Source organism: Fusarium falciforme, chromosome 7 (assembly GCF_026873545.1).
Source record: "Fusarium falciforme chromosome 7, complete sequence".
Taxonomy (NCBI): domain Eukaryota; kingdom Fungi; phylum Ascomycota; class Sordariomycetes; order Hypocreales; family Nectriaceae; genus Fusarium; species Fusarium falciforme.
In genome coordinates this window covers 537,964-682,142 of record NC_070550.1, presented here as the reverse complement: position 1 = coordinate 682,142, position 144,179 = coordinate 537,964, and the positions used below count along the sequence as shown (strand labels likewise).

Sequence of the window (144,179 nt, the reverse complement as noted above, 5' to 3'; positions counted from 1 at the left end):
TATTAAGGTTAAGGGCAATACTCATAAGATTATTAGTATTCTTAATGCCTTATATAACTACGCTGACTAGGCCTTCTCTAATAGCAACCCTAGTCCTATCTATCTTATCTCTTTTATTAGCTAGCGCCTCTATCTCCAAGGCCCCGCTAATCTTTCATTAACCCCTAGTAGTTATAAGTATACTTATCCCTCTAGTGATAATAATAACAATAATAATATTAATAACAATGGTTCGCTAAATGCTGCTCAAAATAAGCGCCGTAAGGCTAAGAAGACTAAGGCGGCTAAGCTAGCTAGGACTAGTAGCTATTATTCTACTTGCAATAACCCTTAAGTTATAATAAAACTTCTCCGTCTAATCACCGAGGTTTTAGCCGCTATCCCTTCTTATTTTCTATTATCTTATCTATCTAGGCTTTAGCCTATATATTAATCTTTTATATCTCTCTTGCGATGCTTTAGCAAGGGGTTTCTAGTTTTCTTATTTAGTAGCCCAGCATGGCCTAGTTCTACTTAAGTTTTATATTTAAGTTTTTATTTTCTTATACCTAGAATAATAAAGTATTTATTATTAAGCTTTTAATATAAGCTTAGCTATACTTTATTCTACTTCTTATAATCCCTTCTTATAGTCTTAAGGTACTTCTTTATTATTACTTATATATTCTATAAGTATTCCTTAGGTTCCTATATATTATATTCTATTAGCTAACCCTTCTATTTAATAAGGTAAAAGGTTTTATCTCTTACCTCTTTATATAAGACTATTTCTTTTACCTCCTACTTATTAGGCTTATCTTTAAGCTCTAATTAATCTTATATAGTATTACTAATCCTTTTATAATTACTTTATAGCTCGATAAGTAATATATAGAATATATTATATATATATTAGTATTTCTCTAGTAGCTCTAAGGCATAGGCTTATTCTCTATACCTATTAAGAACCTTAGCTCTTATGAATCATAGGGCTAGCTTAGGGTATTTAAATCTCTAGTTCTTTATTAATACTCCGACGATCTATCCCCGATAATAGGTCTATGGCTTATACCTAGAGTTATAGTGTTTCGCCTATGACTCTAAAGCTCTCTTCTAGTGTTCATATGCCTAGGCCCATATATAGCCAAGTATTATTAAGCATTCGGCGATGCCTTGCATATTTGTCTCCCTTTTTATCGGGATATATTCTATATACCGTAGGTAATAACCAAATAGTGCCTCTATTAAAGAGACCTTAATGGTTAAGTATTTACTATTATTATAGGCAAAGGCGGCATCTAGGAGTTATATTACCTACCTTTTAGGCGATTCTCTTATATATGCTCTTAGATACTTCTTAAGTATCTAATATATATGCTCTATCTAATTATTTATCTGAGGGTAATATGCAGTTAATAATCAGCGATAGATTGCTTACTTCTTTATAAGGTTTACTTAGAACTTATTAGTAATTAGCTTATCTCGGTTATTAATGATCCCTTTTAGTATACTAAAACAGCTTTTAATATACTTATATAAGAGAGCTGTAAGCTTAGTGGCCCTAAGTTTCTTCTTAGTTAGGATAAATAGTGCAAATTTAGTTATCCTATAGATAATAATAAGGATTATGTTATAATTACTACCATTACTCTAAGTACTTAGCGGTAGCCTAGTAATAAAATTAAGGCTAATTTCTTAAAATAAGTATAATAATAGTAGCAGGGACTAGAGTTTCCTATAAGGCCTATATCTAGGAACTCTAATGCCTTAGTAGGTCGGGCAGCTCTTAATATACTCTTAGATATCTTCTGTAATGCCTTGCTAGTAGAATTTCCTCGAGATGAGATTAAGTGTTTTTTATAATCCTATATGGCCTACTCTTAGATCATCATAGTATTAGCAAAGGATCTCTATCCTTATAGCGCCTTAATCCGGGATAACTAATCTTCCTTTATAATATAGTAAGTCTTAAGAGTCTATTATATATCCCTTATATTTACTAGCGGCTCTCTAGGCCATTGCCTTAAACTCTTGGTATTATTGGTCTTAGCTCTATAGTTCCTTAATTAATACCTTGAATTTCTTAGAAGGCTAAGAGAGAAGTGCTGTTTTGCCCTTTATAAGCTCTTTTATAATTAGGCGTAGGATATATTACTTTGGAATAGTAACCCTAGCTATAGTTAGGTCCCTAGAGGCTCGCCGAGAGTCCTCTACCTACTTAGCGATCCATGGAGTATCTACTCCCTCTATTTTTGCCCATTAACGTTGGGTCGTGATAGTAGATATAATATAGTAAGTATTACTTTTTGGCTTATACTTATAGGAGGGGGGGGGACCCCTTATTATAGCTTATACTACGCGGATATATATGGCTAAAACGCTAGCTTTGCCTTTAAGTATAGCAATACGTCGCTAAGTAGGTTCTAGCAACTTATATATAAGCTCTAGCTTCTTAGCTAATATAGGTAAGATATCTTTATAAGAGATCTCTTCCTTTATATAGTTAGGTCTTCTTAAAAGACTATCTATAAGGTTTTTTATCCCTAGCCTATGTTTAATATCAAAGTCAAAAGCAGATAATTAGTAGACCTAGCGGGTAAGTCTACCTTATAGATCCTTAGCTAATGCCTCGACGACGCCCATAAGTGCCTAATAATCTATTAAGATTAGGAACTTTTTAAAGAGCCCTTATAGGTAATAAGACTAGTATTCTAGGCTCTTAATAATTACTAATAGCTCTTATTATCCCGTGGCCTATTATTACTCTTAGTCCTATAGTTTCTATAACTAGTAAGCAATTAGTTACCACTAGGTGTTGACTAGTTAGGTTAGGATGCCAGAGATGGCCTTTGCCGAGGTATCTATTTCTACCCTAGTTAGGAGTAATAGGTCCTAGTAATAGAGAATTATCGCGGAGCAGAAGGCTTACTTAAGCCGTTAGAAGGCTTATTCCGCATTAGCTATCTAAGTAAACTCGCTACTCTTTTTTCTATCTTTACTTCCTTTTAATAAAGATATAATTAGGCTTATAATCGCTAAGTAATATGTAATAAATTTCTAATAGAAGTTATAAAAGCCTAAGAAGACCTATATATCTCTAAAGCTAATTAGGGCCTCTTACTTAGATATTGACTTAACTTGAATAAGGTCTATCTTTACTCCTTCTTAGGTAATAATATACCTAAGAAACTTAATACTTTATTAATAAAAGTCATACTTAGATAGTTTGCTATATAGCTATGCTTTAGTGAGCTATTATAAGACCTCTCTAAGGTGCTTAGTATATTCCTCTTTTATCTATAAGTAAACTAAGATATTATCTATATAGGATATATAATACGTATTTAGTATATCAGTAAGTGATTAATAAATATATACTTAGAACATAGCGGGGGTATTAATAAGCCTAAATGGCATAACTATATATTAGAAGTGCCTATATCTTATATAGAAGGCTGTTTTCTAATAATCTTCTTCTATAACCCTTATCTAATAATATATATTACGGATATTAATCTTAGAGATCTATTTTACTCTAGCGAGCTAATCTAAGAGGTCTCTAATAAGGGGGAGAGAGTATTGGTTCTTAATTATAACCTTATTTAACCTATGATAATCTATATATAAGTATATTCCTCTGTCCTTCTTAGGCATAAATAGTATTAGGGTACCTACTTCGCTTACTAAGTATTTAATGCGTTTATTCGCTAGGTTCTCCGCGAGGTATTCCCAAAGGGTAGCATACTAGGCCTTATTCATAGGGTATAATAGCCTATAAGATAGCTTACTTCCTTAAACGAGGTCGATCCTATGGGTTACTTCTAGTAAGAGTGGCATCCCCTTAGCTACTTCCTCATCGAAGAACCCTTCTAAGCCTTTAAGTTCTAATAGGAGCCCCTTAGTATCCTTAGTCTCTATATCTAATAGTTCGCTAAGTATAACTATATTTTTCTCCTAAGGCATAAGGGTAATTACTATATATAATACATAAGTAGCCTCTTAGTTCTTAATAATATCTTAGAGAAGGAACTCTAGGTCTACGAGAGAAATCTCTTAGTAATACTATAAGTTAATAGCATAGTTAATAATAATACCCTCTTAGCCTATAGAGTAATAAGATAAGATTATATTATGCTTCTTAGAGCTAGTATTAGAACCTACGAATACTTATTATACCTTCTATGGCTTCCTATTATTACTAAGGAGGAAGAAGGTAAGCTAGTAGGCATTCCCTGGGTTTATCTTATCTCCTCTAAATAATTCTAGCCCTAGGGCGGCATAATCTATTATAGGCTTAAGTCTAAGCCTCCTAACGAGATCTATACTAATTAGGTTAATCTTAGATCCTATGTCGAGAAGTATATTAAGTTCTTCTTCGGTAAGCCCTCAGAGAGTTAGTCTTCTTGCCCGGGCTATCTTCCCTATAGGTACCTATCTAATAGGAGTTGTAGATAAAGGATTAGGTTCTTCCTCTATCTACTCTAGTTTTCCAAGTCATCTAGCTCCTCGGCTTAGATATAATTAACCTTCGCCGAGGGGCTATTCCTCCCTAGAGGGGTTTAGTTTATACTACTATGCTTTTTTAGTAGGCAATCTAGGGCTTTATAACCCAGTTGATTATAACCATAACATCTAATCATTACTGGCCGCTCGCTAATCTATATGCGACGCATCGCTATTATAGGTATACTTAAGCAGCTCTAGGTTCCTCAGTGGTATTCTAAGCCTATCTTTAAGGGTAGCCCTAATAAAGAGCTTCCTTTATAGGTTCTCTTATATCCTCCTTAATAAAGGGAATAATATCTCTTCGCCAAAGGCTTAGAAATATCTAGCTTATACTTCTACTTAGCTTTATTATTAGCTTAGGACTAATTCTAAATATATTCTGCCTTATTAGTAATATCCCTAGCCTTCTCTAAGGGCTATTTAATTCGCTTAAGCTCTCTCTTAACCTTAAGGGTAAGGTAATAAAAGTAATAATAGGCTACGCCCTTATCTTCTTCTTACTTTATCGGTAATATATCGCAGAGGGTATACTATTATATAAAATACTAGAGGGGAGTCTCTTTTTTCCCCTATATAATAACCATAAGCTAGTCTCTTGCCTGCTATTCTTACAGTTCTAGATTAATATGCTATCTTTACATAAATGCGAGGTACTCTTCCTAAGAAGGAGGGTCTATCGCTAAGCTAATAGCATATATTCTCTATTCTATCTAGAGAGCATAACTAAGCTTAGTTATAGACTATTTAATCTACTATTTAGCCATAGTGCTAGGCCTTAGTTAGTTACCCGCTTTAATAGCTTTAATCTAATCATCAGTCTCGACCGCATTAGCATGCTTAGCTAGGAGCTTATAGTTATACTATAGTGGCTTCTTATAGTCCTTGCGGGGAATAAGCGCTAGTTATTCAATAAGTTATATTAATATCTAGTTCTACTATAATAGGTAATCTAAGATTACTTATTATTATTCTTATTTATCTCGCTAATAGCGTTATTACTCTCGCCTTTATAATCTCCTTAGCCTTCCTAAGGATAAGGAGCCCAAGGAGGATATTAATAATAAGCTTACTCTCCTTTGCCATCGCCTCAGCGAGGTTATTCTCTAGTATAACATCGCAACCGGGGTATAGCCCCTTTGCTATTACTATTCCTTACTAAGTAGGTAGGTGATCTCTTCTGATTATATTAATAAGTAGCCTCTATACTTACGCGGAGATATTAAGAGAGTCTCTAAGATAAGAGTCTCTTATTATCCCCTATTCTCTCGGATCAGCTATTTAAGGTCCTCTATATCTATATAACCTAGGATCCTTAATCCTATAGTTAAGCCAGCAAGTGGCGTCACTATTTGTCTCTCTTATTATAACTCTATTAGGTTACTTCTATTAATATAGCGCTAAGTTATTAGCTACTAATTAGTAGGGGTGCTCCTACGTAACCTATCTATCTTAATAACGCATTAATCTTTCGTGAGGGTAAAAATTAAAGAATTATAAAGGTATAGGCCTAGTTAATATAATTAGGGTGATATTAGAGATATAAGGTAGGTTTAATCTATTAATTTGACTTTAACTTATTGAAGCTTTAGCGATGCTTCGGCGGGAAAGATCTTATATGGCCTAGGACCTATATGACTATCCGAGGATTTCCCGATCCGCCGGCGATATCCGGCTTTAACCCGGATACTCTTACAGGAGGTAATATTAAAATTCCTTAAAAGTATTAATAATTATAAGGAATCCTTTATTATAAATAAGGTAATTAAATTCTATTATATATAATTTATAAGAATAAAATATAATTAAATATAAAAATCTTTTATTATATTATTATCTAATCTAAGCTCTTAATATAAAATCTAAGGTATTTACTTTAAGTTTTATTTATTAAAATAAATTAAATATCTTAAGTATTAGTATACTAAGGATAAATTCCTTAATTATATAAAAGGCTTTTTATACCTTATCTTTAAATATAAATATCTTATTTTTCTTTATAAGATTAATTAATAATATTTTAATCTTTTTAAATTATTTAAGAAATCTATAATAATAATAAATAAAACTAAGAAAGGCTTATATTTCTTTAATTCCTTTTAATTTTTAATTACTAAGACCTTCTTAAGGTTTATATATATCTTATTATATAAGAAAATATATCTAAGAAATTCTACCTCTAAGGCATAGAATTTATTTTTCTTAGGTTTTATAAATAAATTAGTATGTTATAATACTTATAATACCTTATAGATATATTTTATATATTTTTCTTTTATTTTAAAGAAGATTAAAATCTTATCTAAGTAATATATATTAAATATATCTAAATATTCTTATAATATATTATGAATTATTTATTAAAATATAATAAATATATATATAAGTCTAAAAGGCATAATAAGATATTTAAAGAGTTTATATTTAATATAAAACGTAGTTTTTTATTTATATCTTTGTTTAATTTAAATAAGATTATAAATTTCTTTAAGGTTAGGTATTATAAAATATTGTTTTTTAAATAATTAATTCTTTAACTTATTAATAAAAGGTAATAATATATAATCCTTAATTATAATAATATTAAGGATTTTAAAGTTAATATAAAAGTAAAGCTTTTTATTTTTTATTAAGATAAATATAATAAGGTATTTAATAAATAACTTACTTTTCTTAATATATCTTTTTTATAATATATCTTTAATATATTTCTTTAATATTAATAATTATATTATATTAAGTAAATAGAGTTTATTAAAGCTAGATTATTTCTTACTAATAAATTTAATTTCTAGGTTATAATATATATATTTAAGTAGGCCTATTTTTAATTTTCTTATAAAGAGCTTTTTATATATATAATATTATAATAAAATATTCTTAAGTTATTTCTTTTTTAATATCTTCTTAATTTACTTATGGTTGCCTTTTAATTAATAGAATTATTATATAATATATATACTTATTTTTTATTATTATTATTTTATTTATTATAATATTTATATTATATCCCTTTAAGTAAAGAGATATCTTATATTTAGCTCTATTTAATTTCTCTAGTATTTTTAATAAAAGTTTAAGATCTTATATTATTTTCTAAGTTATTATTTATTATAAAGGGTACTTTTTTATTAAAAGAGAATACTTAGTTACTCTTCTAGTTAAAACATAAGTTAAATTAATATAATTATAGATACCTAAGTATTAGGTTATAGCCTTTTATAGGTATAATATTAAATAAAATTCCTTAATTTCTTCTTTTAATAAAAACTTCAAATTAATTAATCTTCCTATAAATAACTTTATTATTATAATTAAATTCTTTCTCTTTAAGGTTAATTATTATATATAGCTTTACCTTATATCTTTATAATAACTTAAGCTTATTTACTATCCTTAGGTTAAAAAGGTTTTACTTAGCTTTATTATCTATTAAAGCGTATAGTTATTCTCCCTTAACTTATATTAGTATTCTAAAATATCTTAGGTTAATACCTTTTTTTATAATATATAGGGCTCTTTATAGTATTATAAGTTATTCTTCTACTTATAGCTCTTTTATAGGTAGGTTTCTTAGTTTTTTAATAATATATAATTAATAGAATTATATATATATTTATTATTATTATATACTTTATAGTTATACATATTATTTTAGCTATATAGCTAGTCTTAGTATTATTATTTTATTTATATCTTAGGTTTTTTTTAGTATTTAATTATATTATTAATTATTAATCTTTTAATTCTGTTTATTTCTCTTAGCTAACTTAGTTTTATTAATCTTTAACCTTATAGCTTATTTATTTATACTTCTAAATAGCTTTATATAATTCTTCTTTATATTTAATATATATAATATTAATAATATTATACTAATAAAATACCTAATATCCTTCTATTTTATATTATATGTAGGGTTTAGTATTAGGTTATATTAATAAGGCAATAAAGAAATAATCTTATTTTTATTTCTCTTTTTAATATTTTTTATACTAATAGTATTAATAAGATATCTATAAGATACTAGGATATTTCTTATATATTAGGTATATTTATATATTATCTTATAAATTAATGGCTATTTCTTAGCGTTATAGGTTTTAATTAATTCTTTATAATAGGCCTTAATATAGATTTCTTATTTATAGGTAATATCTATATATTTTTACATTATCTAAATATATCTTTTTTATAGGTTATTTTAGTATTAATTACTATTTTTATTATATAACTATAAGTAATCTTCTTTTATCTATAGTTTTTTATTACTCTTTTAGTGCCTTTATTACTAAGAGTATTTTTTATATAATTCCCTTTATAGTTTTTTAGTATTATATTTAAACTTAGTTTAATTAATACTAATATTACTTTGTTTTATATTTTAATCTATATATCTTAATAGCTTATTATATTAATTTACCTGTTTTTATTTATAGATCTTATTATACTCTTATAATACCTTAATCTAATATTAGGGGCATAAGATATAATTATATTATATAAGATTATATTATTAATAGTCCTTATACTAAATTATAATAAGTACCTTAAATTATTTATTCTTATTATAACTAATAATCTATTTCTTATAATTAAAACCTTTTATAGTAGCTTTCTTAAAATCTATTTACTTAATTAATATTAAGGGTATTTATTTTTTTTTACCTTATTAATATTACTTTTTCCTTTTATTTAAGTTTCTTAATAATGATAATAATAACTCTTTATTTATTTATTATATCTAATATAAGATTTTCTTACTTTATTAGTTCTAAGAGTAATTATTATTATATATCTTAGTTTTCTATTAATTACTCCTTAGTTTATTCTACTTAGCTATAAGTTACTTTAATATCTAGTTTTTATTTATATTTATCTTAGTCTCTTCGTATAGGTATATTATATTTACTTTATAATATCGTAATAAGTTTAATTATTTAAATTATAATTTAGGGTTCTTTATCTTTTTATTAAGCTTATTATATTATATTTATATATTTTTTACCTTTTAAGAGGGGTTATTATTAGTTTAGCTAATACTATTTCTTTTTAATATCTTATTATTTCTTATAATAAACCTTCTTAATATAGTTTATTTTATAGTAATATTAGTATTTAAGGCTATAATAATCTAATTTCCCTTTTTATATAGCTCTAAGTATTATAAGGCTAGTTTTAATATTATAAAAAGTATGATTATTTCTTTGTTTATTTTAATTAATATTTAACTATAGGTTATTAGCCTTATAGTTATTAAACTTAGGGGTTTAAAGCTTTTTTTATAAGAATTATTATTTATTAATCTTAATTACTTTATTAATATATTTAATAAGGTTATTAAGATATTTCTCTTTATAGAGTTTTATTTATATCTCTTTCTTAAGCTTATTAAAAAACAAGATATTAGGGGTTTTTAATTTTAATTATGCTTTAAGGTAAGTTCAAAATACTTTATTTTATACTCTAATATAAATTAAGTATATTAAAATACCTTAATTTTTTTTTTAATTTATATCTTTTTATTAATAATTTTCAAGGCTTATTAAAATATTACCTTAAAGGCTTTATAATTTAAATAAAAGTAATAAATATAAGGTAAATACTAATTAGCTAAGACTATAAGATATTTTCTTATAGTAGGTTTAAACTAAGTAATAATATAGCCCTTAAGTGTTCTTATAATATATTAAACCTTACTAAATTCTAAGGTAAATTATATTAAATAATATATTATAAATACCCTCAGTTATATAAGAAATATAAGTAGCTTATAAGTAGTTTTATTAAATAATTCTAAGGGGTTTAACTTTAGGAATTTTTTTATATCTCTTTTATTTATAATAATAGCTATTATATTACTAATATTCTAAATATTATCTAGGTATATTATATTTTAAGTATATTAGGTTTTATTTACTCTCTTAATAAACTTATATAATCTATTTATTTTAATACTTATAATAATAATCTAGGCTTAGAGTTATTTTTATTTTTTTATTTTTTAAGCTATATATATTTTTTATATCTTTATTAATTAAGGTAGCCTAGGTAGGTATAATAGGTAGGTTATGAATAGGTAAGACTTAGTAATAGTTATTTATAAGAGTTACTTAAATAGCTATTATATTTAATATTATTTAAGGTAATATAAGTAATTTATTAAATAAGAGCTATTAATATATAATAATTATATATATTCCTAAGAAATAAATTAGTTATATTAGGTTTATATTAATAAAGGGATTAATTATATTATTTTTAAATAATAAAAAGTATTATATCTAGTAATATATTTAAAGGTATTAAGTATAACTAAGTTATATTAATAACTAAGATAGCTATTATATAAGAAAGTATAATACATATATTTTATATACTTAGGCTTCCCTAAGTAAAGCTAATTATAAGTAGGCGTAATATTATTCTAAGATTAATATAATTTAGGAATAATATTAGTCCTTAGTATATTAGTCTTATTATATTTAGTAATTTAGAGCTTAGGATTTATAGGGAATATATAATATAACCGCGAGGGTTATAATATATAAGTTATTATATATTACTTATTATAAACGTAATAAGTAATTATAAATTATTTTCTTAGACTTTAATAAGTCCTAAGGTATACAAAGTATATTTATTATATTTCTTTATTTAATAGCTATTTTAGCTATTACTATAACTTAGTTATACCTAATACCTTTAAGTATATTACTAGATATAACTTATGCCCCTATTTAAGATAATACTAATAACTCTTTGCTAATATAAACCTAGTATAATTAGTTTATCCCTTAGAACCTATATAACTATTATAAGAAGGGCATAAGAGTATAGTTTTAAATTAAGTTACTTTTAGGCTAAAGTTATTAAGAGGGAGAATATATTAGGTAATTTATATAAGAGCTATTATCTTATACTATATTATTACTATTAATAATAACTTACTATTACTATAATAAAAAGTAAGTTAATTACTTTTATTAGTATTAACTAATAATATATTCTTAATAAGATAAGGTTTAATACGGTAAAGTATTAAGTATAAATATATTTATAAAATAGATTTAATATTAGCTCTTATATTAAAAAGTATTAAGTATAATAGCTTAATTATATATAAAATTATATTTCTCTTATTAAGTTACTTTAATTTACCTTTAGGTATACTATAAGGTTAAATTACTCTTTAATATTTATATTAACTTTATTGCTATAAGTATTAGACTATATTATACTAGAAAGCCTCTAAGGCTATTAACTAAAGGCTTAGTAGTAAATTTCTTTAAAATAAAGTAAAGCTTTCTTAGCTTGTTTTTAGTTATCTTATTATATTAAACTGCTTTGTGGCATAAATTAAGAAAGTAATTCTATTATATGTAAAGTTAATATATATAAGCTAAAGTTTAGTAATTTACTAAGATATTATATTTAAGCTCTAATCTACCAAAATCTCGCTATAACCCACCTCTATAACCTAAATATTTTTACCTTTGTAACTAAAACCTATTTCTTTCCTCTTAAGTTACCCCTATGACTTAATAACCTAATAACTTTAATCCCTTCTTTATTAACTTATACTAAAAAGAATCTTTAGTAATATATTCTTTATAGCCTATCCTTTATAATAAACTTCCTTACTTTATCTATATATTTCTTTTTATTATTATTATTATTATAGCTACTTAAATACCTCTTATAAGCTATTAATCTATCTTATATTTATTTTTATAGCCTTAATAAAAAGGTAATTCTTAAGCTTATATTCCTAAGCTCTTTAAGTTATAATAGCTTATTATATTATATAAAACCTAAGGTTTTATAATACTCTTAGGCGACTTAATATTATAAGACATACCTTAGCCCTTAAGATAATTAATTTAATATAAATACTTAGCTTAATAATTTATTAATTAAGACGTATTTTTATATTAATATCATAAAATAGAATTAATTTTATATTATAAAAAAAGTTATAGCTCTCTAAGAAAAAATTTTTTTTAATTTTAACAATTAATAATAATAATAATAATAATAATAATAATAATAATAATAATAATAATAATAATAATAATAAGGTTATATAATTTATTACTTATAATTCTTTTAGGTATTATATTAATAAATTTTATATTATAAATATATAATATTAAAGATGTATATATATATATATATAAAATTTTATTATTTTTAAAATAAACATTTAAATAATTAAATACCTTATAAGATACTTAACCTTTTATAATAATATAGCTAAGTAGAGTTTTTTAATTATTAGTAATAAAAACTTTAAAAAAAACAGGGCTATTATATTAATATTAAGATATAATACTATAATATATTAAGAATATATTCTTTATTACTATTAGAGCCTAGCCCTTAATGGATTAACTAAGCCAGAAGATCAAGAAAGTAATTCTATTAAAATGACGTCGCCCGAACTTCCGTCCTGTCGCTGGAATTGCCCCACTCTGCCGACTGCAGGTCCGGCAGCAATCCACCGTCAGCAGTGATGGAGATATCGGAGGTGCAGCCATTTCGATTGCGGCTGTTGTGTCGTACACACCTTTCTCATTTTCAGGTAGCAAGCCCCCGAGGACAAGAAGTCACAGGCCCTAAGTGAGTTAAGTGGGAGGAGAGAATGCGATGGGTTGGGCGGCTTATATAAATATAATAGGTTAGTTAATAAGTAAGACCTATCAGTAGTTATTTATAAGGGTTAGCTAAGTAGCTATTTATATTTAATATTATTTAAAGTAGTATAAGTAATTTTATTAAATAATAACTATTAATATATAATAATTATATAATTCCTAAGAGATAAACTAGTTATATTAGGGTTTATATTAATAATAAGTTATTAATATTATTATAAATAAAAAGGTATGTTTTGTCTAGTATTATATTTAAAATGAGTAAATATAGTTAAGTTATATTAATAGCTATCTCAGCTACTATATAAGAAAGTATAAATAAGTATATTTTATCTACTTATTAATAGCTTATAATTATAAGTCGCAGCTTATAGTAAGGTATAAGTCTTTACCATAAGTCTATAGGGTAGCTCACAGTATATATTATTATACTATAAGTTATTACTATTAATTAGCTAAATTTATTATAGCTACGTGGCCGTGGTTTATGCTATAACACAATCTAGCAAGAGAAATATAGTTTTATATATATTTAAGCTATTATGCCTAATGCCTTTTAACGCAAGACTTAAAATTAAATATACTTTATAGATATTTCCACGCTTAATACTCTGCCTTAATAAACCATATCTAACTAAGAACATATCGCTAGTTAATAATCATCCAAGCGGCCTGCTTATAATATATACTAATCTTTTATTTTAATATCTGCATTCGTGTATCAGTGCGAGGTTGATATATATAACTTAGACCTTTTAAGAACAACACATCATCTTGCACTCCCGCAACCTCGCTTTATTAGCCCATCAGCCACTTATTTGTCAGCTGGGATACATTTCCTCCCCACTTCTCCTCTGGCCGACTTTTCTCGCACAACATGCTCCGGAATCTCAACGTGCTTTGTGCGAGAGGTGTATTATGGAACTTTTGGATGATCTCGGTGAGTCCTTGGGAATGAAAAATAGTTTAGCGTCATGGCCTCATAGTTCGTGTTTTCGTGAGTCAGAAGAAGTCGAACAATCCTCATTCGACGTGCGAACAAACTTATTGGTTGGTACGGAATGGGCAATATTCCGTTCCGTCTTGACACTGTTTTCTCATCTTGGGTCGTGGAGCTTCCCGTGATAGGCACAGAAATGTCATGTTCTTGTAAGAGGCGTTACAACCGAGAACTAGTGATTAGCAGGGAAGGCGGGTTAGAGGCTGGCGGGCTCGACAGTAGAGCCAAGCGGTTCCCGAAAAACTGAAGGTTTTCTCCCCTTCTTAAGAGCTCCCTTAGGCCCTGGTCATGAACATGGGTCAAAATGAATCATGGTTTAAATTTTCCTATTAGATAAATAAGGGGACATGCTTTCCTCGATCTAGCACCACTCCCAGCGGGAGATATAAGAATTAACCGTCCTAATTATATCTCTGCGCATAAGGATCATTATTATTATATATCACGCTAGCTAGGACCTACCGCGGGCTTTAGGTTACCTATGGAAGTAAGAGGAGGTATAATAATTATATTAATTTTTATAATTTATTTTAAACCTAGCGAGAGGGGGTAATTAAAAGCTATTTATAGTCTTATTTAGTATTAAAAATAATATCTAAAGATAAAGAAATTAAGGAAATTACTTATTTAATTAATAATAATAATCTCCCTAATAATAAGAAGTATCTTTATTAATTAATAATAGAAAATAAAGTTATTATTAATCGCTATAGGGTTCTTATTATATTATGCTTCCTTAGTAATATTAGTAATAATAGACTAACTTAGCAAGGCTACTATTACTACTATTTATATATAAATATATATCTTATAAGAGAATATACCTTATAGCTACTTAGTAAGAATAATAATATATTTAAGCACTTATTTAATATATTATATGCCTTAATTTAAGCCCTCTATTAAGTATAGATTAATACTATTACTTATAATAATAAGTATATATCTCTTAAGTAGAAATTAATAATTATATTATAGAACTTTATATATAAGGAGCTATAAAAAAATAATACCTTTTACTTTTATATTAATTAAGGAATAATCTTAAATATATTTTATAAACTTATTAAACCTCTCTAGTAATTATATATATATTCTATTATATAGCTAATAAGTTATCTATTTAATTTATTAACTTTTATAGAGTTATTCTTAAAAAGAAAAATATTTAATAATACTATTAATACTATAAATAGTTATTATATACCTACCTTTATTTCTTATTAATAATAAAAAAGATATTAATTAAAAAAAAATAATATCTCTTAAAATATTCTTATAATAATTAACTTAAAGGGATTCTTTATATATATACTTATAAGCGCTAAGGGATCTATTAATAACTCCTGGCTTATATATATAATAAAGACTATTAACTTATAAATCTTATTAATATAATTTTATATTACTAATACTAGCTTTAGCTTTAATATAGGTATCTTAATTTTATTCTTAGAAATAAGATATTATCTTTAAGACTAAGAAATAACTACTTAATAGCTATAGCGCCTAGAAGAGATATATAACCTTTATTATACTTAGCTTTATATAATTATTAAGTAAATCTTTAGCTAAGTTAAAAAGAAATTTAGAATTATAAGATATAGCATTATAAAATATTTTATTAGAGATTAATATTATATTATACTTATAATTATAGGTTTATAAAATTTCCTCTTAATAGATAGTATAGAGCCTAGCGAGTATAATTTTAACCTTTTAATATACCTAAATAATTTCTCTCTTACCTAAGAAATAATAAAAGTAGCTAAAAGGTATATAAATAATTTTATACTAAGGTAATCCCTAACTAGTCTATATATTATAATTACTAAGATAACTTAATAGGGTTATAATATTATATTAAGAAAAAAAAAATAATAAGAGCCTAAATATTAATATCGCTATAGGAGTAGCTAAGGTAAGGAAGGTAATAATAATAAAAAAAGTAATAAGGGTAATAAAAGTAATAAAATTAAGAAAAATAAATAAAGAGAGAGCTAATAATATAGCTAAAAGTAATAAGGGGTAATTTAAAGCTATAAAAATAAGCTTATAATAGCTTAACTATAATTAATAATATGGTATTTAAATTAGGGTTAATTTACTAAGGAAAAACTACCTTAATAAATAAAATACTACTAAGCTTTATCTTCTAAGTATAATAACTATATAGTCTTATTCTACTAGGCTAAGTTAGCTCTTAACCTAAGCTTATTTTATTTCTTTTAAACTTAGTGCATTTTATATTACTATATTCTTTATTTCTTTAAATAATAAAATTACCCTTATAGTATAAGTTATACCTTTTAACTCTCTAATAACCTCTAAGTAATTAATAATTACTTTCTCTAAGTCTTCTAACCTAGCTACTTATAATATAATAAATAAGTTCCTCTAAGAATTATTATAAAGTAACTCTTTTAACTCTATTACTATAATTAATCTCTTACTTTTTTATTTTTTTTTCTTTATTACTATTAAAGAAGGCATTTAATACTTTAATATAACGCTATATTATTACCGCTATAGCTATAATAAAAAAAGAATTAACCCTCCTATAGATATTAAAGATATTATAGCTAGCGATAATAAAGATTTTTCCCTATATAGAGTATTAAAAATTAAAGAATTAAGAAGTTATAAAAAATTAGGAAGGTAATTCTATAATAGATTATTTACTTTATTATCGCCCTCGTCGCCCTTATTACCCTCTTTATCCTCCTTATCCTCCTTGACTTCCTTATTATTATTATTACTTATTATAATATCCTTATTATTACCCTCTACTATACCTCTCGGGTTATAGGTTACCTAGATTATCTTATCATTCGCTATAATAATAAGATAACTTACTAGCGGGTTATCTATAAATATCTCCTCTTATAAGTCTATCATAATACATAGACTAATAAGAAGTCCCTCCGTCATAGCCTTATAGCCCTACTATAGGAATCTTTATTTTATCTTTTTCTTATTCTCCTAGCTAAGATTTATATATCTAATCCTCTTATTATATCCCCCTCTTAATAGATTATAAGCTTTATAAAAAGCATACTAAAAGCCCTTTAGGTTCCATAGCTTATTCTTTATTATCTTATAAGACTAGCTTTAATTCCTCTACCTTACTTTAAAGCTAGGGATAAAGCTTATTAATATATCCCTATATGCTTTTTTCTTATTACTATTTAAGTCACTATTCTACTAAGCTTATAGTAATCTCTTAAGAAAATATAAAATCTACTTATTAGATTACCTTTAACCCTAGTTATTATAAGGCTTTAATATAATTAACTATATACTAAGATTATTAAGGTATATAGGCAATAACTATAATACTTCCTATATAATTAGTAATAACTAAGACTACTTCTTAGACTTCTAATAGGCTCTTAAGAGTAATATCTCTTTAAATTAGGTATATTTTCTATAGAGGATATAAAAATAACTCTCTTCTTAAAAATTAAGTCTAAAGGCATTTAAATTAAGCTCTAAAGGCAATATATTTACCTTCTCAATATCATAGCCATAATAACTTTACTAGAACCTTCTAATAGGTAGGGAAAGCGGTCAAGGCTATTACCTATTAAGAAATAGTTATATTTATAATAGGGTTTTAGGTATAGGATAATAGCTATGCTAATTTTATGCGATAGGATATCTTACCTAAAAACCAGGTTCATTTTAACCCCTGTTCATGATCAGGGCCTTATTGCCAGGACGTCTTTAGATCTTTGTTCCAGGATATTTCGACTACTAGAATCCAGCTAGATTTAACATCTGGTCTATTACGGCTCGACATCATCACTGCACTTAACGATTCCGTACTTGTGAGACCCGCTAGATATGGCTCCAGCAAACAACTGCGAACAGAGTTCGAGCGAGGGCAACTTCTTGTCCTTGTAACTCGCTATCCCCATCTCAGGTGGGAAAGGTGGCTTTGGATCCCGACTCAGAGCCGCCAATGCGCGAAACACCATCCCAAGCCCTTGGTATCCGTCAGCCCAACCCTCTTGATGTTAGAGGAGGCTATCGCTAATTCGTGACAAGTCATTCTAAGGAACGCTTCCTCATTATGCAGCAATGTCTACGCCAGCGCCAAGTATCGAAATGAGTCCACCACAGTCTCTTCCTCCCGATGCTTTTGACAATAATGGCTATAAGGCTATTACAGCTGCCGTGGTTGGCCTTTTTTTCGCAACCTTAGCTTCCGCCTTGCGCTTTTACGTCCGTGTAGCCATAGTTAGGAAGCTCGGCCTCGATGACTGGGCCTTGGCAGTAACTTGGGTACGATCTATTACAGTGACAATCTTAATACATCGCTTATTACTGACGCATTGAGACTGGCATCAAGACCTTGCTCATGGGGGTCGGAATTACAGCCGCTTTAGGTATGTTTAGCCAGACGGTGTCAAGACCGCCGGTACTAACCTGGTGCAAGTTACGAGATCTGGTCTTGGTCGTCATATATACGTCCTTGACAGTAAAGATATTAGTATGTATTGGAAAGTAAGCGGCTCATCTCAATCCAGATGCTAACAGGTCTAACCCGATAAGAGTATCCTCTCCTCTTTTATCGTGTATCAGTTAGGCATTGCCACAGTAAAAGCAACCTTTTTATTACAATACCGGCGCTGCTTCCCATTGCCTACGTTACAGCGCGTTTGCGATATCTTCCTTGCATTCGTGACCCTCTGGGGGCTGGCATCTACACTCACAATTGTATTCACCTGCGTCCCAGTCTCCTTCGACTTGAGTAGAGCTGCAGCAAGAGAATGCATCAACAGGCTACTCTTTTGGTATATCAACTCAACCGTCAATATCATTACAGACATTATCATCTACATCGTTCCTCTTCCCCTTCTGAGGACATTGCCTATCAGAAAGTTCCAGAAAATTGTCCCAGTTGGCGTTTTCTCGCTAGGATTCTTGTAAGTCGCCCCCAGACCCCTAATAAGAGCAATTAATGGCTCGTTTTAGCACCTGCGCTATCTCCGTCATCCGGATCTGCAACCTACGTCTTTCTATAACGCATTCGGACCCTACCTGGGACACGACCGAGCCAGCAATCTGGTCTGTGGTGGAGCTAAGCTGTGCTGTTGTGTGTGTATGCGTCCCGACTTTGCGCCCCTTGATACGGACGCGTCCTACGTGGTCGCCGATGGATATAGCTTTGATAAGAACTCCATACAGACGGAACTAGGGTTAGGGCAATACCGATGTCTTAGAAAGAGGGCAACAATCGGCCTCAACTGCGGCAGCCTATCCCATCAGTCCACAAGGGCCTCTAAGCCATACCTTGCCCTATATTAACAACGTGATAGCCTTAGTATAAGCAGGGTATAAAAAGTTAACTTAATAAAGCTATTATTAATAAATCCTTATATATATTATTTTAAATTATATAATAATTATGTTTAAAGTTCTATAAAAGGTATAAGTATTTAATACTTATTATAGTAATAGTATTATTAAGAAGAATAATTATTATTAAATATATCTTAATAACTTTATTTAAGTAATTATTAAAATAATTAAAAAATACTATAATATTAAATTTTTAGTTTATAAAAATAATAATATAAAATATTTATATTTATCTATTATTATTAGTATTACTATTATAATAATTTATATATTTTTTTTAGTTCTATTTTTCTTATAATATAAAATAAATTTAATATATTTAATGCTAGTATTATAGCTATAATATAGGCTAGGCAGGGAAACCTAGTAGAATAGCTTAACTAAGTAAGAGACTAAAAGGACTAAACTTCTCTTATCTTAGTCCTAAGACTAAAGATTAAAAATATTAGTCTTATCCTAGACTAAGCTTAAGAACTATAAGTCTAAGAAACCTGTTATAAGTATATAATATATAGCTAGTAGTACTTTTTTACATATTAGCTTTCTTAGTTATTATAATAACTTAGTTATACTTAATACCCTTAAGTATATTATTATTATATAACTTATACTTTAATTACTTAGACTATGCCTAATACTTCTTATTAATATAAATATTATATTATTAGCTTAGCTCTTAGGAATAATATAGTTATAATAACTATTATAGCACTAACTTAGGTCACATATGCCTCCATAAAAGACAACCAATTAGGGTCAGCGATTCATAGTATATACTATAAGCCTGGCCCGGGTATATAAAAGGACTTATAACTTGCTATAAGCCGCGACTGATAATTATAAGTTATATCTAAGTATATAAAATATATTTATTATACTTTTTTATATAATAGCTACCTTAGCTATTAATATAACTTAGTTATACTTAATACCTTTAAGTACATTACTAGATATAATACCTTATTTATTTAAGCATAGCGCGACTAATCTCTCTGCTAATATAAACCTAATATAACCGGTTTATCCCTTAGGCATATATATAATTATTATAATAACTACCTCTTATAGCTTAAAAGATAATATTATTTATAATTAGAAATACTTAACAAGTAGAATTATAAGGCTATAAGCTTAATAAAAGACTTATTATTTATTATAATTATCTCTTAACTTATTAATAGCTATTTTATATAGGCAATTAGTATTGTACTAATAGCTACCTCTTGTCACGACCTAGGATAGGCCTGGGCTATGTGATATATAGCCCTATTATACTTAATAAGTTAGGGGAAATGGGTGCTAAGCCGTTGTGGGCTATTAGGTAGTTTCTTATATATAGAAAAGGAATTAAAGGCCTTTAACCTTTAATTATTATTATTTTCTTTAGGGTTAATTTAGAAATAAGAGAGCTTTAGGCTTTCTTCTTAGAAAAGACCATTATTATTATTAATTAATTAATTACCTTTATAATTTTATATAATATTTAATTTATAAAGAAATATAGAAAATCCCTCCTTTACAAATTACTTAAAGAAAATTATATTCTAAGTTTTAGCTATAAATAGTATATTATATTTCTTTAATAAATTAACTAATCTAAGGAAGGACTAGGGCTACTTACCTTTATAACTATAAGTTAATATATATTACTTACTAAGACTACTATAAGTAGGCTTACCTAGTTTACCCTAAACTTAGTAAGCTATCTAGTATATAATATATAATTATTTATACTTTCTTATATAATAATTACCTTAGTTATTAATATAACTTAGTTATACTTAATACCTTTAAGCATATTACTAAATATAATACCTTTATTATTTAAGTATAGCGCGGCTAGTCTCTCTGCTAATATAAACCTAGTATAACTAGTTTATCCCTTAGGAATTATATAATTATTATACCTTTTTTAAAGATAACATACATGATAAGCATGCGTCGCAGGCAAGTATGCGTCGCACTATACTATATAGGCAAAAATAGCAAAACCTTCAAGTTCTAAAACTAGGTATAAAATAGTTAAAAACCTAAATAAAGTATTTCTAGCTATTTAACTAAAAATAAAACTATATAGTATTTTTTTTAGATTTTTAAAAATTACCCTTTATATATAAATAGCAATTTGTATAGTCTGAATAGGTTCTTTCTATACTAGCTTAGTAATCATTTTTTAAAAATCTAAGAAAAATATTATAGCTTTTATATTTAATAAGAAGTCTAACTCTCTTGTTTTAGTCTATAAAAGCTTAAATTGAATTTTAAAGAATTCTTTTAATACTTTCATTTAAGGTAAAAATACAAGTGCGACGCATACTTGCCTGCGACGCATACTTATCATATACGTTAAGTATTTTATATATAAGAAATAAGGTATAAAAAACAAAGTCTCTAACCTTAGAATTAAATAAAAATTGCTTAGTAGAGTAATTATTATATAATTAAGTAAGTGTAAATTTTATTATAATAAAATATAATTCTTTTAAAAATTAATTTTATAGTTTAAAAAGAACTAAGAGTCTTAATAAAATTATCCTATTACTTATAAAGAGCATTAGTTAAGCTATTAATAGTTTTTTTAATAAAAGGCTTTTTTAATACTAGTAGACCATAGGGCACCTAATAGTTTTTTTCTTAACTAGTTAGTAGTTTCTAAAAAGGATAAGGTTCTAGGAGGGTTATAGCTTTATAAAAAGGCTATGTATACCTTTAAGATATAAGGACTTTAAAACCAGGGTTCTTCTTCTTATAATACTTTTCTAGAATTACTTATAAATTTTTAAATCTATTTTAATTTAATTTTACTTAGAGTGGTTTACATATAGGTATTTCTCTTTAGGAAAAGCCGCTTTTAGTAAATCCCTTTTATTTTAGGCTGGTTAAGCTATAATACTAGTTATATCTCAAAGAGCTAAGCTATACCGCGAGGGATTAGCTTAGAATTATATATTAAATACCAGATAAATAAAATAATAAACAACTAGGTTTTTAAGGCTCTTATAGGCCTAGTAAAAATGTTAAAAAAAGTGTATTTACTTTTAAAAAACGTAAATATAATAGGAATATTTTTTTAATAATTTATTATACTTAGTAAGGTATATAGAATTTAAGATTATAAAGTAAAGAAATTAATAATAACCTTGTAAAAACTATTATAAGCTTAATAAAACTATATAAAAAGTAATATAGCTTTTTATCACTTTTAATAAGTTTAAAGGAATTTTTAAAGTTATATATTTTACTTACTAAGTTATATAAGATAAGAAATTAAGAAAATAAATAAAAATAAATATAAAAATAATAATAAAAATATATAATAAATATAATATTAAGTTAAGCATAATAGAAATCTTGATCTTTTATATTAATATAGTAATATAAAAACTATATATTATATAATTAATTTAAAATAATTCTTGATTTTCTTTTTAAGTATTTTTATTATATTTAATCTTTTTTTATTTTTAAATATTAATTAAATATTTAATATATTTATTAAATGTCTTTATTCTTAAGAATTAGTAAAATAAATTTATATATAATTTTGTTCTTATAAAAACCCTTAAGACTTTAGTAATTTATTATAAGAAATTATTTAATACCTTTTAATATATTTTTTAAAGTATTTAAATTAAGATGTAGCCTTTAATATAACCCTTAGGTTTTTAAGACTTAGAAAATTAAAAGCTTAGTATTTTTATTGATAAGTATTAAAATTTGTAATTATATATTAAGCTTTAAGACTATAAATTTTAAAAATAAAAAATAAAAAATATTATCTTTTTAAAAATCTTATTAATATTTCTTTTTATAATAATAATGTTATATCTTAAATAAAAAACTAAAAAGACATTAATTTTTATAATCTAAACTACTAACTATTTAATTAGAATTTTTATTTTTTAATTATAAGTATTTTTTAGTAACTTAAAGTATTTAATATTAAGAGATTAAAATAAATAAAATAAATAAAATACTATATAAAGCTAAATACTTTTCTTTTTATAATATTTCTTAAAGTTAATAAATTAATAACTTTTATAGCTATTACGAATTAAGAGATAATAAAATTAATTAATTAATAAGTAATATAAGAATTAAAACACTTAAATTACTTAAGATTAATCTTATTATTAACTTATTAATTTTAAGTTTTTATAATAAATTAATTACCTAAGAGATTATTTTTTTATTCTTAATTAAGAAAATAATATTAATTTATATTAATATTAATTAGCTTAATAGGTTAGCCTTTTATACTCATTACTTAAATAATTATAGTTTATTTTTAGTTTTTAAATTATTTTAATTTTAAATATAAATATCTTTTTTAATCTATAAATATTATTTTATGTATAATTATATTTATAAAAAAGTTAATTTTATTAAAGTATTATATATGATTATATTAAAGATTTTATTTTATAATTATATTTATTATATACTTAAATTATTTATATATAATAATGAAGCCTTTATATTTCATTTATTAATAATTAGATATATAAAAAATAATTTCTAAATCTCCAATTATTACTTAATAAACTTATAAACTTAATATATAGTAATAAATAATATATTATAATTAATAGATTAATATATTAATATTCCTTTTATATTATAAAGGTAAGTAAGAAATCTTAATCTATCTAAGTTAAGAAAAAGATATATAAATAGTTGTTTTTTTATAGTAAATAATTAATATAATTTATAAATAAAATTGCCTTAAAGTTAAATATTATGTTCTTAATAATATGAAATATAATACTAAATATTATAAATAGTTATAGCTTATTAAACACTTAACTTTAGGTTATTTTATATAACTTTAAGGGTAAAAATATCTTAGCCTTAATTAAAACTTATAATATACTAAGTAATTAAGAAATAACTAATTAAATACACAATATATAAGTTAAGGGATTCTTATTATATTTATATAATTATAATACTTACTTGTTATTTATATTAATAATAATAATAAAGATATATCTATTTTAATATAATACCTTAAATTTATAATAGTAAATTAGCTATACTTCTAGCTACTTATATTAATATAAGATTTACCTTATTTTATATTATAATAAATTCTTACTAAGCTTTTATTATATTTCTACCTTAAAATTTAAATTTTATTAAGATCTTTATAACTCTTCTAAATTAAGCCTTATTTATATAATTCATACTATTTATTAGTAATTTATTTATATAAGTAAATTATATCTAACTTAATCTTACTTATATTACCTAATATTAATAAAGCTAAACCTATTTTAGATTAGCTAGTATTTTCTTTTATACTTTATATATATAGTTATTATACTATATATTACGACCCTCGCGGTTACGTCACGTAGCCCCTATAAATCTAAAGTCCTAGACTATTAATTAAACCAGGACTAATATAATAAAGACTAATATGCTTCCTAGATTATATTAGTTCTAGAATAATATCACGCCCTCTAACAATTAACTTTACTTAAGAAAGCCTAAGTATATAAAATATACTTATTATACTTTCTTATATAAAAGCTACCTTAGCTATTAATATAACTTAGTTATACTTAATACCTTTAAGTATATTATTAGATATAATTACCTCTTTATTACTTAGACTATGCCTAGCACCCTTTGCTAATATAAACCTAGCATAATTAGTTTATCCCTTAAGAAATATATAATTATTATATATTAATAGCTCTTATTTAGTAATATATTATATACTCTAAGTAATATTATTACTATAGCACCTAATACTAGATCTCCTTTTACCTCCCGTAGTAAGCTACCTATTACCTCTTAATAAGGATAGCCTATAATTAAGCTAAAAGAGCCTAATATCCTAATAGATATAAATAATAATAATAAAGAATATATTATCTTAGCCTTATATAAAGATAAAATCTATAAACTTAGGAATAAATATAATTACCTAAGTACTTAATATAATAACCTCTTAAATAATATATAAAATAATACTAGGATTACCTAAGAATAACTTATAGGTATAGAAGTATTTATAAATAATATATAAAAGTATTTTTATTAAGCTATAAAATAATAATAATAATAATATTAATAGATAATTAATAAATAATAAGCCTAAATTAATTAACTTATTATACTTTAAGTCTAATATAATAACCTAATATAATAATAGGTATATAAGCTTAGTAACTTAATATTTAAATATAATATTACTAATATAACTTATAAAGATATTAGCGAAATTATTAAGCCTAAGGACTTAGAGCTATTTAATAGATAAGCTATCTAGGTTAGGATATTTCATATATCTCTTAGGGTATATTAATAATACTTTATTACCTAAATAGCTAATACTAAAAGTAAGGTCTTATATATTAATAGATATCTTATAAAAAATATATTTACTTAGTTTAAGCCTAAGCTATATAACTTTCTTAGAAATAAATTAACTAAGAAAACCTAATTCCTTTTTATAAAATATAAAAACTTTAAGGATATAATTAAATAAAACTTTAAAATTATTAATAAAAAATAATAAGCTATATAAAAGCTTAAGAACTTATAATAAATAAAGGTTACCTTAACTTATATAACTAAGTTTATATAAATTACCTTATTTCTTAATTAAGAAATAAGCGCCCTTTAGATTATATTCTATAAAGGGCTTAATAATAAAGTAAAAGATAAACTCTATAAAATAAAAAAACCTAATAACTTCTAGGACTATATTAATATAGCTATTAAAATTAATAATTAATAGTTTAAATAATATATAAAGAAATCTAATAAAGGATAAATCTAGGGTAATAAGAATAATACTAATTAGTCTTAGAAAAGGGAATAAACTAAGAGTAATATATCTTATAGGACTTATATAGGACCTATAGAAGTTAGAGTAGCCTAGAAAAATAATAAGGATATTAAATATTATTATTATTATAAAAAAGGCTATAAGGCTAATAAATCTTAAAAGAAGTAATAATATATTAAGGAAGGGTATTATTAATTAAAGCTATAATAAAACCTCTTAGAAGGTAAAAAGTACTTAAATATAGCTAACTAAAATAATAAACCCTAGATAGCTATTTATATTACTAAGATATTAGGAATAGCGTAGAAGAGATATAATAAAATAAGACTTTAACCTAAAGAAGTTACTATGCCTTACTAAGCCGCCTACTTAATAAAAAATAAGCTATTAATAATTACATAATTAATAATATTATAAAAGAATAACTCTATAAGCTAATTAAACCCTTAAAGGTTTATTAATTATATCTTATTAACTTAGATATATAAAACCTTTTCTTAAAATTAAATAATAAGGAAAAAAACCATATTAATAAATAATAAATAATTATTATTATATAACTAAATAAATATTATAAGCTTATTAATTATAGCTAATACTCCGCGGGAGTATAAATATAGCGGGAATATAATACTATATAAATCTATAGATAATAATATAATTAATATATAATACTCTAAGAAGATAACTATAAGATATTAATTTATAAAGGGACTAATAAATATTATTAGCTTAATATAGCTACTTAATATATCTAATTAAATAGAGAATAATAAAATATAAATAATATAGAGAATATTTATATATAAGTATACTATAAGGAAATAACTATAAACCTAAGATAGCTTAAACCTTATTATAACCTATAGGATAACCTATATATAATATTTAGATACTTATAATATAAAAAAATCTCTTAGGTATTATATAGGGATTACTACTATAATATATATATTATAAATAAATAATACAATAATTATTTTCTAATTTAAGTATCTTAACCTAATACTAAGCCATACTTAGCCTATAAAACCTTCTAATATAAGGTAAAGAAATAATATAAAAGACTTAATATTATTATATTATAGTTTTATTTTACTAAAGAGAGAGCTATTAGCTTAAAATAATAGATTAATATTGCGATATAATAAGTAATAATAAAATGAAAAAAAAATACTTATTAAAAGCTACCTTAATATAAAAGCTATATTATATTATAAAGAAATATATTTATAATATTAATAATAGGTATTAGTTATATATAATTAGCTAGAATATATAATAAAAAAAGGATTTAATTTCTTAACTTACTAAGGAAATACTATTAATAAGAAATAATATAAAGATATTTAGCTAACATACATAATAAGCATGTATCGCAGGCAAGTATGCATCGCACTTTTCCCTCCTATATCTCACTTTTTATTTAATTAATTAATTCTTTAATTATTAAATATATTAGACCTAAATACTAAGGCTAAAACTCTTCTTACTCTTTAAGCCCTTTAAAATAACCTAAAACTAAGCATCTAACGCGCTATAAACCTCTATAGGATCTCTACGCATAGGCTACATCGCCAGCAGAATAGCATTCAATCGCGACATAATTAGATCCCCTAATCGCGTCGACTATCTAATCTTAAGGAATAGATCATTATTCAATTCATCCTCGACCTAGACTCACGAGGATTTCCCCCCTAACTATATAGTATAAAAGAAATAGCTAATTAATTACTTACCGACTGCGACGCGCCACTAGTCGGCACGTATTATATAATCTAGCCACAAGGGTACCCCATATAACAAGTCTGGCTCTTAAATAGTTAGATCTAGTAGCTATTAGATAGAATTAGTAACTTAGACTTTAGATTACTTTTATATGCCTCTTTTATATTATAACTTATATTTCTTTTAATAAGATAATTACTAGAGTTAGTTATTTACCCTCTGCTTTTAGTAATACTTTAACCCCTTGCTAGAGCTAAGGGATCTATAATAATTAGTAGTAATTAATACTTCTTTTAACTTAACTTATGCTTTATTTAATAGACTTAAAGTTAAAAATAAGTAAAATACTAAAAGGAAGCCTTAACCCTTTCTTTTAATAATACTTATTATATATATATCCCTAGTATTAGGCTAGATAAAACTAACTAGCCTTATAATAACCCTAAGCTTATTAAGGTAAGACTTATTTAAGTAATTACTATATAAAATAATTATAAGATTATTAGTAAAAGTAAAGCTTATAAAGGTAGATTTTAGTTATTTATAATAAATTTAGACTTTTTTTTTATAAAACCTAACTTTTTAATATAAAAAATATATTTTTATTAAACTAATAATACTTAAAGACTTTATAGAGCTTTATTATTAAAAAACTAATAAATCTAATACCTTTTATAGAGAAATAGCCCTAATTATAAAATTATTATTATATTATTAAAATATAATAAATCCCTATCTTATTAAAAAAGCCTAGGGAATTATTAAAAAGATTATTAAGAGGGCTAGATAAGAGAGAATATTATTATTAGATAATAAACTCTTAATTTATAACTTATTAGTAAATATAACCCTTAAGTTAATAAATATAATAGCTAAATTACTAAAAGTAGTCCCTTTCTAATAACTAGAAAAACCTAGGGAACTAATACTATTAGTATTAATACTAAGGAAGTAAAAAACCCTAAAATAACTAATACTATTAAACCCTATATAAAGCTTTAGTCTTAATACTCCTAATACTAAATACCTAATACCTTATTACTAGGGGCATTATTATTTACTAGCTTTTATTTAACCTAATACTAAGAAAATAAAACTATCTTATAATTTATTAATTATATAAGTAATTAAAAATATAATAACGCTAGGATTTAGCTATAAACTTATTAGATTTAGCTATTAATAGCTATATACCTTAATCTTAGCTAGGGGTAACTAATTAAGCTAAAATAAAATTATAAGGGTCTTATAATATAATAAGGTAAATATTAATTTTAAATAAAATAAGATAAGAAATAAAGAATATATATTAATGCTCCTTAATTACCTAATAGATATTAAAACTTATTAAAAAGAGATATAGACTTAAGCTTAAGGACTTAGAATATATTAGGTTATAGGCAAATATAGCTCTAGGACTATTAAAACTAATACCTCCCTAACTAATATAAGGCCTATAGCCCTAATTATAGTAACTAAACTTACTAAAAAGAAAATAATTTTTAATACCTTTACTAAGAATATTATTATAGTCTTATATAAAAGGGTAATACTAAAAGTAAAATAAATTATATTTATAGATATTATATTTAGCCTTTTTAATAATATATCTTATTAAATAATAATACCTTTTATATATTATAATAGCTATAATATTTTCTTATTAAATGCTATTATAAGAGAGTTATCCCTTATTATAATTAAACTTAATAAGATAATACTAAATAATAAAACTACCCTAAGAATAGCTCACTTTATTTATAATTAAATTAAATCTATTAGAAACTATATAACTAGAATAAGGAACTTAGGTAAATAAAAGAAATAATAATATTAGCTTTAAGCTAATAGATATTAGCTTATTTTAATTAGATATACCCTTAAAAAGTAAATCTAGAGACCTCTTAGTAGAAATCTTTTATAATAAGATTATTACTATTTTTATTAATACCTATTTATAGGTTAACTTAGTCTAGTCTTATATAAAAGGAAGTAATACTTAGTAAGTTATATCTATTAAGGAGAATACCTAGAGACTTCTTAGAGGTAATATATTAATATAATAGCAAAGACTACTTAATAATAAGGAAAAATAAGGTTATATCTTAGCTATTAATATTTTCCTTAATATAATAAAAACTAAATTTAAGATAAAGCTTTAAGAAATATTAAAATAGCTAGATTAAGTCTATTTTAACCTTAATAATATTAAAAGTAATAAGCTATTATAAGACTTTTTTATAAAGATATTTAATATATCTAAAGTAATAAGAAAAGTAATTAATCTTAAGCTATTTATTTATTTTTATATTAAGTTATATATTAAATTATATTAATTCTATAAGGCACTAATAATAATTAATAAATAATTAAAATATATTAATATAATAAATAAAAAAAAAAGACCTTATATAAAAGACTAAAGGTATTATATATTAATAAAAATAAAACTAAGGAAAAAAAGCCTTAAAGTAATAAAAGATATACTTATATTATTAAAAAAAAATAAAAAAAGAATTAAATTAAAAAGACTTAGCGCTATAAGGTAATAATTACTTATAAAACTAGAGCTATAAGGACTAAAATTACTTATTATATAGCTAGAGGCTATATAAAATTAGTAATAATACTTATAATAATTAACTTTGCCCTTAATAGCTAAATAATATAACCTAGTAATTAAGAGTATAGAATTAATAAAAAAATAAAAAGTAAAGAAATAACTAAGGATTCCTAAGGGAATATAATAAAGAATTTATTAAGATAAAGTTAAAATAATAAAAAAAAACTTTATTATAAGAAAAATAAAACTAAAAATAAGAAAAAACTAATAAAAGAAAATACCTTATAAACTACTAATAGCCCTAAAGTATTAACTAAGATAAGTAATATTAAAACCGCGAAGTATAAAACTAAGATAGGCCTAAGAGGGTATATTATATAAAGGAAAATACCTTAAGTAAGAAAGAATTTAGAGAAAATAATAAAAGTATAATATATTATATTAAGATTATTAATTATAAAGAGGAATCTTATATTATAATAAATATAAAATAAATCAATTATATTAATTTTATAATTAATAATAATTAAGTTATTAATATAATAAATAAACCTAATATTAATTATTAATTTAAATAAAAAATATTAACTTACCTTTAAATCTCTTTTATTTTTAAAAAAACTAAAAATACTAAAATCTATTAAATATATTATAATATTAAAGTATTAATAGTTATAATTAATAAAAGATAACTTATAGAGTATAAGAAAAAGGTAATCTAGAAAGATTAAGAGCTAAAAATACTTAATAAGATAAGTAAGGTTATAAATATTATAAAATTAACTACTTTTAACTTTTATCTCCTTAAGATTATATAAAGGATAAAGATTAAAGCTTACTTTATAGTTATAGCTAATATAATTAATTAACTTTATCCCTATATATTACTAAGAATAAGGTTTTTATATAAGTATAAGGCAAAAATCAATTTTATTAACCCTAGTATTACTTTTAGAGCTACTTATAGTATTATTATCTAAGGCGAGATTTTAAAAAAAAGGACCTTATTATTTAATAAGGTAATAAAAAATACCTATATAGTAATAATAAAAAAAGGCAAAACTACCTTTATCTTAGTTACTTATAAAAACCTAATAGATATATATAGCCCTAGAGGGAGAAATAAAGCCTTTTACTTTAAAGGAAAAAATAAAGGCTTTTTTAATATAATAATTAATAAAAATACCCCTAAGATAGCTATTTTTTATAACTCTAGTAAAAAGAATATTTAAATCCCCTAGAGGAAATATATTAGCTATATCTATAATTATAAGAGCAATAAGACTATAAATTTTATTACTAGCTATTTTAAATTAATAGACTTCCCTAATATAATTAGCTAAGACCTTTAGCTAGGACTAGAGGTAAAAAACCTACTAGTAACTAAAATATTATTAAGAAAGCTAACTAAAGAACTAAGGGAAGCTAATAGAGATAACCCTATATAGGTTAATATTAGACTCTTAAATTATAATATTAGTCGCCCTAAAGATATACCTTTAATAAAAAATAAATTTAATATTAAAGTAGTTAACCTTAATAATAAGTAAATAATAAAGCTCCTTAAGCTAATAAATAGATATAATATCTATAAGAATAAAGGTATTATTTCTATACCTAAAGAAAAAAAGATAAGAATTAGCCTAATAGATAATTAATAAAATTAAAAAAGGATTATTAGAGCTTACTTAATAGGGATTAAAAACTAATAATTTTTAGATAAAGTCTATAGAAAGCTATATATTACTAGAAAGATATATTACTTAGATAAGCTAATATTAATTATATATCTTATATTTATTATCTAGAGGACTATAAATAATAAGAAGAAAGGCAAAATTATAATTAACTTATAATCCCTAAATAATATTATAGTTCTTAATATATATTTTTTACTAGATTAAGAGGATATTATAGTAGATATAAGGGGAAAGAAGTACTTTTTAATATTTAATAATATAGGATTTTTTTATTAATTACTTATTTATAATATATATTATAATTAAATAATAATTATATCTAACTATAGCCTAGAAGTCTTTAATATAGCCCTAATAAGATTTAAAAACTCCTTTGCCTTTAATTAGTAATTTATAGATAATATATTCTTAAAATATTATATATTTATATATATTTATATTAATAATATAATTATCTTTTTTAATACCTTTAAGAAATATCTTAAGTACTTAGAGATAATATTAAAGCTATTTAATAAAAATTAACTAAAGATTATTATTAAATAAATCCTTTATAGGGTATAATATAATAAAGCTACTTAGATATATAATTAATAATAATAATCTCTATAAGATATAAGATTAATTTAATACTTTTATTAAAATAATATACTTAATTAACCTTATTACTTTTAAAACTTATATTAAAATAGCTAGATACCTATAAAAAGGGATATTATAATATAATATATAGATATGCCTTTTCCTTAAATATAAAATATAGCTTTTATAAGATACTAAAGCTATTTTTAAATTACTAGCTAGAGTATTAAAACTAGTTAGAGGCTAAAGGCCTTAATAGTAGCCTTTATACCTATAGAAAAAGAGAGAAATGCCTTTAATAAAATATAATAGTTTTTTATTAAATAATTTATATTATAATATTATAACCCTAAGAAGCTATTATTTTTTAAAATTAATACCTATAAGAATAGATTTAGGCTTTTTATTTTTTAAATTAAAAGAGAATAAAATAAAAAAGTAATCCCTAGGAAAGATATATTAAGTAAAAAATTAAAGCCTATTAGCTTTTTTTCTTACTTAACCTTAAGGGTAGAAGCTAGATATAGATCTATAAAAGCTAAAGTTATTATATTAGCCTAGGCGATTTAAAAAATAAAAAAGCTAATATAATTTAACTAATACTTAGTTAATATTATTATAGATTATATAATAACTAAGGGCATTATTACTTATACTTTACTAAAAATAATAAACTTTAATAAAGCTAATTTTAAACTAATTAAAGCTATTAATTACTTATCTTAGTTTAACCTATAGATCTTTTATATATTAGGCATACTTAATATTATCTTAGATATACTTTTAAGATTACTAATTAAAGATTACTTAATATAAAAAGTACTTAAAAATAGCTTTAATAAATTAGACTTTATAATAGTATTAATAAAAATAAGGTTAATATATATTAAACTTACCCCTAAGTTCTATTAATAGATTATAAAAAGGTATAATAAGGATATAAAGCTAGGCCGTATATAGGACTATATTAGGGATATCTAGAGCCTAGGGCATTAAAATTAATAACTAAAGATAGTCCCTTTCTAACTATAAGAGCTCTTAGGAGATTTATTATATTATATAGGATATAAAAGGAAATAAAGGCTATATATCCTATAGCTACTTATTAAACCTATCTTTAAGCTAATCTATAATAATAAGTATTATTTTAAAATTAATTATATAATATAGAAATTAGACTCTATTTATTTTTATTAGATATTAAAAATAATCTATAGCTATATTACCTATTACCTAATATATTATAAGAATTTAATAAGTAAAAGGCTAACCTAGGGGGAGTTATAATTAATTATAATAATATTATAGCCTTTTTATATAATTACCCTTAATTTCATTATAGACTTACTAAAAGTAGCTATAGCTAAGATAATTTAGGCTATTACTAGCTATAATAAGCTTAAGTACTTAGCCCTTATTAATTATATATTTTTAAAAAAGATAATATTATTAATAAGGCATATATTATATATAGTAAAAGACTAGGTAATTATATTTATCTAAATGCTATTATTATTAGATTAAGGTATTTTAATATAAATTATTAATAACTAAGATCTAAAATTTATATCTTAGATCTAAAGAGCTATTTTTAGTTTTTTAAGAATTAATTTTCTTATATTAATAATATATTATCTATAAACTATTAAGATTTTAAAAAAAAAAACTAGATAATTAAAATAATAATTAGATACTATATAGTAATAGATCTAAATATATTATAGCTAATACTATTACTATTATTATAATATAACCTTAATAATATAGTCTTAAATATAATTAAAAGGGCATTAAATAACTTAATTTATAGCTTTTATCCTTAAGGACTTATTAACCTTATAGCTAGCTCTAAAATTAACAAAAGATTAATATATAAGTATTAAAAGTATTATATAAGATCTACTATAAGGAGATAGAATTTCTTATTAATATTTTAATATTACTTATTAAAATCTAATATAATATAAAATATAAGGAAATTAATATTAAGAAAGGCAATATTATTTATCTATAACTATATAAGAGATATTACTTACCTAAGAAGCTAAAAAAGAAATAATCTCTTATAAAAGCTAGACCTTATAAGGTTATATATAAAATTAAATAATAAGCCTTTAAGCTTAACTTCTTAGAATATTAAAAGGTTTATCTAGTTATTTTAGTTACCTATCTATAAAAACTAGCCTAAGGAAATAACTCTTATTAATATATTATTCCCCTGCTAGCTCTTATTATAATTAATAATAATAAGGTTATAAATTACTAGGAGGTAAAAAGGATTATATAATAATAAATTTAATAAAGGAATAAGAGATTATTTTAGGATTTATTAATTAAATAGATAAGCTTTATTATAAAAGATAATAACTAAATTACTAAATCTAAACTATAAAATATTATAAAAAGCCTAATTAAAGCATAAAATAAGATAAATCTAATAGACTAAGAAAATAAATTTAAGAAAAAAAAAAGAAATATACTTAAATCTTTTAATCTAAAGGGAAAATAATAAGTAAATTATATTAAATATAATATTAAGAGAGATAATATAGAACTATAAACCTTAGATATTTTTCCTTTATTTATAACCTTTTTACTTTTAATTATATTTTTTTTATATTAATTTTAATAATTAATATTACTTTATAAAAATAAAATTAAAGTAAAACTTTTACTAAAAGTAAATATATAAGATTTAGCGCTTATATAAGAAAAATAAACCCTAAATATATAATATAATAAATAAATAAACTTAGCGCTAAAAATAAGTAAAAATAAAATAAAAATAACTAATAAATATAATTAAATTTATTATAATAAAATAAATATATAAAACCTATTAGCCCTATATAAGTTTCTTTAATCTTTTACCTTATATTATATTAATAAAACCTTAATTATATTAATAAGATTAAATTTAATTAGCTATTAATAAACTTATATACCTACCGCTAAAATTAATAATATTAATAATTAGCTCTTATAAAACTAACTAGCTGCTATTAGATCTAATATAAGCTATAATAATAACTCTAATACCTAATGCTAAAATTACTTACCCCGAGGGTAAAATTAATAACCTTATAACTAATATAAGTAAAAGTAATACTAAATAAGATAAAGTTATATAAGATAATATTAATTAAAATAGCACTACTATTATAGCTAAATATAATATAATTAATTTTAGTAATATTTTTAGTAATTATAATAATAATCTTAATTAAGAGAACCTTAATATTGCTATAAATAACTCTAAGTCTAATTATAAGTTTAACCTTAAAGAAATTAAAGCCCCTTACCCTATTAAAAAGGGTAACTAATATATATTTCCTAATATGCCCTAAGGTAATATTAAAGGTATATCCTACTAATAATATTAGTAATAAATTAATAAGCTAATAAATAGCTATGCTATTAATAATAATAATAAGGAGGATAAATTTAGCTAGATAAAAAGTTATATTAACTTTAGAATTAATAAGCCTACTAAAGAATTTAATATAAAAAAGGTTTAGACTAAGTAAGATATTTTTTAATGCCTTAATATTAAATTCTAATTAAATTACTTAAACTACCAAGCAAAAAAAAAGCCTAGTTTTAACTACCTTAAGGCTAATAATACTTACTTATACTATAAATAATACCTTTATCTTAAAAACCTTACCTATAAATATTATAATAATAATAAGCCTAATAATAAAAATAAGCCTATTAGAGCTAAGTATAAAAAAACTAAGAAAAAATTTAATTTAATATATAAAACTAAGAACTATATATAAAATACTATAAAGGCCTACCTTATAAGTAAATATAGCTTTAGCTAAGGCTATAAGAAGTAATATATTAAATTCTTTCTTAATTAAGCTAACTTTATACTTATTTATTCTATTAATCCCTATAATATAGCTAATAGAATAATCTTAAAATACCTCTAAATTATATACTATTCTTAGATAGCTAAGATTAAGGGATACCTTAAAACTAAAATTAATAATAATTAGATTAAAATTAATAATAATATATCTATAATTACTATTAATATTACTACTAAGTTAATTATTATATTAAAAGAGGTTAATAAGCTAAAAATAAATATAATTAATCTTTATAATTAATTAATTAAAAAGATATATTAAATAAATAATAAGTAAAAATAAATAATAAAAAAAGTTAATAAGTTAAGTAATAAATCTACTTACTATTACTAAGAAATTAATAACTAAGTAATTTAAATTATTATATATAAAGGTATAAAAGAAGTAATTAATAATTTTAATAAGATTATTAATAGATTTAAGGCTAAGCTTTAAAAAACTATTATTACTAAAGTTAAGAAATAACTTATAGCTAAGTAATAAGTAATACTTATTTATAAGCTAAAGCTAACCTTAGTTCTAGAGAATCTAATTAATAAGTATAAAACTCTAATGCTATAATACCTAGCCGCCTATACTAATACTAAGGCTTATAGAGGTATTACTAAGGCCTTTCTTTTTAGCTAATTACCTGCTAAAACTAATAAGAAGTATACTATTAAACCTACTAAGATAACTAATAAGACTAGGGGACCTAAGGATAATAAGATTAACTAAGATAAGGATTTTTTTAATAAGAAATAAAATAAATATTAGATTAGCCTTAGAGATTAAGAAAGAAAAATAAAAGGGTTAAGAAATTAAGTATTTATAAAAAAAAAATAAAAAGAATTATAGAGTTTAAGGAATACCTAGAATATTATTATAAAATATATTATTATTAAATCTAAGAGGGAAAAATAAAAAAAAATAAAGACTTAAAGTCTACTAAGATAATAGAGCTTTTAGGGCCCCTAGTAATTATTATATAATCTAGCTATAAAGATACCTTATATTATAAGTCTAGCTCTTAAATAATTAAATCTAATAGCTATTAGATAGAATTAGTAACTTAGACTTTAGATTACCTTTATATGCCTCTTTTATAATATAACTTATATTTCTTTTAATAAGATAGCTACTAGAGTTAGTTATCTACTCTTTGCTTTTAGTAGTACTTTAATCCCTTGCTAGAGCTAAGGGATTTATAATAGCACGCGTTAGGCTTTAAACTTTATTAAGTAATACCTAGATCTTAAAATATTTTTTTTTTAGAAATATAACTATTAGAGAGCTAAATATAAAGATCTAGCTATTATCTATAACTAGTTTATGCTTATAGTAAACATAATCGCGAAGTATAGCATCTAATTAGATAATATCTATAATATTAATAAGACTAGCTTTATAATAAGTATAATTTAGAGCGAAATAGTTATCATAGGCATAGATAGGTATAGAAAGCTAAAATTAATATAGCCTAGAAACTAAGAATAGATTATAGTTATTTAGGTAATTAATATAAATAGCTAAGTAATCTTATTATTTATTATTAATATAGGCTAATATTACCTCGCTAATTAGTACTAAGATAATAACCTCCTAGGTAATTAGGCTAATATAATAACCTAAAATAGCTAGATTAATAATAAGACTAGTCTTAAGTAGCTAAAGCACTTTAATTAGTATATAGCTAAATAATTAAATAATTACTATTATCTTTTAATCCTTAATAGCTATAAAAGTTATTACTTAATTAAATTTAAGAGATATTATAAGGAAAATAAGATTATTAGGCTTTATATATTACCTTATTTATCTTATTTATTTTAGCCCCTTAATATTAAGTACTTTAATATACTTAAGAATACTTATAGTTAAGAAATAAAATATCTAATTAAATATTTTATATCTTATATTTTAAAGACTAAGTTCTTTCTAGCCTTCTATGCTATATTTTAGGCTATTATAATAAAGAAAAATATTAAGTTAGCCTTTAAAGGAGCTAAGCTTATTCCTCTTAACCTAGAAAGTATAATCTCGAAGCTTAATATATAGCTATAGACTCTAATGCCCGCTAGGGAGAAAGCTAAGCCCTTAACCCCTTAGGTTTTAAAGACTCTAAAGACTATACTTAAGGCTAGATCTTAGTTAGAATACCTTAAGAGATAAATTAAAAGATATAAAAGTAACTCGCTAGAGTTAATTCTTAAAGCTCTATAATCTCTTTCTAAGGGAATAAAGGCTATTATATATAGGGTTACCTTATTAACCGCTAAGGTTAAAGACCTTTAAGAGGTAAATAAGATACTAAGTTAGCGCTAGAGGGCAAAAAAAACTTAATTATAGAAAAGAGGGGTAATAATAGTAGAAGAAGGAAGGCAAGTAATTAACTAAATAGATATTAATGCGTAGGTAGTAGTAGAATCGTCGAGGAATAGTAGTTAAAGAAGGTTAGCGCGACCAGGGGTTTAGTATTATAATATCTATAGTAAGCCTAGTTATAATATAAGAATATATTAGGTAATAATTAAGATATCTAGGGAAAAATATAATAAGTAATTTTAATTAATTATATAATTTATTATATTTTTATTATAATTTCTATCTTAAAGGTATAAGAAAAGTATAAAATATATTTACTTGCGATGTATACTTATTATATATATTATATCTTAGAAAAGATTATAGACTTATAAATAAGGTCTTATAAGAATATACTAATTATATCTAGCATAGAAACCTTAATAAGGTCTACTTAAGAACTTAATAGCTAGATTATACCTATAATAATAATAAGGCTATAAAATATAGTTATTAGAAATAAATTAATAGCTAAGTAAATAATTATAATTATAAAGCCTATATAAATAGTAAATATAAATTTAATTATTATAGCTATATAATATTAAAAAACTAAATACCTTATTTAATATATGGCAATAAATAGATAAATATAAGAAAAAATTACCCTAAAAGGCCTTTTATCTTATAAAAAAAGCATATAAGTAATATTACCTAGAATTAAAAATATAAGTTAAGGGAAAATAATTAAATACTTTAGTAAATAATAGAGCTAAATAAAATTACTTTAACTTAATAATAGTAAATAGGCTTAAGTTATTATAAAGGTATAAATAAATACCTTACTTAGTTATTAACTTAAAAGGAACCCCTTTTAATTATAATAATAATATTATTAATAATAAAATTAATTACTTTAAAGTTTTTAATTAAAAAAAAAAACTAAGAGCTATTATTTAATATTATATTAAATATATAATATAATTCTATACTTAGGTATTTATAATTATAATAATTTACCTTATATTTTAATTAAAAAATTAGCTAAGTATTTTTTTTTAATAATATAGTATTTTTTTTTAATAATATAGTATTTTTTATAATATATAATAACTTAAGATAAAATATAAGATTTTAAGCTTTTATTAAAGATATTAGAGAAATTAAGTAAGAGTAAATATAAAATACCTTTTTACTTAAAGAGATATAATATAAATATTATAATAAATAAAAATAATAAAATTAATAAATAATTATATATATTATGTAATAATTCTATTAATTAGAAAAAAGTCTTAAGTAAATTAAAAAGATATTAGAAAAAGAATAACTTAAAAATATTTTATTATAATATTATATTTATAAAAAACTCTTTATAGAAAAACTTAAAATAAGTCTATTTAAATATATATATTATAACCTAGAGATTAATTTTATTAATAAGAAATAACCTAGCTTTAATAAACTTTATTTACTTAATAAAATATAATTATTAGTATTAAAGGAATATATTAAAGATATATTATAAAAAAGATATATTAGGGAAAGTAAATTATTTATTAAATATCTTATTATATATATTTTAAAAAAAAATAAAAAGCTTTAATTATATAATATTTTTAAAATACTTAATATTATTATAATTAAAGATTATATATTATTACCCTTTATTAATAAGTTAAAAGATTAATTTTTTAAAATAAAATATTTTATTATATTTAACCTTAAAGGAGCCTATAACTTTATCTAAATTAAAAAAAATATAAATAAAAAACTACTTTTTATACTAAGTATAAATTATTTAAGTACTATATTATGTCTTTTAGACTTATTAATATACTTATTATATTTTAATAAATAATTAATAATATACTATAAGAATATCTAAATATATTTATTATATATTATCTAAATAATATCTTTATTTTCTTTAAAATAAAAAGAAAATATATAAAATATATCTATAAGGTATTATAAATACTATAAGACGCTAAGTTATTAATAAAACCTAAGAAAAATAAGTTCTATGCCTTAAAAGTAAAATTTCTTAGATATATTATCTCTTATAATAAGATATATATAAACCCTAAGAAGGTCTTAGTAATTAAGGATTAAAAAAAATTAATAAATATTAAAGAAATATAAGCCTTTCTTAGTTTTATTAATTATTACTATATATTCTTTTAATAATTTAAGAAGATTATTATATTATTAATTAACCTTATAAAAAAAAAAATATTTATATTTAGGGATAAAATAAAAAAAGCATTTAATATAAGTAAAAAACCTATTTTAAGTAAACTAATACTTAAGATATTTAATTTACCTTAATAAATTAAACTTAATATAAATACCTTAGATTTTATATTAGGCGCTTAGATTAAATAATAAGATAATAAAGGATTTTTATACCTTATTATATTTTACTTTTATAAGTTATATAAATTAAAACTTAATTATTTTATTTATAATAAAGAATTCTTTATAATAATTAATATCTTTAAGGAATTTTAATATTATTTCTTTAAAAATAAATATTAAATTGAGGTATATATAGATTATAAAAATATTATTTATTTTATAAAAACCTAAAAACTTAGTAAATAATAATTATAATATATTAAATATCTTTTAGAATTTAATTATATTATTATTTATATTAATAAAATAAAAAATACTAAAGTAAATATTATTAGCTAATAACCTAACCTAAATGTTAAAAAAACTAAAATAAAAAAATAACTTTTATAATTTATATAAAAAAAATATTTTAAGTAATAAATAATTACTTATATTAAGTAATAAATATTATTATATTACTTAATAAATAAATAAAAAAATAAAATTAATTAATATTACCCTTAGAGAACTTAGAAGACTTATAATTAGATAAGTAGACTAAGTAAGAAGCTAATAAGAGATAATTATATATTAGAAATATATCTTTATACCTTAGAAATATATAAAAGAATTTATTAAATATTATTATTAGATTATAAAATATAATAAAAAACTTAATAATAGAGATTTCTAAGAAGTAATATATTAATACTTTACTTAGGAAAACCTTAGTATATAACCTAAAAGCTACCTTAACTATAAACTATATAATAATAATATATAGCTAGGAGATAAGGACTTACTAAAGTTATATAAATATAACTAAGTTATAGGGATATTTTATATTATTATTAAAAGTATTTATATTATAAAATAAAGTAATTTACTCTTAAAATAAATTTAAAAATATAATATATAACTTTTAAATAATAAAAAAATAAATAAGTAATAAGTCTTAGATAAATTATAATATAATTTTATATATAAAATATATAATTACTTATTATATATATACTAAGGAATTAATAAAACCTTAAAATAAATTAAGATAATATTTATATTTCTTAAAATAAAAAAGATTATCTTAATAATTATTAATTAATATAATTTTTATATAAAAACTAAGGTATAGCGCTATAAACCTTATAGAAAATAATAATTACTCTTAGTTATAAAATAACTATAAGACTTAATTATTATAGACTTTATTATAAAATTACTTTTATTAAAAAAACTAATTATTAAAAACTTTTATAATAATATTCTTATTATTATAAATAAACTTATAAAGTTTTCTTATTTTATACCCTATAAAGAATTAATAATAATTAAAGAATTTACTTACCTTTTTTATTTTTATATTATAAAAATATATAATATATTACTTAAAATTATTATAAACTAAGGACTATTATTTACTTTAAAATTCTAATAAAACCTTATAAGATACTTAAAAATTAATTATAAACTCTTTATTATATACTATAAGGAAATAAATAAATAAATAAAATATATAAATTAAATATTAAAATAATACCTTTAATACTATATTAATTATAAATAAACCAACTAGGCTAAGAAGCTATTAGCTATATAACTAGCTTATAATATAGTAATAAATAAAAATATAAAAATTATATTAGCTTATATTAATTTTAGATTTACTTTAAATACTTATTTATAAATAAAAAATATAATTATTAACCCTAAAGTAATCTTTATTAGTAATTAATTAAAAAACTTATATAAAGAAATAAAAATAAGACTTAAGTTTATTAGAAATAAGATAATAAATTATATTAATAAGAAAAAAATTAAAAAAGTAATTTTCTTAGAGGGAGATATAATTTATATTATAATATAAAATATTAAAATAAAATAATAAAATAAAAAACTTAACTATAAATATATTAGATTATATAAGATTAAATAAAAAATCTTAAAATATAACTATAAATTAAATTTATTATCTAAGATTAAGCTTTATTTAATTTTTTATATTTTATTACTTAAATTAATAAAAAATATTATTTAAGCTAAAACTAGGAATAAATTAAAAACTAAAGTTAATAAACTAAAAGAATATATTATATAAGCTATTTTTAATATAAAAGAAATTAGCGATAAGATAATATATTTTATTAAATAAAGGGACTACTTAGACTCTAAAAATATATAAGAATTATTAGAATACCTTATTAATATATAATACTATCTAAAGAATTTCTATTAATAATCTTAGGATTAAATAAAGGTAAAGTATTAAAGAAGTTATTACTTAGACTAAGAGACGCCTAGTTAATATTATTAAGGATATAATTAACCTAGAGATCGCAAATAATAATATCTTTATAAGTATCTAATATAAATATTATCTTATTACTTTACCTCTTAGAGACCTTAATAAATAGCCTCTAAATATTTATCTTTTACCTAGGCCTAAATCTTATAAATGCGTAATAAATAGCTTATAATAGCCACTAGGTAAGACTATAATATAGCTATTTCCTTATAAAGCTTTAATAAATTATTATTTATCTTACCTTTATTTATCTCTAATTTTTTTTTTATTTTATTAAGTTAATAATTATAAGATAATATTAGAAATAAAAATTAAAATAAGAAAAATATAAAAGGTTATGTTTATAAAATAATACTATATAAGTACTATTATAAGACTTTTTATTATAAATATATTTATTATAATAAGTAAAATCCACAGATATTAGGTACTTTTTGCTTAAATAAAAATAATAAATATAAGGTATATTAGCCTTTTTATTAATAAACTTAATAAATAAAGTAAGTATATTAATTTCTTTATCCTTACGGGAAGATTATTTAGAGATATAATTAGATATTATGTAATATAATAATAAAAGGTCTAAGTTAGATATACTAAAGAATAAAACTAAGAAGATAAGGGTATATAAGTCTTAAGGATAAGACCTAATAAAGGGGAGATATTATATTATAACCCTCGCGGTTATATTATATAGCTCCTATAAATCCCAAGTCTTAGAGTACTAATTAAACTAAGACTAATATAATAAGGACTAATATTATTCCTAGACTATATTAATCTTAAAATAATATTACGCCCTCTTGTAATTAGCTTTACTTAAGGAAGCCTTATAAGAGTATCTAGGTTAAAGCCAGATATTGCCAGCGGATTAGGAAATCCTTAGATAGTTATATAGGTCCTAGGCCATATAAGATCTTTCCCGCTAAAGGCTCGCTAAAGCTTTAGTAAGTTAAAGTTAAATTAATAAATTAAACCTACCTTATATCTCTAATATTACCCTAATTATATTAACTAGGCTTATACTTTTATAATTCTTTAACTTTTACCCTTATAGAAAATTAGCGCATTATTAAGATAGATAGGTTACACAAGAGTACCCCTATTAATTAATAGCTAATAGCTTAGTACTATATTAATAGAAGTAACTTAATAGAGTTATAATAAGAGAGATAAATAATAATACTACTTGCTGGCTTAATTATAAGATTAAGAATCTTAGGTTATATAGATATAAAGGACCTTAAATAATTAATCTAAGAAAATAAAGGATAATAAGAGACTCTTATTTTAAAGACTCTCTTAATATCTCCGCGTAAGTATAAAAGCTACTTATTAATATAGTTAGAAAAGATTACTTACTTACTTAGTAAAGAATAATAATAATAAAAAGGCTATACCTTGGTTATAATATTATACTAGAGAATAACCTCGCTAAGGCAATAATAAAGAAAAGTAAGCTTATTATTAATATCCTCCTTAGGCTCTTTATCCTTAGAAAGGCTAAAAAGATTATAAAGGTAAAAATAATAATACTATTAATAAGATAAATAAAAATAATAATAAGTAATTTTAAATTACCTATTATAATAAAACTAAATATTAATATAACTTATTAAATAATTAGTACTTATTTCCTATAAGGACTATAAGAAGCTATTATAATATAATTATAAGCTCTTAGCTAAGTATATTAATATAATTAAAATTAATAATTAGATTAAGACTATTAAAATAGGTAACTAACTAAGGCCTAGCATTATAGCTAAATAGTAGATTAAATAATCTATAACTAAGCTTAGTTATACTCTTTAAATAAAATAAAAAATATATATTATTAGCTTAATAATTAACTCTTTTTTTTAAGAAAAATATTTTATATTTATATAAAAATAATATATTAATCTAGAACTATAAAAATAATAAATAAGAGACTAGCTTATAGTTATTATATAAGAGAAAAAAGAGACTTCCCTTTAGTATTTTATATAATAATATACCCTCTGCGATATATTATTAATAAAGTAAAAAGAAAATAAGAGTATAGCTTATTATTATTTTTATTACTTTACCCCTAGGGTTAAAAAAGAGCTTAAGTAAATCAAATAGCCCCTAGAGAAGGCTAGGGATATTACTAATAAGGTAGAATATATTTAGAACTAGTCCTAAGCTAATAATAAAGCTAAGTAGAAGTATAAGCTAGATATTTCTAAGCCTTTAGTGAAAAGATATTATTTCCCTTATTAAGGAGGATATAAGAGAACCTATAAAGAAAGCTCTTTATTAGGGCTACTCTTAAGAATAGGCTTAGAATACTATTAAGAAACCTAAAGCTACTTAAATATACCTATAATAATAATATATTATATATAAATTAATAAGTAGCTAATAATAATTAGATATTATAATTATAATTAACTAAGTTATAAAGCCTTAAACTATTTATTAAAAAAGTATAATAATATAAACCAAACCCCTCTAAGGAGGAATAGCCCCTTAGTAAAGGTTAACTATATCTAAGCTAAGGAGCTAAATAACTTAAAAAACTAAAGTAAATAGAGGAGAAACCTAATCCTCTATTTATAACTCTTATTAAATAAGTACCTATAGGGAAGATAACCTAGGTAAGAGGATTAGCTCTCTAAGGGCTTATTAAAAAAAAACTTAATATATTTCTTAATATAAGATCTAAGATTAACCTAATTAATATAGATCTTATTAGGAGGCTTAGACTTAAGCCTATAATAAATTATATTACCTTAGGGCTAGAATTATTTAAAGGAGATAAAATAAACTTAAGAAATACCTATTAGTTTATCTTTTTCTTTCTTAATAATAATAAAAAGCTATAAAAGGTATAATAAATATTTATAGGTTCTAATATTAGCTCTAAGAAATATAATATAATCTTATTTTATTACTCTATAGGCTAAAAAGGTATTATTATTAATTATACTATTAACTTATAATATTATTAAGAGATTTCTCTTATAGACCTAGAGTCTCTTCTCTAAGATATTATTAAAAACTAAGAGGCTATTTATATATTATATATAATAATTACCCTTATGCCTTAGGAGAAAAGCATAGCTATACTTAGCGAATTATTAGATATAGAGACTAAGGATATTAAGGGGCTTTTATTAAAACTTAAAGGCTTAAAAGGGTTTTTTAATAAAGAAATAGCTAAGGAGATACTACTCTTATTAAAAATAACCTATAGGATTAAGCTTATTTAAAAAAGTAAGCTACCTTATAGGCTATTATACCCTATAAATAAGGCCTAGTATATTACCTTTTAGGAATACCTTATAGAGAACCTAATAAATAGATATATTAAATACTTAGTAAATAAAATAAGTACCTTAATACTATTTATACCTAAAAAAAATAAAAAAATATACTTATATATAGATTATTATAGGTTAAATAAGATTATAATTAAGAACTAATATTTTTTTTTTCTTATTAGAGATCTCTTAGATTAGTTTATTAAAGTAAAATAAATTTCTAAGATTAATATTTATAATATATATTATTAAATAAAGGTTATAAAAGAAAATTATTAAAAAATAGCCTTTTATATAAAATATAAGTACTTTTAATATATAGTTATACTATTTAGGCTTATTAATGCCCTTATTATATTCTAAGTATATATTTATTAATTACTTATTAATATACTAAATATATATTATATATTTTATATAAATAATATCCTAGTTTATTAATAAATAAAAAAGAAATATACTAAGTACCTTAGAGAGGTTTTATAATAGCTCGCCAAAGTATAACTATATAATAAACTATCTAAGTATAACTTTTATTAATAAAGTATTAAGTTTCTTAGGTATATTATTACTTAAGAAAGAATAAAAATAGACTTTATTTAAGTTAAGTTAATATCTAAGTAAGAGGCCCTAATTAGCTTTAAAGATATATAAGTCTTTTTAAGCTTTTATAACTTTTATTAAAAATTTAATATATATTACTTAGTAATTATAAGTCTAATTATATTTTTATTAAAAGGAAATAAAAATAAAAAAAAAAATAATAAGTTTACTTAGATAGCTAATATAAAATAAGCCTTTTAATAGCTTAAATAAGCCTTTTATTCTATAATAATTCTCTATTATTAAGACTTATTACTCTTAACTAAGGTAAAAATAAATACCTTAGTAAAGGCTATCTCTAATATCTTAACCTAATTAATTAATACCTAATAGTAATTAATTACTTATTAGTTATAAAAACTATAAGACTAAGAGTAATAATAGGCTATAAGATAATAAGAGCTATTAGTAATTATTAAGAGCTTAGAATATTAGTCTTATTACTTATAAGGGCTCTTTAAAAAGTTCTTAATCTTAATAAATTATTAAGTACTTATAGGTATTATTAAGGTATTAGCTAAGGACCTATAAGGTAGACTTACCTACTAGGTCTATTAACTATCTGCCTTTAACTTTAATATTAAATATAGGCTAAGAATAAAAAACCCTATAAATAATCTTTTAAGGAGACCTAATTATATAAAAGGAGAGATCTCTTATAAAGATATCTTATCTATATTAGCTAAGAAGCTAGAGCTTATATATAAGTTATTAAAACCTACTTAGTAATATATTACTATGCTTAAAGGTAAAGCTAGTATTTTAGCTATATATATCTATATAGTATAGGCTATAATAAGAGGTCTCTCTCCCTCCTATAAGTATAAACTAAAAAGCAATACTTATTATATTATATCTATTATTATAACCTAATATTAATAGGTAAGAATAAAGGGAATAAATACTCTATAGATTACTAAGTAAGTAGAGGACTCTTAGTGAGCCTCTAGGGACTTAACTATAGCTAGGGTTATTATTCTAGAGTAATATATTCTATGCCTAGTTATAAAAGAGCTTATAAAGGGCAAAATAATATTTCTCTCTTAGCCTTCTAAGAAATTTAAGGTATTAATTAAAGAACTATAGAGCTAAGACTAATAATATTAAGAATTTAAGGTAAAGGCTTAAAGAGTTATTAATAAATATAAGGGATATATAATAAACTCCTAAGATTTATTATATTATAAAGAAAGATTAATTATCTTAGATTAAGGCGCTATAAAAATAGAAATCCTTTATTAATACTATAATAATCTAAGAGTAGGCTATATAGGATTATAAAAGATACTTAATCTTATCTTAAGAAAGTTTTATTAATAAGGTATTATAAAAAATATCTAAAAATATATTAAGAGCTACTTAATTTACTAAGGCATTAAAGTTTTTAGATATAGGCCTTATAAGAAACTCTAGTCCTTATTACTATTATTATACTTATTTTAAGAAATTAATCTTAATTTTATTATTAAGCTATTATTAAGTACTTAAAGTAATAATAATAACTATAATATAATTCTTATTATTATTTATAAAATAACTAAGTTTATATTATTTATTTTAACTAAGAAGAAACTTAGGGCTACTAAGCTTATAGCTCTTTTATATAAGTATATTAAAAGCTATTTTAATATACTAAAAGGGATTATTAGTAATTAAGATAAATTAATTATTAGTAAGTTTTAAATAAACCTTATAAAAGAGTAAGTAATCTATTATTAATTATTAATTATATATTACCCTTAGATAAATAGTTAAATAAAGTATATATATTAAATACTTAAGAAATATCTAAGAGTATATATAAGAAAATCGCCTAAAAGGTAAGTAATATAATTCTTAGATATTACCTTTACCTATAATAATAATAAATACTTAATTATTAAGGTCTCTCTAATAAAGGCATTATTTAATTATTACCTATAATATATAAAATATATGTTAATAAAAAGGGAGATAAATATATAAGGTATTACTAAATGCTTAATAATACTTAGCTATATATAGGCCTAGGTATATAAATACTAAAAGAGAGCTTTAAAGTCATAGGCGAAATACTATAACTCTAGGTATAAGCTATAGACTTACTATTAGGGATAGATTATTAGAATATTAATAAAGAACTAGAGATTTAAATACCCTAAGCTAGCCCTATAATTTATAAGAGCTAAGGTTTTTAATAAATATAAAAAATAAGCCTATACCTTAGAGCTACTAGAGAAATACTAATATATATATAATATATTTTATATATTACTTATTAAGCTATAAAGTAATTATAAAAAAATTAATAATACTATATAAGATTAATTAAAGCTTAAAGATAAGCCTAATTAGTAAGAAGTAAAAGAAGTAATCTTATATAAAGAGGTAAAAAATAAAACCTTTTACCTTATTAAATAAAAGAATTAACTAATAAAATATAATATATAAGAACTTAAGAAATACTTATAAAATATATAAATAATAATAAAAAAATACCTTAAGACTATAAAAAGGAATTATAAGAAATAAGATAAAATATAACTAAGCTTATATTAAAAGCTTAATAATAAATACTTTATTATTCTAGGTATAAAAAAATAAAAACTTAAATATAAAACTTAAGTAAAACTAGGCTATATTAGGCTATTAAATAAGAAAACTAAAAACCCCTTATTAAAGTATTATAAGAGAGATATAAAAGATTAATATATAGGCTAAAGCCTAGATAAATAAAATAATAAAAAATAAGAAAAAATAATAACTAAAACCTTAGTAATTAAATAGAGAAGTTTTATTATAATTTAAGAGTTATTATAAGTAGAATAATAGCTATTAGTCCTAGCTAGCTTAGCCGCCTTAGTCTTCTTAGCCTTATAATACTTATTTTAAGTAATATTTAATAAATTATTATTATTAATATTATTATTATTATTATTATTACTAAAGGGATAAATATATTTATAATTACTAAGGGTTAATAAAGGATTAATAAGGCCTTAGAGATAAAGGCGCTAATTAATAAAAGAAATAAAATAAATAGGACTAGGGTTATTATTAGAGAAGGCCTAATTAGCGCAGTTATATAAGGCATTAAGAATACTAATAATCTTATAAGTATTACTCTTAACCTTAATATTAGATCTTAGTATATTCTTATAATCCTTAAGGTAATTAATTGCCTTAAGTAATAGCTAAGTAAGAGTATTATTATAGATATAAAAAGGAATAATAATAGTAATATAATTAATTATCTTAAGTAGAGTTATCTTAACTCTAGCCTATATATAAAAGGTTAATTAATACCTAGGTGAAATAAAGGAAAGGAAATATATATTTTAAAGGTAAAAAAGAAATAATATCTCTTAGTTAGATATAAGCTCCTATATCTAGATATAAGATATCTAAAAAGGTATCTTAGTACCCTATAGAGTAAGCTTATAAAGATAATTAATAAGCTTTTATTAAGTATATATTATATCCTTAATAGTATAATTAATATATTAGATCTAAGTATAAGTATAAGAAATAGGATTATTAAGAACCTTATTAATAAGGGTATAAATATTATTCTAGGAATCCTAGGTAATACCTTAGAGCTTATAAGAAATCTATAAAGTATAAATAATAACTTAGAAGAGAAAAAAAAAAAAAATAACTTATAAAGTTATATTTCTTTTTATTATAAGTATAAAAAAAATAATAATTTAGCGAGTTATTAGTAATATAAGGGATTTAAGGATTTTTATTAATATACTCTAAGTAGTATATATAAAGAACCTTATTAATATTTATTTTCTAAAAATAAATATTAGGATTATACTTAAACTTAGAGAGTATAAAGGTATAGGTAAAGAAAAGAGATATTACTAAAAGCTATATAATAATAAAATAACTAGGAGATAATTAAAAAAAAAGAAATTAAAAAATCTTATATAATATAAGGGAAAAAAGATCTAAAAATAATTATAAAAATAATAATAATATTATTATAATAAGTATAAAAATTATAATATAAAAAGAAAAAAAAATAAAAAAAGAAAAATTATTATAAATAAAAAAAACTCTAATTATAATAATAATAATTATATTTAAGCTACTAATATTAAATAGCTAATAGCGCAAAGTAATTATTAACTTAATAATAATTAATTAATTATAAAAATAAATAATATAATTTATAATAAAGATTATAAATATTATAATAAAAAACATAAAAGAAATAATAAATAATTAATAAGACCTTATAAAAAAGCATTAAAGCCTAAGATTATTAAAAGATAGCTAAATTTAGATATTATTTAGTATTAAATAAAGGAAGGAATTAATTAGCTAGATAAGCTTATAGGATTAAGCTCCCTAGAGAGGGGGTAATTATAAGAGTATCTAGGTTAAAGCTAGATATCACCGGCGGATTAGGAAATCCTCGGATAGTCACATAGGTCCTAGGCCACGTAAGATCTTTCCCGCCGAAGGCTCACTAAAGCTTCAGCAAGTTAAAGTCAAATTAACAGATTAAACCTACCTTATATCTCTAATATCACCCTGATCGTGCCAACTAGGCCCATACCTTTATAAGCCTAAGTATATAAAATATACTTATTATACTTTTTTATATAAAAGCTATCTTAGCTATTAATATAACTTAGTTATACTTAATACCTTTGAGTATATTACTAGATGTAATTATTTCTTTATTACTTAGACTATGCCTAGTACCCTCTGCTAATATAAACCTAGCACAGCTAGTTTATCCCTTAGGAAACGCACAATTATTATACTATAAATATTATGTTTTATTATTAAAAATATATACTTAACTTCTCTTTTATAGATGAAATTAATATATTTAATTAAAATATTTTTTATTACTAAAACTTCTAAATATAATAAAGCTTTTAAAATATAATAGATTTGCTATAGTTATTTATTAGCATCTTTTTCTTATATATATAAAACCTATTAAATTCGCCTCCAAATCCGCCAGCCAGCCGAGATAAACTAAAATTTAAGCTTGCTGGAGACGCTCAAACTTAGCCTAGACGCTCCTGAATATGAACATGGCCGGGTCAAAGTGAGCGTATGTGCACCTATGGAGCAAATCGAGCAGAATGCCAGTGAAGCTCTCCACGACGTCATTTCAAAGTGCCATGTTTCTCTACGATATCTCGAGCTCAAGGGCTCGGGCGCCATGCCCTAGCCCTCTCAACCAGCCTCCCTTGACATGTCTGCATTCGAGTCTCTACACTTTAGGTTCGGGTCTGTCAACCCACTACTCAAGGGTTGGATGCAGTATATGCCGCACCTACGGCACCTGAGGATGATGTATTCGCGCCTTCTTAGAGGCGTCCCTTCCTGGGAACGGAGTTACCCTTTAGATGCCATTCGAGACCATCCAAGTGTGCCTGGACTGAAGTGAGTTATTCTGGAATGGTGCGTCGGTATGAAGATGCGGAAAAGCCAAGTGATGGTGGCACATATGAACAGATGGGCGTGAATGATCTCGGGGATCTGGACAGAGCGCTTGAGAAGAATTTTTACCATGCGGTTCCGTACTCGAGGAACTGAGTCTTGAGATATTACATGGATGATAAAATGGAGGAAGATGATGAAGGCGAGGGCGAAGAATATAATAATGAAACTGATGAGTGAGAGAACAGTAGCTATGACGATAAGAAGGAAGAGGAAGAGGATGAAGGTAGCAAGGAGGAAGATGACGATGAGAACAGCAAAGGCGATGTGAAGAAGGAAATGGTATCCAATATCGATAAGGGCTTTTACTCTGATAGATAGACCAGTGACTTTGCTAGGAACTCTCTTGTCGTTAAGATAGACAACTGTCGGACAAATTGTCTGCCATAATGTTTATGCGCATCGTGATGTCTTCCAAGATCACTGCAGGGCAAATACCCATCACTCTCTCATATTGTGCGTATCACCCAAAAAAGAATAAGCCTAGAATGGTTTCTTGCCCTTCATATGGCGAATCCCTATTGATATGGGATTAGTCTTTGCTTCTTGGCCCACACCCAACTCAGTACTACTCTGTTGGTCGTCAACCCCCGCGTGCATGGGTTCCATGCTACGTTCGCCAATAATCAACATGGCATCTATCCAGGATGGAGCGGCACCGGCAGAATGCATAATGCCGACAACATTACCCCGCCCGAAGATCGCGTTGCTTCAACTGTTTTTTCTTGGGCATCTGTCGAGTCATTTCCTTCACGAATCAAGCCATCATCTCTTATCTACCTACTGAATATCATCCGAAATGTGTCAGGATACTCAAGCCGTCATTGAGCCAGACACTCACGACGACGGCGATTCGGCACTCACCCCGGACGCTCTTTCATCTACGGCGTCGCTCACCGCTTCTATTCTGGAGTACCGAACCATCCACGGCCGCACTTTTCACAGTCAACGAGGTCCAGGAAATGCCGAGTACTGGGCACCCAACGATGATCAGCACAACACCAGCATGGACATCCAGCATCATGTCTGGACCCTGCTCCTTGACGGGAAGCTCCATCTTGCGCCGCTGCCTGACCAAGTTGGCAAAGTTCTCGACGTTGGGACTGGAACTGGCATCTGGGCCATTGACTTTGCCGATGAACATCCAGAGGCGGTTGTGGTCGGCGTAGACTTGTCACCCACTCAGCCAGACTGGGTCCCGCCCAACTGCAGGTTCGAGATTGATGATGTATCTCTCCGCTGGACGTGGCCGGAAAATGAGTTTGACTTTGTGTATCTTCGAACCATGTTTGGCAGCTTCAAGGACTGGCAGCATGTCTTTAATGAAGCCTACCGAGTCTGCAAACCCGGTGGATACATCGAAGATTTCGAAGCGAGCTCTGACCTGATATCTGACGATGGGACTGTCACCCGTGACAATGGCACCGCTTTTGGGCAATGGGGAAGGCTGTTCCATGAGGCCGGCTGGAAGACGGGCCGTAGTATGGCTATCTTTGAAGAAGACACGCAGATCAAGTGTATGAAGGAAGCAGGATTTGTGGACATCGTGGTTAAAGATATCAAGTGTCCATTGGGCCAATGGCCAAAAGACCCACGACAAAAGGAAATTGGGTCTTATGACCAAGCTGCTGTTGAAGAAGGCCTAGAGGGTAGGTCGAGTTCTAATCACTTACGTTTTACTGAGCTCAGTGATGATTGGCTTTTGTCCAGGCTATGTCGTTTATATGTTTACCGATATCCTGGGCTGGTCCATGGACGAGGTTCAGGTATACCTGTCCAGGGTTCGGAAGGAGTTAAGGGATAAGAGACATCATACATATTTTTGGACTCGAACTGTATATGGCAGGAAGCCCGCTTTAGGAGAGGCTTCAGGGCAGTGAGGATTACAAAGGTTGCAACTCAAGTCTAACGCAACTCGAGCTGGGTTTGACGGATAAGCGACTTAAGGGTGACAACAAAAAGTCACTGAGGCCAACTGAGAAAGAAGGTCAAGGACGTGGGCAACGCTGGTTCATCAAGAGTTCCTGGTTCCTCACTCAAACTCCACTGATGGACGATACAAGGCACATCGGACCGAAGACGAAATTTGTTGTTTGTGTTAGAGTCTTCTGCTGAGGCAGCAGAAACACTAAAAAAAGGCGACTATGGTAACATCTGGAATTATTACTATGATGTGTTGATCTTGTGTTTTTTTGATATTGTTGAAGCCCGACCCGGCCCTTGATGGGATAACTGAGCCAGACGACAGACCGGGATGTTGCGACTTTTGAGCGTCAACTACCACTTTACAAGGCGCTGTTAGTAGCTCAAATGTACGTAGGTGTTTCTCTATAGTGTCTATGACTTATTCTCTAGAACTTTCCTCTAATACCCCATAAGCATCAATCCTTAATAAGAACTGGCTCTGGATCTTCTCCGGTAGAAAACTCGCCGTGATGGAATTCCGAGCCAACCCCCGCATCGCCTCGAGATCTAGGGAGAACACATCGCTAGCTAGGACGTACTCATCTAGACACGTAGAGCCAAACATGGCTGGGTCATCCGAATTGAGCACACAGAGCATACCCTTCTCCAGGTACTTCGGCAGAGGATGAGCCTCAACCGACGGGCAACAGCCAGTCAAGATATTGGAGGTGATATTGATCTCCACTGGAATATGCTGCTTAGAGAGCAAGCGCATGAGACTCTCATCATGCTGTGCAACCAAGCAATGACCGATTCTCTCTACTCCCATCTTCAGTGCAGCGCGGATCTGCGATGGTCCCCGTTCAGGGCCGGTGGCCTCTCCCACATGAGCCGTGAGCCGCAAGCCCGCCTTCTTGGCGTCAGCGTAGACTTGCTCAAACCATTCAACAGGTCCACCGACTTCATCACCACCTAGGCCGATTCCAACGATAGCTGGAAAGCGCTCCTTGAGCTTGGCTGCAAGTCCAAAGACTTGGCCAGCCTCTTGAACACTCCAGGCCCGATTTGCGTCTGCAATCCAGAAAATAGACGGACCTCCAACGTCGCGGAAAACTTCAGCCCTCGCAAGCTCGATTGCAGCCATCACATCTTCTATGTCAAGGTGAGGCTTCCGATGCAGGATGTTCCCCCATGAAATGTAGACCTCGGCGTGGACAACGCCCTGATCATGCAAGTTCCGCATCATCTCTTTGACGATCAGGGCATAGTCCTCTGGTGTCTGAAGACGGTCGAGAACCAGCCGGAATGTATGTAGAAAGTGCACGAAGTCCCTGTAGGCGTATAGCTCGCGGGCTTGCTGCAGAGTGAGCGGTGTCGAGTCATGGCGTGCTGATAATGTGACTAGGGTCTCGGGCGTAACGGTGCCTTCGAGGTGGAGGTGAAGCTCGGCTTTGGGCAAGCCTTGCAGCCAGGATCGCTTGGAGATAGTCATGGTGATGTCCTATAGGACATTTGCTGGCGTTGGATAAAGGACTGTTGTGTTGGTAACAGGTTTTTCAGTGGGCGAAGTCATGAGTAGTCGCGCGATCCATCACGGGAATTGCGCCATTTATCGATAATACAATGACTCATGTTTCAGGGCTTATCTTCTATCATACTTCCCCACTGGTCTTTACTAGTGTACCCGCTTAGCTGCACGATACAAGAGTCTCTGAGTGAGCTCCATCTTGACCTGTGTGCGGCTGGCTGCTAACCAACAATGCTAAGTATAAGAAAGTTTCAAAGCTATCAGGCATTATCATTAAACAAGACCGAGAAGAACCCTGTTTCAAAGAATTCCTAATGAAGCAGTCATAGGATTGATCAAGTCGGGGGACAATCCTGGTGCTCTTCCAGCAGCTTGACAAGTGCTTCGTGCCATTTTTCCTAGGCTAGCGAAAGAGGCAACCAACCACACTTTCCTTTCAAGTCCGGTGCTGCCCCCTTTCAAAGAAGCATCTTAACAAGGGGGAAGGGTTAGGCTCTACAGCTCGTAACAGCGGCGTCCATAGCTCATAGGTAGACAGCATAGCAAAAAATCTGCCAGTGCCATCCGGCTTTGTAGATTACACGGGAAAAGACGAAACGTCGCTATCCTAGTCCGCAACGCCAACGTCGAGGGCAATATTTATGGACTATTGAGACCTAGAGGCGTCTCGACACGGCAAAGACCGTAATATACACTGCAACGGTTCTACTTGCCGGGGCCGTTTCGTTTTGGGCCCTTCTCCCCCTGAATCCCACTCTTCTTTTGTCTGCTCGACGCCACTGCTGTTCAACATGGCCGCCACCCTCTACATAAACGCGAATAACAAGACTTGATCGAGCTTTTGGCCGCTCACAGGGAGGAGTTGTCGGCCTGCGAGCAAAACAGTCAGAACGATCTTGCCAGCTGAGAGTAGTTTTAACGACCCCGAGATGCTTGTGCTAAGCGAACATGACGTGAATCCCCCTGCTTGCTCTGGCCGTTTACCAGTGAACAAGAACTCAAGGGCCAGGCAAGGAGCGGCGGACTCGAGGTTAGCAGCTCCTTGGTCAGGATAATGACGTGGGTATGACAATCAGGACGGAGTGGTGATCTTTGGGCGGTACAGGCGGTCGGAACAAAGTTGATGGGAGCGCTTCATCAGTGTGAATGAAATGACCGATGATAGTAGTACGGAGCCCAAATGTGGCTGTTAGAACGGTGTCCAATTTTGTGTGGAGGGTGTTCGTTTTGCTTGCAGCTCAGCCTGCCAGCGGCGGTTTTGAGTGAGCCTCCCCGAGATGTTACGCGGGTTGCTGTACATGGTGACAGGCCGTGTATGGCCCAAGAGGTAAGATTGACTCTTTTCCAGATGCTTGAGGGCTACCCAAGTGGTGGTTCCCTTGACGATATCCGCACTTGCATCAAGGTGGTCGTACTGGCACTTAGAAGCATGACTCCAGGGGCATGCACATGTCTGTTGGCTATTCGCCAGTCCTTGATCATTATCATCCAGTCATAAAATCATAGAGATACGTCTAGGTGCTATTCTCAACCTTCTCGTCCGTCGCCAATACCCCGGCGCGAAATGCAGGCCAGTAGGTTCGCTCAATCCACTGCTGCAAATACTGCACAGAGATGACAAGCTTACAAATGTCAAGAACCGTCTTGGTGTCGCCAATTGAGATGGAGTGGTACATGATCGCCTTGTTGTTCCTCATAATGGTCGCCACAAACAGCCAGTCATGCCCTTGAATGATGATACCTGGCAAAAAGTCGATGGAAACCCGCTTGCTTCTTCCCCAGTCCAAGCTTCGCCATTGAGCAGAGTGCCAAGTACCCAGCTGCAACACCGCAGTGTCCCAGTTCTCACCATGCCGTTTTGTCGCGATAGACATGGCGACTGGGTGCCCAGGTCTCTGGCAGCAGAGGTTCTCAATCATGTCTTGCTCGTCAGTATCGTCACCGGGGCGGACGATGATGCAAAAGTCAACTATTTTCGAGGGGGTATTCTTGGGTTTGAATGCATGTATGATCTGGGCTGAAGTGCTGATGTGTGTCAGCGATTGATTGGGTTAGTCATGGGGGGTCGGGGCTGGTTTACCAATATCTGTAGTCTATGAGAGGCTTTTGGCTTTGTCGGCGGAAGACCCATGCAAGAAGAGGCACGTGAGCTTCGAGGTTCCAGGAAGATTCACCTTCCCGCTCATCCGAACATTGGGCTACTCGTTCGAGGGTATCTTAGACGAAGGAGGGAGGAGGATACTTCCATCCTTTTTGGGCTGCATCATTCGTACTATAAAATGAAGAGTCCGGCATATCGGTTTCGGCGAGCTGTTTTTACATGGTCAGAATCGAAGTTTGAAATCACTAGAAACATTCTGCTCACTTGGCCCCGCAAGGTGTCTGGGAACAGCTGTTCTCCATGACCGATCCTCGTGAATCCTCGATAGATGGCCTTGAGGTAAAGTAGCTGCTGATCTTGTTGGAGAGAAACGCTCACGGGTTTAAAGCCAGTCTTCTGCAACTCGGCGTTCCGGGCCTGCTTGGATGGTAAAGATTGGCCTGATACAGAACAACGCTGAGATGCTGACGAGTGATGCGATATAGACGATGAGGCGCGAGACAGGTTGGAAGACACATCAGGTTCTTCAACATAGAATTTACCTCGAAACAGCCGGCCGCCAAGTTGACTCGCTCGAGGTGTCAAGTCGAGAGGGTTGCCAGCAATGCCATCTGAAGGCTCGTGCTGGTTGGCCATGTCACTCTCCTCGTCGCGACGTCGCTTCTTTGACAATGATGATGCTGGTGAATCCATATTGTGCACGTATCGATCGTTACGAGCAAGGCCCAAGGTATGCGCCTCCGACTCGGTCGGAGTTGGTAGGCATCCAACGAAGACTACTGAGCTGGAAATGAGAGAAGAGTTGCACAGGCCGGCTGTGTGTTTTTAATTTTGGAGTTTTACATTTTCGTCGAACTAGATCCGCGAAGTCCGTAAATAATGCAATAGACAGTTAAGATTTAATGAACATTAACAGCCTTGAGAAGTAATAGAATCGGCCTATGGAGTAACTCAGTACCGCATCGCTGAGTCCACTGAATGTCCGTATCATCAGGGATGGATTTTTGCCAACATTCATAACCACAAGTTCGGCTGTCTTGTTGCGGTTCTAGTGCAAGCCATTCTTCAAACATTTCAACGAGGTCACAGTCTTGAAGCTGGAAAGGTATCCCGAATGTGTATCTACGCATAGACTTTGCCCGATATATGAACTTGAATTTTGCAGGCTCAAGTGGATGAGTGGGGAAGAAGATATCCTACTGCTAGAGGCCGCCATTCGGGACCCCTTATTTCCTTTCTCGGGGGAGCTTCTCGAAGGACTAGGGCCATATTTGAGATTCTTGAGCTGAAATGTGGTTCAAACATGTTTCATGGGAGAGGCAATGACGCAGTATCAACAATTTAGGCTCCATCTAATAAGTATGCCCGGCAAGCATTAGGATAGCTGGTCTCACTCCACTGGAACATTGCAAATGCACGGTCGACTTATTGGATAGGTTGAATACTACGCAAGACACCGCTGACTAGGTCGAGAATTTATTTGCTATCGGCTCATGAGTGGGATTCGAACGCGTAGGCATTACCCCTCTAATTTCTCTTGATCCCACCCTCAAGAACATAAAGCACGGCTACACCGTATATGGCATGGTGCCCACAAGGCAATAAGGAGAGATCACGCGTCTTCCTTCACTGATAGCATTTGGGACTTCGGCGTAATCCCCGCCCCTTCGGCAGTGCGTTTGCTGCAAACGCCAAGTGCCAACTCCGCAAGCACGCGGGCAACCCTGGTTTCTGCCTCCTGACCCGACCAAATCTTAATACAAACATCATCTTCTTCCTCAATCCCAGCAATCCTCTTTGCAACTCCGCAAGCTTCTACGGCTAGGCGACTCACGATCAGCGCCGTCCGAAGTGACACTGCATCCCTCAAGGTGAACTCGGTCAGGATGTTGATAGCTTGTTCGAGGCTATGAAGTACGGGCAGAGGTAATTGTCTACAGCTAGCCCTCTTCTGCTCATCCATGGACGTACGTTGTAGCAAGAAACCCGATGAAGACGCCCCAGCGAGCGGGTTGGGAGAGCGTACCGTCCTCACGGCAAGCGCTGTCGATGGCGACCACCACGCTGGCGGTGTCGGCTTCGGCATGCGAAACTTGACTCTCGTGGTCGTATACGCGGTGCTAACCTATAGATGGGGGTGCCATCCAGAGAGGCCATCCTTTGCAGGAATGCCATATCTTGGCAGTTGATGAGACGGCTCCGTGGGTGATGCAAAATCTTAGATGGGGACAGTTGGGTTGACTCGGAGGTAAAAGTCTTATCTTTGAATGTCGCTGAATTGCCATACATGTGAACTCAGGAGAAATTACTCGGCGTGAGAGGAACAAACTCGACTCAAGCATCCCAGTCTTGATGAATACAGTAGAGAAAAATAGTATTTATAGATGCGCCCAGTCATCGTTCCAGTAGGTGGATCGCGAGGAGTTATACGCACAGATGTTTCATTTGATCCTGTATTCTACAAGCAGCCTTCCCAAGTTGACTGCTGGATGAATAGGACTGACGGATGTTCCAACCTCGTACGGAAGAAGCAGAAGATCAAGGCTGATAGCTTCGTTATTCTGTGAAACTAATTTAAAGATTAGTCCTGAGCGTAAGCATGTGATCATAGATCATCACGTAAGAAAGAGGACTTTCCGTACCTACCACGGGGTTGTTATTTGTTATTGATGTTCGTTATGGCTTCAAAAGAAACCATCGGCCATAACGCAGATAACATAGTCGTTTAGACCTGACAGCACTCAACTGCAGTGCTGGAAACACCCTAACCTATTTTTTATTGTGAGGTAGGTGTCGCTACCTCCATCTCTACGGAGCAACCTTAAAGAAGCACACCAGACGAGGAGCAAGAGTGAAGACAGATGGGATACTTAAACCCCTACAAGGCTTTTAGGCTCCTCAACAGGGCAGATGATGCATGGTGCCGACCCAGCACCTTCAGTCGATTTTCCTATATGACGACTTAATACTGAGTTCATCAAACTTCCTCAAAAAGCCATGCATGCTTTCCATGTAATCGCTATCTGCAGATCCCTTCCCCTCATTTCTTAACAAAGGGCTATTCTCTTGAAGGAGGACGGTTGCTAACCACCAAAATTCATCGGCTTTACTGAAGAATCCATAGCCAATATCCTCTGGATCCCGCATTTTCTCGATATTAGAATTCCACAGGTATTTCCATCTGTCAAGGGCTCGGCGCAGAGCAGTCTTGGTCCCCCGAAGGGAACAGTCGGTATAGCTGCTAAAGATGATCTCATGCAGCCCTGCGCTGAAAGATTAGCTGGTAGAACGCGAAACGCTGAGAGCGGGGTGTTGGTTTTGGAACAGCCAAGCTCTGCAATACGAACCAGATACTAGAATGAACAAACCCAGGTAGCTAAGTTGTCCAAATGGAGATGGTATATCACTTGTCCAGACTTCCCGCATAAGGAGAGAAACACCGTCCACTATAGACGTCATATCACCAGAAGACTCTCTCGGGTTGTGGAGAGTTTGAGAGTCGGTGGACCGGTGGGCAAATATGTGCTCAGAGCACGGGAACGAGCCAGTCAGCTCAGACAGCGCAAGAAAAGGGCGAGTCCGGTGAAAGATGGCCTGAGAAGAATCGACGAGGAAGATGTAGTTCATGAGTCTGTGGGAATGTTTTCTGGTCAGAGGCAAGGTCGCCAAGGGCGGACTAATAAAGGCTAAGAATGAGAAAGAATTCCAACTCACCTAATGGACTCCTCTGTCTTGATAAAGGTCCCCCAGGTCTCACCTACAGCTGCATCCGATGCCTCACCATGCAAGCAACCCCGGTGTCTGAGTGATGGGAGGCCCATGTTCCGCGCTGCCCGAATGATATCAGGATACCTGTACTGGCGGATCTGCCTCCAAGCCGTACCGTGGTTATTCCAGTGCTGCAACAGAACAGCAATGAACGCCGCCTGAAGAGGTGTGGCATCTAGGACCGGCTTCTCCCCGCAGGCCGGATGGACAAGCTGTAGAAAGTCCTGGTGGCCAAAAATGTACTCCTCTGCGGCGTCCAGGCAGATCTGGGCCGCCAAGGCAGCCTTCTTAGATGAGAAAGAGGCCCCCATAAGAATGACGGCCGCAGAAAGAGGAGGGAAGGCGTGCTCAAAGTCAAAAGATGCAGGGTGCAGCATCGGACAGTGCGGGTGCCAGTTGTCAAAGTAGGATTCGACAAACGTGCGGGCCCTCTGCGGTGCAAAGATGAACTCGGTTGCCTCGACGAGCATGGAATAGCCGGTGAATGAGAGTTGACCTTTACTGGTTGCACACAATGCTGAGGAGATGCTGCACAGGTTTAGCTGTAGCTGGTCTAGGCTGCTGTCGGAATTTGTCCCGTGATGCGGTAGCCACTCGCAGGGACTATCCAGCCGGTCCGCTACCCAGAAGTCGACTTCGCCAACGAGGTCCAGGTCGCGGATTTCTTCGGTCGAGGTTCCTCCCATGCCGTCTTGCGTAGGAATCCGGGGCTGGAGCATGCCATTGACTTGGTCCTGAATCATGGCTCCGTCGCTCTCGACCACAGCCGCCTTTTGTGACAGCGAGGAAGGTGACATGAAGTAGTCTTGGATGTTGTCATTCCGCGGATTAGTATAGTGCAGTAGGAAAACCACGGTGGTAACTCGGGATGATTTCCGGTGTGTAGAGTCGTGTGGGAACTTGAGCTCGACAGCGCCAACCGTCAGACCCATTTCTGCTCGAGGATCAAGGCCCGCGAGCCCCCACCGGCCGGATTCCAGGGCAACATCTGGAAGGCTTGGGGACCCTTTGGCTCTGCTTCTAGTGGGCAGGCTCTCTGACACCCGGTTGTACGTGCAGAGCTGCTTGCGAGCCCAGCAAGAAGAACATGGGAGCCGGCCGTCACAGCCTATCCTGGACCGGGCACAGCAGTCGCAGGCGTGGTACCTGCGGCCTGGTTTAGACGTCACGGGGAGCGGCCTTCCATGCGCGTGGCAGCACGTCTTGGAATGTCGGCGGACAGCATCTCTGAAAGGGTTTGTCTCTGGGTTAGAAAGGAATCCCCATTCCTTTGACGGACGACTTGGGCTTGGCTGCACTCACGATCGAGTGAACTTTCCATGGCAGAACGGGCACTTGAAGTCGGGTTCCTCGTCCTTGTCTATATAGAATGAAGGATGAGTAAGCAAACGGTACCTTTTCTGATTGAATTCACCAGGAAAACTCTAGAGTCTTGCTTACGGCTTCGTTCGTGGCGACGAAGGTGTCCCACTTGCGTGTAGCTTCTTGGGCAAGCTTGACAGACATAACGGCTCCCGTTCTCATTCTCCATCACGGCGAGGCATGAGGGGATAAAGATCTTGGTTTGGTCATGGCATCTTGACCCAGTGAAATCTCGGAGTCTTGTTTGAATCTCCGTTTCCCCGCGTGGTGGCGTCCTGCCACATGCATTGTCATCAGGTAGGGAGGGGGTGGGATTTGCCCGTCCCACCGAGACGCTTCTAGCCAATCCGGGCGCAAAGATTGATAAGTAGCTTTCATGTGCTGTCTCCGTTCTCTTTTAGCACCGGCATCACATAGTATGTCCTTGAGGTCTGACTTTGAAGGTATATAAGGCAGCTGGATCTCGATCTTGGACCATGAATAATAGGATACTCTGATCTGATAAAATACTGAAAAATATCGAGTTTGTCAACACCACAATGACTGCCACGTTCCAGTATGAAAGGCTCAAGGCGAAATGGCCTATGGCCCTCGACCTGGCTGGTTCAAACCTCCCCTGTCGCATCGAAGGAGAAGTCGGCGACCTCATCGTCCTCGGCGAGATTCCTTCGGCAATCAACGGCACCTTCTACCGGGTTATGTGTGACCCTTTTGTGCCTCCCGATCCCAACAATGTCCCTATCGACGGAGATGGGAACATCTCGGCCTTCAGAATCCGCGATGGGCGAGTTGACATGAAGATCAAGTACGTCGAAACCGAGCGCTATAAGCTCGAGCGGAGGGCCAATAAGGCCCTATTTGGCCTATATCGCAACCCTTTCACGCATCACCCGTGCGTGCGAGCGGCCGTTGATTCCACAGCCAACACGAACCTCGTCTACTGGGCGAATCACCTGTTGGCGTTAAAGGAAGTCGCTCTACCCTATGCCATTGACCCGGACACTCTCGAGACGAGAGGCTACGACCCGTTCGAAGGCCAGGTCAAGTCCAAAACCTTCACAGCCCACCCCAAGGTCGATCCCTTCACAAACGAGCTCGTCGTCTTTGGGTACGAGGCCAAAGGGCTCGCCACACGGGATATTGTCATCTATGCTCTCGACAGAGACGGCAAGAAGCGCGATGAGCAGTGGATCCAGGCGCCGTGGTGCGCCTTCATCCACGACTGTGCCCTGACGCCCAATTGGATCATCCTTGTTTTATGGCCTTTCGAGGCAAACATGACCCGGTTGAAGGCCAAGAAGCAGCACTGGGCGTGGGACTACAATCTCCCCGCCACATTCATCGCTGTTCCGAGGCGCAAGTCAACACCCCTGCCCGACGGCTGGAAGGAGGGGGAGCACAGGGTTTACTCGTGGAGGAACTGCATGCCCATCCACACTGCGGGTGCGTGGGAGGGTCAGGATGGCAAGCTCTACTTTGAGTCTTCCCGCGTCCACGACAATGCCTTCCCGTTCTTCCCCCCAGACGACGGCAGGATGCCGGCAAAGGACGCGAAGGCCGACTTTGTCCGGTGGGAGATCGACCCCAACCAGCCAAGCGGGTCAGTGGTCCCAGACCCCCTCGTCGTGCTTGACGTACCCTCCGAGTTCCCGCGCGTAGACGAGCGCTTCCTCACGCACGACCACGAGTTTGTCTTCCTCAACGTCTTCATCCCGGAGAACTCGGACGGCTCGGCAAACATCTTTCACGGCCTCAATGGGTTGGCCATGCACAGCCACAAGACGGGACAGACGCGCTGGTTCTATGCCGGCAACGACTCTCTGGTGCAGGAGCCCGCCTTTATCCCCCGTGCGCCTGACGCCGCCGAGGGCGACGGATGGATCGTGGCCATGGTTGAACGGCGGGCCGCCGGCCGCAGTGAACTGGTCATCTTAGATACGAGGGACTTTGAGAAGCCCATCGCCCTTGCACAGCTTCCACTGCACGTGAAGGCGCAGATCCACGGGAACTGGGTCGAGGCGGCCGCCTTGCCGGAGTGGAAGAGTTTGGTCAGGGAGGTTCCAGTGGACGAGATCAGTAACAAGGGAGCACTAGAGCCTCTCGGTTGATGGGCGCCTGGCGTGACATGTTTAGGAAATGTTGTCGATAGCACCTTGTCTCTCCGAGCTTAGAAGAGTGTTCAATATTAGAAAGTTTCGGATGAGCCAACAAGATTTGATATTGAGGTCAAATGTGGTGAGCTTTAGCATCTAGAAGAGTATCGACCCTCGTGCTTGAGTACAAGACAGAACATACCCAAGACGAAGCCAAGGTGTCGCTCCCATGAATGACTGATTTCAGCGCTGAAGTCAGTTCAGCACAGTTTTTGATGCTTAATTTAAAGATACAGGTTTCGAGTTTGATTTGACTTGCAATAGCAGTTTCAGAATGAATTACAAACAAGAGTAACAGTATCATCACCTTCTTTCTTCGCAGGAAGACGCTAGGTGCTGTCTTTTTGGGGACAGGAGCTTGCTTACCCTAGGCTCAACCTGACAGGACCCCATTGGAGAGTGGGTTATGACGTCATCAGTCTTTTGGGCATTCGAGGAGCTTTTAGCTTACTGCTCAAGGGATTGTCGAGGTAGCTAGAGTCGAATAGCATGCTGCGCTTTGTGCGTCTTCTCGCAGCCTTTGCCCTATTGCTTGACATCCGAGTAGATTGCTCCCTGTATTGACTGTCTTGTGAATCGTACGTTAGGGATGCCACGTGCCACTGACGCGTCGCCATACGCTGGCTCCCAAGAGAGGATCAGACCTCCCTTGGCTCTCGACATGCGCTAGACTAGCCCAACGAAGGCATGGTGCATCCCAAGGTTTATAGAAGACCAAGTACCGAGTGACGAGCCGATATCTTGACCCGCCCCCGCATTCCCCTCCAATGGACGACCCACAGGAGTTCGAGACTCCTCTTGGTCAGTATCCAGTGGAAGGACTTTGCGGTGTAGGGATTACTACTTATTCTAAGTAAAAATTTGAAGCTGTTATTGCTTTCCACTGACTCTGGGTACTTGATGCATTTGCTACCTATCTTATCTTATCATGATAAGCCAGTTCAGACAAATTCCATTGGGTCAGTCATAAAGACTTTTGGCTTTCCAACTTGAAACTGTCTCTGTCGTTCTAGCTTGAATCCTGCGCTCACTGGTCTGAACGGTTGAAGTTGTGCTGCTACTCAGACTTGCCCTTCCTCGAAGCGTGTCGTGTTGCCATCATTTATCTGGCCTTTGGCCCGTCCGCATTCTCCGCATTCTCCAGATGAGCCATGTTACTCATCTTGATCGCATCCTCCGCCATGGTAACGGTAGTGGCTGCTCTATCCCCATCAAAAATCCAGGCCATGTTCTCTAGAGTATGACCTCGAGTTTCGGGGTAGTAAAACCAGACCGTCACAAGCATTGCCACCAAGACAATGATGAACACGAAGTAGTACTTCCACTGAATGGCGTCAAGCGCAATGGGGTTGACGAATATGTTGAAGAAGACTGCGGCAAGCGTAGTCAGAAAGGTAACTGAGAGCCCCTTGGCACGCAGGCTGTAGGGCCAAATCTCGACAGGATAGGCAACCAGAAGTGGAGTGAGGGCGATGTCATATCCAAAGAAGTAGCTGTTGATCCCGCGTGAGTAGTTGAAAGAGAGGAGTGGGTTTGAGAAAGGGTATTCTTTGATTTGACATACATGAAAAGAAAAGGGATAACGGCGATACCCGTCGAAGAATTCTGGGTCGCAGCAAACCCTGCCGAAAGACCCGTGATGATGATATAGGAGATTAGCATGATGGTTCCCTATCAAGTAGAGTCAGCGACATTTTACACGGCTGAACTGGTGCATCTTGACTTACAGAAGCTAGAAACAAAGCTCGGCGGCCAACTTTGTCAACGAGTGCCGCAGCGGTGGAGGCCCAGATGAGGTTCCAAAGTTGGAGGCATGCCGAAATCAAGGTCTGGTCTGTGACAGATTTGATTCCCACGGTTTCCTGTTCAAGGTCTTGTCAGCACCTATCCTACGGACTCGAGTCGTTGAAGATGGCCAGTCTAGGGACAACACACCAAGACCATGGCCAAATAATAGCTGACGACCCCGTTACCACTCCACTGTGCAAAGACTCCTAGGCTGACGCTGATGAACAGACGGTGCCTGTTACCAGGGGTGCTATATAGGTCAGACCACGAGGTGGAGTCACTGGCTTCCTTTTCAGCCCTGAGTGTCGCCTCGATTTCGGTCATCTCGAATGCGATGAGCGGCGCATTCATGTCTCCTCCGGTATGAATCTTGGCAAGGATCCTCCGTGCTTCTTCTACCCGATCGACAGATACGAGCCATCGAGGGGACTCGTCAATCATGAGGAATCCCGGCAATGCGGCGAGAGGAATGGCAATCTGGAGCAGAGATGGGATCCTCCAGGACCAGTGATCCATGTTTCTTGTAGCAAAAGTCGTCCATGCCGCAACAACAGAGCCTACGTACCAGCCACAGTTGTACAGACTGGAGGCAACGCCGCGCTGAGGAGGGTAGGCATTCTCGGCGATGAGGAGCGGCACCGAAAGGAAGAATCCCGAGGCAGAGCCCAGGAACAATCGAGCCAAAACAAAGGCAACGTCGCCATTAGCTGCCGTCTGCAAGGCGGTTCCAAGAACGAGGAAGGAATATCCAACCCAGATGCCGAGCTTTCGACCGTATTTGTTGCAGATCCATGCCGCGGTGGGGTAGACGATGACACTGCCGAGCGAGTAGATGGCGTTGATGAATCCCAACCACGCACCCGTTGGACTATCCATGAAGCCATGCCACTGGGGCAGGGCCAACAATCCATTCATCAAGCTCCCGTCGTATCCGTTAGATGAAGAAAACATGATGAGCGAAAGAATGCAAAAGTTGAGCTTGATGAGATGTTTCTGCCTGTACCATGGCCCGTCATTGGGTAAGACAGCAGCTAGTTCTTCACCAACCGCATTTGCCTTTGCAGACTTTTCGCCTGAGTTGTCTTTGCCCATTGTCATCAATTGGCTTGTTGCTAGGTGTGTGTTTTCAGAAAGATGTGGTGGGTGCGAGAGTAGTCACAGCACGGCTTAGGGGAGTCTGCCAACTGGAGTCGAAGAGAGGCGGGATTATCGCAACTTATACTAAATTATTTTGGTCTCTGATGTTGATAGACATGACTCGGGGATACTAATAACCATCCAACAACTCCTGCCGTTTGCCAGATTGGATTCATTGCCGTCCTCATGGTGTGACGGCACAGCTGCCGACAGCTCTGCCGCGCTTACTGCGCCGCATCTTGGCCATTTTCTCTCCTCAAGTTACGCACTTCAATCCAATCATGCTAGGCCAGGACTCCAGGAGCGCGTGATCGATGATCAATTTGAGTTTGATGTCCGTCCCCACTCCTTCACGATTTAGCAATATTTCCCCAGAAACTAAGTGATCCGTTCTGCAGAGCACAGACGGAAGGTTGGCCCTGGCAAGGAATGAGGGCTTAAAGTTGCCATATGCAGCGGTCGATATAACATGTTGCCACAAGCAAGCCTATGAAGCTTGACTAGAAATGTGTCCCAAGTCCGAACGTTGGTCTCCCGTGGGCCTACAGGGGTGAAAGTGGCAGCATTGCGGAGACATAATCCGGGGTAGTCTGGGGTTGGTGGGCGGCCTTTAGGCTTAGAGAGGAATAGCTTTATTACCTTATGCTTATATAGGAGCTAGAACCCACGGCAGCTAGCCACACAATACGATCGGCCCGAATTGAAGTCTGGTCCTGGCTCTCTTGAGGACTGCGATAGGTCGAACTGAGCCGTAGATCTGCCGTGCTCTGGAGTCCCGCATAGGATTCTTTCCAAGATCCCCAGTTCGCTTGTCGATGGCGAGGGCGGAAACTATCCGCTTATCCTTGTTTGTGGCGGAGCGAGGCATATGCACTGATCTTGCTCGAACTTCGTGTGATTGGTTGTACCTACCATGGCAGACGCGGCGGCCTTGTTATGTAGTTTCTCACCTGCAATTCCGTCAAGTTGGGTAATACTGTCAGAGAACACAATTTACATCGAGGCCAGATATTCTTGCTGGGGTTGATTATTTTCGTCAGGCCGAGATGTCAGCCCCTGAGTTCGTGGGTAGAGCTGGAGGCGGATACTGACCAATTTGACAAAATTTCCGTGGCCCTACGTAAAATCGTACTGTTGGACCCCTGCGATGAGGACCTCTAACTGGCAACGATATCTTTGAGATTGGAAGTCCTTCATGATACAAGTCCCGTCCTGGGCAAGGAAGCGAGGCTCGCCTTGTTCTCATTCAGATGTGCCTCTGGCTTTTGCAAAAAGAGAAATTCGAGATAAACAGTCCATGACGGTTGGTGTGGTTCGTGTTGTTGTCCTGCTCTCAAGATCTTAGCATTGACCGCCACATTTCTGTTTACATGTTCGTGATTCGTGCCACACTATAATGAATGTTGGAGTTGATCTACTGCTCAAGTATGTACATGTCAATGAAGGGGCGCCCTTCGCTTCTCGAGAAGCCAAAAGTATATCATCCAGGGGAAACCATACGTATGACGGCCAATCAGTGATGGGCGTTCTGAGAAAAGGAGTAAAGAGCGAGCACCGATTGGTTACGGTTAATATAAGCTTATTGAGACGAAGGCCAAGTCTAATATCAGCCAGATCTCTGTCGTGAGCATCATCGGGTTACTGGTGACTAAGCCAGGTTGAGCCCCTTTTGATCAACATGTCTCGGGCAAAGAAACAGATGTGGCCTCACAGAATCACAAATGAGCCTTAAAGATTTCTGCCCCTCAAATTTACGCCATCCATGTTCGCCCCTTTTGACACATAATACGTCAAAAGTCCGTTGATTAAATGCACGACGTCTCAGCGAGAACAAGCATCTGAGTACGTTGAGCGAATATGTTGTCCATAGAGGTTGTGGAATGTTGTGAGTGTCTCAGATCACGGCGGCTTCTCGTGTCTGGTCGTGAATGACAGGGTGCAGCATCACGACTTGAAGGTCTACCGTAGTATTTCAACTGCAAGATCAGGGCAAAATTGATATGACAAATATTTGCGCGCGTAGTCATGTGTGGAATTTAGTCTAATATTGTCAGACCTTTCCCTTTGACTGCTTGTTACATGAGCAAAATGGACGCGTCGCGGAGTCGACGCGAGGCCCGGAGCGGACAGATTGTTGGTATGCAATGGGAGACACGAGAAGATCAAATAAGGGTCTCTTGACTGCAAAACCACGTTTGAAGGAAAGTTCTTTGACCTTCTTCCATAGATGACAAGAATGAATTAAGCACGTTGGTCATCGGGATCGAGGAACCACTCACAAGGACCTATAACGAAGGTTTGAATCTTTCGCAGTATTTGGTTGGTGTATCAAGGCCCTAAAGTCACGCAAATCCTTTTTTCTAGCACCTACCCGCCCCCAACTCTGTTAGAGAGTATCCTCTGCCTGTTAAGCGTCACATCCACCGCAGCAGCTCACCCCTATGTAATGGCAGCTGGTCGAAATACTAAGCGAATAGGTTTCCGTTCCAATATCTTCTAAGCAATAACCCCTGAAATGTGCGAACTTAAAGCTCCATGATCGAGTCACGGCCTGCGAATCTCTGCCATCATCATCGTGTGGGTGCCGTCGACGCTGAGCTAACTAGCTGACGAAGTACCTCGACACAAGGTTTCCTGCCGTGCCACGAAGTTCATGTTGCAACTTTGAACGTTTGTAAGTTCTCGCCCACTGGTGTTCAGGGCGCCATGGTCTATATGCTCGCTGTCCTCTGTCTAGGTAAAGAGCCCAGGACTCTGTAGCAAGTTAACAAAGTGACGCTCTGCGGCTGGTATTGCGTCTAGATTCCGCTGCACTTCGGAATGGTGCTCTTAGCCCTGCAGCAGGGAGGGAGCCACCGTTTCTTTGAGCCCAAGTACTCGTTTTGCTGGGTGTGACAATTTGGAGGGAATGTCCACCAGGTGTACGACTTCCAAATGCTTCGGGCACCCTCAAACTGGGTGGTAAAAGTTGGCTCTTGCTAATCGCGGGTGTTTGCACAGCCTACTTGCAATTGTCGGCGGCTCTATAGTGGTCTACCATTTGATCTCTTGTTGGGATCCCTCAATGGTCAGACGAAGTGGATTCCTCCTCGAGAAAGTGCGGCGGGTTTACGCTGCCATAAAGGGCGAGGACACGCACACGAATATGGACAACCGGGGCTTGCCACGAGAACTCAAGTGTTAACGCTGTAACGCCCACACTCTTCGGCCTCATATCGTAATTCAAGCTCATTTATACACACGGTAACAAATCCAATTATTCACGCCCTCAAGCCTTTAGTGCTATAGTCAAGGAACCATCTAATCTCTATTGGCAGCATCACATATATAGCCATTAGCTCATCAGGGGGCCACCTGAGGCAAAGGGTGTCATTCTCTACTCTGACTCCGCGCTATGATCCTGCCACATCTGTGTGTTGTCCTGTTATGACTGATAGCATCTTTTGGAGACATCATTGACGATAAGGATGATTCTGTTACCTTACTTCATGCCGTATTTCTATGCTTCACCTTGCTCTATAAGCTACTTCCCCGCCCGTTCGGTATAGTTGGTTGTTTTGTCATCTCCGGCCGAGGGTAGGCGGCATCGTTGAGAGTATTGATTTTCTGATAGATTCTGCGCTCGTACCATCATGGCAATCAATTTAGAAAGGTTTATTTCTTCATTGTATCATCATTACTCCATGTAATTAACATATATGAATAACACTTGTCCTGTTTTCTAGCCCCGAATGCGTGGAGACCATCGACTTCTACACACAATTCGAAAATGGTGGAGGTATGAGGGTTACATTGGTGGCCCTACGTCATCTCAATCCGGGCCCCGTTCTGGAGACCACCGATTGACACTAGATGAGGTCCACTGGAATGTACTTTGTCCAGTCACCCTTGACCTTGAGGAAATCCAAAGGTTCCATGTGCTCCACGGCTCCTCCATAAGGGCGGCTGACAGAGTAACCAAGAAACCTCTGCACCTCGGTGGGATATTTCTCTGCCACCTCCCAAGGAACGGCAAGGTACTGGTTCTCTTCCTGACGGCGATAGCCAGGCGTGGAGAATGCGCTGAGCAGTACGTTTGTCTTGTCCGTTCTATTGGGCGCCTGTCCGTAGTAGACTGACCCCAAGCTAACGATAACCCAGTCAGCTTCCTTGTTTGGAGGAAGTCATGGGGAGGCTACAAGGGATTTTACTTACCATATGATGGCATCGCCCTTTCGAAGCTCAACCAGAGTCTCGTCTTCCTGGAGTGGATCGCGATCATCGGTCCAGTGGTTTGAGCCTACAACCACACGAATGGCTCCATTCTCAGTCGTCATGTCGGTAGCCGCATATAGAATACCCACATCGGCCTCGCGCTTGGCAGGATGGGTGATGTGGTGGCATTGGTCTTGTCTGCGAAGCCCCCATGGTGCAGAACCCGGCTCAGCCGTGATGATGGATGTCTGAGAGACCTGAGGAGTCGATGTGGACACTGTCCTCTCCTTCTCATAGTAGATGATGCAGGTATCCGTGAGAACGCGGTCCGCGATATCAAGGTACAAGGGGTTCATGAGAAGGTCTCGAGCAAAGGTGGGACTCTTGGCGGCGAGGCCAAAGGTAACGCCACCAGATGTTTGGCCAATTTCGGTCAAGGTAGCGTCGATACTTTGACGAGTTGCCGCGCCCTCGATCACGACAACGCCGTCAGCCTTCAGATGCTGAAAGACGTCGCTGGCGCTGGCGTTGGCGCTGAAGTGCTTGACTTGAGACATGGTCAAGTTAAGAAGACGGATATATCAAGGAATAGTCGGGAAAAAGTAGGAGAAGCTCGTTTTGTTGTCTTTCTTAACGCAGATGGCAGTTAAGGATCAACTGACTGGCTGGTTGGACTAGGCAATCTTGTCAAGCGACGCGATATTTATCTTGCTGTGCAACGTCGGTCGCTAATATGCTGGTTGTCAAACATTATGTGTATCAGTGTCTTGTGGTAGCCGATACACGCGGTAAATTCAACTAATTCGGGTTCCTGGTTCCGAGGCTATCAGCGACGTTTTAGGCTTAGGCTTCTTAACTTACCACACCCATCACATCCACGCTAAACCAAGACTGATGTTGTCAACCTGGCCGAGGTGGACTCTGGGAAGCGAAAAATATTGATAAATAGCCATGATGATTCCATCAAGTAGGAATAGCCTTGAATTGCGCAAGACACTCCCATTCCAACCATATAGATCATCTTCTTTACCTCAACCGCGGCCCACAAAATGCCCAACCCTCCTCATCAGGCCCACAATCCCGAGGTTGTCGAGCTTGACGCCTCAGCACCCATCCAGGATATTGTGGAAGTCATCAAAAGGGACGGCGGAATTATCATCAAGAATTTTCTCAGTCCAGAGACCATCGACAAGATCCATGAGGAAGCTCAACCCTACTGGGGAAAGCTTGGAACCTACCAGGGCAAGCTATTTGACGCTGGCGACCCCCCGTTGAGGTATCTGATCACTGATTCATAAGTACAAATGGCATGAACTAACACACTTCCAGCGGCTTTGCAGGGAAATCACCAACCTTTTCTCACAAGGCCATCAACCACCCAACCTTCAGGGAGGTTGCCAAAGCCCTTCTGAAAGAGGAGTCGTAAGTCTTTTCCATTTTTCTCGTCATTAAGAGCAGTTGTGTACTAAGACACATCTACCCAGAAACGTGCACCGTGACGGCAAGAGATACACTTGCGTCTCGAACCCCGTCTTGGCTGTTTCTGAAGCCTTCAATCGCGGCTCTCCCTCAACTGCCCAGCAACTTCACCGAGATGACATGGCGCAGCACTTTGATCATCTTGAGGGCAGTGGTGAAAGCTCACTGCTTGGACTTTTGGTTGCTGGAGTGGTAATAATCACCCCTGTCTCGACTCTCGCCCTAAGACAGACTGACACGGGAACCACAGGACACCAACTTTGTGAATGGCGCGACCCAAGTCATTGTTGGATCTCACAAATGGCCCGAAGCTGCCATCAAAGGCCCTGCCGATAGGTCCCTGTGCTCGACATGCGAAATGAGTAAGGGGGATGCTGTCTTTATCATTGGAAGCATCTGGCACGGTGCAGGGGAGAACAAGACAAACCCCCCCGAGCGACGAATCATTTACTCATGCCACATGACTCGCGGCTCCCTCAGAGCTGATGAGAACCAATATCTAGCCATCGAACATGACACCATCAAGACCTACGATCCCGAGGTTCAGGCGCTTCTTGGATATTCAGTCAGTCATCCCAACTGCGGCCACGTGGACATGAAGGACCCCATCACGCTGCTCGGAAGCAAGAGTGATCCCTTCGGATATGGCGACTTTGGTGGAAAGCAAGTCGTCAAGGCTGCTTAGATGTGTGCAAATGGCACAAAGTACATATGAGCTTTCTCACGAGTACCACCTTATGAATGACACAACGCTTTCTGTGCTATCCGATAGTTGTATTGATTAAATGTGATTACATCTGGGAATCGATTCAGAACCAGGCCCTTCCTGCCTTCGGTGCTGAAACCCATACCTGACTTGTATTTCAACCTTGATGACTCAAATCACAGTAATATGTTTAGCTCGATTGACAGGTTCTTAACCAAGTCCCTCCACTTGGAGTTGCCAGCACCATGTGAGTCGGAGAACTCCCAAATGTTCTTAAGGGAGAGTAGCATGGAAAATGGCGTCTGGAATGCCAGCGACGAATGCATCTTGGCAAGGGCATTTTCCGCCGCCGACCGCGCCTCGTGTGTCTGGGCATGCACTAAGAGCATGAATAAGGGGAAAAGACAAGCTTGCAGCCAAGAGAGCTTCTTCAGTGGCTCAATGGCGGCGTCTACACATGTTTGGATACGCATGTCCTCGGACCTGAGCGCGTAGATCTCATGGTAGACGAAACAGAGCATACCCTGTTGCCAGATGGCGTTAAAGTGCTCGACGGAATCCACGAACTCGAGATCTACCATGGAAACATCTGGATCCCAGTTCTTCAATCGCTCCACGAGGTCGCCAGCTTGAGGCATGAGCTGCAGGATATCGTCTACTGGGCTGCAGGTTACCTTCAGATGATGAATCTGGCTGGCGAGATCTGTTGCCTCGCGGAGCATCAAGTGCATGGTATGGTCAGGGAGGTTGTGCCACCAGAGGGATTGACTCTTGGCCCCCTGGGTACGTTCATCATCAGCCAGCTGGAGATCAGACGCTGAGACGTGCAAGTCAGCATGAGTACTGGGAAGAACTGCTAGGCGACGAAGGCACTGACCACGAACAACGGTGCTCAGCTCGTCAATTACATCCTTGGGCTTGACGTCCCTAAGGAGTGTACGGCTCATAACGGCAGCCCAGTTGTACTGAACGACCATGCATTGTAGGGAAGCACCCACGGTCCCATTTGACCTGAGAATGGCACTCTCCAGAAGTCGCCTGCAACCGACGAGCTTCGAGCTCCAGGCATCCAGGCCAGTCCCAATAACCTGTTCATGTTAGACATTGACCAGAATGGATGGGGATTGGCGGGTGCGCGTTGTGCTTTCATACGTCAAAGACTACCGATAGCAGAGCCGTGGCGGCGAGTCCCTCAATATCAGTTTCCGCAGCCAGGGCTTTTCGGAATGCCTCTCGCATGGCTTTGCGGTATGGCTGAATTGCAAACTTGGGTAGCCTTCCCAGGTTTGCGAGATGGAAAGCTGAGGCGAACATTATCGTGCTTCGAAGCGGAGACGATCGAGCGGCGAGGGCCCCGTATATCTCGCGGTATGGATTGAGGTCTGGTCTGATAGGGTAGAGACACATAGATAAGTTTTCCATGTCTTGCGTCCGGCTTGTTAGTCTCGTTCTTTGATGGTCAGGACAGTGTTCTTCTTACAATGGCAGAATAAATATTGTTCGAAAGGGTCACTTAGCGTGGGTGGTAGAGATGAGCTGCCGCTGAACCATGACAATATTCGGTCGGCCGCCCGTGGCTCTTCGGCATCATCGAACCCTAGCTCCCCTTCTTCTTGGTCATCTTCTGCAGGATCTAGCCCAAAGTCAAGTGCAGGGTCATCAGTGAAGTGGTCCACTGGATCAGCATGCACAGCCAACGACCCGATGACGGCCTCAAGATCAAGGGACGGTATGTGGGCTACATCGCCAGAGAACTGCAAGACTACATCATCATACGTATCCAAGTCACCTTGGCTCTGCCACGTATCTTCAGCGTCTTGTGTGACCTCGTGAACACCAGCGGCCGAGTCTTGTGTAGCGGAATTAATCTGACTTTCATCACTGCGTTCTGGAGAGAGATTCGCGATGGAGTGATGACTAGAAGTTGAGATATGATCGGCAATCTGGGTCAAATACTCTTCTCTGGCCACTCCCAGGTTCGACTCCAAGTTTGCCTTGGGGTTAGGGGGCGGATTGGTCGAGTCAACCCCAGGGCTACTCGATGGAACCGAGCCATCATTGATCGGCGTGCCTCGATGACTGATATCTTGCGTCGCATTTGACGCACATTCAACATCACCCGCCTCTGATTCTCGATGCTTTGGTTTCTTGTTCGGATTACGGTCCCGGTCCTTTGACAGGCGAGGGCCTCCTCTAGTCACCTTGGACACCATTTGGCCGTCGCCGCGGACAGTGAACTCGGCGAGACGTATGCCGTAGCCCCCACATTCCGCACCTCGTATGCGGCAATTCAAGCATGCCGGCTTCGTCTCGTCACATTTCTGATGGCGAGAGCGGCATGTCCAGCAACCTAGGAGTAGAAGGTATTAGTCTTGGATCGATAGGGGGTCAGGGGGATCAGATTAAATTACGAACCACTTCTAGAGCGTTTTGTTCCCATGATTTCTAGGGGTATCTTTCAACGATGCTGGTTACAATGGCAACCAAGTGTATGTGAGTGAAGCGTGGGCTTGACGCGGGGAAGGACATCCGCTTGACGGGCGACATTATCCGTCGGCAAATCAGCACGGAGCTGAAGTAATCAGCGGCTCGTCGATAAGATATGAGATAGTGGCAACATCCATGCTAGGTGGTATCACAGCATTGGTACCAGGCACGACCTGCCATAACATCGAACAGCGTAGATGTGTTGATTTGCTTGGATACTGACTTCTACTGTTTCAAGCATGTCACTGGGATCATTGACTCGGTAACCGTGACAATTGTCTCTGCTGCGGGCGTCGGATCTAGAGCTTCCCACCGCCGACTGGAAGCCAAGAACGAGTCTGGAAAAAGAGATTCTAACACCCCAAATGTGAAAAGACACTGACTATACTAAACTTGGTCTTTTTTCCCTAGCTAAATATTCCTTCTTTGCGGGGTTTAGTATGACTTTTCTTATCTCTTATCTACGCGCTTGCTGATAAAGGCGAGTACCCTGTCGCTTAAGCTCTGAACTCTTTTCCGTTATCTCTTAGTTGGTATCGACGCCTTCCAGGGCGCCATGCCTGAATTCATAGCCTGTAATGAGCTGGTTGATAGGCTCTCCTATCAGAACCATCATCTAGATCCATGACACTCTGTCTGAATTGACGCCTCATGACCATGTTAAAAGCAAGAGAGTCGCACAAGTCTGGCACTCTGGATAACGGACTCAAAATTTCCAACATCACTGCCAATCCTGTTTGATATACTCGCTACAACTTGACCATGGCTTCCCAAAAACAAGAGACCGAGGGTCTGCACCAGTCCTTCGGACTTTGGAGCGCCATTAGTCTGGGATGGCTTACCCTCAACGTGTTTGGCGGCATGTCATTCATCATCTTCTTTGGTCTCTCCGCAGGCGGTATTCCGGCGATCCTTTACGGTTTGTACGTTCCCCGACTATATCTCAGTTTACTCTGAGCAGGTTTCTGACTCTTTAATTCTCAGCATCGGCTCCTGTTTGGCTGTTATATGCATCATTCTCACATTCGCACAATGTGCTTCAAGATTCTCTACTGCCGGTATGCCAACCCGATGACAGCTTGGGCAGTCTGAACATAACTGACGAGCTGTAAAACATAGGCGGCGCCTACCACTACGCGTGCTTCCTGGTCCCAGACAAGTATAGACGTCAGATAGCCTACCCCCTTGGCTGGCTCAACTGGCTTGGCTGGATCTTCACGCATGCTGGCTGCTGTGCGATCGTTGCAAATCTCACCCTGGGACTCGTGAATCTCTGCCGCCCCGATTTTGACGTGTCGACTCGATGGCAGCTGTTCCTCGTCTACTTGGCCATTGTCGCCACGTGTTGGTTGATCAATCTGTGGGGTCTCAAGGGCATCCCGACTTTGGAGATACTCGGATGTATGTCACCACTGAAGGTCTCTCTTCTTCATCTTAACACTGACATGTAAAGGCTACGTCACTGCATTTGGATTCATCGCTTACACAATTGCACTTCTGGTCAAGGCACCAAAGGCCAGCCCCAGCTTTGTCTTTGTGGAAACGCATAATTCGACGGGGTAAGTCTTAAACATTTGAGGGCAACTATTAGGCGTCTCTAAATAAAGATACAGATACTCATCCACTTCCCTGGCCATTTTACTTGGCTTGTTCAGCAGCTTCTCAACCCTGATGGGTCTTGACGGCCCTGCCCACTTGGCAGAGGAGATTCCGCAACCCAAGAGACACATCCCGCGGGTCATGCTTATTGTCATCATATCACAGGCTGTCATTGGCGTCGTGTGGATTCTGGTTCTCGGCTTCTCCATCACTGACATGGAACTGGTTGTGCAGACCAAGACCGGGTAGGTGCTTGCCTGGAATCGACAAGAAGCAATGTTTGCTTACCGAGAGTCCAGAATACCCGCCTTGGAGCTTATTAGACTAGCAACAGGGAGCGATGCTGCTGCAATGGTATTCTGTATCACTCTACTCATCAACAACGGTACCTCGGCCCTCGGGAGCGCTGTGACGATGAGCCGACAAGGTTACGCTTTCGCCAGAGATGGAGGTCTGATCTGGAATGCAAAGTTAGTGTGTTCTTTTCTTTGGCCATTAGCTTGCTTGACTGACATATGCCAGGCTTACCGAGCTAAGTCCAGGATCGCACCTCCCCTTGTGGTCCATCAATTTGCCATCCCTTATTGTCGCTCTAGTTGGAGTCATGTAGGTGCCCAACCAGGCACTCTGTCTCAGCTCTGTACTCATTTCAGCTTAGATACTTGTTTTCAAACGCCGCCTTCAATGCACTTGTCGGAGCCCAGGCTACGTGCATGATCATCAGCTTTGGTACGTGACCATCTCTGCTCATCTAACGACTGAAAGCTGGCTAACGCAGCGAAATTAGGCTTCCCCGCACTGGTCCTTCTGGTTACCGATGGGAAGCTATTGCCATCAAATAGCCGCTGGAACTATGGCATCTTTACCAAGCCTATCTATGTGGTGTCTGTTGGTTATAGTATCTTGGTAGTTATTGTCTCAGCCGTAAGTGCTTTCTTGGGAAGTGAGGGAACGAACTAACAAGACACGCAGTTGCCGCAATCCCACCCTGTGACAAGCTTGAACATGAACTACACGGTTCTGGTCATGGGAGGCTTTTCGATCGTCATGGGTTTGGCGTGGGTAACAGAGGGCCGCCAACTCTTTAAACCACCGGTCAACGATGAGAACTTGGTCAGAACAAATGAAGTTATCGTTGGGGTGAATGTGGATCTGGAGGCTGAGGAGCAGGCATCCAAGGGAGAATATGCCTCGGGATTTAGTGGCTACGACAAGAATCAGTCGCTCACTGTGACTGTAGATTGATGTGCAAATTGTCCAGCACCCATCATCCACTAAATCTAAGCAAGTTATAAGTCAAGAAGGTCTCAGAGACCTAACATTAGATTAGAGATGAGAATGTCATTATATATCTTTGGCTACTTGCCTGACTCCTCGCGTGCATCAAGTATCCTCCTTCTGGCCACATTATGTTTCTTACTGCTCCTGGGCAGGACTGGTTTCTCTCTATGGTCTCTTTAGGTAAGAGGTACTTCCTAACATTGCACTTTAGCTATTATGAATCTCCAGGAAAGGTGGTGTTTTACACTGCAAGACTCATTTTCCAATATCACGTTTATATGGCTGCCGCTGTGAAAGCTCGATTTCACCTAGGTTACGGTGTTTTATGGGGTTAGGCTTTGATACTGTCAAGTGCTGTTTATTGTGTTATTTCATCTTGTTCCCGATAACTCATCTTGGAGACGTCATTGGCTCATTGATATGAACAATGCATATCGCTATCCTTACCTTTTCAACTAGACTTGTTATAGGCCCTAAGCTCTACATATATCCCAAAAGACGACGCTCAGTAGGCAGTGAGTCACGTCAATAACAGCCCTTGCACGTTCTTGGGGATGTTTCGCAGGTCACCATATCCGAGTTGTGGAGGTGCCATGTGATGCCGGTTTCTTGTTCTTGTCATCAATGACGTCTCCAAAAGAGGCCATCAGCCACAACAACAAAATACGCCGTTATCAATACATGAAGGTGTGTTTCCGGCTCACAAGAAGACATAGTCCGCATTGGCCCCACGCAAGTCCAGAAGTGCATTTCGGCCACTATCTAGAAAGCATCTCCTTTCCGAGGGACAGATTTCCGTATACAGTAATACAAAGCTCGCTAAACATAACCGCATTCAGCTCACATTGCGACACTCCAGTTTTGTTGTGACATCTGCCTACTTGGCCTCCTTCGTTTTTCTATTAACGTCCTCAGGGAAATGCTTGTTCCAAAACGTGGTTTACATTGTCACACGCCAGCACCCAAGAGCCTTCACACTCGTACGGCACCATCGCCGTGGCACGCGCATCAAAATGAGACCGCTCCATCAGCCTACCAACACCTCTGCGGTCATCAATCAGGTAGAGACTGCAGAAACCTCGGAGCAGCTACCAGGGTTGTTGCGGGTTGAATCCACGGTCACTCTTAGCAAGGCCAAGCGGTATCTAATCACGATTCTGATTCTAATATGCAATTTGACCCAAGTAGGTCGATACCAAAGTCAATTTGGTTTCTGGTAATCTCCGAGTATCTGTTGACATCATGTCAGTTTATCTCCATGTTCTCGACTGTTGCGGGAGGCTTCGAGCTTAGCAAGATTCTGGGGCAACCTGTAGGCCCAGGAAAGGCCAACTGGATGGCGGCAGCCTACTCGTACGTTCATGACCTAATGGCACTACTTACCGAGACTGACCCCCCTCGCTCAGCCTCACGCAAAGCGCTTTTGTTCTCATCAGCGGCCGCCTCGGGGCTGTGTATGGTCATCAAAAGCTATTACTTCTTGGCGGCGTCGTCATTGTCATCTTTTCGGTTGCCAACGCATTCTGTACCACGTATAGCTCGTTTGTGGCCATCCGCGCTCTCACAGGCGTGGGTGGCGGTATTTTGATGCCCAACGCCGTGGCAACTCTGACCATTATGGTTCCCCCTGGCAAAGCGCGCAACTTTACTCTGGCCACATTCGCGGCATCACCTCCAGTCGGCGCTGGGATTGGTGCTCTGATGATAGGCGCTTTTCTTCAGTATTCTGAATGGAAGTGGCATTTTGTCTCAGTGTAAGTTGTGACCATATCTTTGAACGACTCTCCTTGGCTGAAGCGTTTCTAGGGCATGCATCGGGGCTGCCTGTTTCGGGGGGCTCCTCTTCGCTTTGCCTTCCGAGACGCCCGTCGACAAAGGTGGAAAAATTGACTATATCGGCATCATTGTCGGTCTGGGAGGCCTCCTGCTGTTCTCCCTAGCATGGAAGTAAGATTTTTCTTTCTTTTGTCTCTTTGTTCCTTTCTCCATCTCCCTTCCCATTCTCTCTTATGCTAACGAGCCTTTTAGCCAAGCTCCGGCAGATGGGTGGGAGACTCCCTATGTCATTGTCATGCTTATTCTTTCTTTGATCCTCATGGTGTTTTTCTTTCTTTGGGAAAGCAGATGGGCTGACGAACCTATTATGCCTCCCTCTATCTTCCGCGGTAAAAGCTTCAAGGCTCTCACCGTCGTGGTTCTATTCATATACATGGCAGTGGGCATCACACTATGGTATATGGTTGCTTGGCAGCAACTGATCCGGGAGTGGTCTGTCCTCGAAGTGGCGGTGGGCTGGATCCCTTACGGGCTCGGGGCATCCTTCGCCGTCATTTTAGCTGCGTGGCTGATCCCGCGACTTGAGGCACAATGGATCCTGGCCATTGGATGCGTCACTTCGTTAACTGCAACACTATTATTGGCCACCATGCCGGAACAGCAATCATACTGGGCCCAAGTTTTCCCTTCTACAATATTCGGCAGTTTCTGTCCCGATTTCGTCTATGTTGCCGCCCAAGTCATTGCCAGCAACAGTGTCAGCAAAAAGGAGCAAGGACTGGCGGGCAGCCTCATCGGAACGCTCAATCTCTACGGCAATAGCTTAGGATTGGGCTTTGCCGGAACGATCGAGGCCAACATGGCCAAGCGCCACTCAAGCGAGGTGTTGGGATTCCGGTCAGCATTATGGTTTGGGGCGGCTCTGTCTGCTGTTGCGTTGCTGCTGGATCTGTCCCTCGTGAGAATGGAGAAGGAGGACCAAGAAGGTTGGAAGTCGACTGAGGGTGAGCTCAAGACGGTTGGCAGGCGTTCGTTACGTGGAAGAGAAGAAGGGACTGAGAGCTGATTCCTCGGGAACGGTCCGGGGGTCATTTCTCACACGTATAGGGAGTGGATCACAGGTTACCGTCAGAAGAAAGCTCTACGGCAGATCCCATAAGTCTACTTCCAAGTCAGAGCACTTCATTCTTATATTAGAGGAATAGCACCTGGCCGGGATCATAAAATATCATTTATTCGCGTTACAAAAAGGGGACATTTTAAGCCTGTATCCCTTGAACCTGATCCTTCCACTAGCAATGTCTCTTCCCAACTCCATGCCAATCGAGATTCCTATGGCCTACCAGTACTCGGGCCTAAGGTTTGTTCCATGCCATTTTTGCAGTGCTCCTGACCCTCTCTTCCTTTGCCAAAGGTGTTGATGTCTTGAATGCCAATGGTGTAGTCGAGGGTGGTCCAGCCATAGGCGACAGCGGTTTTGGGGAGCGGGTTTCGTTCCATGATGCGACCAGAGCCTTTGAAAGATGGGCGGATAAAGTGTGAGTCGTGGTCATGGTGGGGCCAAAACCTGATCTGATGTAATATCGCGCCGTTGCTTGCACGCTTGAATATTTAAAGACGGAGGCGCAGTTCAGGTAGAGCAAGCAGCGATATAGGTGGTTCATCAGCTCAAGCCCATAGTAACAGCTTGCAACCTCCTCCTGAGTGATTCAATTCCAATAATATGTAGTCATGAGGCCCACTGCACGGACGAGTTATCCTCAAGTCACCAAGAGGAGCTTCTGATAAGATGTGTGCTTCCCCACCGGGTTGTCCCTTGTCAGTGGGCATGCAGCCGAGCTTATAATTACTGCGTTTGGCTTAGACCGTTTCAGATTCACCCTCAGGGGGGCGGCTCTGATAACGTCCACCTCGCAATGGAACCTAATTCTGATGACCCCCGGGTAAAAGATTTGCATATGCCTAAAGGTTCTGATGGGTTTTCAAGAGTGTGGTAATGCGTTAGGCGACGGAGGGTGCCTTTCTGGTCATTGTTTTGACAAGAACTTTGAGGATCATGGTCCAAGGTGATTATTATCTTACATCGTGTGTGAGTTAGAAAACATAACTGGTTGAGCACACGTTCTCCGAAGAAATAAATGAAAAGTAACTAGAAAACGTTTTAATTAATTAAACGCAAGCTTTACGCCTGAATGAAAATTCAACTTGAAATTGATTTGAGCAGTATTTGGTTCAGCATTGTGGTAAGTACACGTACCTACAGAGTGCAAAATTTTACGGGTAGGTAGTTACCCTAAGGAAGGATCAACTCAAGTTGAGCATTGGCACATGCGACCGGCTTAACTATTCCCCCGAGGAAATCATGCCAGCACGTGAGCACGGACTACACGTTGCGCGTTACGCGTGATACGTAACGCGTCTTCCCATCTTGTGTGCAGCCGCTGGACCTTCGAAAAATTAGTTACTCCATAATCTCGAGCAGTCTCGGATTTCGCCCAGTTCCCAATCCATGCCAACCCAGCTTGAAGGCTTGAACCTAGCCATAGAGCCGCATTGTTACATCTGAGAGCGACTGTTCCCCAAGCAACCAATTGGCGAATTAGAGGAGGACAAACGACCTGCCAAGTTCTCTGAAAATCTGCGACCCGAAAATCAGATGGAGTACTCCGCATCGAGACAACGTTTATAACCACCTGCATTTCAACGCCTTGTTTAAGTGAAATCACCTCTGAGCTACTAACAAGCCGAAACAAATAGTCAGTCTGACTAGGCTGAATGGGACAGAAGGTGCCTTGAATACCTGGAGAAAACGCACATGGAGCGTGTCACAGCGGGTTGGTTCGTAGGAACGGTTTCCCATTAGTAGGTATCCAATCGAGTGACTAAATAAGGGGTATCTAGATCCAATGAATTACCGCCTCGATACCCCACGGCTGAAACGTACCCATTCGTATGTTTGCACTCTTTTTGACGCTGCCTGGATGCCTACCCAGCATGACTGGTTGCCGCTAGGCTTGCGGGCTAAAAGACTTCGACAATGAATCTCCCATATCTGTTCAATGGCTTGACATGTGGGCGGCAGTGATAATACTGGTGATATGCTTCGAGCAATTTATGAATCTCGCCAATAGTTTAGCACCTGACCATGAAACGAACGAACAGGCAGTGGGTGCAGTTCCAAATCTCCGGCCGAACCCATCATGGTCCATTAGACGTCACCTGTCGGTTCTATCGACTGAAAGCCCATCTTTAGTTCGAGAGCCCAACCTTCTCCAGTCTGAGAGCCTGATCAACCCACATCTTCCTGGTGCATCGATGAAGCGTAATATAGCCTGGATGACGCGATTGGAAGCAGTTACTTGTCAAGTATGTTGTTCTGGCTCTCGGACGTGTAGAAAAGTCTGGTGATCTCACTGGTGCCTCATTGCACCTTCAGGATATTTCCGTGTTCCCTAAGAAGCGTGCTTGGTATTATATATCCCACAACAAAGTAGCGTCGTATGTCAGGAGTGGTCAGGACTTTGTGAGATATGTGCAAGAGCATGCTTGGAGTATCTTCGGGAAGGGCATCTACGACCGGCTGTGGGAGATTTTCATCTGCATTCTGTAGTTGAATACAGATTATTAGGGAGCGACCGGGAAGTTGGCCAAGTATGTGTTCGTGGCCGTGAGTACCGCTCATCTCAGATTCAGTTCACATATGGTGGAACATATACCAATTTGGTGCCAGAAGCTCGACAAGCTCCTCAACGGGCCTTCGGATTGATTAGACGAGACCTAGACGCACTGACGCGCTAACTTTGTAGACTTAATATGCAAAAAGAAGAGGATTCAAGGTCTCACGTCCGAGACGCTGGATAAGAAGGTAAAGAATCTAGACGGCTACGAGCTAGATCGGCAGCTAGGGTCGCAGATGATTGAGGAGACGACGTCGGTCGAAAAGTTCCTGACATACTGAAATGTCAATAGTCGGCCGCGCTTCTTCTCCCCAACACGAAAGAGGTATCAGACTTGGCTAACTTCTCAAAGAAAAACCTGGATAGAGAAAGATAGCGCGCCTGATTAAGCCAAGGTACCATCTTGACGTTCGTACTCACACGAGACAGCGACAAGTTGAAATCTAAGAAACGGGACCTAGAGTTGGGACTTGCCTAACGTCATCTGGGTACCAATCTGGAAACTTTCTATAGGCAACTGAAACAAGTGCTACGTGATTCAGATCTAAACAGCTAGCATGGCTGATACGACCCAGGAAAGGAGGGATTCTGTGCACAAGCAGGCAATCGATCAATGGTCATTTCAGTAAGAAAAGAAAGAAGCGAGAGTGTGTGGAAGCGATCCCACAGCCTGTCTACCTGCATCGCGTTTGTTTCGTGGACAAACGAGAGAGTGAGGGCATCTGGTGCATCTCGTTCTAGAGTTCTAGCCATCGGTAAGAGAGCTGAACAGCTGGTGAAAGAGCATGAGAACTAATGAAAAGGTGGCAAAGGCCTGGAATCGGACTCTGAAATCAAATTTAATGCGGCAATACTGTCGAACAAACGACATGGAGTTCGAGTGGAAAGGCATGAGGAATTGCGACGCATTAACAGTATTTGTAGAATGGCCCTTCGGTTGTCGTTGGATTGATTGCTCAACCTTTTCTAACTCAGCCAAAAAGACGGCTAGATGATAGTATACCGACGTTGGTCACCACAAAGGACAATTATTGGGTGAGCTTGAGGGCCTGGTGAAGAAGGCTTGGAATATTGTCAGTTAGTGATACCTGGAGTCTAGAATGACCCCTTTGACCCCTACTCTACTGCATACAGGCAACGGAAGGCTGGCCTGATTGTCGAGCCGGCGCCCGGGCATTACTGCACGTTCTGGGCTGAGAAGGTCCGAACCAGTGAATGGGAAGAGCCAATCATCCTAGGACCTCATGCCACGAACGTGCTCATGGAATGCTAGCCTATTCGACCGTTGCGCAAACAAGCTTTCCTGATATGTTCCTTGAGGAGTGTAAGAGGGTTGCAGGGTGCATCTTCTCCAAACATAGCCCTGGATAAAACGTAAAAGGTGTAGCGGGTCACTCGATGATTAGCTTGACCACCCTTGGCTTCAAAGGGCGATTCTAATAAACCAGGGTCGGATTAATAATAGCAAAGTATCATTCTATGACAGCGCAGGTGAGAGGCAAGATGAATCTTGTTCGTGCGCGTTTCAAAGTCATTGAAATGTTATTATGCGAGGCTGCGGCTCGTCTGACGGACAAGTAACAGGAATTTGTTTGTTATTGAGAAGAAACAATGCGTTCCTTCACTTCGTCATGTAAGACAGACCCTTTCCTAAAAGAGGAGCATGCAAGAGGAGTGCATTGAGTGGTTGACTACCTGGCTAATTACGAGATCAGTGCTGTCTCAAAATTCAATGCACTTTCCGTTCCAACCAAGGCACTGCCATTCCTTGCCAAGCCTCAGTATTGAAATCCAAATTCTATCGCCATAATCTAAGTGCTCAAGGTTCTGACATGCTGTCGGTGATTGGTGTAGTCATGTAAAATGTCTTAGACTGCCTTACCTAGTAAAACTAGATTGTTCCCATTGAATCAGGTTTTTTTATTCTCCCTTTGAGACATAGAAAAATCGGCTCTCTTACCATCTAAAAAGTAGGGAACCCCTGGGAGTGTTGTAGATGTCAGAACGCAGGCTCGTATGTTATATGACACCATTGTTTTCTGTCTCCCCTTTCTGTTTGTTGAGTCGTCATTATGAAGATGCTCGTTTTGGCCCTCACTTGGCTTGGAGGCATCAACCCCGCAACCGCCAATTCGCCAAGTGAAGATGCCAAGTTAACCCAAGAGAACCACAGCGTCCAGTGCTTTACTTACCTGTCGACATATCTGGCCCCTGTTCGCTCACGAGTTCAGCCCCCTATACCTACATGTAAGTTGTATCCCCTCACCCGACAATGTCATTTCTAATATCATGATAGTTGAGAATGATGACGGGAGAAACACCCAGACGACGTTTTACACAAGTATGATTCATGTGGGTGAGCTGGATAACTCGCCTACTTCAAATGATCATGTTGGCTATGAGGTAGTGTCAGGAACATTCGAGCCTCTACACGCAAACACACCCCCTGTTCCGTCGTCATTAGAGGCGAACCGGCCCGACCTAGGTAACAAGAAGGGCGCAGAGATGGCCTCTGGGACCCGCAGAAGCTTCTTCACCGACACGCCTCATGTAGGGCGCATTTCGCCCAACTCAGACAGTCATGACGGACCCGATATAGCTTCGGGAACATATGAGGCCCTTCCCACTGACAGACGGGCACCTTCCACAATAGTAATAGGTGATTCCACTTCGGGCAACCCGGGGGAAGCCGACATAGCCTCTGGAACATATGGGCCCTTTTACACAGACACGCCGGCACTTCCTACATTCGCTGCAACTTATGACTCTACATCAACGGACCAGAAGGGACCTTATGTGGCCTCAGGAACATACAGTCCATTTTATAGAGACACACCAACCTTACGGAGAACAAGGTCCACGGGTGATGGTACATCGGCTACAATGACAGTAGAGGAGTCAGGAAACCTGGTCGCCACGAACACATCCTTTAATTCAGCCAACTGGTCATCTGGTCAATGAGGCATGTAGCCCTTGAATACTTCTAAGGCATGGGCCAACAGTCTTACCTTGGATATTGGAAGTGGTTGAGTGTAGCTTAATGAGGTAAAAAACACAATGCAGAGGGGTTTAGTTGAAAGGCTATTCACAACCCTAGTGCAACAGAGCCTGACTAAAAGTCTTGGTATTTTCTGGGAGTATAGGGGGTCATTAATCACTCTTCCATCACTGGAAAGTTCAAGATACCGAGGTTAGATATGATACAAATTGCAGACCGCTCCGCGGCTTCTGGACAAACCACAGCTAAAATGGCGGAAGCGTCTGTCCTTGGGAGCTTGTGTATGGGGTGTGAAGCTTCTACCGACGACCTATCTTCATTCGGCGCCTTTCGTAGGGGAATTTCGTCCTTTCTATAGGCTTAAAAATGTGCAAGTAGGTAGTTCACATGACCAGATATCATTTGACAGCCCTACCCCATATCAACCACGACCGAAAGATAGGACATGTGCGAGATGCTCTGTCTGTAGGCCGAGATGCGACGCTGCAGCTTCATAGATGCCGAAAGCTAAGCATATCTTACCTGTCAAGGAGCATTATGTTTTTAATGTTGCTCTGTAATGATGACTGTTCTATTGCCGTTGTGGCTGGTGACCTCCTTTGGAGTAATCATTGATGATAACAGAAATCCGTAAACCGCCGTGTTCTTTGATATTATGTCTATGCCTTCTTTTGGAGACGTCATTGGGACCACCAACTCTACGGGTCATGTTTGGTGATTTACCTCACTTCTACCTTCGCGAGGGGACTAATCAAAACTCCAGCTGAAGCGGATACATGGCTGTCATACACAATTACCACAATTCCTATTGTCTTCTTTATTATCTGCGATGATGACAAGGGGCCATCAGCCGCAACAACAGGAGACTCAGTTATTAATACATGACAGCATTAAAACCTGATACCGTAAAACATCGGGACTTAAACAATAACTGCAATGCTAGAGCTAAAAGTGACAGATATTGCTCGTTCGGTACCGGGCCGTTTGAGCTGTTTGTACCACACAGCATTTGGCCATAGTCAAAGGTGAATAGTCAGGGTGATGCCTTGATCAAGACGTAAGGTAAACGAGTAGAGGAGCCAAAAAAAACATGCCTATGTCTCAGTATCCGGCCTGATGGTAAGCCAGCTCGAGGCATCCTAAAGTGCCAAAATTGCACTTAGCTGGGGCTTCAAGATAGTCTGGCACTTGACCCAGCTATGCCAGAACTTCTTTTTGGCGGTTTCCTAGAGGGTGGTATACTCAACGCTGCGTCTGTGTATTAAACTGAACTTGTGATCCTGGACGCTGATTATGTGCATGCTCGGAAAGCGGACAATCATACAATTCTTCCCTACCTTCAGCTATCGACATAGCCGGGTTCTTTAAACAGACCAACAGTATATTGCAAATGTGCTTCTGGAGCCAGCCTGAACATGCCTACCTCACCAAAGCCGACAAACAGTGTTTTCAGCAGTAGGCTGGGTTGAGTAGCGTGTTGTCACTACCAGTTTGCCGAGGGACCTCAACGACGGGTTCTCCGCTCGAGCGCCCCGTCGCTACCAGCGCTAACGCTCTCCTGTTGGTCAAGTCCTGTGAAGATCCTTCAACGATCTAGTGTCGACATAGTACGGCCTCGACAAGGCCCACTGGAACGGCAGATTAACATCTCACGAAAACGAAGCAGTGGATCCGGCCGACATCATTCACGCACTGGGTTCGCTAGCGTAATTCCATTTGACATACTCCGAAAGTCCCACCTCGTTATACACTAGGTACTCAGCAAGATAGATCTAGTGCTACATCCTAGTCACTGGCTCAGTGGTCGTACTGAGGGACTATAGTGGCTAGGCCTCTTAATACGCACCTTATCCATCATGATAGTGCTCCTAGAGGCTCATGTGTGAAAGCTAATTGAAGCTAACCCTTTTAACCAGTAGAACTCTGATGGGCAGAAACCGAGCTCATTCCCGGTGCCCGGTACCATCTCAGCAGTGCCAACCGAAGCTTACCGAAAGGCTTTGGATCCTGGGGATGCAGAACTTAACATGGCCATGCTCCAAATCCTGCCATGTTTTGGAACCCAGGACGCGAGGGGCCACGAGTTGGTGGCCTCAGCTGTAAGCGTCCATTACCGAACCACATTCTATTACCACCTGTCTTACTTGCTGACCTCTCTTTATGAAGCAATCGACAGCTTGCTTCCTTTCCATTCCGTCATCTAATCTCTACGACTACTTGAGATGTAACGAACTACCTTCTCTCGACTGCTGCCAAATTGCAAGTTCATGTGACCACTGTCACTCGAATGCATGGCCTCCTGAGAACGGCATCCCCCTTTGTGGCTCAGTTTTCCTGGCCAAAATCAGCAAGCTATGCAGACCAGGAAGTGGTCAATGGACCTAGGCGAGCCATGTTTACCTTATATACAGTACGATCGAGAGGCGGCAGAGATACACCCGACGTTCAAGAACGGAACAAGCCAAGTGCTGATATAACCGCAGCCATAGTCTGGCCTGGTTGAGTGTTTAGGAAGCCAGGACTTATTAAAGTGATTCAAGATACCTCGAGTAACAAAGAGCATTTGAAAGGATTCAAGGCATAGGCCGATATCAAGGTCCAAGTGTGAGGCTCTCCTTAGAGCAGCTAACCAAGTTTCCAATTGAGGTGGCCTTTCTGAATATCTCTGGGCGGAGAGCTTTTAGCCGAGCTACTCTGCCGGGATGCGCCACTTGCTTCCTGTGCTACAGAAAAAGCCATCTCTTCGGTGGCGCGGCGTCTTGTTCCCTGTGAGAACTAGATATCAAAGAGTCTGAGGCAGCCCGCTGAGAGGCATATTTTTGCTACTGTATTAATTTTGACCGAGCCACTGTATGCGCGGCCTCTCATTTCTTTCTTTCTCGAAAGAAAAAAGTTCTTCATATTTTAGATCATGACTGTGTTCTCAATGGGAATGCTGTTTGAAGCCGCACCCGGGGTGGGAAGATATGGCAATGAGTATAACAACCAGTACAACAGTTGGTGAGCCGCAGGTTCCAAGAAAAGGCAGCAATGAAATGCCCAATATATCTCACACCTCGGAGCTTACCATAATAGTGCAGTTGAGTAAATTATCCACAATGGCGCGGTTACGCACGGTTCAGCCTGTTCGAGATGAATCCTTCAAGGCTGAGCATCCTTACCAACTCACCAATAGGCCCATGACAGGTAAGAACGTGACGAAATTTAGGAGACCTTTAGTACGTTACAGAATCCCTGTTTCTTTTGCACGGATGGAGATGGAATGCCGCATCTAGAAATCGCCGACTTCACAACCAACACTCTTCAAGCAGGCTTTTCACCAACGCTCAGTACTTAAACATGGCTCCGTCCCGACCCACGGGCATTGATTCCATCCGGGCTTAGATCACAAACCACAAAGTCAACGAAACCACTCGAAATGGATGCACAGGCCGCAACTGCTCTAGACCTCTGGCTATATGCTAGGAATGCCGCTCAATTCGTGGTATGTGTCAGAGCCACGTCAGAGAACTATACACTCACAGAGAACCTAGGTCTCCTATCCTTACTTTTACCTTTTCCCAGTCCTCACGATCGCCCGCAACTCGGCTCTTGCAAACGCAGCCGGGTCCGATAAGCTCCCCAAAGACTCGCCCAACTTTTTCACCGCATTCATATTTCCATTCAAGCCATTCTGTGTCTGGGTCGTTGGACAAGTATTCCGAGAAGTCTTGACCGCCTTTCTCGGTCGGTATCTTGGACATTTCGCCAAAACCATCATCGCCATTGTGGTTTGCGCCCCATTGAACCTCTTGTGCACGTGGGCAATTGTCCGAGGCAATCGCTCCCCCCTGCGAAACCTGGCCTTTTCTATTCGCTCCGTCAGTTTCGCTTCCTGGGGCTACTATGTCAGCACATTGCTAGCGTGCGAGGCAGTAGAACTACTAATCATCTCGCTCGCTGCCCTACCTTTCAGACAGACCGCCCAAGGCTCTGGCGTCATCCCACAACAAACTGATGAAGCAACTTCCAACACAAATTCGACTTGGGTATTGGCTTTGTTCGCTGCGATTATTGGCCCAGTTGGGATAGTCGCTTTTCTGGAGTGGTTTCCAGCTACCGTGATCTGTGTGCGAGCCGCTCTTTCACTACTGGATCCAGGGTATGGCGGCGGGCATGGATTATGGTACAATATTCGGTTGTCATTGAGATTCATGACCCCTTCGCTATGCGGAAAGTTGGCACTGTATTATGGTCTCGGGATGATTGCTACAGCCTGCACGAGAGTCTCTTTACTTGTCATTAATTGGGTGTTTAATCTTATCCTGTATCTTCGAACGCTGGAAAGTTAGCTATGGGTTTTTGACCCCCAACAGACCTGAACCAACATGTTTTTTTTTCGTCTTGCCCCTTGGGGTTGTCAATATCACACCGCTTCTTCTGAAAATGTGTGTACGGTAGTGTATGGGGCCTGCCAAGCCACAGTATGATTCAAATCACTCCGATCCTTGAAATAAAGCTTGTTCTAGCCTCGACTGTCCACACTTTAAATAGGCTTGCAGTGCTTCCTAGGCCATACTCTTTCCCGGTATCTGCCCCAATGTACTGACATGTCAGGGCCGTAGGCCGTGGGCAGGAACGTAACCACGCCGTCATCGAGTAAATCTCTCACCGATATCGCTTTTTGGTCTAGGGGATACGGCATTGATCAAAGGAATCGTAGATAGTTCCCTCAAAACAGATATTTGAGAACTCCCTTGGTTGCTCCGTGCTACCATGGGAGTAAAGACTATCTCTTGGCTCAGTTATCCCGTCAAGGGCCGGGCTTCAACTATAACAAAGAACACAACATTAACACTTCGTAGCATCATATCCCAGTGCTAAGAAAGTGGGAAGGTAAGAGCGTTCCTTAGAGGTCATCGATGCCTCCGAGGGCCCCAACTAGCTGAGACCAAGCCTCGACGAGAAAAGTGAACGTCAGAGACGCCGTCTTATTGTTTTTGCCAGCTCCCGATCTTGTGTGCTGTTTATGACCGGGGAGTCCGATATTATGGGGGTCCAGCCTTCAGCTGTCGACTCGCCAGCGGTACAGATCCTCTCACTCGCTGAGATGATAGACAAACCGCGCAAGTGTGAGGCCGATAAGGTTGTGGGGAGAGTACCGCCAGGCCCCTCCTCATTCTGCACGCGTCGACGCTCCCTCAGGCCCCGTTTCCAGGCAAATACGGCCATCGCGAACAGGGTCCTCTCCATTTCATTGAGAAGGTGGTCCAATCGCCGAGTTCTTGTGTCGTAAAGGGGGTGAATTACAGTTATGTGGTGCCAGTTGAACAGCATCTTTCACTTCACCACGATGGCTTAAAGTCGTCTTGGTTCTCTCCCAGAACCAATTTGGCCATGGCATTGATGCCTTGTGTGGAGCGGATCTGGATACGCCCTTGGTGTCCTTGGCATTCCAGTTGGTTGAGTAACTACTTCTTGGTTCCCGAAATCAGATCGTTGATGGTAATCTGGTGCCGCCAAAAAAGAGGCCAGGGATCGTTTCTCATGCATGCATTCTTCTTGCAGTCCTTTGAGATGTTGTTAAAAATGTCGCTGCGATGCGAAAGAAATCAACTCAGATCCCGTGACGGAGGGAATCTAAATGCATTTTTAACTTCTCTCAGGCTTGTTTATTCAGAAACCTCTCCCAAAAGCATTACACCTGTCCCTGCTGCATCGTCAGTCAGCGAGTTCTTAATGCTGCTCTTATCAAGCTGGTCTCGACCTGGTCGATATACGCGGTGAGCTGGGATCTCTTAACCGTATAACTTTCCTCATTGAGGCACACTGGCCGCCTCTCCGCTTGATGCTTATGCTGGTGCTCGAGAGGCCAAGTCGTATTTCCACGAGGATGCACGAGATGTTGATCACCAGTCGGCAGATAGGTTGAACGCGATGATCAGCAGTCGTGCCAAGTAAAGTGACAGGCGCCCTCATGATGATTTCCCATTGACACCTAGCTCAGCCGCCTTGTGAGACATCTTTGAGTAGACGAGATATCAAAGAGGGCGAATGTTGAAGGGATAAAAACTAAATCAACGGGAAAAAGAGAACAACCCAATATTATTATAATCTTTAAATCCTGGATGTAGAGTATACAACCCATTCACGACCAGTACCAATGCGTAGTAACTCCGAGATAGAACAGTTCTCGGGGTATAAATAACATTCTCAAAAAGTCCGCCTCGGTGTATTAAAGCAGGAAGGTACCCTGGAAATCAGGAGGGACATCATAGTATGTAGCCTCGGTGATGCAAATAGACGAGCAGTAACTCCCATATTCATACACATATAACCCTCGTTGATTATGTGCGAGAGCCCCCGAGTCTCTTTTATAAGGAGGCTAAGACATTGCATCCTCCCGCCTCCGCGTTCTAGCTGCTACGAGCAGCAGTAGTGCTGCTCCTTCGGCCCAGAAGATTTTGCTCCCTGTGGTGAAGCCTAACTCAAGGGACACTCGGATCGAAAGTTGGGTAGTATCTTAATATTAAATCCATCAGGGCAGACCTGAGCCCGCCGGCGAGTGTCTCTTGCTAAATCCTTCTCATAGAACAGTCGAAGTTTACTCGTTAGGCACTAATAACAATTCAACAGTCTTCTAATACCAGCTTGCTCCATCATATACAGTCGAGGTTGTGATTGTAGACCTCAATATTAGCAGTCCTCGCCCGAACATGCACTTGGCACCCCGGCGAGACCATTGCTATCTCAAGGTGGAATCAGCCCCTACGGACTGGCTTTCTATTATTATTATCTGCAATGACAAGTCTACATGAGACTTTCAGCCACAATATAAGGTACTGGCATCAAGGACAATCTCCATACAGCATTTTCTGCTGTTTATCGGAATAGTTCACCTTGAAAAGTAGCAACCCCAGCGAATGTGGTTCAGACATCTTCCTTACAGGCCGATGCCGTCCAGACCTTCCAATAGAACTTCGAGGGAGATTGTAAATATCTTATTGTCCTTTGAGGTTTTAAATTCTAATATTCTGATGTCTTGATAGCTTTCTTCTTCGTCATTGTGGCAGGTTGCTTCTTTTAGATCCGCCTTGATGCAAACAGTGAAGACTGCTAAACACTGGGATCACGACTAACTGATACTTTCCAAACCCAAAACCTCCAGCAGTGCGCATTTCCAGTACCTCGTACCAAAGCTTTTGCATATCCCGTCATGGACCGGGGTTTTGAATCGTGGGGGATAGGGGAGTATCCCTATTGTCAGGACCACTTTGCGGCTCTATGGCCTTTCGCTGATGGCAGTACCAGATCATGTATTTTATCGTGTGGTAAAGCAGTCATTAAGACATCTAATCCTTCTATAGTAGCCATTTGCTATTGGAGTGTGGTGAAGCCGATAATTTCGCTTGATGGGAGAAATCATCACCGGGTTTTCTCGGAACCAGCAACGGCTGGGAAAGCTGCAGCTAAAGTACCTTCCAGCCCTCCCAGAAACCCCTTGTGTACTTATCTAGTTCCTGTGACAGCAATGATAGTTTGCCATTTTGACCGTTTCAGTAATCTTTGTTCTCTTTAACGTCCAAAGTGGTTCGATCTTTATGTAAACTACTCCTAACGGTCCTTTTGTTGAGGGCAGCTTCTCGTAGACTCAACGGTAGTCTGACCAATAACCCAAACAGCCAAACGATGTCGAGTTCAGTGTCAAGATTCAATGCCCCCCCTAGCAGTACCCCAGCGCCCCAATCTGCCCACCTCGCCGTCTTCGCTAATGGGCAATCGCGGCGTAAAATGAACATCAATAACTCGCTAGGCAACGGTTAGTTACTTTTGGTATACCTTGCGCTTGGCCTACTTCTACTTCTGTGGGTACCTGTCAAGCGGGCCGGAATCCCTGCGAGCCCCTCGTCTCGCATTAATCTTTTTATGGCAGTGTGAGTTGGTTTCAGGTTTTATTAATCAGGGTCCATGTCTTGACGGTAGCGGTCGGTTCGGGTATCTCGGCCGGAGAAATGTCATGTTTCAGACCCCAGAACGGCAAAATTAATTTTGTAGGTGTTGGGTTTCGCATAAATACTGGTCCAACACCTCTTCCTTAAGCCTGTTTCTCTTGGCTAGATATCCATCACTTGACAACAAAGATGCTTCTCCAAACCGCCCTTCTCGCACTGTCTATTGCGACTCCATCCCTCGCGCAGGTCCGCGAGAGCTTTGAGAGCGGATGGGACAAGGTCGCATGGCCGACCTACGCGCCGGACTGCGACCAGGGCGGCAAGGTCACTCTCGACAGCACGAGCAAGGCTCGCAGCGGTAAGAACTCGATCAGAGTCGACGGCGCGGGCGGTTATTGTGGACACAAGTTTTTCGGCACCACAGCGGTACCGGACGGTGAGGTCTACGTCAGGGCGTGGATGTGAGTTTGGAGATTGCTCTGTCTGGAAGAGTCGACACTGACACCCACTAGTAAGCCCTCCAAGGCCATCACCGACGCCCACGTCACGTTCATCACCATGCCGGACTCTGCTCAGACTGCTGGAAAGCACCTCCGCATCGGTGGACAGAGCAAGATCCTCATGTACAACCACGAGTCCGACGACGCCACCCTGCCCGATCTCTCTCCTCAAGGCATTGCCGCCTCGGCGACCCTCAAGGCCAACGCTTGGCAATGCATTGAGTATCATCTCGGTACTGATGGCACTGTCGAGACCTGGGTGGGTGGCAAATCTGTCAGCGGTCTTACGAGCAAGCCGAACACCGCCAGCGACTTTAACGGCCAGTGGAAGAGGGGCAACATTAAGCCCAAGGTCTCCGCCGTCTACTTCGGCTGGGAGTCATATGGTGGAGAGTCTAACACTGTCTGGTACGATGATATTGTTGTCGACTCGAGCCGCATTGGATGCTACGCCAAGTCCAAGTAACATATGCCAAGTCTGGATCTCGATATCCTTCAACCGCCTGGAGCGCCTTTTTTTCTCGTGTAATTTAATTCGCCGCACGGCCGCTGAATTGCAGTATATACACATCATGAGCCCTCATGTCAAACTTATTGGTGTGGGAAGTAAACAGCTGTTCTCGAACCTCACTGCTCAGTGGGCAAGTATGAGCATGTTCCGTAGCACCCTGAGCAATCTACTCAAGCGCCACAGTTATAATCGCCTCGGGGCTGCTAAGCTTGAAATGCATCGTGTTGTAAAACACTGGGCCGTTTTCCAAAGCAGAGACTATATGGCCTGTACGAATATCAGTTGTAGCAGGATTGCCGACTGTGGCATGCTAACCAACTAGGAGGCTTCCAAAAGTTGCCCACGCACGGACTTTGCTATTGGAGATGATTCGTGCTCCACAAGGCGGGACAACTCAAGAACGAAGTTGACGGTTACCATATTCACGCCATGGAGATGGGCTAATCCCAACTATTATTGGTTGAAAGGTCACGCCTTCCGTAGCTACTACGACCTAGGTCACGTAGGAGACTATACTGTGGCGTTTATATCGGGTTCAGCTAGTCTCGATAGCGATCGGGGCTTGACTAAACTGAGTGCTTAGGTAGCTCATCTTAACTACCCTAGATAATCTTCAGAGGAGCGAATAGAGGGAACGTACTCGAAAGAATAAAAACGCAGAGAAACTTCTGAACGTGGCTGCCCTATCACTGAAAATTCCGAGACTCAATGTCAAGTTATTTTTAGATTGATTGTGTTCATGCGGTGCCGGGGAACAACAAGCGAAAGTCACCATTCATCAATTCCTCTGGTCTTAGAGTAACACGGCCTCATTGGACAACTTGTCAAGAAAGCATGGACAAGTACGACACTACTGACGTCGTTCAGATCTAAAATTATAATTCTTATTGTTCTGCAATGATGACAAGAAGCCATCAGCCACAACAGTAAAAGACACAGTTATTGATACATGACGGCATCAAAACCCAATATTGTTTGGGAATACATAGTAAAAGAAGTGTAGCAGAACAAGATAGCATCACTAAATGTTAGCTATATGTCATCTGCCATCTGTCGGCACATGGCAGACAATTTACGAGAGGGGACCGATCGTTCTGGTGCCTTGCATCAGATCCGAACAATCAGCCTAGTTTAAGCATGTTTGAAGCCCGGCCCTTGATGGGATAACTGAGCCAAAAGACCGAGAGTCACTCACTGCAGTTTGGGCACCTTCGTCAATTGCATATCGCGCAGAGGCGGGTACCCGCAGCTGCTGTGGTCCGGGATTCAGTTGCTGTTGTGCCGGCATTTCTGATGTCAGGTCGGCGTTGTCGGGCTTACGCGTTCGGGATTCCATCTGCTACTACTCATGCTTTCGGCATTTAGTGACTGTGGTGCCTTTCTTTATGACCTGTAACGTGTTTGCGGGTTTCCTTCCAACTTTCCGGAAGATTCCTCTCTAATTCTAATGAGTAGCAAGGAGAAAGTGGGAAGCTGTCGTTCGAACGAATTAATCCAAGAGTTTGTTGCAGCATTTTCTTTATGTGTTTAGAGTCTTCTCTCATCTTTTACCCATCATGAATGCCCCAAGCTGGATCTTTTGCCCCTGCTTCTTTCCTGACTTGGCACTTTTCCCCTCTCAAACGTTAAGTCTGTTGCTTCAACTTTACAACGAGCTTTTTGTAGTTTGGGTTTGTGACTCTCTTCTGTGCAGAGCATCGGGCTGTGATCCTGTCATGTGTTTATCAATATGTCATCTGATATTGTGCACGGTAGAGACGTGACTGATACCAACAATTCTCTTCTGCACTGGTGATCTAGAGTCGTCACCTGTGTTTTGGGCTCTTATTTACATGTGAAATTGCAGACCCGACTCGTGGGCGACTGACCAAAAGCAACAGTCCCCGTTACTCCAGGTTCTTGATCCTGAGATACTTGGCTGACTGTTGGCGTAAGCCAATCTCTCTGTGACGGGCAGATGGAAGTGGTGGATTTTTGGTGCTCATGAGGACTTAGTTATGTGCCTTCAAGCTTAGGCATAGAGCCAGTGATTAAGCTCCTGTTAGTGGCACCTGTAGGTATGTTAGCTACAAATTAAGGACGAGGGTTGCTATTTTATCTACTTGTTTCTATAGCTGGAAAATCAATGGGTCAGCAGCTGGAACTTGCTTCGAGATATCAGACCTTCAAAGCCGTGGCACACTGCATCATTGAACAGCCACTGTTTAACGCAGGATTAGATGTTCTGTCATGTCCCGCAGCCAAGAAACGATCTTGTGAAGGAAATAGACTACATGAGCCCCTACCCAAGTGGCTGGACTTGGGTGGCGGGAAAGATAAAGTTCAACATTTAATTCAACCCATGACATTGTCTCGATAGAGACTGTAACATCTCCCGGGCTCTGAACCACGGAGGCACACATATGACCAATGAGGTTTGGATTGGGCAGGGACTCTGGTGGTACAACTTCAGTCCAAAGTATTGAATAGACACGGGAGGGGCTTATCTTCAACATTGGTATCTTCAGTAAACCCAGGAATATGCCTCAAAACTAAGGACCCGCCCAAAAGAGGTTTTGATAGCTGATATGGGAGTGACCGTCATGTCAGCGACTTGCGCGCTTGGCCTGTAACCCATGACAAGCCTCGAGCCAAGCAGCTAAACCGTACTCCCAACTGAAACTTTATTTACCAAATGTTTTGAGATCCTCATTTTATAACAATCATGTTTGTCATTCAAGCAGGACCTGCCAAGAAGTATACTAGTCTAATACATAAAGGATGACGAATAACCTCCGCCCTAAATAGGCTGAATATACACTTGATCTAGCCTCGGGAAGGTTCCCTCAGTTACACCCTGACCTTTCTTTCGTCATATAGGTCCGCGCTCGCTTAACAAGTGGAATAGACTCGTGTCGGAACCTACAGGTACATCAATCAACTGATCCATGCAGGTTTTACAGGTTTGGCTTGAAAGGTTACACTAGACAATGGACGATATTATCTGACTGTCTTGTTGGTTCATGTATGTTTCAGTGCAACCTTCTGGCAAGAACAAGGTCTCTCGCGATTGACGATAAAGGGTGCAGATACATTATGGCATGTAACTCGGAGGTAGGCCATCGTCCCAACGATAAGATGCGAATACTCCAATGACCAGCTCTTACCAAGAACATACCACGAAGATCTCAGTGTTGGCACAAACTGCCACGTCGGATATATGATAAGATGTTCTGCTTCCCCAAACTCAGGGGTGTCCTGGCCTCCTACGGCGTGAACAACACGTTCTTTCTCCCATCTCCATCCTGGTACTTTCCTCTCACAACCCGGCGATTATGTGCCACGTAGACAAGAAGCTGGATAACGGCGGAAAAGATTCCAATGGCCACCAAAATTATCATCGTACGAAGGCCAATGTGATAGCTTCAAGGCAGTATCGTCAGCTTCTAAATGCTCTGCTAATGTGTTTAGCTCAACAGACTCACAATGGCCTATCCTCTGCCTGGAAATATTGAGTTCCTATCATCATCCCGGTGGTCGCAGACATCACCCACATCCTAAGTATCTCGTTAGGGTCACGGTTTCTGTGGTCTTCATGGGTCGACGTACGCCAATGCTATACTTCGCTCGCCTGTGTCATGGCAATTAAGCTGTGTCCACGAGTTGTGGACGGGATGGTAGCCAACAGCTACACTGTTCACAGCGGTCCAAAGACCCCATCGCGACCACTTTCCCGATGTAGGATGTACTTGCCTAGTAACAATGAGGACAATCAAGTAGCAGACCTGTGCCAAAATCACAGTGGCTCCGCGTTTGTTGGTTCGGTCGCTAAGGTACCCGAAGAAAAACACAACAGGAAGAGCCAGCAATGCTCCAACAGCAGCCAGAGCATTGGCGACAGTACGGTCAAAGCCGAGCGACCTTCGATCAGCTGTTAGCTGCCATATTCAAGACAAAGGGCCGGACTCTAGCGCGATATCAAGCTCTGTTCGAGTAACTACTCACATGATGATGGAAGGTGAATATGTTGACAGAGGAGAAAAGGTCGAGAAGACAGCGAGGGTAGAAACATAGTGTGGCCACCGACGATACTGTAGCACAGTTCTCAGAACAGTACCTAGTCCAATAGCGTTATTATTTGGAGTTATGCGTGCCGATGCGTCAACTCTCTGTTGTAGTATGTCCTTTTCGGCGCTCGACCAGCGTACCAGACCTGGACCAAACAGCGGCTGCGGGGTGTATGGGCTCTCTGGAAGAAACAATAGCAGTAACAATGAGACAAAAACCGTCAATAAGCCCTCCACTGTGCTGTGAATCAGTATTACGGAACGTTGCCAATAAGATCGAGTCCATACCTAAGAAGAGCCACTGCCATCCAGTCATTCCTCTGGAGCCATCAAGTTTGAGGATACCAGTAGCCAACAAGGGGCTGATTGCATTCCCACCAAACATGCCAAAGAAGAAAATAGACACTCTTTTGGCTAATTCGCGACGTTTATACCATAGAGACAGTATATACATGGCTCCAGGGGTGTAGCCTGACTCTGCAAGCCCAAGCATGACCCGACTTACCAAGAATCCCGTTCGGTTGCGGACAAAGGTTTGCATTGTTGCAACAAGGCCAAACATGAATACCTGGCCTGACATCCACTTGCGTGGACCAAACTTTTTTGTTAATAAGGAGAGAGACCAGGAAAGAGTGCAAAATGCTACCTACACGCTGGAGGGCCATATTGCATGGGATCTCGAAGACAACAACAGCAGCAAACATAAGCTGGTTCCCCAAATTGATTGTCGCCTGGCTGACTTTGATATCTTCAGCGAAACCGCCAGTTAACGCGCTTGCCAAGTTCATACGATCGAGCTGGAAGACGAGAAATCCTAACACCAATAGTAAGAGCACGGAGAAGTCAATTCTAATCTTACATTAGTAAGCTGACACTGTATTCGTTCTGTGATCTTCGACACTCACTTCCTACGCGCCTTGGCCTCACTGATTGGATTTATCAGTTGATCTTCCGGTGACAAAGTGAATGAATATGTTGTCAATGACTCGGCGCCAGACTTGTCACAATTATTCTCCGTATATGCTTCTTTTTGATCACTTGACAGCCCATCGGGCCCAAGAATTGCTTGGCTTTGGTTTATCATGTCGAATAGATCTGTGGCAGAGCAACTACCCAACAGTTGTTGGAATGATTAATCAGTGGCGCGACGGTTAACTCGTCGAAAGGTAGCCATAAGGCCTTGGAAGACCTCAAAGGATTTGGTAGCATTTGAGGGATTTTTGTTTTGTGAATTTGGGGTGTGCTGTGCACTGAAAAGTGATGTATCATCAGGGTTCTCATGCGGCTAGGTATTATCCCGGGGCTGTTGCCGAGCTTGTGGGCAATGACGGTCTTCCTGATAAGCAGGTTGCAGAGAGGTAATCCCAAAACGGCGAGATACAGGACATCTCCCCCGGAGACTATCTTTCTTTCTTATCATTTACTTCTCCAAATGAGGGGGCCTCAGCCACGGTATGAAAGCCAATACCACATTCATGTAGTCATGACCCTACCACGGTCTGCCGGCTCAGTTATCCCATCGAGGACCGGGCTTCAACTATATCGAAAAACACGATACTGCAAACAATTATACTGTTCGACCACATAAAGAATAAAGTGCCACGATTGCAATGATGAATGCCAACTGAGGCTGCATTCGCTGCGCAACGGACCTTCTGTGTTTGTGGCGAGGTTTTCCGACAACATCTACTTCAGCCAATGGATATTCTTTTGTGGGATAAGATCTATATATTAACCTTCGACAAGATACAGAGGCTCTGTGTTTGACTGATATGACGCTATGTCAACTTAATATCCGGCTTTATACGTTGCGATCTTCTGGCTCAGTTAACCCATCAAGGGCCGGGCGACAGCGAGGTGACCCGGACGACGTTGTCGCAATGGCAACATGTTGCTGCTATTTAAGAGTACTTTGCCTCCACCATAATCCTTTTGCTTTTTCTGACCTGTGGATCAATACCTTCCCGTAATCCTTCACGGCCAGGCTGCCCTTCCCCTAAACATCTCTTGTCCATGTCTTGAGCGGTTTCACATCATCATGCCCCGAGTATTGCGGTGCTGGAGGGACAGCCTCCAATTGTTCTTCCCAGGCCTGAACTGCTTAAGCCTTCGCTGCACGATACGGCCATCATTGGCGGAATGATATACACCCGTGTCGACGACCAAATCCGCATAGCAACGAGAAGGCCAACGCAAGGAACAGGCGGCTTGAGGCGGTGTGCCAGCTGGTACTAGTTTTAATGCTGTGGCATTGGTTGGGCTTGATATGTCATATCGACATTGGAAACAACCGCTATCATCTGCCCTCGCGCCCTGATTTTGCTTATTGTAACTGAGGGGCTATTTCTATTGTTGTGCGCCACTAGAGGTGGGGAGGCTCCTATTGTTATATTAATGCTCAAGAAACCCAGAGCCAGTCTCGTCGCTTCAGTTTCCTTTCTTCAATATCCTTCAACCAGCCCCCATCGGCCCTGTTTACGCTTTTGCCATCGAGCGGTAACTGGGGTGTCGTAGGCTTCGACCAAGCCCGCGAATCGTATGTTTTTCTTCGCACCTAGCTCCGGGGAGAGTGACTTCGTTGGGATTCGACGACGTATGTTCTTCTGGCTGGGCTTTCAAGGCGAAGCCGGGAGAATCTCCTGCGAGGACAGAGATACCGTATTTTCCGAGAGAGTGAGAGCTCCTTCAACCCAGCATTCATTCAAGCAAGCATTATTCATCGCTGCTTTTCGCCCCATTCGTCCCGAATCAAGCGAGTGTCATTCTCTCTCTTTTCCTCATGTCTAGCTCGTTCGTTGCGACCTCATTCTCATCTTCATCTCAAGTATCATTTAGCTCACACCAAAAAGCCTAGCTCCTCACACACCACTACGGAAGTTGGTTGGCATACACTTGGCAGCTTTCCCATGGGGAATTGTGGCCCCCCTGAGCCGTGCAAGGAGGCCCTCTGTCCAGATCTCATCGCAGCCGGACTTCCAATGACACTAGAGGACCCAGGATGATGCCTGCGACGTGCGGCATCAAACGCCGGAGCAAGTCAACCTCACTGATATCAACACGCGTGAGCGGTCGCCAGAAGGGCGTGGATGCGATACAAAAAATGCTAGTGTGTTGAGCGAAGGCAAGTCATCTTTTAGGCAAGATAGATAGGAGAGAAGTTTCATCTGAGGCGTCCGTGCGGTAGCAAGAAATCATTTTTCGGGACGCTGTCTTGGTCGAATGAGCAGGCATTCGCTCGTAAGTCGCGGCTGATCTTTTCCCCGAACATCGGGCCCGTGTCATTTTGCAGCCCGTCAGCATCGCGAGATAGTTCACCCGACAATGGAGAGGATCCCTTCATTGCGCAGTGACTTATGTCGGCCATCTGTCCGAGTGACATCTCCGTTGGTCAAGCTCAAATATCAGCGACAAAAGACCTCCCCAGCCTGTGTAGTCGTCTCTGTCGGTTGAATGAATACTGGAAGCACACGCACACCACGAATCATGACGCCTTTGAAACCCCGCATTCTTTTCTTTAACCCAGTCCGCCATGCGTTGGCCGCATACGAGGCCCTCTCTGCCGTTGCAGCACCAGAGGTGGTGACAAGCAAGTCTCGGGCAGAGCTTTTTGCAGACCTAAAGGGTCGGTATAGAGACATCAGGGCCATCTATCGGACTTCTGCCAGCGGAGCGGTAAGAGCTAAGAATCTACCGTGTGTTGCCAAGACCTAAATAATCTTGGGACAGGTTGCTGGAAACTTCGACAAGGAGCTCATTGACCATCTTCCATCATCTCTCAAGTATATCTGCCATACCGGTGCCGGATACGACCAAATTGATATAGATGCTTGTACTCAGCGCAACATTACCGTCACATATGCTCCGGACCCCGTCACTGACGCCACTGCGGACTTGACGATCTTCCTCCTTCTGGGCGCCGTTAGACGACTTAATCCGTCTCTGAAATCACTCAGGGAGGGCAAATTTAAGCAAGGGATCGACGTCGGCCATGACCCCAAAGGGAAAACATTGGGAATCCTTGGCATGGGTCGGATCGGACGGGCAGTTAAGCATAGAGCGGCACCATTCGGTCTAAAGGTTATCTACCATAACCGCAAACCGCTGTCAGCTGACCTTGCTGCCGGCTGTCCATACGTATCATTTGACGAGTTGCTGAGGACGAGCGATATCATATCGATCCATATCCCGCTGTCGGCCGCAACTCATCACTTGATCGGTGAGACCGAGATTGCCAAGATGAAGCCAGGCGTGGTCATCGTGAATACAGCCCGCGGGGCGATTATCGACGAAGCAGCGATGGCGGCCGGGCTGGAAGACGGCCGCATCGCCGCTGTTGGTCTTGATGTTTACGAAAAGGAACCAGAAATCAATGAACGGTTAATCAAGAATGACCGAGCGATATTGGTACCCCATTTGGGTACGCACACCGTCGAGACATTGACCGAGATGGAGTCTCTAGCTATGGAAAACGCCAGGCGAGGAGTGTGTGAGGAGGAGCTGCTGACGATTGTCCCTGAGCAATTGGCCTAGGGCTCATCATCATAGCGATTAGACGTTAATGTGGAATAGTTGATGTGAATGAGGCAACCATATCGCACAGGAAGACGCACGCCAATTCACACTTGTTCTCTGACCCTATGTTAGGAATCATTATGAAATATAGAGAGATACGAAAAACCTTGGCAACTTCTTCAAGACAGCGGACGCCCCAGGGCATGACTTCAGTGCCGTTTTTCGGTTGTTTATCGAGATTCGTTGAGTCGAGAAACCCTGGGGGTCCTCTGCTCTGCCATTCTTTTAAACAACGAAGACGAAGCTGCCTCTTCATTTCATCTTCCGAACCTGGGGCGCTCAAACAGTTAATCGGCGGCCAAGTAGTAGAGCCGGGAGAGTTCCTTCATCTCCCGCTGCGGCCAAATATTCACCCGCCACCAAGCAAATGGCTCTGTCTCAAATACCGGCCTTGATATTCTGTTGCATGCATGCGCAGCACGGCTTCTGACGGTTTTAGAATTGTCCATGTCAGTTTTATAAAGCTCGGCAGCCCACGGTGAACGAGTCGAGCAAGCTCTGAGCTGTGACCTCAATAAACCCGACACAATAACAGCCAACTCTCTCCGCGTTTTTCTTTTCTGTGTTCGAGATGGTCAAGGTCGCTGTGCTGGGCGCCTCAGGACAGATTGGACAGCCGCTAAGCCTGCTGCTCAAATCTGTACGCTTTACCTTCTTCACCTCTCTCCCCTTCACACAACAGAGTGCAATCTAATGGGTTCTTCTCCCTAGTCTCCTCTCGTCACTGATTTGAGGCTGTATGATGTCGTCCATGCAGTTGGCGTGGCGACTGACTTGAGTCACATTGACACCCCCTCGACTGTTAAGGGGTATCTACCAGACAATGATGGTCTCCTTCATGCCTTGACGGGCGCCGAGTTTGTCATAATCTCAGCTGGTAGTTATTCCTTTACCAACTCAAAATTAGAAGGCTGATTCAGGACAGGAATTGCGAGAAAACCCGGCATGACACGTGATGGTGAGATGGAACACGCTCCAATATGTTCTGACCTGGCTAACTAGAAACTAGATCTCTTCAAAACCAATGCCGGAATTATCGCCAACCTCGTGGCTGGGGCTGCAAGCTATTGCCCCAAGGCTTTCATTTCTATCATTACCAACCCGGTCAACAGCACGCTTCCGATAGCAGCCGAGGTGCTCAAAAAGCATCGCGCTTTTGATCCCACCCGGCTCTTTGGCGTAACCACACTAGATGTTGTTCGTGGATCAAAATTTGTTACGGATATCCTCCGTAATATCAACCCCCAGGAGCTCAAGGTTCCGGTAGTGGGCGGCCACTCCGGCGCAACCATCCTCCCCTTGATTAGCCAATCTCAACCTCCAGTGGAACTAAGCCAGACACAAATTGAGGCCATTACATACAGTGAGTATCACCATGGGATAAAATGACTATAGCTAACCACTCGGCCAAGGGGTTCAATTTGGCGGCGATGAGATCGTAAAGGCCAAAGCTGGCGCCGGGTCTGCAACGACATGTATGGCCTACGCTGGGTTCCGGTGGGATCCTCCTATTTCGATACAAATGCCACTCATTACTAACAATGGAAACACAGTTTCGCCCAGGCTATCATCAAGGCCTCTCAAGGCCATTCAGGGGTAGTAGAGCCTGCGTATGTTTATCTTCCTGGTATTCCCGGAGGAGAGGCGATTGCTGGTGAGCTTGGCGTCGATTATTTTGCTCTTCCGGTCACCTTTGGGCCCAACGGCGCCACATCTGTTTATCCAATTGGGTCGTTGTCAGACTACGAGGCCGGCCTTCTGAAGATTGCGGTGGAAGAACTAAGAGGAAACGTGAGAAAGGGTGTAGAATTCGTGTAGTCTAGTCCATGAGCTGGCCTAATGTTGAGGTACGGGGGTCTATTATTCCAGATTGGACCCTTCCCTGCTTGGCGGAAAATGGTTCCAAATAACCTCTGCCGGCTCGCGATTTTATCCTTTCAGGTCAGAATCGAATGTGAGGTCGAAATCCTGTGCTGGTTGGTTAGGTAAGTTAGAGTAGATAGGATGACAGGGGAATGCCGTACAGGGAAAAGGTTATGCATGTCATGGCTGAGGTTCAGTGAAGGCCTAAGGTGACCTCTACGACGTGTCGTGCTAAAGTACACATAACCTCCTTTCTTCTGCAGAGACGACGTACTCGCTCCATCTACACACCCTAATGCTACTATTGCATTAGCCAGATACAGACAGCAATTGCAATGGATCAAGATCGACCACTATTCGCACAATCATTCTCTTCGTATACATGAGTGCCATGTCTAACGAGGATCGTGGCTGTAGGATATTGTCAAGGTTATTCACTACGCCAGCCCAAACAAGAACATTTCCGCTTGCCTCCGAGGTAGAGGTACAATCAGTTTCGGCAACGACATACTGGCTAGTGTATTCCTGTTGTTTATTTCTTGTGGGTTCTTCCCTATCTACTCGAGGCCTCCGCCGTGGCGATGGCTCTCTGTATGTAAGCATGACAAGAAAACGTGCAGAGAATGGATCATATTATGGGATTGCATGCTCCGTGATTGTTACCAACCTACCTTAAACTCTTCGGACATTTAAACCTCCGCCCAATTGTACCCACCCTATGCCGAGATCGCGGTGCGGGGCCGAGCCGAGGTCAGCCCTTTCATCCGCGGCAGAACTTTTGACCGAGCTCCATCATTCCCTTCGCTTCATCTGTCCGTTCGCAACCCCGACAGACGCTCGCACGATCAGCCGGAAGCCACAATGACAGAACGACCTATGAAGAATCAGGGCCCGAAGCATATCCGAACCAGCGGGGCGTGCAAGGCCTGCAGGTCCAGGAAGCAAAAGGTACGCGCTTTGGCATGTCGAAATTGCTGGCGAAGGAGCCACTAAACAGAGTGTACAGTGCAGTGGAGATCGGTTCGTCCTGTGCCATTACAGTGGACTTTGAATGCCTTTGGCTCATCTCCATAGCCCTCAGTGTGTTCGATGCCGCATCAACGACGTCCAATGTCAATGGCCTCAGCCACAGAAGCGGTAGGCTGCAGCGTCTGGTATGGAAATCACCATGGAATTTGGCTAATCATGGATCCATAGCGGTCCTCCAAAACATTACACCGCGACTATTGAGAAGCGCTTGATCGAGACTGAAGCCATTCTACTCGCTCTGATGTCGCAAGTATCAGATGAACAGCTCATGTCTGCCTACGACCATCTACAGCAAGACAGGCAGCCAAGTGCAAATCTCGACGAGCCCTCTGATGCCGGAAACAGACATGGACTGACCCGGAAAGAAAAAGCTGGGCCCGTATATTGGAGCAACTACCCCCTCAACTCGGCTGAAGATGCCAGACGCTGGTGGGCCGATCGGATGTCGACTGCTGCGAATGAGACGCCATCCAGGCAATATGAGGCCATTGACCATGCGTTGATAGATACGAACGTCGCCAGTGAGCATGGAAAGACTACGCTTCAAGATGCAGATACCTCAGAATTTAGGTCTAATGAGCTGAGCCCTGGTGTTGAGTCTCCGATCGCTCCCCGGCTGTCTGTCGCGCAGCAAGATGATTGTGATGTCAGAGTCGGTGAAAGCTCGAGGGCAGAATCTGCCTTGTCAAAACATCAGGAAGCAGGGACAAGCCAGTCTCAAATGAATCATCTAGAGGAAACACCAACACGGAGTACTGGATATCAAAATTCCAGAGACGTTGGAGGGTATGAGAGCGCCTACCTATGGTAAAGGGGACCATGAGACACGAGTGGGATGGATCTTGTATGTTTACGTCAAAGACGATTAATCCGCAATGATGCTTCTTGTTTCTAATTCATTGTCAGTCGATACTCTAATGAATTCAGTCATCATGATAATTCAGTTTCGACACGGATCTCAGCCAGGATCCCTCCGATCACCGGCTGTACCTTGTGATATCACTACTGTAGGCCCATATAAAACTGCCAAAGGACCATGTGCGAGAAAGCTCCTGTCATTTTTGTACATGGCTTTTTCACCCATATGGCAATGAGCGACCGCATATACCCGGCCGGCCCCGGAGCCGCCCGGACCCGTTCCCCACACTTTTCAACTACCGTCCTCTCATCTCAATCTTCAATTCTCATAGCCCCAAAGACATTGAAAACTCAACGGCCAATCCCCTCCGCGGCCACCCGCAATGACTCCCGAGATTGGAAGCCTCCGAGCCCTCAAGAACGGCGACAGCCAATACGTTGGCAGCTCCTCAGGCGTCTACTTCATCAACACCGTCCGCAGGGCATTCGCCACCACCCCGGATGCAGAATCAGAAGAGAGGCAGCACGCCAGCGAAAATGGAGAACGGCTGCTCAATGACCCGTCACCAGAGGACTGCATCGTTGGCGGGGATGAGCAGGCCGGTCGCAACATGGGGCTGGAGGCTGGAGCATCAGGCGAAGCCGGCATTACCCAGACGAACGATCAACGCCAACCAGCAACTGCAAGCCCATCCTTTGATTTGAGCAAATTGCCTGACTATTCCATAGCCAGGCAATTAGTCTTGTCATATTTCCGCATCTGGCATCCCCTCGTCCCTTTCCTCCATGGACCAGAATGCCTCTCCCAGCTAGACGCCCTCTATCGCGACACATCTACCACACCTCTCAGCCGTCTCGTCACCTTCAAATGCATCTTCAACATCGCTCGCCTTGAGAGTGACAATATCCCTGACCTATCCTCCATCTCCATCCGCTCGGCTTCTGATCTCCTCCCCACGCTAGGCCTCCTCGCTCTCCGGTGCGACATCCCTTCCATCCAAGCCCTGCTTGCCGCCCAGGTCTACTTCATATCCACAATGTCCCTCCGGCACGCGTCATCCGTCGGTGGGCTAATCTCAAGATCCATATTTCAGACGGGCATGCACCGCTGTCCGTTCCGGTACTGGCACTTGTCCCCTGAGGACCGAGATATGCGGAAACGCATCTTCTGGAGCTTTTACGTGGTTGACCGGTTTCTGAGCCAGTCCCTGGGGCATCCGAATGGGATACAGGATTCTGATATCGATGTTTGTGTGCCCGGTCATCGAGACTTGCATGAACCCGTTGCGCAGTCAGCGCTTTCACCGTCAAGTGCTGCTGCAGCGGATAATCTGATTCTTCACCTGCCGGCCAACCACCCCGACAGACGTCTAGCATCTCCACGACTGCGAACCCAGAGCAGAGATCCCTCGCCTGAGGAGAGTGCAGACCTAGGACAGAACCCAACTGAGACTCCAAGCGGGCCATCGAGGAGAACAGTGGCCATTCTCCAGCACCGCCGAGAAACCCAGTCCGTTTTGGAAAACCACGTGCGGTACTCCCAGCTAGTGGGAAGGTTACTCGAGATATTCCACAAGTCGATACCCGATAGAAGAGCCGACGATCAGACTGTCCTCTTCCTCAAAGCAGACGTGTCAGCATGGGGAAACAGTTTGACTCAACCACGCCTCGATTCAAGGACCAAACAGGAAAATCCAGAGCTTACACCAGAACCTACAGTCTTCCCTTTTGTTTCGTATCATTACTGCGTCCTCCTTCTCAACAGGCCTACACTATCCCTCAATCCCTCGAGCGCCGAATTCAGGGCCGGCTTGCAGGTATGCATCGGAGCCGCGAACAGTATCATCGAGACAACTGGGAAGTACTCGGACCTTGGGGGACCTTTATTCTGGCCCGGGTATATGACGGCTGTCTGGATGAGTGGCCTCATTTTGGCTCTTGCCACTTGGCTCCAGTCATACAGTCCAGCCAAGGCCATGTCGTATGTATTTCTCTTTATTATTCCTATCTAGCTGACTCTCGAAGTGGGATATCGTCCGCCTTGGGTCTCTTGACTACTATGACCCATCGCTGGCGCATGGCAAAGGATTGTAAAGAGGTCTTGTCCATGTTATTGAGGAGCATTGAGGTAAAGACCAGAGAGCGGAAACGCTTTCGACCAGAAGGAGACGTTGAATACGGTTACTCAGGTAGACCTACTCATAGTGGTCGGCCTTCGAGCAGTGGACCTGGTTCAACAAAACGACGTGCCAGAGATAGTCCCAGAACGCGTCTCCGCTCTGAAGCTCAACCCTCACCACAAATTCCATCCAGAGCTCTTAGAGGATCATCAAACGCTCGTAATCCATTAACAGCGTACAGCCCTCACCCAAGGTCAAGCCTACGAAACGGCCCTGATACTCGGCACGACAACTTCCCAAGAAACGACTACTGCAACCCAGACACGCCAAACCACGATCTAAACGACTACCAGTCAGCCACAGGTCTATACGACTCCTTTCAATTCGACACATTCACATCCCTCCCGGATTTAAGCATGCCAAATAATGAACGGGTCTTGGGGCCCTATCATGCACCCATCCCCACGACTTTCCCAGACAGGCGCCAGAACTTTGATCAGAATTTAAGCCAGTTTGACGGGGCAGATATGATGTTTGATATGTTTGATGGAGCTACGTGGGGGTCTCTGATTGATATGGTTAATGATGCGGAAATGTCTAAGCATATATAATACTTTTTTTTTTTTTAGTTACTCTTGTTTCCGAATTGAAATGCCCTTGGAGCGCTAACTCGGACACTACGATGACGCTGTTAACGCAAACACAAAACGCCGGCACTTGGAGCCATTCTCGGATCTCACATTTCCGGGACTCTATGGCGGAATATATGCTCCTATTGCGCCCGGAAGCAGGCAGTCCGGGAATGGGAACGAGATTAGTGGGTTGGTGATGCGAAGCCATCATAACGGCAATCTGGTGCTACGACGGATGGCACAGAATCAACTGAGGATTGTTACACCACCTGCGGAAAGACACATGATGGATGAGACGCCTAAAGTTATGCCACTTTTGAGTCTTAATACTACGACTTATACTCTACTATAATTTCAAAACAACCTTCCAGTACATAAGCGGTACAAAGTTGACTAGGCGGCTAGGCCAAAAGGTGAATTGCTCAATCTTGTTGCATGAAATTTACTATTGCAGTGCCTAGTTTGTCGTATACTCATATTTCCTCCACACCACATAGCGAGCGTTTCCTTGAGATTTTCCCAAGACGAGCAAAATGACCGATATGGACTCAAGAGTCCGCTCAACATTCCGACATGTTCACTTCCCACCTTGACTTTTCCTCAGCTAGGCATTGTTGTTGGCCTTCATACTCTTCGGGTGCAAGGCTTTGGAGATCTTGACGGGGTGGACGCCAGGAGTCTCGAAAATGTGGTCGATCTCCTCGAGGGAGAGATGCTGAAACTCGGCGAAGTAGCGCCAAGTGAGATACAGGCAGACACTGTCGATCCCAATGAAGATGAAGTAGATCTGCAAGAGGCCAAACCCCGTTAGCTGTCATGAGAGAGTTATGAAAGGTTGGGAGATGAAATCACCTCCCATTCGATCTTGGCAAGAGCTTCACCCATTCCATATGTCATGACAAGACCAAAGCAGTTTTGAAAGAAACTGTACATGCCCATGTCCTTTGCTCTCTGACTGTAGTGGAGGACCTCGTTGGGGTAAATATTGTGTAGGGCGTTTCCTATCGGCTACATCAGAACAATAGCTCCCTCATGAGGTTAGTTTTCGTCAAGACTTACACAAGAGGCCGTTGGATATCTGGAAGAGGCAGATCCAGGTGATGGTCAGGATGCCCATGGCTTTCATGGCGATACCATTGTCAAACAGCCCGCCCGTCAAGCTCATCATGGACAGGAAGAATATGAACACACCCATTGTGGCCATGAGAAGGAATCGACGCCTAACGCGGTTGACGATCACGGGGCCGACAAGCGTGGAGAGCCAAGACGCGACGCTCATTCCGACGTTAATGCCCAGCTGCTGCTGGGTGTTTGTGATTCGGACGAGGGACAAGATGCCGAGCAGGTAGTAAGCCAGCATTGCTGAGGTTGGTTGTCGGTTAGCTTTTAGGAGGCTTAGAGCAGAAGTAGAGATAGACCGAACTCACAAGTTCCGCTGCACTGCTGGAAGAATGCATACATGAAGATGACTTTGAGGCGGTACCGGGCGCTCTTCTTGCTCCACAGTGTCGTAAAGTCTCAGGGGTGTCGAGTCGACAGAGTCGATGGAGGCTTGAATCTGAGAGATCTCTGCCGCGACGATAGGGTCACTAACGAGGCCACTATCGGTGTGATACTTGGCAATAACCTGCTCAGCCTCATTAACCTTGCTCTTGTAGATGAGGTATCTGGGGCTCTCAGGGGTACAAGGATATACCAGGATGGAAACAATGACGGGAGGCGCCAGCTGGAAGAGCATAGGCATCCTCCACGTCCAGTTCCCTTCCATGTAGGAGCCGCCAAGCAGGACGCAAGCGATGACGATGGACCCGATGCTGTAGCAGGAGCAGTACAGACCAACAGCAAGGCCTCGATGAACCGAGGGGGCCACCTCACTCATATAAAGAGGATCTACAGTGGCGCTCAGCGAGCACCCGACCCTGCCGAAGACATGGCCCACGATCATGACAGCACGGTTCAGGGCGACGGCCTGGAGGATACAGCTGATGACGAGGATGATGTTGCCAATGAAGGTGACGCCGCGGCGGCCGATCAGATCAGAGAGCCACTGGAACAAGCTGGCGACGATGTTGCCGATGGACATGGTGGCGAAGACGAGGGCAATGGCGCTACCGCTGGTGCTGACGTTGAAGTGCTCCCGGAAGGCTGGTAGGGCGGACATGCCGCCGATGATGTTGCCATCGATGGCAAAGGCAGCCACACTTGTGAGCAGATATATGTTAGCTTGTCTACTCTGTAGGACGGAGAAGATATTGTGGTATACTTAGGCTTTGGATGACGATGATGACAAGAAAGGCGGAGGCCGGCCTTGGACCTCCTGGATGTTGACTCTCTGGATCTCGTTGTGGACGGACTCGATCTGGCGGTCCTCGACTTTGGAACCAAGCTTCTCACCCTCCAAGCGTTGGTTGTCTGGGAACCTTGAGTCGGCCATGTTGGTGTTGTTGATGAATCAGCAGGAGATAATGGGCCACAAACAAAACACCGAGGTATATGAGTAGCAGAGGGGATAGAGAATATCCTTCCTTGCGAAGCGGACTCAAAGTCTTGTCGAAGCAATCTCACCTTATATAAGTACACGTACAGCCGGTTCCGTCCAAGTCCAGCCCAACCATAGTCTACCATCCGGCTCGTGTAGCTTCACCACACCTCTGAATCCTGACAATGCGGAGGTGACCCACCTACCCCAGATCCCCCGCAAGGCACCTGATCCCGTCGGCCTTCGGGGCGGTGCCGGCCCGGGCCCCGGGGCTATTAGAGAATGGGATTAAGGCCCTGATGATAAACAGGAGTGAAAATAAATCACGCGTTTTTACAGTAAATAACATTAAATATCCTTGGACCCTGTATGCCGGCGGGCTTGGCTGAATTCAGCACTGGGTTTGCATGGCATGGGACAGAAGGGCCTCACTAGATTCAGAGGACCCTCATCGAGTTGACGTCTAATCTGCAATGGATATCTAGCTTCCCTCTGGCTAACCGCTACCTTCCTTGGTTGCTCTCAGTCCAACCGTAAAGTCAAAGCTCTCTGGCCGCAGCCTGTCACCCTCAAAGGCCAGCGGTCCGCAGCTCCCACTCCCCACGCCGTGATGGGCGGCGTCCAGATTCAGGATCGTCTCGTCTAGCTCCGTCAGTTCGTGCGGGTGCTTCACTTGGTCCAAATCCCCGGTCGCATACTTGCGAAGCGAGAAGTTGAAGGGGCGCTCCATGCGCGCCTCTAGCGCTGGTCCTCGGCCAGAGCTTGCCCGCAACTTGACCCAACGCACATCGCTCCGGTTTCCGTTCTCCTGTGACCACTCGTAAGTGGTATGTAGATCATCGATGGATGCCTCCCAGCGTCCGAACCGAGCTGCACGCTTCTTGTCTCGGTACGACTCTCCCGGACCACGCCCGTACCATGTTGCTCCGTCGACATGCCTGGGAAGCGACATGGTCAGACCGATGCGATGCATGTGAGTGGGAAGCGTGACAGAGGTCACTTTAATGACTCATGGATGGACTGTGTGACTATTCGGAGTTATTATTGTATGAATGCTTGAGACGCATACGCATGCCTGGTTGATAACCGAAAATCATATAGATCATTAGCCAACCCCCCACTCTCTTTTCCACCGTCACCTTCTTCATCCATGGCTTTCACGGCCTGGGCAGAGGCTATCCTCATTATGATGAATTACCTATGAAGTGTCGGCTGCGGGCATTACCTCATCGATATCAGCCATCGCCTCATTCCTCTGTCCTTTGACTCAGTTATCCCATCAAGGGTCGCGCTTCAATTATACGAAAAAACGCAACAGCCTCATTTCTGCTGTTTCCGTCGTGACTGGCGACATCCCTGCGTGTCGATATGACCCTGCCACAAGACTCGAAACCCATGAATGAAGAGGTCAAGGGCCAGGACCGGAAGGGAATACTCCGGGACCTGGATAAAAATTGATGTGGCTACAGTTGGTTGCTATAGGCTTATTCCCCTACTGATAACGTGTTTATAGGGATCTGGCCAAGGGCGTGAGGTACGGGTCGACTCCCTATCATACAGAGGAAATATCAAGACCGTTCTTTGTGCCAAAGGTAACTACCAAGCGGTCTCCTGTGTCTCAGGATGGGCATTGGCACCTGCACCCTGGATCCGAGTGGATTGTCTGGCGAGAAGACATTTAAGGAGAAGAATCCCAGCTTTAGCAGGATTTACTAAAGTGTAATAAATTTGTTACATTCATTTATTCGCGTATGCTTTTATGAAAAACCTATTGGAGTTACTAATAAATCTCTCGCGCAGCTAGGACAGGCATTATATAATACTAGCAGCTCTACTTACTTCCAGCTACTCGCCGACCTCTGACATACACGTGAGCCATATTCCGATCATCACCCGTCATAATAAACTTCTCAAACATCCTCCTCGGTGAGTCCTGGGTATCTCGCGGGGCCATGGCCGACTGCAGTCCCATCGTTGTCGTCACCCAGACAGCGTCCAGTTCCTTGCCAACCTCAAGGCTGCCTATTCTTTCCTCTAGACAGAGGACCCTCGCACCACCCATTGTCGCGAGGTAGAATGCTTCGTCTAGTGATAGTGCCTTATCCCCACCCTTGGACAAGACCTCTTGTGCATTTGATGCTATCATGGCCTGGCGTATGACAGCAAGCATCTGAGATGCCCATCCACCGCCGCTATCCGTCCCCAGACCGATCTTGATGCCGCGGCGCAAAAAGTCCCTTATCGGCGCGACCATGAAGCCTCCTCCAACCGTCATGTTAGCAATGGGGCAATGCGCGACGCCGCACTGTAGCGCCTTGATCCGCTCCTTTTCGTAGTCGTTCATAATGGTACAGTGGGCTAGGATGGCTCTGTGGTTAAGCAACCCGTAGCTTTCGTATAGGTCCGCCTCGCTCCCGCCAAACTCTGGGAAAAGCGCCTTGGTTGCGTCTATCTCCTGTTGAGCTTCGTTGAAATGTGTCTGCATTGCCAAGGTATCGTCGCCCCGAATCATATCGCCCAGACCCTGGAGTAGCTCAGGTGTGCAGCAGATGGCAAATCTGGGCGTCACAACAGGTGTTACTAGAGCATCCTCATTCCCATTCAAGGCTCGGATATGGCCGATGCACTCTTCGGTCTCACGAAGGGATGCAGATGCATCCTCTTCACAGATGTAGTCTGGTGCATTCCTGTCCATGTTGCATTCCCCCACCAAGGCGCGCTGGCCCTTTTTATGGCATATATTCGCCAGGATTCGTGTTGCTTCTGCATGTCGCGACCCATAGTATGATGCCGTAGTGATTCCGTGACGTAAAAAGTCTTCAACAGTATGCTCATACATGCTAGATGCGTAGTCATGATCGGCAAAGCGTGCCTCAAAGGGAAAAGTGACGTCGTTGAGCCAATCCAGGATGTGAAGACCTTGGCCGAGACCGCGCATCGGCCATTGAGGAGCATGGTTGTGTATGTCAACGAAGCCCTGAATCAAAAAGTCTCCAAATGGAAGCTTATGGAGCTTGGCTGCTGGAGGGATGGCATCTTGTGGTATCTCATCAGTGCACTTGTACAAGCCGGTGATGCGACCGTCGTGGACTATGAGTGTCGCATTCTCCAAAATTTCTAGATTTTCGGTATCGAGGGAGTGAATGATTGTCCCCTGGAAGACGAGAGCTGAGGACATTGTGAAGGGCGTAGGCGGAGGTTAATGCGCTTTAACTTGAAGTAAAGCTGGATATTCCACTCTTATATTGATGGCCTTGAGATCGGTATCTGCCCACGCTTCCTCCGTCGGATGCCGGCGGCTATCGATAAGAGCAGTCGGTCTTATCTGCCCACCCAATTAGATCACCGACCGTCCTCGGGTGAGTTCGGCCGGATTGAACCCCAGATTTTAGATGTCGTTTATCTTCACGTATCCTTGCCCACTAACTGCTTAATCTTAGAGAACTCAGTCATGAGCAGCACCGGAATATCCCTCCGCACGACGCAGCGTGCACCCCGCAGCTGCTTGTCGTGTGCCTCTCGCAAGGTGAAGTGTGACAAGTCGGTGCCATGCTCGCGCTGTATCAAGCGGGGACAAGCCGACGCTTGTATGAGGGAGATGGTTATCATACGCGGCGAGGTGACAATGTACGTAGCCAAAGCCAATTACGTGGTTGAGCTTGGCTAATCCTTTGATTTCCCTGCGTCTAGGTGGCAAGATGGTCCTCATGTGCCCACCTACGAGGAACTAGGACGTGAGAATCAACGATTACGTCGAGAGATTAGTGTCTTAAGAGCTGAGAGAGGAGAGCTTCTTCAGAGAAACGCAAGGCCAGTAACCCTCGGAAGCATCAAAGAATACCAATACAGTAACGGTCTCGAAGAACAAGTATGGCGGAGTATTTCCACGACTCCGGAGACACGCGCCAGTTCAACCATTTTGCACTGGAACGACATTATCCTCCCAAGCCCTGCTTGTAGCGACCGGCTGATTGCCTACGACAGGATCTGGAACTCGTGGATGCACTATGCACTCGAGTATCCAAACTTTAGTAATGAGTGTACCGTGTTTATGGGAAGCATGGAAGAGAATTTATCGCTCGACAAAGCTGATGCTTCATGGATGGCAGTCTATTTCAGCGTTCTGAGTGTAAGACCTCCTATGTCTATCTATATGATTTACGCTACAAGGTTGAGAAGCTAATGATTATCAGACAGCGCTTCTGATGATGGATGACGCTGAAGCGGAAAACCTCCCACTCCCAGACGGTGAGCACCTCTAGCTCCAGATCCGTACGTCTACTAACTCATCTTCCACCGCCGGTAGGCATCGATCACCAAGAAGCCTCAGCGAACTGGTATCACGCTGCCATATTTTGCCTGCACAAGGCCGACTTCATGCGGATACCCAGCATACGCTCTGTCCAAGCTATAGCAATCCTGGGCATTTCCTTCAACAACAGAGGAGATTCGGAGCTAGGGGAACATATTTGGAGTTCTACAATACGCATTGCTCAAAGGATTGGCCTAGACCAGGGCTATTCTGAGATGGCTTCATCATGCTTGAGCGCAGAAGGACAACATCGACTGTGGTGGACGCTTGTTATATGTGATTGGTAAGCCTACAACCGTTGAGATATCCTCCATTCTATCCAATTCCTGATAGATGATTAGGTTAACCCTGTCTTATCGACCACCAAGGGTTCATGATGCCGATTTTGACGTTCCACTACCGTCAGCCACATCCACAGACGAAGAGGAGAACGTCACCCACCCGGTTCACTACCACATCTTTATGGCGAGGACATCCACAATTTTCTGCTACTTCCGTCAGGCTATTCGGTCTGATCCAGCGCCTTTGGCTGAGATGGCCCAAGTTGTTAGGAAGGCAGATGAAGAGCTAGCAGGGATCATAGATACCCTGCCGGCACATTTGCGGCCTGACGCCGATGGAAACGATGAGATAAGGCGGCTTGAACTGGCGCAACCTTGGATCAAGTGGCAACGTTTCGACCTCACCCTCGTGTTGTTGCATCTTCGCCTCCAAATTAACTGTACGCTTCAGAAACAGTGGCTTTCATATCCAGGCCAGTATGACTGGGCGAGAACAATCAGCGTTAGATCAGCCATGAGCATCGTTTGGATAAACCGTAACTGGGATCAGCCTATATCAATGCGGAAGCAATGGTACGTTTACAATCCTATCGACTAACAAATGCTCAAGATTAAGTAGGGCACTTTCATACCACGTCTTCGCATCTGCTCTAGCGTTACTCTCCGAATGCCGAAGCGGCTCTTGTATCGAGGACGAGGAGTATACCGAGACGATACAAGGCGCTGTTGAATTACTAGAAAAGATTAAGGAGCACAGCGCGGTGGCCTACCATGCCGCCAGGATATTACGAGAGAATATGGTTCAAGGCAGTCACACGGACGGTAGTCTAGACTAGGTAGAGGTACGAAATATGAAATTGGATATACAGAATCCAGTTAAGCGTTACGCTGTGCCCAGAAGGCGAAAGCCAAATGCTCGACGTGCCTCATCTCCGAGTCCTCCCAGGCCAACGTATCCTTTCATTGCAGTTTCATCTAGATCATCATTACCCTCCGCATAGTCTGGAGCCGGGCGTCCTCCCAAAATAGCGGCCAGTTGCCTCTTGACGTATAATTCGTTCACAGGGGTCGTAGGGCATGCGGCAATGAATGCGACCGGTGCGTTGTTTTGACCTAGGTGCTCGGTATCTACGGCATGACACATCTTGTAAAGGATCAGCGACGCAAGTAGAAAGGGGGGATTAGAAAGACATACATCGCAATGCCACCATACGGTATCGCCTGGGTTTATTTGGGGCATGTACACCATACATTCCTCCAGTCTAAGATGAGGATGCGACGCCCGGCTAAGTCGCTGACTGTCAGGCTTTGTTGTTCCAGGAAACCAGCCAGTCGAATCGTTCGGCGTCCACTTCTCGGCGTCCATGATGTACGCCAGATCTTGGGGCGGAGTGAAGAACGGTCGTAGTAGCACGTACGCAATGGTAGTCTTGATGTTAGGGTACACCATGATAGTACCCTCTCTCGGGGCTGTGGGCGTAAGAGCCGTCCATCCCTGAAACGTGCGTATGACGGTCGAGTGTGCCATGCCCTTGTAGAGCTCTTGGTCTGCGTTTTTACGTACGCCAAGGTCATATGGGTCGTGGTTGTCTGGTTTACCGGAGAAGATGCTGTCATAGACTTTGCGATAGGTCGGGTCCGCCCAGCGGCAGAGACTCCCGGCATCTATATGAGGGCCCAAGCCAAGAAATGGTTGTCCCGGAGCGCGGTCACGAACGCCGTCAAGGTACACAAGAGGGTCTGGGGATGTCTCGTTGGTCGAGTCGTGCCATAGTTCGTTTAGCTTGCGCTGGAGCTTGAGGTGGTTCGGGTGCGAACGTAGGGCATTCTGAGTAGGAGAGTTGTATAGGATAAGCATCGATGGGCTTTCTGCCGGCCAAGCCTGGATGGAGTCTTTGTTGTCTGCAACGTATTGCTTCAAGTCGCTGTAAAGGGATGTCGTCTCAGTTGCTGGAACGGTGCCCCGGCAGACAAAAGCGCCAATTCGCTTGATTTCCTGCTCATGAACAGCCGTGAAGCCATCATCGAGGACTTGGGAGGTCTCAAACGTAGGAATGATTGTATTTCCCTTGTCTGCAATCTCATCGGTGATGGCCTCGAGCTGCTTGCACACCTTGATCCAGCTCTTGCGGAGGGTTTCGGCGCCGTATTCTGCGATGATGGCCTTTTTGATAGCCAAGAACTCTGGGTCCTTGACTGATGCGGCGTCTCCGCTGGTGTACTCTGCCCATGCGGGCCCTCTCGAATAGAAGCGGGAATGACTGACGGGCTTGCGCTTGTAACTCAAACTGAGTATGGTCCTGGAGCAAATAGAGTCGGTTTAGTCTTGACTCATGCCCAAGGACTGGTATCAGCGGCCTAAAATACCCGAGATCTTATGTTACGTGGAGAGGCTGTACAAGGTAAAGTAAGCCCCACCCCCCAGAAACCGCGCGCCCCCAGAAACCGCGCATCATCACAAACATCACTCATTTTAAGTATTATAAATAACCTTAATTTTAATAATATAATAATATTATAAGAAGACTAAATCTAGCATCCCCGTAATCTCTAATTGCTACTTATAAAATAGATCTACTTTTTTTTACTTCCTAACTTTTTTTAATATCTCTCTTAGCTTTAAAAGCTTTAATATCTCCTAATAGGCCTTATTAATATTAAGAACCTTTATAAAGTATATATTAAGATTAAAAGAAAGCTTTTTTTTTTTTTTTAGGTTTTATTTTCTCCTTTTTATGCCTAAAGAGTAATAATTCTTTTTCTTAACTTATTAATATAATATTTTTATAGTTTATATTTTTACTAATTTTCCTTATAAAGAGTTATATTATATTATTAAGCTTTAATATTAAAGAAATATATTTAAGTAAAGCCTAAAGCTCTTATAATAATATAGGGGTCTTAAAAAGATAAAAAGATAATAAATAGGCCTTTTTTTATAATATTTTTAAGGTCTCTAATAATAATATTATTATAAGGTTTATTAAGGGCTTTATAATTAATATTAGCTAAAGTCTAAAAGCCTTTTAACCTATAAGGATATTTTTAGATATTATCCTTATTTTCTTTACCTTATAATAATATTATAAGAATATATATTTATTAATAGGTATATATACTTAGATTAAGGAAAGTAAGGATATAAAATAATAATAATATTACTTAAGGGGATTAAAAATAATAAGGTTAAGAGGCTAAAGAATATAAAAAAAATATAAGATAAGATATAAGATATATATATTATTTTAGAAATACTTAAATATAAATTTATTAATAATATAATTATTATAGCTATTAATAATAAATAATCTTTTATTTCTCTTTTTTATTAGCTTTATTTAAGAGATAAAAATCTTCTTAAGCTATAGAGTTATAATATAATTATTAATCTAGCCCTTTTAATTATATATAAAGTCTTAATCCTTTAAGAAATTAAGGAAATAAAAGTCTTTAAGAAACTAAGATTATTAAATTATTTATTTTTTATAAATAATTAATAATATTAATACTTTCCTTATAGCTAAGATATACTTAATAATTATAATCTAATCTATTAAGCTAGGTATCACGGCTATAACATAGGCCAGGCAGAGAAGCATAGTAGAAACACTCTAACTAAGCAAGGACTAAAGGGACCAAAGGTTACTCGTATTAGTCTAAGGACTAAATACTAAAAATATTAGTCTTACCTTAGATTAAACTAAGAGAATATTAGTCTAAAGATTAACTATAAGTATATATAATATATTTATTTATATTTTCTTTTATAATAGCTACCTTAGCTATTAATATAACTTAGTTATATTTAATACCTTTAAGTATATTACTAGATATAATACCCCTTATTATTTAAGTATAGCATAATTACTTTATCTATTAATATAAACCTAGTATAACTAATTTATCCCTTAGGAATATATATAATTATTATATATTAATAGCTCTTATTTAATAGAATACTTATATTACCTTAAATAATATTAAATATAATAATTACCTAGGTAACTCCTATAAATAATTACTAATAGGTCCTACTTATTAACCACCTACCTACTATATTAGCCCTAATTAACTAAGATAAAAATATAAATAATATAAATAGCTCTAATAATAAGGAAATTAAATAGCTTTAGGCTTAGATTACTATTATAAGCGCTAAAATAAATAGTATATATAACCTAATTAAGAAAATAAGTAAAATATAATAAATATAAAATACCTAATATATAAATAGTATCTAAGAAGTTAATAATATAGTAATTACTACTATAAGGGGCAAAGATATAAGAAAAGTCTTAAAGCTAGACCTCTTAGAGAAATTTAATAAAACTACTTATAAGCTATTTACTTTTTTTATATAGCTATAAGCTTTTATAACCTATTACCTAATATAGTTTAACCTAGTATTTAGTAAGGTCTAATATATTATAAGATAACTTACTAAGTATACCATAGCCTAATTTAAACTTATTATAAAGGAATATCTTATTACCTTATTTATTAAACTCTTACCTAAGACTATTAACCTCTATTCTAGCTTTAAGACCTTTAAGGCTATACTCTAATAAGTATTTAAGATAATTAATAAAAAGGTATAAGCTAAAAGAGAAATTAAGATACTTAGATAAACCTACTTAGCCTTAGAATATAAAATAAAATATCTCTAACTTGCCTTAAAGCTTAACTAAGACTAAAAACCCCTAATATCTTTTTTTTTAATAAACTTAAAAAAAAGGTCTAAGTAAAACTTTATAAGGAAAATCAACCTAATAACCTTATTAATTATATTAGCAAGGCAATAAAGATTAATAACTAGTAATTCTTATAAAAGAAACTATAAAACCCTAAGTTTAATAGCAATAAGGCTAATAACCTATGGTTTAATATTAATTAAGGTAAAAAAAGAAGTAATAATACCTCTTATAGCATTAAAGCTAGCCTTATAGTACATAGAGCTATATAAAAGGACAAATAGGATTATTATAGCCTAGAATGCTAATATTATTATAAAATAAACTATATTAAGAAGGTTTATTATAAGAGATAGTAAGATATTAAGGAGAGATATTATTAACTAAATTAATAATAATCCCTCTTAAAAGGTAAAAAATATATAAATATAGCATAATAAGTCTAATAAGAAGATAAAAAACCTTAGATTATAATTTAAATAATTAAACTTATTATAATATCATAAAGTAGTTATAATATATTAATAAAAAAAAATAAAGATAAGTATAAATAAAAACTAAATATTAAAGTAGCTTATAATTAAGTAAAATAAATAAGGAAATCATTAAAGAAAACCTAAGATATATAGTAATAATTATTCTTAGAATTAATAAAGTAAAGAAACCCTATACTAGATATAATAAATAGTAAAAGGGTTATTATTATAGTAACTAAGAAACTTAAATAAAAAAAAGAAATAATACTAATAAGGTAAAAATAATAAGTACCCCTAATAATAAATAAATAAACTAACTTCTAGGAAGTTACTATAAAAGGCTTCTCTTATAAGAAGTAGGTTATAAGATATAAAAGAAAGAAATAAGTTTTAATACCTATTATAATCTACTAAAGAGACTATAAATAGGATAATCTTATATAATATAATTATACCTTATGCCCCTAATACTAGGTTAAGGTATTATAAGAATATAATAAAATCTATAAATAGAAAAAAGTAGACTAATATAATAAATTACTATATAATAACTAGACTACTAAAGTAAGTAATAATAATATAAATTAAACTAAGTTTAAATAAGATACTTAGAAACTATAAAAAGAACTATATAAAAAATACTCTTAATAATAAAAGCATTAAAAAAGTAATAAAAAACTATAAATAAAAGAAAACTACTTATAGCTATATAATAAAAATAATAACTAATACTAGAATAGCCTATAAGAAAGGTATATCTAGATAATATAAGAATATATAAATATTATATATAAATAAAAAATCTATATTAAAGCCTATTATAAAGAACTAATTAAAAACCTATAATACTAAGAAATACCTTTTAACCTATAAGATAATATATAGATATACCTAATATATAGGGAATATCCTAGTATCTTATAGATATCTTATTAATACTACTAGTATAAAAAATATTAAGAGGAGAAATAAAAATAAGACTATTTCTTTATTACCTTATTAGTATAACCTAATAATAAACCTTATATATAGTATAAAATAAAAAAATACTAGGTATTCTATTAATATAATACTATTAATATTATATATACTAAGTATAAGGAAAAACTATATAGAGCTACCTAGAAATATAAATAAACTATTTATAAGGTTAAAGATTAATAAAAGCAAGTTAGCTAAGAGGAATAAAAAGAACTAAAAAACTAGTAATTAATAACCTAGTTAAAAGATAAAAAAGACCTAAGATAAAAATAAGAATAATAATACTAGGACTAGCTATATAGCTAAGATAATATGCATAACTATAAAGTATATAATAATAATAACTATAAATATAATTATATTAGCTATATATTATTAAAAAACTAGGAAACCTACCTATAAAAGGGCTATAGGTAGAAGAATAGCTAATAATACTATGAAAGGCCTTATATATTATAAAAGAAGGTATTAACCTAAGATATTTTAAAATACTAATATAAGTTAAGGGAAAATAGCTATATATTTTAATAGATAATAGAGCTAAATAGAATTTATTTAACCTAAGAATAGCAAACTAGCTTAAGCTACTATAAAGGTATAAGGCAAAGCCTTATATAATAATTAACCTTAAAGAAAAATAATTTAATTATAATAATAAAGTTATTAATAATAAGATTAATTACCTTAAAGTTTTTATTAAAGAAAAAAATTAAGGAATCTTATTTAATATTATACCTATAGAAGGCTATAACCTAATACTTAAGTACCTATAGTTATATTAATTTAACCTATATTTTAATTAAAGGATTAGCTAAGTATTTTCCTTTAATAAGGAAATACCTTTTATAATAAATAATAACTTAGAAAATAATATAAGATCTTAAACTTCTACTAAAGACGCTAGAGAAATTAGGTAAAGGTAAATATAAGATACCTCTTTACCTAAAGAAACATAATATAAATACTATAATAAATAAAAATAATAAAACTAATAAATAATTATATATATTATATAATAATTTTATTAATTAAAAAAGAACCTTAAATAAATTAAGAAAATATTAAAAAATAAATAACTTAAAAATATTTTACTTTAATATTAGATTTATAAGAAACTCTTTATAAAAAAACTTAAGATAAGCCTATTATTATATATATATTATAATTTAGAAATTAAATTTATTAATAAGAAATAACCTAGCTTTAATAAACTCTATTTACTTAATATAATATAATTACTAATATTAAAGGAATATATTAAAGAAATATTATAAAAAGAATATATTAAGAAAAGTAAGTTATTTATTAAATACCTTATTATATTTATCTTAAAAAAAAATAAAAAGCTTTATTTTTATATTAACTTTAAGATACTTAATATTATTATAATTAAGGATTATATATTATTACCTCTTATTAGTAAGCTAAAGGATTAATTATTTAAAATAAAATATTTTATAAGGCTTAACCTTAAAGGAGCCTATAACCTTATTTAGATTAAAAAAAAATATAAATAAAAAACTACTTTTTATACTAAGTATAGACTATTTAAGTACCTTATTTTACCTTTTAGACTTATTAATATACCTATTATATTTTAATAAATAATTAATAATATACTATAAGAATACTTAGATATATTTATTATATATTACTTAAATAATATCCTTATCTTCTTTAAAATAAAAAAAAAATATATAAAATATATCTATAAGGTATTATAAATACTATAAGATACTAATTTATTAATAAAACTTAAGAAAAGTAAGTTTTATGCCTTAGAGGTAGAATTTCTTAGATATATTATCTCTTATAATAAGATATATATAGACCTTAAGAAGGTCTTAGTAATTAAGGACTAGAAAAAACTAATTAATATTAAGGAAATATAAGCCTTTCTTGGTTTTACTAATTATTACTATAAATTTCTTAAATAATTTAGAAATATTAGAGTATTATTAATTAATTTTATAAAGAAAGATAAGATATTTATATTTAGGAATAAAGTATAAAAAGCCTTTTATATAATTAAAGAACTTATTCTAAGTAAACTAATATTTAAGATATTTAACCTATCCTAATTAATAAAACTTAAAATAAATACCTCTAACTTTATACTAAGAGCTTAGATTAAGTAATAAGATAATAAAGGACTTTTATACCTTATTATATTTTATTTCTATAAGCTATATAAAATAGAATTTAATTACCCTATCTATAATAAAGAATTTCTTATAATTACTAATACTTTTAAGGAATTCTAGTATTACCTCCTTAGAAATAAATATTAAATTAAGATATATATAAATTATAAGAATATTACTTATTTTATAAATACTTAAGAACTTAGTAAATAATAATTATAATATATTAAATACTTTTTAGAATTTAATTATATTATTATCTATATTAAAAAAATAAAAAATAACTAAGCTAATATTATTAGCTAATAACTTAACTTAGATATTAGAAAGATTAAAGTTAAAAAATAACTATTATATTTTACTATAAAAAGATACCTTAAGTAGAAGTTTATTAGGTAAATATAAAAACTAATACCCTTATTAAAATACCTTATATTTATTAGAAAACATAAATAACTAGTTATAGACTTTATTAATTATATACTAAGATACTAATAATAAAGTAATAGAGTTTAGACCTATAAAGGGAAGATCTTTATCCCTAATAAAGCACTCTAACCTATCTTTAATTATTATTATTACTAAGTTATATACTATAGTAACCTAAAAGAAACTACTCGAGCTATATAATAATACTATAATAATTATAACCTTAAAAGTAAAATATAAGGGAAGATATATAAATATAAGAAATACTACTAATTATTAATATAAAGACTATTAATCTATAAATAAAATAGAGTTATAGAGATACCTTATTAAGTTAATATAGCTACCTATACTATAGAATAAGGTAATCTACTCCTAGAATAAATCTAGTAATATAATAAATAACTCCTAGATAATAAAAAAACTAATAAATAATAAGTCCTAGATAAACTATGCTATAGACTTATATATAAAATATATAGCTACCTATTATATAAATACTAAGGAATTAATAAAACCCTAGAATAAATTAAAATAATATTTATTTTTTTTAATATAAAAAAAATAATTATAATAATTACTAAATAATATAACTTTTATATAAAAACTAAGGCATAATACTATAAACCTTATAAGAAACTATAATTACTCTTAGTTATATAATAATTATAGGACTTTATTATTATAGATTTTATTATTAAATTACCTCTATTAAGAAAACTAGTTACTAGAAACTTTTATAATAATATTTTTATTATTATAAATAGACTTATAAAATTTTCTTATTTTATACCTTATAGAGAATTAATAATAATAAAAGAATTTACTTACTTTTTTTACTTTTATATTACTAAGATATATAATATACTATTTAAAATTATTATAAACTAAGGATTATTATTTATTTTAAAATTCTAGCAAAGCCTTATAGGATACTTAAGAATTAATTATAAACTCTCTATTATATATTATAAGAAAATAAATAAATAAATTAAATATATAAACTAAATATTAAAATAATACCTTTAATACTATATTAACTATAAATAAACTAACTAGGTTAAGAAGCTACTAGCTATATAGCTAGCCTATAATATAACTATAAATAAAAGCATAAAGATTATACTAGCTTATATTAATTTTAAATTTACCTTAGATATTTATTAATAAATAAGAGATATAATTATTAACCCTAAAGTAATTTTTATTAATAATTAATTAAAAAACCTATATAAAGAAATAAAAATAAAACTTAAATTTATTAGAAATAAGATAATAAATTATATTAATAAAAAGAAAATTAAGAAACTAATTTTCTTAGAGAGAGATATAATTTAATTTATAATAAAAAATATTAAAATAAAATAATAAAATAAAAAACTTAACTATAAATATATTAAATTATATAAAATTAAATAAAAAATCTTAGAAAATAACTATAAACTAGACTTATTATTAAAAATTAAACTTTATTTAATTATTTATATTTTATTATTTAAATTAATAAAAAATATTATTTAAATTAAAACTAAAAATAAACTAGAAACTAAGATTAATAAATTAAAAGAATATATTATAGAAATTATTCTTAATATAAATAGAATTAATAATAAAATAATATATTTTATTAAATAAAAAGGCTACTTAGACTTAGAAAATATATAAAAACCCCTAGAGTATTTTATTAATATATAATACCTTCTAAAAAATTTCTATTAATAATACTAAGTATAAGCTTATTAAGATTAATAATATTTTAATTAATTAAATTAATAGCCCTAAAAAAATATACCTCTATAATAGTAGATAACTCCTCGCAGAGCTTACTTAATTTCTTTAAGGTATATAAGCCGCGCTTAAAGGCCTTATTACTATGCGCTTTAAGTAATTTTTTTTATTTCTAAATATAAGTAAGCTTAATTATTACCTCTTCTAAGGTAGCCTCTACCTTAGCCTCCTTATCTTCTAGATATTTATACTCCTAAATATTTTTTATAATTATAAAAGATTAGCTAATAGCTATAAAAAAATATTAATATATACTTATAGAAGGAAGCTATATTAGCTCTATTATATATAACCTTTATATTAATATAATTAAAGTAATAATTAAAATAATTAGAAATTACCTTATAAGATAAGCCCTAATAAAAATAATAAATATAAGATATAATTTTAAAACTAAAAGCCTTAATATAAGTAAAAAGACTTTATATTTTAAAAAGTTTTTATAAAAAAATATACTTAGAAACTTAGCTTAATATTATATTAATAAAAAGAGATTTTTATAAATTAAAGCTATTTATTATAAATACTTAATTACTAAAACTAATCTTAAAGATAAAATTAATAAAAGGAAAACCTTATATTATAGCTATAATATAAGTTAAATAAAGAAATATAATAGAAATACTTTAATTAAGTAAAGACTAAAGGGACTAAAGGTTATTTATATTAATCTAAGGATTAAATATTAAAAATATTAGTCTTACCTTAAATTAAACTAAGAAAATATTAATCTAAAAATTAACTATAAGTATATAAAATATATTTATTTATATTTTCTTATATAATAGCTACCTTAGCTATTAATATAACTTAGTTATACTTAATACCTTTAAGTATATTACTAGATATAATATCCCCTATTATTTAAGCATAGCGCGACTACTTTATCTACTAATATAAACCTAGCATAACTAGTTTATCCCTTAGGAATATATATAATTATCATACTAGGGTTTTAAATAATTATATAATTCTTCTTTACCCTTCTTAATATAAGACTATTATATCTAAGTCCCTTTATAATACTTATTTTATTTATATTATAATAGTTTTCTAGCTTAATATTTTTAATAATTAATATAATAAAATAAAAAAAAAAAACTCTTAAAATTCTTAATAATTACTTTATTAAATTATATTAAATTAAGTCTTTAACCTTATAATATCTTTATATCTTTATTATAGCATAAAAAACTCTCTATCTAATAAATCCTAATAAGTTTTTTATTACTATTAAGTCTAGCGATATAGCCCGCAAAGTTAATAACTTAGGCGTAGCTTAGGGCAAAGCTAAGGTTATCTTAGGCTATAATCTAAGTAGCGAGGTGCTATTCCTACTCTACTGAGAGCTTTTAGAGGTATTTATAACTTATGGTATAACTTTAAGAGCCAGAAATATGGCCACGGAGGGTTAACTCTGGTATGCTATGTCGCCTAGCAGTAATCCGCATGGCCACGCCTTCGCGGACTTCCTAAAGAGCGTTTTAAATATCGATTTTAGTATAATTCGGCATAGGGATTCTAAAAATATAAGAATTATCACAATAGCTTTAATATTATATGAGAAATCGCGGTCTGAAGATAATTGAAGATTGATGTGTTGGTGGGGAAAAAGGTACGCGGTTTCTGGGGGCGCGCGGTTTCTGGGGGGTGGGGCTTAGTGGGCGAGCTCGCCCGAGCTCACCCAAGCTTCGCCAGGGTCTGTGGGGTTCCCCCGAGATCTACTCCGGATGCGGAAAAGCATCTGCCAGATAAGACTCTATCTCTACCCCAGAGATAATGACGCCCCTTGTAGCCAATAGCCGATAAGAAATTACAGATAGGAACAGTCATGCTTGTGAGGTATAAGATACTTCTAATAACCCTGCTTCTGGTGTTCGGATCTCCGCAGGCTGCAAAAGACTAACTCCTAAGTCTCTAGCTCTACCATCAACTCTTCTTCCGCCAAGTTCAGTTACCGCCAACACTGCGAGGATGGGCTTTGGGCGAAAACATGTCTCCAGGCTGGTGCCTGCGGACCATAGGGTTTTAATGCCCCTGCTACTCGCTGTCACTATTGTCAATTCGGCAGTAAGTCAACCGAACTACTATATAATCTCTTGCTAATGATTGTCAAGACCCTCGGATATGATTCGTCTGTCATGAATGGGTTGTTGATCTTGCCCTCTTACTCAGAGTACTTCCATCTCAACACCGCTACCGAGGGTCTCAACAATGCTGCCATGTGGATAGGAGGCATCTTTGGTGCCTTTCTCATGCAGCCTGTCCCAGACTACTTTGGTCGTCGACGTGCCATCTACGTCGCCTCAGCCGTCAGTGTTGTCGGCATTATCCTGCAGGCTGCCTCCCAGAATGTTCCCATGTTTGTCATTGCGAGGTTTATCGTCGGTGTCGGCTCTGCAATTAGCAATGGAGCTGCACCGACGCTGCTCGGTGAGCTGCTTCCGCCTCACCGACGTGCGCCCGTTCTGGGACTCTTCTTTTCCTGCTACTACGTTGGCAGCCTTGCTTCGGCCATTGTTAATTACGGCAGTCAGAACATCCAGAGCACTTGGGCATGGCGGCTGCCTTCTCTACTTCAGTTCGTCCCCAGCGCGCTGGCTGTCCTCATTGTTCCGTTTGTGCCGGAGTCTCCTCGCTGGCTGATTGCACATGACCGGAACCAGGAGGCCCTAGAAGTTTTGATCATCATGCAAGGCAAGACCAATGTGGACTTGCAGGAAGCAGAGAAGCAGCTACGCGAGGTCAGGGCCACTATTGTCCGTGAGGCGGCGGAGTATCCTCGCAATCCATGGAGAGAGATTATCGCAACCAAGGCGAACAGGCGGAGACTTGCAATTCTTTGCAGCTTCGGTCCTATGCTTAACATGTTTGGCAACTTTATCATCTCGTGAGTAGAGACTTTTAATGCGACGTACCTGGGTCGCTGACAATTATGTCTAGTTTCTACCTGACAAAGATACTCAGCCAAGCTGGCATCACAAATCCGGTCACCCAAACACAAGTACAGGTCATCATCAACTGCTGGTCTTTTGCTGTAGCCATTTTTGGCAGTTTCATGCTCGACGTCCTTGGTCGCAGAATCCAGACGTTTATCGGTGTCGGCGGTATGACAGCAACGCTGCTGTTGATCGGCGGTCTTATCAAACGTGAGTCCTTTCATCTGGTCGGTCAAATATGGCCCTGACAGCCGTGTCCATAGGGTATGGTGAGAGCACCAATACCTCGGGGATTTATGGCACCATTGCTGTCATTTTTGTCTTTCAGGGCTTCTACGCCTTCTCCATCACGCCCATGACAAGTGTGTACCCAACAGAGGTGTCACCCTTCAAGCTCCGTGCTACAGGCATTGCTATCTTCCGCATGCTCGATTCTGGGTTTGGGTAAGTTGTGACTATTTAACAAGTCTCAAATTCCTGACATAAGCTGACGAATGCCTCAAGCCTTCTCGCCTCCTTCGCCATGGCCTATGCTATGGCTGATCTGGGCTGGAAGTTTTATTTCATCAACGCATCCTGGAACTTTGCGTTCCTCATTATTGCTTACTTTACCTTTGTTGAGACCAAGGGACTAGAGCTTGAAGAGATCAACACGAGGTTTGAAGGCTCTGCGATACTGAATGGTGTCATTGAGGATACTGCCTCGCAAAAGACTGATACTGGGATCCGCAAGAACGAAAGTATTGCAGATAAGGCGTAAGAGGTGTACTATTTAGAGGTAGGTGTTAGTCGTTACATGAGGGGGATAGTTACAGTATTGAATATGACATGATGTTGATAATTCCCCGCTCTCTGGCGAAGTGCGTACATTCTGAAAAATCGGGCTGCGTTGCTCCTCCCTCATTCCATCACTTCCACATCTTATATCATCACTGTCGTTTTTAGGAAAATAGACCACTGAGTGACGTGTCTTCAGGGGCACCACATTAATCCATAGAAACTACGATCTTCTGGCTCAATTAACCCATCAAAGGCCGAGTTTCAACTATAATCAAGAACATATTGCCATAGAAACTACACTGATCCCTCAAAGATAGACACTTTGGGCCAGTGCATCGTTTGGCTCAACCATGACGCCGCTTGGCATGTTGCAGATCATGGTAGGGCTGAGTAGGCTGAGGCGATGGTCGGCAGAGGTATTTTGGCCATGGTATAAGCACTATGTGCTTCATATAACATGACAATTTAGCAACTAGAGAATTGAATAGCCTGGCTAGGCGATGAATCTGCATGTTCAACTTGACTATCGTACGGGCCAACTCCCACAGGCTGAAACCCCCATTGTATTTGCTTGGCTCTGGTTGTCTGAGTCGTGGCTTGGACTTATGCAATGCTTGTGGCTATCTGGTTCGTTATCTAGTAGGGGCATGATTTCCAAGTCAACTAAGTGAATTCTAGTCCCTGGGAGGCTTGATAATGCGGTCTCCGTGGAACAGTCAGTCCTTTGACCCTCTCCCAGGGCGCCACTGGCTCATAGATTGGAGCCATGCGTTCATGGTGCCTGCGACGCTTGCGAGGTTGTTATTATCGGAGGGCATTGGGATATGACGCTATGATGTGCTAGAGATTTACTAGAAATTAGCTGTTATGTTAATAACTGGAGGCTGAGTGTAGTATATCACGCAATCACGGCTGGTAACATAACGAAAAGCTCGTTTTGCAGCCTCCCAAGCCAATGATAAAGTAGATTTATAGGTGCGTTTCTGTCATTGCGTAGGGACTCTTCTTCCGAAGCTTGGGTCCGTACAACCTAAACAGAAGCGGTGCTGGTGTTAACAAAACAGCAATGCAACCCAAGAGAGTCATAGTCCAGTGAACTCCGATTCCCTCATACATAGGACGTGCCGCCATGACCATACCACCTGCAATCAAGTACCGCGCCATCGTGATGCTCGCAAGCGCAATCGCCGAATGATCTCGGTAGCTATCAGTTATGTACTCATAGCTGCTAACATAAACAGCCGTCAACACGACGCCAAACACAAAACAAGCGCCGAGACCGCTCCATTTCGATATAGTAGGGTAGTTACTCCAGCCGAGCCAGAATAAAGAAACTGGAAGCAATGGGGCAGTAACTATTGCAGGCCACAGTCTGAATTCTGGTTTCAAGGGGGCCCCTTGGACGAATTCTGTATGCCAACGTGCCCAACTATACAGGCCGGGAGTGCAAAAGGCGAATGCAGTTGAGCCCGCGGCGATAGAGGCAAAACAGGAGCCTTGGAGACCAGGAGATAAGCCGTAGGTTTCTTTGAAGATGTAGTCGAACCCCGAGAGGAAAGTGAAAAGTAGAATGTAGAGCAGGATCAGGTATAACCCGAGAACAATGATGACTGGCTCGGTACGGAAGAAAGTCATGGGGAGCGGCAGAGTCTGCCGTAGTTGCTTCCAAAATGACGCTTTCTGTGAATGGTCCGAAGAGTAACGTTCGTCTCCAGTGAGACGTCGAAGTTCCTTTGCCTTCCAGTCCAGCAAAAGCGGGAAGTACGTCTCTGGGAGAAATAGTAACGCGACGAGGAAAGCTGCGCCAGAGATAATCAACGTCACCCACTCGGTCCAGCGCCAGCCGAGTTTTGGGTTAGAGACAATCCAACCGCCTGCCACGGGCGCGATGACTGGGGCTAAGGCAGTCAGCGAACCAAGGTTTCAAAAAACTTCAAGTCAAGCCTGGCTTACCTGCCACGTTCGCCCAAGCAACAATTGGGAAGACCAAGGCTCTCTTGACCGGCCGGAACTGGTCGTTCACGCTTACACCGTTGATGGTGAGCGTAGCACTAGCAGATAATCCCACAAAATATCGGCATACGACTTGTCCACCGAATGTGGGCGTCAGCGCAGACCCGAGGACGAAGCAAAGGAAGCAAAAAGTTGCCACTAGATAGGTTGGGTTTCTCCCCACGGTTTCTGAAATTGGACCAACAAAGAGGGCGCCAGTTCCAACGCCGAAGAGATAAACGGCTGTTGCCAAGTTCTCGGCAACTTTGCTGACATGGAATTCTTGGCTGGCGGCCAAGTTACCCATCGACTCTGCCGCACCAGCCCATGCTTGGGTAATGATTAGGAAGCATAAGATAAACATGGTCTTGGTTCTCTCGAGGACTGTCCAGTTCAATGGATTTAGAGGGTCATGGTCTCCCTCACTGCGCACTGGGATGAAGTCATGGTCTCCTTGTCCATGGCTGTCTTGGCGGCTCTGTTTCTCGGGATGTCCCTCGGTAGTGGGCGAAGGTTTGCGTCGTTCTCGTTGACCCAACGTTCTACCTTTCTCAAGGTACGCTGGGTCTTTTCCGAGGTCAAGCTTCACCTGTTTGGCGATCTGGCGGCGTTGTACGAAGGACCACATAGTGAAGGCACTTGTAATAAAAGGACAAAGAAAGAATCCTTAGAATCATAAGCAACTTATATTGTGACTTCAGCAATATTTCGAACGAGGATCAGAGACAAATCAGAGCTTATTAAATAATTATCGCAAGCAGGTTCGTGGTGTGTCGCGTGACGTATTACCCTTCTGCGCAACGGATCGATTAGAGCTTGTTGACGTCACAGATGTGTATTAAGTGGCGACGTCTGAGCGAAACGATTATTTTAGTGATAACGGCGCCTAACCAACTCGGGTTAAACGGTGAAAGGGCAATGAAAACCCTTTGCTTGCGATTTTGTGGAACAACAGAACCGCTACAATGCTTTCGTCCTGTTCATCAAGGTCCGGGGCATGGTAAAGCCGAGTTGGGAATTTGTTGCTCTGACATACTAGTGGGAGAATTTACAGATGAAAAAGGGGTATTTAGAAAAAAGTAATAGGCCTGTTAGACAAATAGAAATTAAGAGCCATTCATTGCCCGATTCACCGAGGGACCTTCTGCCCGGTCGCCAGCTAGTCATGCTCCCGTACCAAGCGACAGGTACTTCTAGGGTTTCTCTAGGCGTAGATTATTACGGTAGGGTATGTTCTTCATGAACGGACAAGGAGCAGCACTTTGACACAACACCTGATGGACCTTTCCAATGTCCCCGGTGAATCAATCCATCCATCTTCCAGCTTGAAGTTGATGCCCTATCTTCTAAGACGCGCTTCGTCCCTCGATCAATCGTCTTGTGAGTCCGTCAGCTACACGCCTAGTCCGGATTTGAGCTCTCTTATGGATGTTGAGTACGCCAGTTCCCGCTGTTCCCATTCATGGGTTCCTTCGCGAACACCCTTGTCAAATGCATGGCCAACACCCTCCAAAGTCTGATTAATCACCCGGCGTTTTCCATTCTGAAGCTTAGCGGCCATCGCGTTTCCCTCTGGCGCCAAAGTGTCTCCGCTGCAGGTCAAAATAACAACCACCTCGGGGAAAAGTGTAGGATCCGCAAATGTAGGGGAAATGCGAGGATCTGATCGCAATGAGTTGTCTGGGATGTAGCACGCGTCGAATATACGCGCCACAGCTGCTGGAATTGGTCGTATAGGATGAGGGACGGTTTTCGCTTCGGGATCAATAGACAGGTCCACAGGAGGATATATTGCGACGGTGACTTGAATATTGAGGGTGGGATAACTCTCTTTCAAGTACGATGATGCCACCAAAGCCAAGTTTGCGCCGGCACTAAATCCCGAGACAGCCACGCGTTCAAGGTCGAACTCTTGATGCTGGCTTGCTACCCATTTCAAGGTGTCCTCGGCATCATGAACGGCTCCAGGGAATGGCACCTCGGGCCCCTTGCGGTAATCCGCATCCAACACGACAAAACCAGTCTCTATTGCAACGCGAGCGCAAAAGTCGTGGTCGCTACCCAGACTTGGAAGAACGAACCCGCTCCCGTGCCAGTTCACAATGATGGGCTTCTTTGTAGCCGACGAAGGGATGCCGTCAGCAGATGGTGAGTAGAGCCATCCATTAATAAAGCGAGCTGGATCACGCGACGGAATGCGAATTGCTTTTCGCTCGAGGCCAGTTGGTAGAGAGAGATTCGCTTTGGGTTGTCGCCACCACGTGATGAGTCGCATCAAAACAACGGTGACTTTGAGGCGGAGGTAGCGGAAGAAGCCAATCTGGACCATGGTTTCGAGGGGGATTGAGAGAAGGTAATTGGAATGAACAATTATTGATGATACCAGGACTGAAAAATGGGAGATGGGCGATATTAAGACGGCCAACCGAATGTTGCAATGGGCGAGTGGAGGTGCCTCCACCGTGGAGATCCAAATAAAATCACTGTGTCGTCTAATTCAGACATAAAACAGGGCCTATAATAAATCATGGGCTACGAACGCTCCTATAGATCGGAAATGACGGAACGCGGGGAAATCAAGTGGTGGCTTTCTTAAGTGCGGGGAAATTGCCGAGGTACGGCAGTTCTTAAATTCTGGTCGGCTTCTTTCATAAGGTCAAGCACAGGGCGCACGCCCTATCTGCCCCTGGATGCGGATGTAAAATAGTAATTATCAGATTAGACCCTATATAATAGCTCTAAGGGTAGTTATATGCCTTTAATTACTAGCTAGGTAATCTCGAATTTATTAATTAAAATAGGCCTAATATATATATATAGCAAGTATTATAGCATATTGTGTATCTAAAAATTAGAAATCTTAAATTTCTAAAAGCTATTATAAAATAGCTATGAGCCTAAAAAGAGAGTTTTTATTAATCTAACTAAGAATATTATAAGTTTATAATGTTTTTAAATTTTTAAAAAATCTAATAAATATTTAAAAAGGAAATAATATAAATAAGGAATCTTTAAATAACTTACTTATTAAATTTTTAAGAAATCTAGAAAAATAACTAAAATATTTAAGATTTCTTAGTAAGCTATATATAAGATTCCTAGTATATAAGAATTTTAATTAGATTATTTAAAAAATTTTAAAGTAATTTTAGATTTAGGTAAGAGTTATACTGTATATTATAACCCTGGATAAGGCCCTAACTATATAAGAATATAGCTCTATTATACCTAGCTAATTTAATAAGAAAATAAGACTACTTATTCTTATAGTAATATATTAATATATATTACTTACTAAGATTATTATAAGTAAGCTGACTTAGCTTATTATGACCCTAGTAAGCTATTTATAATAATTATATATATTCCCAAGGGATAAACTAGTCATACTAGGTTTATATTAGTAGAAAGATTAGCTGCGTTATATTTAAATAAGAGGGGGTATTATATCTAGTAATATACTTAAAAGGTATTAAGTATAACTAAGTTATATTAATAATTAAGATAGCTATTATATAAAAAAGTATAATATATATATCTTATATACTAAGTAAGCTACTAAGGCAAAAATAAATAAGGTTATTTACTACGATTATAATAAGTAATATATAATGATTTATAATTATTAAAATAAGTAGTTTAGCCCTAGCTTAGATTAATTAATTATTATAAGGTCTTATTTAATATATAGCTCCAGGGATATCTAAGCTGTAATATAATATCCCCTCTTTATTAGTCTTATCTATAAGGCTATTTCTTATAACCATAGCTACTTCTCTTATACGTAATTAACTTTAACCTATATTCTTACTTTTGTTATAATATTAATATAATATTAGGCTACATAATTAAAAAAAATTAAATATTTTTTCTTTTACTAAAAAATTACCATATTCTTACTTCTAGGATTAATTAGTTTAGTTTTAAAGTTATATCTTATTTTTATTATTTAAAATATAATATTATTTATAAGATAGTCTTAGGTTTTAAGAAATATAGTTTATATATATATCTATGCTATCCTTATAATATAAAAGGTATTTCTTTAAACTCTTATATATAATTTTTTTTTCTTTCTTATTTAGGTCCTTTTTTATTAATAAAACTAATATCTTATATTATAGAAAAGGCTTATTATTTAGATAAGTAGGAGGCTATTATTAAGGAGCTTCTTACCTCTTATCATAAGGCTTTATAAAAAGTATAATAAAATCTAAATAAGTCTTTTTCTTAGCTAGAGTTATACTAGAAATATAAGCAATAATTAATATCACGAGGTATAAAAATAATATATAAGGGTTTAGCTTTTATAAATAAGCTTAAATAATTAAAGTAATAATAGTCTTGCTTATAGAGGATATTTAGATAATAGTTTATATTAATATTTTAAACCTTAGTTCTTTTAAAAATTTTATTATTCTTTTTAATATTATTAATAAAAGTCTTTGAAAAGGTATTATATATTAATAAGGTATTTTAAGGGTTCTTAGGTATTTTCTAAGCCTAATAATTTTTTTATTTAAGAAAATATATTATTTTAGTATTAATTTTATTTATATTAAGAATAGTTTTTATAATATATTTTTTTAATTTATTAATTTCTATTTTTAATTTATTATTAATTATAATTTAAATAATATTTTTTATTAATTTAAGTAATAAAGTATAAATAATTAAATAAAATTTAAGCTTTAATAATAAGTCTAATTTATAATTATTTTTTAAGATTTTCTATTTAATTTTATAAGGTTTAATATATTTATAATTAAGTTTTTTATTATATTTTATTATTTTAATATTCTTTTTTATAAAATAAATTATATTTATTTTAAAAAAAATTAATTTCTTAATCTTTTCTTTATTTATATAATTAATTATTTTATTTTTAAATAAATTTAAGTTTTATTTTTATTTCTTTATATATATTATATAATTAGTTATTTATAAAAATTACTTTAAAATTAATAATAATATCTCTTATTTATTAATAAATATCTAGGGTAAATCTAAAATTAGTATAAATAAATATAATCTATATATTTTTATTTATAGCTATATGATAAGCTAGCTATATCACTAATAGCTTCTTAACTTAGTTAGTTTATTTATAGATAATAAAATAATAAAGGTATTATTTTAATATTTAATTTATATATTTTATGTATTTTTTTTATAATATATAATAAAGGGTTTATAATTAATTCTTAGGTATCTTATAAGGCTTTATTAGAATTTTAAAGTAAATAATAATCTTTAATTTATAATAATTTTAAGTAATATATTACATATTTTTATAATATAGAAATGAAAAAGATAAGTAAATTCTTTAGTTATTATTAATTCTCTATATAATATAAAATAAGAAAATCTTATAAGTTTATTTATAATAATAAAAATATTATTATAAAAGTTTCTTATAATTAGTTCTTTTAATAAGCGTAATTTAATAATATAATCTATAGTAATTAAGTCTTATAGTTATTATATAACTAAGAGTTATTATAATTTCTTATAAGGTTTATAATATTATACCTTAGTTTTTATATAGAAGTTATATTATTTAATAATTATTAAAATAATTTTTTTTATATTAAGAAAAGGAAATATTATTTTAATTTATTTTAAGGTTTTATTAAGTTCTTAGTATTTATATAGCTAATAATTATATATTTTATATATATAATTATATTATAATTTATTTAAGACTTATAACTTATCTATTTTTTTAATATTTAAAAGTTATATATAATATTCTTAGATTTACTTTAAGAATAAATTACCTTATTTTATAATATAAGTATTTCTAATAATAATATAAAATATCCCTATAATTTAATTATATTTATATAGCTTTAATAAGTCCTTATCTCCTAGCTATATATTATTATAGTATATTTTATAATTAAGGTACTTATTAAGTCTTATGCTAAGGTCTTCTTAAGTAAAATATTAATAAATAATTGCTTAAAAACCTCAATTTCTTAATTTCTTGTTATATTTAATAATCTAATAATAATATTTAATATATTCTATTATATATTTCTAAGGTATAAAGGTATATCTTTAGTATATAATTATTCCTTATTAGCTTCTTACTTAGTCTACTTATCTAATTATAAGTCTTTTAAGTTATCTAAGAATAATATTAGTAATAATCTTATTTTTTTATTTATTTATTAAGTAATATAATAATATTTATTACTTAATATAAGTAATTAGTTATTACTTAAGGTATCTCTCTTATATAAACTATAAGAATTATTTTAATATTTTAATTTTCTTAATATCTAGGTTAGGTTATTAGCTAATAATATTTACCTTATTATTTCTTATTTCTTTAATATAAATAATAATATAAATAAATCTTAAAAGATATTTAATATATTATAATTATTATTTATTAAGTTTTTAAGTTTTTATAAAATAAGTAATATTCTTATAATTTATATATACCTTAATTAAGTATATATTTCTAAGAAGATAATATTAAAATTCCTTAAAGTTATTAGTTATTATATAGAATTATTTAGTATAAATAAAGTAATTAAGTTTTATTTTATATAATTTATAAAAATAAAATGTAATAAAATATAAATATCTTTTAGTATCTTATTATTTAATCTAAGTACTTAAGATAAAATCTAAGGTATTTATCTTAAGTTTAATTTATTAAGATAAGTTTTTTAATTATATTAAAGATATTTTTTATTTTATCCCTAAATATAAATATTTTTTTTATAAGATTTATTAATAGTATAATAATTTTCTTAAATTATTTAAGAAATTTATAATAATAATAAATAGACCTAAGAAAGGCTTATACTTCTTTAATATTTATTAATTTTTTTTAATCTTTAATTACTAAGACCTTTTTAAGGTTTATATATATCTTATTATATAAGATAATATATTTAAGGAATTTTATTTCTAAGGCATAGAATTTACTTTTCTTAGGTTTTATTAATAACTTAATATCTTATAGTATTTAAAATACTATATAAATATATTTTATATATTTTTTTTATTATTATTAAAATTACTATTAAAATTACTATTATTTATATATTTATATAAGCCAAGATATATATATTATGCATTAAACTAGATAGGTTTAATTAATTAAACCTATAGACTTTTACCTACCGCTAAGTCCAGCGCTAAGCCCCAGCGCTGACTCTTTTTAGGTTTATAGAACTCCGACGCTAACTCTAGGAATTAATCCCTCTAAAACCTATAACGCTGATAACCCCTATTTCCTAATATAGTTACGCCTATAGCTACGTGGCTAGATCTTAGCTAGCCATAGTAAGACTTTTTTAATCCCCTTATTTAGCGGTATAGAAGGTCTTTGTAGTTATTATAAGCCTTATAACCTATACCCTATATTACTTATTATCTTATAAGTCCTTAAGGAATTTAGTATCTTTACTAATAAGATTTTTCCCTTATTTTAGCTTTTTTTTAAGAGCTTTTAATAAAAAAAGCTTATTTTTAATAAAATTAAACCTTTTATTAATATTATAATTAGGTAAAAAAGGCTAGGTAAAAGAAAAATATTATAATTAAAAATTATAAGTTTAAGTAGTATTAATTTATTATATTATATACTTATTTTAATACTCTTAAGGCTATTATCTAATATTATTACTTATAGCTTATTATATATGCTTTTTATACCTTTATAAAGCTTATAGACCTCTTTAGTAAGGTTATCTTAGTTATATTAAAAGGCATACTAATAGGTATTAGCTATATTACTTTAATTATTTAGTTAAAGGTCTTTATAGAAAGTTATTATAATCTTCTTAATATATTATTAACTAGTTAACTAATTATTAATTAGTTAATTAATTAGTTA

At 36.5% G+C, this 144,179-nt stretch overlaps 27 protein-coding genes across 27 annotated transcripts; 15 read left to right on the top strand and 12 right to left on the bottom strand.

The window, feature by feature from the left end:
• Positions 1-18,222: 18,222 nt before the first annotated feature.
• NCS54_00886000 (Hypothetical protein) lies at positions 18,223-19,074 on the top strand (the record flags this gene model as incomplete). Its single annotated transcript, XM_053154228.1, has 4 exons — positions 18,223-18,426; positions 18,482-18,530; positions 18,581-18,634; positions 18,881-19,074. The coding sequence occupies 4 exons, from the start codon at positions 18,223-18,225 to the stop codon at positions 19,072-19,074; spliced, it is 501 nt and encodes a 166-aa protein (XP_053010203.1).
• A 34,753-nt stretch (positions 19,075-53,827) lies between these two features.
• NCS54_00885900 (Hypothetical protein) lies at positions 53,828-54,908 on the top strand (the record flags this gene model as incomplete). The annotated part of the gene is made up of 2 exons (XM_053154227.1): positions 53,828-54,677; positions 54,739-54,908. 2 exons carry the CDS (start codon positions 53,828-53,830, stop codon positions 54,906-54,908), a joined length of 1,020 nt encoding a protein of 339 aa, XP_053010202.1.
• A 464-nt stretch (positions 54,909-55,372) lies between these two features.
• Positions 55,373-56,425, bottom strand: NCS54_00885800 (A-deaminase domain-containing protein; the record flags this gene model as incomplete). The annotated part of the gene is made up of 1 exon (XM_053154226.1): positions 55,373-56,425. The coding sequence occupies one exon, from the start codon at positions 56,423-56,425 to the stop codon at positions 55,373-55,375; it is 1,053 nt and encodes a 350-aa protein (XP_053010201.1).
• A 1,550-nt stretch (positions 56,426-57,975) lies between these two features.
• NCS54_00885700 (Hypothetical protein) lies at positions 57,976-59,255 on the bottom strand (the record flags this gene model as incomplete). The annotated part of the gene is made up of 4 exons (XM_053154225.1): positions 57,976-58,486; positions 58,542-58,677; positions 58,735-58,771; positions 58,827-59,255. The coding sequence occupies 4 exons, from the start codon at positions 59,253-59,255 to the stop codon at positions 57,976-57,978; spliced, it is 1,113 nt and encodes a 370-aa protein (XP_053010200.1).
• Positions 59,256-61,499: 2,244 nt separating this feature from the next.
• NCS54_00885600 (Hypothetical protein) lies at positions 61,500-63,262 on the bottom strand (the record flags this gene model as incomplete). The annotated part of the gene is made up of 3 exons (XM_053154224.1): positions 61,500-61,825; positions 61,910-62,193; positions 62,277-63,262. 3 exons carry the CDS (start codon positions 63,260-63,262, stop codon positions 61,500-61,502), a joined length of 1,596 nt encoding a protein of 531 aa, XP_053010199.1.
• A 969-nt stretch (positions 63,263-64,231) lies between these two features.
• On the top strand, positions 64,232-65,800 carry NCS54_00885500 (Hypothetical protein; the record flags this gene model as incomplete). Its single annotated transcript, XM_053154223.1, has 1 exon — positions 64,232-65,800. The coding sequence occupies one exon, from the start codon at positions 64,232-64,234 to the stop codon at positions 65,798-65,800; it is 1,569 nt and encodes a 522-aa protein (XP_053010198.1).
• A 1,147-nt stretch (positions 65,801-66,947) lies between these two features.
• NCS54_00885400 (MFS domain-containing protein) lies at positions 66,948-68,725 on the bottom strand (the record flags this gene model as incomplete). Its single annotated transcript, XM_053154222.1, has 4 exons — positions 66,948-67,338; positions 67,410-67,516; positions 67,573-67,707; positions 67,781-68,725. The coding sequence occupies 4 exons, from the start codon at positions 68,723-68,725 to the stop codon at positions 66,948-66,950; spliced, it is 1,578 nt and encodes a 525-aa protein (XP_053010197.1).
• Positions 68,726-72,618: 3,893 nt separating this feature from the next.
• Positions 72,619-73,521, bottom strand: NCS54_00885300 (Hypothetical protein; the record flags this gene model as incomplete). The annotated part of the gene is made up of 2 exons (XM_053154221.1): positions 72,619-72,895; positions 72,965-73,521. The coding sequence occupies 2 exons, from the start codon at positions 73,519-73,521 to the stop codon at positions 72,619-72,621; spliced, it is 834 nt and encodes a 277-aa protein (XP_053010196.1).
• Positions 73,522-74,013: 492 nt separating this feature from the next.
• On the top strand, positions 74,014-75,128 carry NCS54_00885200 (Hypothetical protein; the record flags this gene model as incomplete). The annotated part of the gene is made up of 4 exons (XM_053154220.1): positions 74,014-74,240; positions 74,294-74,386; positions 74,449-74,635; positions 74,694-75,128. 4 exons carry the CDS (start codon positions 74,014-74,016, stop codon positions 75,126-75,128), a joined length of 942 nt encoding a protein of 313 aa, XP_053010195.1.
• A 197-nt stretch (positions 75,129-75,325) lies between these two features.
• Positions 75,326-77,589, bottom strand: NCS54_00885100 (Hypothetical protein; the record flags this gene model as incomplete). The annotated part of the gene is made up of 5 exons (XM_053154219.1): positions 75,326-75,966; positions 76,027-76,237; positions 76,302-76,573; positions 76,630-77,499; positions 77,565-77,589. 5 exons carry the CDS (start codon positions 77,587-77,589, stop codon positions 75,326-75,328), a joined length of 2,019 nt encoding a protein of 672 aa, XP_053010194.1.
• Positions 77,590-78,398: 809 nt separating this feature from the next.
• Positions 78,399-80,480, top strand: NCS54_00885000 (Hypothetical protein; the record flags this gene model as incomplete). The annotated part of the gene is made up of 10 exons (XM_053154218.1): positions 78,399-78,559; positions 78,621-78,694; positions 78,756-79,037; positions 79,090-79,195; positions 79,250-79,480; positions 79,535-79,705; positions 79,758-79,841; positions 79,894-79,964; positions 80,023-80,159; positions 80,208-80,480. 10 exons carry the CDS (start codon positions 78,399-78,401, stop codon positions 80,478-80,480), a joined length of 1,590 nt encoding a protein of 529 aa, XP_053010193.1.
• A 1,049-nt stretch (positions 80,481-81,529) lies between these two features.
• Positions 81,530-83,358, top strand: NCS54_00884900 (MFS domain-containing protein; the record flags this gene model as incomplete). The annotated part of the gene is made up of 5 exons (XM_053154217.1): positions 81,530-81,700; positions 81,766-81,869; positions 81,923-82,270; positions 82,323-82,463; positions 82,545-83,358. The coding sequence occupies 5 exons, from the start codon at positions 81,530-81,532 to the stop codon at positions 83,356-83,358; spliced, it is 1,578 nt and encodes a 525-aa protein (XP_053010192.1).
• A 4,683-nt stretch (positions 83,359-88,041) lies between these two features.
• On the top strand, positions 88,042-88,930 carry NCS54_00884800 (Hypothetical protein; the record flags this gene model as incomplete). The annotated part of the gene is made up of 2 exons (XM_053154216.1): positions 88,042-88,216; positions 88,266-88,930. 2 exons carry the CDS (start codon positions 88,042-88,044, stop codon positions 88,928-88,930), a joined length of 840 nt encoding a protein of 279 aa, XP_053010191.1.
• Positions 88,931-92,385: 3,455 nt separating this feature from the next.
• Positions 92,386-93,609, top strand: NCS54_00884700 (Hypothetical protein; the record flags this gene model as incomplete). The annotated part of the gene is made up of 3 exons (XM_053154215.1): positions 92,386-92,451; positions 92,501-93,108; positions 93,564-93,609. 3 exons carry the CDS (start codon positions 92,386-92,388, stop codon positions 93,607-93,609), a joined length of 720 nt encoding a protein of 239 aa, XP_053010190.1.
• A 3,478-nt stretch (positions 93,610-97,087) lies between these two features.
• Positions 97,088-97,864, top strand: NCS54_00884600 (Hypothetical protein; the record flags this gene model as incomplete). Its single annotated transcript, XM_053154214.1, has 2 exons — positions 97,088-97,359; positions 97,411-97,864. 2 exons carry the CDS (start codon positions 97,088-97,090, stop codon positions 97,862-97,864), a joined length of 726 nt encoding a protein of 241 aa, XP_053010189.1.
• A 3,290-nt stretch (positions 97,865-101,154) lies between these two features.
• On the bottom strand, positions 101,155-103,039 carry NCS54_00884500 (MFS domain-containing protein; the record flags this gene model as incomplete). The annotated part of the gene is made up of 7 exons (XM_053154213.1): positions 101,155-101,311; positions 101,374-101,445; positions 101,498-101,809; positions 101,894-102,191; positions 102,244-102,553; positions 102,606-102,804; positions 102,861-103,039. The coding sequence occupies 7 exons, from the start codon at positions 103,037-103,039 to the stop codon at positions 101,155-101,157; spliced, it is 1,527 nt and encodes a 508-aa protein (XP_053010188.1).
• A 2,399-nt stretch (positions 103,040-105,438) lies between these two features.
• On the top strand, positions 105,439-106,485 carry NCS54_00884400 (Hypothetical protein; the record flags this gene model as incomplete). The annotated part of the gene is made up of 2 exons (XM_053154212.1): positions 105,439-105,627; positions 105,682-106,485. 2 exons carry the CDS (start codon positions 105,439-105,441, stop codon positions 106,483-106,485), a joined length of 993 nt encoding a protein of 330 aa, XP_053010187.1.
• A 613-nt stretch (positions 106,486-107,098) lies between these two features.
• NCS54_00884300 (Malate dehydrogenase) lies at positions 107,099-108,345 on the top strand (the record flags this gene model as incomplete). Its single annotated transcript, XM_053154211.1, has 6 exons — positions 107,099-107,167; positions 107,239-107,404; positions 107,453-107,485; positions 107,537-107,890; positions 107,940-108,024; positions 108,081-108,345. The coding sequence occupies 6 exons, from the start codon at positions 107,099-107,101 to the stop codon at positions 108,343-108,345; spliced, it is 972 nt and encodes a 323-aa protein (XP_053010186.1).
• Positions 108,346-109,251: 906 nt separating this feature from the next.
• NCS54_00884200 (Zn(2)-C6 fungal-type domain-containing protein) lies at positions 109,252-110,230 on the top strand (the record flags this gene model as incomplete). Its single annotated transcript, XM_053154210.1, has 4 exons — positions 109,252-109,338; positions 109,397-109,410; positions 109,465-109,527; positions 109,588-110,230. 4 exons carry the CDS (start codon positions 109,252-109,254, stop codon positions 110,228-110,230), a joined length of 807 nt encoding a protein of 268 aa, XP_053010185.1.
• A 430-nt stretch (positions 110,231-110,660) lies between these two features.
• NCS54_00884100 (Fungal-trans domain-containing protein) lies at positions 110,661-113,008 on the top strand (the record flags this gene model as incomplete). Its single annotated transcript, XM_053154209.1, has 3 exons — positions 110,661-112,094; positions 112,241-112,258; positions 112,303-113,008. 3 exons carry the CDS (start codon positions 110,661-110,663, stop codon positions 112,369-112,371), a joined length of 1,521 nt encoding a protein of 506 aa, XP_053010184.1. The 3' UTR covers positions 112,372-113,008.
• Positions 113,009-113,633: 625 nt separating this feature from the next.
• Positions 113,634-115,463, bottom strand: NCS54_00884000 (MFS domain-containing protein; the record flags this gene model as incomplete). Its single annotated transcript, XM_053154208.1, has 6 exons — positions 113,634-113,816; positions 113,882-113,904; positions 114,089-114,391; positions 114,457-114,472; positions 114,513-115,230; positions 115,309-115,463. The coding sequence occupies 6 exons, from the start codon at positions 115,461-115,463 to the stop codon at positions 113,634-113,636; spliced, it is 1,398 nt and encodes a 465-aa protein (XP_053010183.1).
• Positions 115,464-117,339: 1,876 nt separating this feature from the next.
• Positions 117,340-118,686, bottom strand: NCS54_00883900 (Guanine deaminase; the record flags this gene model as incomplete). Its single annotated transcript, XM_053154207.1, has 1 exon — positions 117,340-118,686. The coding sequence occupies one exon, from the start codon at positions 118,684-118,686 to the stop codon at positions 117,340-117,342; it is 1,347 nt and encodes a 448-aa protein (XP_053010182.1).
• Positions 118,687-118,938: 252 nt separating this feature from the next.
• On the top strand, positions 118,939-120,937 carry NCS54_00883800 (Zn(2)-C6 fungal-type domain-containing protein; the record flags this gene model as incomplete). Its single annotated transcript, XM_053154206.1, has 6 exons — positions 118,939-119,135; positions 119,199-119,637; positions 119,702-119,756; positions 119,815-120,103; positions 120,162-120,674; positions 120,721-120,937. The coding sequence occupies exons 1-6, from the start codon at positions 118,960-118,962 to the stop codon at positions 120,935-120,937; spliced, it is 1,689 nt and encodes a 562-aa protein (XP_053010181.1). The 5' UTR covers positions 118,939-118,959.
• A 47-nt stretch (positions 120,938-120,984) lies between these two features.
• Positions 120,985-122,436, bottom strand: NCS54_00883700 (Hypothetical protein; the record flags this gene model as incomplete). Its single annotated transcript, XM_053154205.1, has 3 exons — positions 120,985-121,245; positions 121,297-122,324; positions 122,433-122,436. The coding sequence occupies 3 exons, from the start codon at positions 122,434-122,436 to the stop codon at positions 120,985-120,987; spliced, it is 1,293 nt and encodes a 430-aa protein (XP_053010180.1).
• A 10,076-nt stretch (positions 122,437-132,512) lies between these two features.
• Positions 132,513-134,309, top strand: NCS54_00883600 (MFS domain-containing protein; the record flags this gene model as incomplete). Its single annotated transcript, XM_053154204.1, has 5 exons — positions 132,513-132,680; positions 132,728-133,500; positions 133,554-133,759; positions 133,813-133,993; positions 134,054-134,309. The coding sequence occupies exons 1-5, from the start codon at positions 132,585-132,587 to the stop codon at positions 134,307-134,309; spliced, it is 1,512 nt and encodes a 503-aa protein (XP_053010179.1). The 5' UTR covers positions 132,513-132,584.
• A 989-nt stretch (positions 134,310-135,298) lies between these two features.
• Positions 135,299-136,949, bottom strand: NCS54_00883500 (MFS domain-containing protein; the record flags this gene model as incomplete). The annotated part of the gene is made up of 2 exons (XM_053154203.1): positions 135,299-136,227; positions 136,283-136,949. The coding sequence occupies 2 exons, from the start codon at positions 136,947-136,949 to the stop codon at positions 135,299-135,301; spliced, it is 1,596 nt and encodes a 531-aa protein (XP_053010178.1).
• A 765-nt stretch (positions 136,950-137,714) lies between these two features.
• On the bottom strand, positions 137,715-138,650 carry NCS54_00883400 (Abhydrolase-3 domain-containing protein; the record flags this gene model as incomplete). Its single annotated transcript, XM_053154202.1, has 1 exon — positions 137,715-138,650. One exon carries the CDS (start codon positions 138,648-138,650, stop codon positions 137,715-137,717), a length of 936 nt encoding a protein of 311 aa, XP_053010177.1.
• Positions 138,651-144,179: the final 5,529 nt, after the last annotated feature.